The sequence below is a fragment of the Ranitomeya imitator genome, chromosome 1 (genome assembly GCF_032444005.1).
Source record: "Ranitomeya imitator isolate aRanImi1 chromosome 1, aRanImi1.pri, whole genome shotgun sequence".
Classification (NCBI taxonomy): domain Eukaryota; kingdom Metazoa; phylum Chordata; class Amphibia; order Anura; family Dendrobatidae; genus Ranitomeya; species Ranitomeya imitator.
Genome location: NC_091282.1, coordinates 96,688,330 through 96,832,508, shown reverse-complemented (window position 1 = coordinate 96,832,508; position 144,179 = coordinate 96,688,330). Strand labels below are relative to the sequence as shown.

The following is a 144,179-nucleotide window of genomic DNA, read 5'->3' as shown; positions in this document are numbered from 1 at the left end:
CAATGATCAGGCCCCTGCTGGGAGATCGTTGGTCGCTGGGAATGATCAGGACCTTTTTTTGGTCGCTGATCACCTGCTGTCATCGCTGGATCGGCGTGTGTGACGCCGATCCAGCGATGTGTTCACTTGTAACCAGGGTAAATATCGGGTTACTAAGCGCAGGGCCGTGCTTAGTAACCCGATATTTACCCTGGTTACCATTGTAAAAGTAAAAAAAAAAAAAAACCAGTACATACTCACATTCCGATGTCTGTCACGACCCCCGCCGTCAGCTTCCCTACTCTGACTGTCAGGAGATTCGAACTCGGCTTTAGAAAAATGGCCGCCGCGATGTCTGCGCACGCGCGGCATCCCGCGGCCATTTTCCTGAAGCCCCGGGAAGCAGGAGACTCCATCTGCGCACGCGCGGCCTCAGGAAGATGGCCGCGCCCACCGAGAAACCGCTGAATAGCGGCGAGCGCGCTCTTTTTCTACAGCTGCGCAGTGCATTCGGCACTTGCGCCTGCGAGAAGCACTACGCCACCAACGGGAACATAAGCAAGATGTGGGGGAGAAACAGCGCTGTGACCACGCCCATCCGACCTGACCAGCCTGATTGACAGGCGAAAAAGGCCACTTTTGTAAGGTATTTCGGCAGCATAGGTAGGGAATCAGGGGACAAAAAATACCCTATTGTAAAGCACAGCTCAGGCCCTATTTAACGGTATTTTTATCTCCTACTGAAAAAACGGGGTGACAGGTTCCCTTTAAGGCAGTCTGATTGCTTTCCAGATTACTATCAGATAACCTGAGGAACAACGGTAAAAGGTGTCCAACCAGGACTGTGCTGCGTTAAACTATATGACCTTGACAATAACTCAAGGTCATAGAGTTATATATATGTATATGTAACTTCAAATTTTCTCACAATAAAAATGTAACAATTGCATACTATACAGATTAAATCCAAAAATCCAAAACTTGAGCCCCAAGCATAAAAATAAGACAGTTTTTAATATACACTTGTCAACATTAAAATTTCAACCGAAAGAAGGAAAAGTCACGGAATTATTGAAATCACAGTATGGATAATTATATGCAAATGATAACAAATAGAACATTTTTTTTTATTCAGCATTGAGTTTAATTTGCCACAGGGAAACATCCCAGTACATACATTGGCTGCTAGCAATGAAGTATTATTGGTTAATAATGGTGATTAATGGTTGTCTGAGAGATGTTCTGCCATGCAGAATGCACTTGGACACACATATCATCACTATCTGAGACTGGCAGCTCCCTTTGCAATTGCCAAACAAAGACATCTCAAATGAGAGCTAAGCCAGGAAGTGCTGCAAAGCCATGGTAGCACGTTTAGGCCACACAAGCTACTTACAGTAGCACATAGGACTGGTTTGACGTTCACTCATGAAGACCTCTAAATGGTATTGCCTATGGATCACCCCCAGACACAGGGCCACGCGTTTCGGTACCGGGCCTCTCTGGTTCGGTTCTGAGGCTGTCACGGTGGCTAGGCCCGGTCCGCGACCCTGCTAAGGGGCGTCCAATGGAGGTGGAGATACAGTTTGTCAGGGGTTTGTGACGGTTCCCTGAAAAATGCACACAGGAAAATTGCACACAGGAAAATTACCCACAGGAAAAATGCAAATGCCCACAGGAAAATTCCCCACATGCAAAGTTTCCCACACAGAAAATTCCCCACACGGAAAATTCCCCACATGGAAACTTCCCCACACGGAAAATTCCCCACACGGAAAATTCTCCACACAGAAAATTGCCAATTGAAGCATCACAAAAGTTTCAGATCTATGATATTTCAGGTGCAAGGTGAGGATGTTCACATAATATGTGATCAACTTGTGATTTACGCGCTGGTCCGTCTTCCTCCATCGCTGCTCGTCCCTGCAGCCCGGCTTCCGGTGGGCGGTACGCTCGTCCTCGGCGGGCTCCTCCTCCACGTCTTAGACGTGCTGCTCCTGCGCAGGCGCGCAGGATCCTGCATTAGGCATTCCTATCCTTCCTGGTTTCCTGATACCGGATGTCAGTCTCCGGTGTGCTGCAGCCAATCCAGGTAGAGTGCCTACTATTTCAGGCCGCCTCCTTTGCTAGGAGGTGCCTGAGTGTCTTTAGCTTTTGCCTCCGGTCACCTTGCTTCTGTGTCTCAGTGTTTCGTGCTGGTTTCCCTCGTTTCCCTTCAGCTCCGTCTTTGCTCTCCTTCTGTTCCAGTCCGTCGTTCCCATCTTCACTCATCATCTCTCCTCTCTCCCTACAGATCCGTCTCTGGTATTCCACTGTTCCAGCCTGTCATTTCATCCCCGAGTCCTCAGCTTCTGGTCCCGTAGTCCTCGTTTCTGGTTTTCTGTTTTTCCCTCATCCTCTGTTTTCTCCCGTTCCTGAGCCGTCCCTCTTGGTATCTGCTACCGTGGATAGGAGACCTCTGGGCCTGCTCCTGACAGCCCCTGTATAGGGGTTGGTTAACATCTGGTCTACTCGCCCAGGGGTAGGTCTACCACGGTCCAGAGGGTCCACTCTCGTTCTTGCCTCTGAAACGTTACAGTACACTCAGGCCATGGACCCCGCAGGTGCCGCGTTCTCTGCTCAGAAGGAGCTAGCACATCTGCGCGAAAATCAACAGCGCATTATGTCCTTCTTAAAAAACATGGAGTCCCGCCTGACTTCTTTGCAAACTTCCGACCCAGTTATCGCTACTCAGATTGCAGGCCTGCAGCAAGAGCTTTCTCAGCAGCGAGATACGCAGGCACGTATGCTGTCTTATATGGCTTCCATAGACGACCGCTTATTTAATTTGCAGTCTGTTTCCGCGGCTTCTGCTCAAGGTACGCAAGACTCTAATCTTGCTCCTTCAGCCCATCCGTCACCTCGTCTTGGCAAACCTCCTAGGTTTGGCGGTGACCCCAAGCTTTGTAGGGGATTTCTTAACCAATGCCGCCTCCACTTTGAACTCCTCCCTCAACAATACCCTACCGATCGGGCCAAGGTGGCTTTCATGGTTTCGCATTTAGAGGGTGAGGCTTTGGCTTGGGTCAATCCCCTGTGGGAGCGGGATGATCCCGTAGTCTCCCAATTAGCCTTTTTCCTTGACACCTTCCACCGGGTTTTTGATGAGCCCGGGCGCCTAGCCTCTACGACCGAGTCGCTTTTCAACCTGCAACAGGGCTCTCTTACTGTCGCTCAGTACGCCATCCGCTTTCGCACCCTAGCCTCTGAGTTAGGGTGGAACAATGAGGCCCTGGTTGGCGCTTTCTGGCGAGGTCTGTCTAGTCGGATAAAAGATGAGTTGGCAGGACGGGATACTCCAACCTCGTTAGAGGATCTCATATCCCTGTCAACACGCATTGACCTGCGCTTCCAGGAGCGAACTCGTGAGTCCACTAGAGAGAGGAGGTCCGTTCGTTCTTCACCATCTGTCCGTAGGTCGGGGAGTCCGCGGCCTTTGTTGTCCTCTTCGGCATCTGTACCAGAACCTATGCAGGTAGATCGGGTCAAGCTGGCTGAGCAGCGTCGTCGGGAGAGACGTTCCCAAGGACTCTGCTTTTATTGTGGTAGTGCTTCCCATCTACTGCGAGCATGCCCCGAGAGACCGGAAAACTCCTCCGCCTAGGACAGGTAAGAGAGGCCTCCCTAGGTGTTTCTGATTCCTCTCAACCCTTGTGCTTGTCTGTTCTGTTTGTTCTTAATCAGAGACAATTTTCTGAAGTAGCGTATGTGGATTCGGGCGCAGCAGGCAATTTTATCAGTCTTGAGGCAGTTCGGAGGCTTCGCGTTCCAGTTCTCTCATTGGACCCTCCTCGTCTGATCGCTTCTGTGGATGGAAGACCCTTGCAGGATGCCATTACCTTGGTTACGGAAGAGATTGAATTATGGATCGGGGCCCTACATCGTGAGAAGATCACTTTCTATGTTCTCCCTAACCTCGCTCATGCTTTGCTTCTAGGATTGCCTTGGCTCCGAATGCATGAACCTACTCTTGACTGGCGGTCTGGTGACGTACTCCGTTGGGGATCTACGTGTCAAAAACAGTGTCTATTGTCTGTTAGTCCTGTGGCTCCGTCCTCTGCAGTTTCCGTTCCCTCTGGTTTACCCTCTCCATACTGGTCCTTCATAGACGTTTTTGATAAGAGGCTGAGACTCTTCCTCCGCATCATGCCTACGGCTGTCCGATCGAACTCCTTTCCGGTTCCACTCCGCCTAGAGGAAGAATTTACCCACTCTCTCCGGCTGAGACTAAAGCCATGTCCGAGTATATCCAAGAAAATTTGTCCAGAGGATTTATCCGAAAGTCTTCTTCTCCCGCAGGTGCGGGATTCTTCTTCGTCAAGAAGAAAGACGGGTCACTTCGTCCTTGTATCGACTACAGAGGTCTGAACAACATTACGATCAAGAACAAGTATCCTCTGCCGCTCATTCCGGAACTCTTTGATCGACTTAGAGGAGCGCGAATTTTCACTAAATTAGATCTTCGGGGTACTTACAACCTTGTCCGAATTCGAGCCGGTGATGAATGGAAGACCGCATTCAACACTCGAGACGGTCATTATGAATACCTAGTCATGCCGTTCGGTCTCTGCAACGCTCCTGCGGTTTTTCAAGAATTTGTTAATGACATCTTCCATGACCTTCTCTACTCCTGTGTTGTGGTGTATCTAGACGACATCCTGGTCTTTTCAGTAGACTTGCCGTCCCACAGAAGAAGTGTCCGTTTAGTTTTGCAACGTTTAAGAGAGAATCGCCTTTATGCCAAGTATGAGAAGTGTCTCTTCGAACAAACATCTTTGCCCTTTCTCGGATACATCATTTCGGATGCCGGTCTCAAGATGGATCCTGAAAAGGTGAATACCATTCTCCATTGGCCACGTCCCTATGGAATAAAAGCCGTTCAACGGTTTCTTGGATTCGCTAACTACTACAGGCAATTCATATCCCATTTCTCCTCCATAATTCAGCCTCTCTCTGCTCTCACCCGCAAAGGTTCCAACCCGAAGACTTGGACCACGGAGGTCGAGAATGCCTTTGTACTCCTGAAGAAGTCCTTTTCTTCCGCTCCAGTACTTCACCATCCAGAGGTTAATAAACCATTCGTTCTCGAGGTGGATGCCTCTTCCACGGGTGCCGGAGCAGTACTCTCCCAAAGGTCTCAGATGGGTCGATTAGTTCCGTGCGGTTTCTTTTCTAAAACGTTCTCTGCTTCTGAACGCCAACATATTCCGCAGCGCTTTACAGTTTAACAGTTTCAAACACAAAAGTCATAAGTAACAACGTTAACAATACAATAATTAAAGCAAAATAAGACGACCCTGCTCGTGAGAGCTTACAATCTACAATGAGGTGGGGGAGATGCAAAGTACAGGTGTGTATTTACAATGATGTATTTACAATAATGTATTTACAATCATGGTCCAGCCATCTTCAGGGGTTGGGGAATAGATGGGGATAGTGAATGTGCTACACACACACAAACATAAAATGACTGATTAAGTGATGAGCGAGTATACTCATTGCTCGGGTTTTCCCCAGCACGCTTGGGTGACCTCCGAGTATTTATGACTGCTTGGAGATTTAGTTTTCATCACGGCAGCTGAATGTGTGCTGTCTGGGCCCCGTGCTCTGCCTGGGGCCCCGTGCGCTGCCTGGAGCCCCCTGCGCTGCCTGGGCCATGTGCTCTGCCTGGGGCCCTGTGTGCTGCCTGGGGCCCCTGTGTGCTGTCTGGGCCCCTGTGCTCTGCCTGGGGCCATGTGCTCTGCCTGGGGCCCAGTGTGCTGCCTGGGGCCATGTGCTCTTCCTGGGGCCCCATGTGCTGCCTGGGACCTCGTGGGTTGCCTGGGACCGTGTGCTGCCTGGGGCCCTGTGCGCTGCCTGGGGCCCCTGTGTGCTGCCTGGGGCCCTGTGCGCTGCCTGGGGCCCCTGTGCGCTTTCTGGGCCCCCGTGCTCTGCCTGGTGCCCCCTGTGCTGCTTGGAGCCCCCTGTGCTGCCTGGGGTCATGTGCGCTGCCTGGGGCCCCTGTGTGCTGTCTGGGCCCCCGTGCTCTGCCTGGGGCCCCGTGCGCTGCCTGGGGCCATGTGCTCTGCCTGGGGCCCCATGTGCTGCCTGGGGCCCCGTGTGCTGCCTGGGGCCCCGTGTGCTGCCTGGGACCTCGTGTGTTGCCTTGGCCCGTGTGCTGCCTGGGGCCCTGTGCGCTGCCTGGGGCCCTGTGCGCTGCCTCAGCAGCTGGGGTATATTCTGACCTGGAGGGGTATAATCTGGACTAGTCCAATTTATACCCCGGGGTATATTCTGGCCCAGAGGGGTATAAACTGGACTAGTCCAATTTATACCCTGGGGTATAGTTTGGGCTAGGCCAGAATATACCCGGGGTATAATCTGGCCTAGGCTACTTTAACCCCGGGTATATTTTGGGTGGGGGATTAAACTGGCCTGTTACACCGAGTTTTACGAGCAGTCAAAAGAGATGGGTGGGAATAACTGCTCACATATCCCCACCAAAGGGGCATGGTTTGGCAGATTAAATGGAGACCGAGTATCTCATTTAGGGTCTGTGACTAGAGGTGTGGAGGGCTCCTGTGTGTTTGCTAAAGACACTGACCTGAGTGGGCGACCTGCAGTACTAATGGACTGTTTATTTTCTATTTGTTTTCACTTTGTGCCGGAGAAGGCTGTCCTTTGTTTTGCTTGTGTTTAAGCAGGTATATGAAATTTTAATATACCTCACTAGACATTTTTATGAAAACTGCTTCCTGTGCCTACCTCAACCGCAGCTGAGTGCAAAATCCTACAACATATATAATCACCTTTACCATCTTTAATTTTCTCAATATTGTCTAAATGCAGTTTCACTAATAAGTTGAGAAAGCTGATGAGCAGAGGAGGACTGGGGACAAACTGACCTTCATGACTTCAGGTACCTTCACACATAACGATTTGGTTAACGATATCGTTGCAATGTCACGATTTTTGTGATGTAGCAACGATCCCGCTAACGATCTCGTGATGTGTGACAGCGACCAATGATCAGGCCCCTGCTGGGAGATCGTTGGTCGCTGGGAATGATCAGGACCTTTTTTTGGTCGCTGATCACCTGCTGTCATCGCTGGATCGGCGTGTGTGACGCCGATCCAGCGATGTGTTCACTTGTAACCAGGGTAAATATCGGGTTACTAAGCGCAGGGCCGTGCTTAGTAACCCGATATTTACCCTGGTTACCATTGTAAAAGTAAAAAAAAAAAAAAACCAGTACATACTCACATTCCGATGTCTGTCACGACCCCCGCCGTCAGCTTCCCTACTCTGACTGTCAGGAGATTCAAACTCGGCTTCAGAAAAATGGCCGCCGCGATGTCTGCGCACGCGCGGCATCCCGCGGCCATTTTCCTGAAGCCCCGGGAAGCAGGAGACTCCATCTGCGCACGCGCGGCCTCAGGAAGATGGCCGCGCCCACCGAGAAACCGCTGAATAGCGGCGAGCGCGCTCTTTTTCTACAGCTGCGCAGTGCATTCGGCACTTGCGCCTGCGAGAAGCACTACGCCACCAACGGGAACATAAGCAAGATGTGGGGGAGAAACAGCGCTGTGACCACGCCCATCCGACCTGACCAGCCTGATTGACAGGCGAAAAAGGCCACTTTTGTAAGGTATTTCGGCAGCATAGGTAGGGAATCAGGGGACAAAAAATACCCTATTATAAAGCACAGCTCAGGCCCTATTTAACGGTATTTTTATCTCCTACTGAAAAAACGGGGTGACAGGTTCCCTTTAAGGCAGTCTGATTGCTTTCCAGATTACTATCAGATAACCTGAGGAACAACGGTAAAAGGTGTCCAACCAGGACTGTGCTGCGTTAAACTATATGACCTTGACAATAACTCAAGGTTATAGAGTTATATATATGTATATGTAACTTCAAATTTTCTCACAATAAAAATGTAACAATTGCATACTATACAGATTAAATCCAAAAATCCAAAACTTGAGCCCCAAGCATAAAAATAAGACAGTTTTTAATATACACTTGTCAACATTAAAATTTCAACCGAAAGAAGGAAAAGTCACGGAATTATTGAAATCACAGTATGGATAATTATATGCAAATGATAACAAATAGAACATTTTTTTTTATTCAGCATTGAGTTTAATTTGCCACAGGGAAACATCCCAGTACATACATTGGCTGCTAGCAATGAAGTATTATTGGTTAATAATGGTGATTAATGGTTGTCTGAGAGATGTTCTGCCATGCAGAATGCACTTGGACACACATATCATCACTATCTGAGACTGGCAGCTCCCTTTGCAATTGCCAAACAAAGACATCTCAAATGAGAGCTAAGCCAGGAAGTGCTGCAAAGCCATGGTAGCACGTTTAGGCCACACAAGCTACTTACAGTAGCACATAGGACTGGTTTGACGTTCACTCATGAAGACCTCTAAATGGTATTGCCTATGGATCACCCCCAGACACAGGGCCACGCGTTTCGGTACCGGGCCTCTCTGGTTCGGTTCTGAGGCTGTCACGGTGGCTAGGCCCGGTCCGCGACCCTGCTAAGGGGCGTCCAATGGAGGTGGAGATACAGTTTGTCAGGGGTTTGTGACGGTTCCCTGAAAAATGCACACAGGAAAATTGCACACAGGAAAATTACCCACAGGAAAAATGCAAATGCCCACAGGAAAATTCCCCACACGGAAAATTCCCCACATGCAAAGTTTCCCACACAGAAAATTCCCCACACGGAAAATTCCCCACATGGAAAATTCCCCACACGGAAAATTCCCCACACGGAAAATTCCCCACACAGAAAATTGCCAATTGAAGCATCACAAAAGTTTCAGATCTATGATATTTCAGGTGCAAGGTGAGGATGTTCACATAATATGTGATCAACTTGTGATTTACGCGCTGGTCCGTCTTCCTCCATCGCTGCTCGTCCCTGCAGCCCGGCTTCCGGTGGGCGGTACGCTCGTCCTCGGCGGGCTCCTCCTCCACGTCTTAGACGTGCTGCTCCTGCGCAGGCACGCAGGATCCTGCATTAGGCATTCCTATCCTTCCTGGTTTCCTGATACCGGATGTCAGTCTCCGGTGTGCTGCAGCCAATCCAGGTAGAGTGCCTACTATTTCAGGCCGCCTCCTTTGCTAGGAGGTGCCTGAGTGTCTTTAGCTTTTGCCTCCGGTCACCTTGCTTCTGTGTCTCAGTGTTTCGTGCTGGTTTCCCTCCTTTCCCTTCAGCTCCGTCTTTGCTCTCCTTCTGTTCCAGTCCGTCGTTCCCATCTTCACTCATCATCTCTCCTCTCTCCCTACAGATCCGTCTCTGGTATTCCACTGTTCCAGCCTGTCATTTCATCCCCGAGTCCTCAGCTTCTGGTCCCGTAGTCCTCGTTTCTGGTTTTCTGTTTTTCCCTCATCCTCTGTTTTCTCTCGTTCCTGAGCCGTCCCTCTTGGTATCTGCTACCGTGGATAGGAGACCTCTGGGCCTGCTCCTGACAGCCCCTGTATAGGGGTTGGTTAACATCTGGTCTACTCGCCCAGGGGTAGGTCTACCACGGTCCAGAGGGTCCCCTCTCGTTCTTGCCTCTGAAACGTTACAGTACACTCAGGCCATGGACCCCGCAGGTGCCGCGTTCTCTGCTCAGAAGGAGCTAGCACATCTGCGCGAAAATCAACAGCGCATTATGTCCTTCTTAAAAAACATGGAGTCCCGCCTGACTTCTTTGCAAACTTCCGACCCAGTTATCGCTACTCAGATTGCAGGCCTGCAGCAAGAGCTTTCTCAGCAGCGAGATACGCAGGCACGTATGCTGTCTTATATGGCTTCCATAGACGACCGCTTATTTAATTTGCAGTCTGTTTCCGCGGCTTCTGCTCAAGGTACGCAAGACTCTAATCTTGCTCCTTCAGCCCATCCGTCACCTCGTCTTGGCAAACCTCCTAGGTTTGGCGGTGACCCCAAGCTTTGTAGGGGATTTCTTAACCAATGCCGCCTCCACTTTGAACTCCTCCCTCAACAATACCCTACCGATCGGGCCAAGGTGGCTTTCATGGTTTCGCATTTAGAGGGTGAGGCTTTGGCTTGGGTCAATCCTCTGTGGGAGCGGGATGATCCCGTAGTCTCCCAATTAGCCTTTTTCCTTGAGACCTTCCACCGGGTTTTTGATGAGCCCGGGCGCCTAGCCTCCACGACCGAGTCGCTTTTCAACCTGCAACAGGGCTCTCTTACTGTCGCTCAGTACGCCATCCGCTTTCGCACCCTAGCCTCTGAGTTAGGGTGGAACAATGAGGCCCTGGTTGGCGCTTTCTGGCGAGGTCTGTCTAGTCGGATAAAAGATGAGTTGGCAGGACGGGATACTCCAACCTCGTTAGAGGATCTCATATCCCTGTCAACACGCATTGACCTGTGCTTCCAGGAGCGAACTCGTGAGTCCACTAGAGAGAGGAGGTCCGTTCGTTCTTCACCATCTGTCCGTAGGTCGGGGAGTCCGCGGCCTTTGTTGTCCTCTTCGGCATCTGTACCAGAACCTATGCAGGTAGATCGGGTCAAGCTGGCTGAGCAGCGTCGTCGGGAGAGACGTTCCCAAGGACTCTGCTTTTATTGTGGTAGTGCTTCCCATCTACTGCGAGCATGCCCCGAGAGACCGGAAAACTCCTCCGCCTAGGACAGGTAAGAGAGGCCTCCCTAGGTGTTTCTGATTCCTCTCAACCCTTGTGCTTGTCTGTTCTGTTTGTTCTTAATCAGAGACAATTTTCTGAAGTAGCGTATGTGGATTCGGGCGCAGCAGGCAATTTTATCAGTCTTGAGGCAGTTCGGAGGCTTCGCGTTCCAGTTCTCTCATTGGACCCTCCTCGTCTGATCGCTTCTGTGGATGGAAGACCCTTGCAGGATGCCATTACCTTGGTTACGGAAGAGATTGAATTATGGATCGGGGCCCTACATCGTGAGAAGATCACTTTCTATGTTCTCCCTAACCTCGCTCATGCTTTGCTTCTAGGATTGCCTTGGCTCCGAATGCATGAACCTACTCTTGACTGGCGGTCTGGTGACGTACTCCGTTGGGGATCTACGTGTCAAAAACAGTGTCTATTGTCTGTTAGTCCTGTGGCTCCGCCCTCTGCAGTTTCCGTTCCCTCTGGTTTACCCTCTCCATACTGGTCCTTCATAGACGTTTTTGATAAGAGGCTGAGACTCTTCCTCCGCATCGTGCCTACGGCTGTCCGATCGAACTCCTTTCCGGTTCCACTCCGCCTAGAGGAAGAATTTACCCACTCTCTCCGGCTGAGACTAAAGCCATGTCCGAGTATATCCAAGAAAATTTGTCCAGAGGATTTATCCGAAAGTCTTCTTCTCCCGCAGGTGCGGAATTCTTCTTCGTCAAGAAGAAAGACGGGTCACTTCGTCCTTGTATCGACTACAGAGGTCTGAACAACATTACGATCAAGAACAAGTATCCTCTGCCGCTCATTCCGGAACTCTTTGATCGACTTAGAGGAGCGCGAATTTTCACTAAATTAGATCTTCGGGGTGCTTACAACCTTGTCCGAATTCGAGCCAGTGATGAATGGAAGACCGCATTCAACACTCGAGACGGTCATTATGAATACCTAGTCATGCCGTTCGGTCTCTGCAACGCTCCTGCGGTTTTTCAAGAATTTGTTAATGACATCTTCCGTGACCTTCTCTACTCCTGTGTTGTGGTGTATCTAGACGACATCCTGGTCTTTTCAGTAGACTTGCCGTCCCACAGAAGAAGTGTCCGTTTAGTTTTGCAACGTTTAAGAGAGAATCGCCTTTATGCCAAGTATGAGAAGTGTCTCTTCGAACAAACATCTTTGCCCTTTCTCGGATACATCATTTCGGATGCCGGTCTCAAGATGGATCCTGAAAAGGTGAATACCATTCTCCATTGGCCACGTCCCTATGGAATAAAAGCCGTTCAACGGTTTCTTGGATTCGCTAACTACTACAGGCAATTCATATCTCATTTCTCCTCCATAATTCAGCCTCTCTCTGCTCTCACCCGCAAAGGTTCCAACCCGAAGACTTGGACCACGGAGGTCGAGAATGCCTTTGTACTCCTGAAGAAGTCCTTTTCTTCCGCTCCAGTACTTCACCATCCAGAGGTTAATAAACCATTCGTTCTCGAGGTGGATGCCTCTTCCACGGGTGCCGGAGCAGTACTCTCCCAAAGGTCTCAGATGGGTCGATTAGTTCCGTGTGGTTTCTTTTCTAAAACGTTCTCTGCTTCTGAACGTAATTATACCATTGGGGACCGTGAACTTTTGGCCATAAAACTTGCTTTGGAGGAATGGAGGCATCTTCTTGAAGGAGCTGTTCATCTTTTTGTGATTTTCTCTGACCACAAGAATTTGGCTTACCTTCAAACTGCGCACACACTTAATCCACGGCAAGCTCGATGGTCCCTGTTCTTTGCTCGCTTCGATTTCGAGCTCCGTTTTCGGCCTGGTGACAAGAATGTCAAGGCAGATGCTCTGTCCAGACTTTCTCAGCCAGAAGACATTGACGAAGAACCTGCACATATCCTGGATCCCTGCAAAATCATCACGGTGGCTCCCCTTAAGATGATCCGCCCTCCTCCGGGTAAGACACTAGTGACGGAGGACCACAAAATGAGAGTGCTTCGTTGGGGTCATTCCTCTAAATTGGCAGGTCATGCTGGAATAAAGAAGACCTTCCTTCTCATCTCTCGCTACTACTGGTGGCCTTCGCTACGTCAGGATATCAAAGACTTTGTCGCCTCTTGTCCCTCCTGTGCTAAGTACAAGGTGCCAAGACAGTTACCTCGTGGGAGTCTGCTTCCCCTTCCCGTACCTTCCTGTCCGTGGCAACATATCGCCATGGACTTCATTACTGATTTACCAAAGTCCTCTGGTTGTACTGTCATCCTTACGGTCGTAGATCGGTTTTCTAAAATGGCTCATTTTGTTCCTCTGCCTGGACTACCCTCGGCTCCAGAGTTGGCAAAAATTTTTATTTCCAATATTTTCAAACTCCATGGTTTTCCTCAAAACATCGTGTCTGACCGAGGAGTTCAATTTACGTCACATTTTTGGAGGGCGTTATGCAAACTCTTGAAGGTGTCGTTGGATTTTTCGTCTGCTTATCACCCACAGACTAACGGTCAAGCGGAACGTACGAATCAGATTGTGGCTTCCTATCTTCGTCATTTCGTCAACGTCCACCAAGATGACTGGGTCAGCCTTTTGCCTTGGGCCGAGTTTGCCTATAATAATCACTCTAACGAGTCCTCTGCTAAATCTCCTTTTTTCATTGTCTTCGTTCAGCATCCGAATATGCCTCTTCCAATTTCTTCCGTGTCTGGAGTTCCGGCAGCAGATTCTTTATCTTCTAAATTCTCTGCAATCTGGGGTGAAGTTGAAGAGGCTCTCAATTTGGCCTCTGCTAAGATGAAGAGACATGCTGACAAGAGGCGCTTAGATTCTTCTCCATTTTCTCCTGGCGATAAGGTCTGGCTTTCCTCGCGTTATATTAGGCTCAAGATTCCATCCTATAAACTTGGTCCCCGCTACATCGGTCCTTTTGAGGTTCTGAGTCAAGTCAACGATGTCGCCTACAAGCTGAAGTTGCCTGCCTCGCTCCGTATTCCCAATACTTTCCATGTGTCCCTGCTCAAACCTGTTACTCTTAATCACTTTCATCCTTCTTCCGGTACCTCTCCTCAGTCTGTCTGCACCGATAACATTTTTGAGGTGAGGGATATTTTAGCCATGAAGAGGGTTCGTGGGAGAGATTTTTTCCTGGTAGATTGGAGGGGTTTTGGTCCTGAGGAGAGATCGTGGGAGCCTCGGGAGAATATCAATGCTCCTCGTCTTCCTAAGAAATTCCTCTCCGGGATTGGGAGAGGGGATTTTAAGGAGGGGGGTACTGTCACGGCCACTACCGCTACTCACCGCTCCATGCCTAGGTCCCGCCGTACTGTCCCCGCTTCTTCTTCTGCTATCGCCGCTGCTCCCCTCGGCCGCTCGTCCTCCAGGTCTCGGCGCGCTGGTCTGTCTTCCTCCATCGCTGCTTGTCCCTGCAGCCCGGCTTCCGGTGGGTGGTACGCTCGTCCTCGGCGGGCTCCTCCTCCACGTCTTAGACGTGCTGCTCCTGCGCAGGCGCGCAGGATCCTGCGTTAGGCATTCCTATCCTTCCTGGTTTCCTGATACCGGATGTCAGTCTCCGGTGTGCTGCAGCCAATCCAGGTAGAGTGCCTACTATTTCAGGCCGCCTCCTTTGCTAGGAGGTGCCTGAGTGTCTTTAGCTTTTGCCTCCGGTCACCTTGCTTCTGTGTCTCAGTGTTTCGTGCTGGTTTTCCTCCTTTCCCTTCAGCTCCGTCTTTGCTCTCCTTCTCTTCCAGTCCGTCGTTCCCATCTTCGCTCATCATCTCTCCTCTCTCCCTACAGATCCGTCTCTGGTATTCCACTGTTCCAGCCTGTCATTTCATCCCCGAGTCCTCAGCTTCTGGTCCCGTAGTCCTCGTTTCTGGTTTTCTGTTTTTCCCTCATCCTCTGTTTTCTCCCGTTTCTGAGCCGTCCCTCTTGGTATCTGCTACCGTGGATAGGAGACCTCTGGGCCTGCTCCTGACAGCCCCTGTATAGGGGTTGGTTAACATCTGGTCTACTCGCCCAGGGGTAGGTCTACCACGGTCCAGAGGGTCCACTCTCGTTCTTGCCTCTGAAACGTTACATCTAGTCTGCTCTCATCTCTCACTGATTCTGCCTTACTCCTCCCACCAGCCCAAAGCAGCAGCACATGAAGAACCAGTAGCAGTGTGATCCAGAGGAGCCATCACTGCTATCAGTTCTCACAAGAGTATCACTGCTGCTGGCAGAGATAGTTGGTCCTGGAAGCCCAGAAGGCACAGCAGAAAGGTGAGATTCTGTCACTTGTACCACTTTGTGTTCTTGCTGAGAATGTATGATATGCTTTTGCAGTGGAGTCCGATGGGCCCCAGTGTGAAATTTGGCCCTTCCCCCCCACACACACGTTGGTCAGATGTATGGCCTCCTGTAGTGTTCTAAATTCTATAAAGACGTATGAATTGCCCCCTCCCCCTTCATTATGTAGTAATATCCCCCAAGAAAGAGAAGGAGATCCAGCTCAACGAAATAGTGAAAAATCCATAGTTTATTTCACTTAAAATATAGTGAAAGGACAAAACATCAGCATACAAAAAAATATTTTAAAACCAAGGTCAACGCGTTTCCGGTGACTAAGCACCCTTAATCATGATACCATGAAACGCGTTGACCTTGGTTTTAAAATATCTTTTTGTATGCTGATGTTTTGTCCTTTCACTATATTTTAAGTGAAATAAACTATGGATTTTTCACTATTTCGTTGAGCTGGATCTCCTTCTCTTTCTTGTTCGTCTACGCCCTGACACAGCGGTTCCGTGCTCCGAGCTCTTGGGAATGTCGGTATGGTGAGCTGGATTTTGTTTTTTCCAGTAATGTCCCCCATACTGGTATACATTCCCATCATCCTGGTGAATATGTCTGCATCCTGGTATATATGTCATAATGCTGGTATATATGGTCCCCATCCTAGTATGTATGGTCCACATGATCTCCATCCTGGTATTTATGCCCCCTTTCTGGTATATATGTCCCTATCCTGGTTTACATGGTCCCCAACCCTAGTGTATGTGTCCCCGTTCTGACCCTAATGCATAATTAAAAACAATAACATTCTACTCACTTTTCCTCTGCTCCCACGTCGCCCAGTGTCTTTTGTAGCCACCGCACAGCTCGGCAGCTGACATCGGAGTGTGCGCCATTTCATGCACCGCTCCCTGTGGCTGCACCTCTGATGTCAGCTCACAGCCAACGCGCCGGCAGCATGTATCGCAGTGCAGGGACCCCACGGGTCTCTGCAACATGATGCATGTCATCTGGATCTGCATCTTCAGTGAAGACGCAGATACAGCAGAAGCAGGCACCTGTACCGAGGACCTGTACCCAGCAGAGCATCTCACCTATAATTCTATATTATTCTCCTGCCCTGCAGAGAATCTCACCTATAATTCTATATTATTCTCCTGCCCTGCAGAGAATCTCACCTATAATTCTATATTATTCTCCTGCCCTGCAGAGCATCTCACCTATAATTCTATATTGTTCTCCTGATCTGCAGAGCATCTCACCTATAATTCTATATTATTCTCCTGCCCTGCAGAGCATCTCACCTATAATTCTATATTGTTTTCCTGTCCTGCAGAGCATCTCACTTATAATTCTATATTATTCTCCTGCCCTGCAGAGCATCTCACCTATAATTCTATATTGTTCTCCTGATCTGCAGAGCATCTCACCTATAATTCTATATTGTTCTCCTGACTGCAGAGCATCTCACCTATAATTCTATATTATTCTCCTGCCCTGCAGAGCATCTCACCTATAATTCTATTATCCTCCTGCCCTGCAGAGCATCTCACCTATAATTGAAATTCTATATTGTTCTCCTGATCTGCAGAGCATCTCACCTATAATTCTATATTATTCTCATGATCTGCAGAGCATCTCACCTATAATTCTATATTGTTCTCCTGCCCTGCAGAGCATCTCACATATACCTGAATACTATCCCCCTGTCCTGCAGAGCATTTAGCCTATAGCTCTATGCTATTCTCTGTTCTGCAGAGCATCTCACCTATAACTCTCTACTGTTTTCCTGTGAGTATTCATGTCTGTGGGCACTTTTCACATATCATGTGAACCTTGCACCTGAAAAATCAAATATCTGAAACTTTGTGATGATGCAATTGGCAATTTTCCGTGTGGGGAATTTTCCGTGTGGGGAATTTTCCGTGAGGGGAATTTTCCTGTGGGCATTTTTCCTTTGGGCAATTTTCATGTGTGCATTTTTCTGGTCACCGTTTGTGACGCCACCTGTGGTGTTCGGTCAGGGTGACCGACGCTGCTGTAGGGTCCACTGGGGTGATGGAATGGCAGATGGATGGTATACCTTCCCACAGGTGAAGTATGTCCCCAGGGCTTCCCAGCTAAGTGGATGGTGATGGTGTGAGGTGCAGTCAGTAATGAGGACACAAGGTTGCAGTCTCTTTACCTCTTTACTGAAGACTTCAGGATCCTCAATCCAGAGCACGTTTAACAGGGCTATCAAAGACCGGCCGGTCCGATGGGCACATCCAGAGTTCCCTTCGCAGATGGAAATCGTTGCCTACCACTAGCGCATGTGTGTTGTAGTCCTACCCTGCTGAGCATTCGGAATAGTCCTCACAACTGCTGTTCTCGTTCGTTCTCTACAGCTCTCTCTCTCTTCAGTTCCAGATGTTACTAGTTTCTCGTCCCCCAGTATGTTTTGGCTAGGACGCACCCATATGACGGGAAGGCTTGGAGGTCTTGCGGGACCCTAGAGACGCCCCTCTCTCAATGTTGCCCCCTATGTCTTCTTAGGAAATTTAAGGTAGACAGCCAACCTATAATTGACTGTCCGGCGGAGTTTGAAGTAAGGCTTGAAGTCAGTTACTCCTGCGGTGTTCCGGCCACCGACTACGCGCCTCAGTAAGATGTTGCCTCTCTCTATCAGCATGACTCTTACTGGCTCTCCTTTGTGCTTGATCTCATTTACACTGTTCCACAATATCCTTCCCTTCGTGTCTCTCTCCTGGATACTGCCGCAGGGTGTGCAGGCGCGGTTCCGTTACGTTCTGTTCGCTAGGCACCTGCCAGGTTCCCACGCCTGACAGAGACCCCCCTGTGCCTTCTCCCTGCAACACCCCCTGCCACGGGATGTTGCCTGGTTCCAACCCAGTCAGCTTCTAACTTCCTCCCCAGCCCCTAGTTTTACCAATGTGAGGAGTGGCCCAATAAATAAAGCCTTTTTCTCCCCCTAGTGGCAGGAGTGTGAAGTGTAATGTGTTCTGGTGATACCTGGTCAGGAGAACTCCTTAGTGCCATCAGATGTACCGCCACTCTCCTTAGCGGCACAGTGCCATACTGCAACGACCAGGACTCTGGGGCGCTGCACCTACGTGGTATCCAGATTAATCTCTGGCTGCTATTGTGTCCAAGACAAAAGCGGGATTCATCGCTTAAAAGGATAGACCTCCATTCCAGCCGCTAGACTCCAGCTGGAGACTACATGGCAATGCAATGAAGAGACCTTCACGAGGGAACATCACACTGGTCCTTCTCCTGGGATTATGGTCTGTGGTGGCATAATGTACAGTTGCTGGACCCCTCTAGTCTTCAAACCAGGTGTACTATCAGCTCGGCCTTACAGTGATTTGGCCATGGAACCAGTGGTATAGCCATTTCTCCGATGTGTCAATATCACAATGCCAGGCCGCATGTTGCTTGTGCTTGTCTTTATGGTCAGAGATTCCTGTTATACATGTCCTCCGCTGTGCTCTACATAATAAAAAATTCTCACTTTCTTGGAATCCCATGACGTGCCGTGAACTTATCAGTGTGCCTGCTATAGTGAGGCCATGCGACACCTATGCCTGGCATGCCAACACCATCTGCCAGCCTCTGGTATGTATTGCAGTGCAGGGAGCCAGAGCATCTTTTTGCTGAAATACACTTCAGCTGAATGTGCGTCTTTGGACACACATCCAACTAAAGTAGGCGGGCACCCCTCATGCACAGGCCTGGTCGCGGCTGCACCCTTTGCGATCGTTACGCCCCTGTGTACCTCCATTCAACGTGTAGCTGTCACTGATGGGTACTGCAGAATAGCTCCTATTCTCCTGTGTGAATCTGTCTGCCGTCAGAGATGATAATGGCTGCATATATGCCCCCGTTCCTGCTATACATGTCCCCCATCCTGGTAAACCTGTCACCCATCCTAGTATTAGTGCCTCGCATCGTGGTTTACATGACTCCATGCTGGTATATATGTCCCCCATTTTGCTAAACATGTCCCCCATCCTTCTCACATTCTTCCAATCCCATGGTGTATGGTGTCTTCCTCTGTCGCAGGAGTAAAGGCCGGCAGCTGACATTGGCATGCCTGCTATAGTGAGGCATGACATCACTGCCATGCGACGCCAATGCCTGGCATGCCGATGTCAGGTGCCAGCCTATGATTGGCCAGTGGCGTGTATTGCAGCACAGGAAGCCGGAGAGTCTCTGTGCCACAATACCCTTCAGCTGAACGTGTGTCCTCGGACACACATCAAACTGAAGTAGGCGTTGGGTCGGCGGGAACCTCTCCTGCATGGGTCCAGTCACGGTTACACCCTGGTCTACTTCATTCAATGTGTAGCTGCAACTGATGGATACTGCAGAATAGTTCTTATTCTCCTGTGTAAATCTGGCTGACACCGGAGCTGATAAAGGCTGAATGGTGGCCATTCTGGGTGTCAGACTATTGATAGATCATCAATATGTTGTCACTCGACAACTCTTTAAATTCGTCCACTCCCGCCAGCTGATACAGGACCAGCTGGCCATTTGATGTCTATTGAGACATCAGAGTCTTCTGTAAAATGTTTAAATGCCCGTTCCATTGCATATTGGGAGATAAGACTGGAAGTGTCTGGTAGAGATGAACGGATCGATTTGCAGGACTCTGTTCCAGTGTCCAAGTCAGCGGTACCTGGCAGATAGATGGAAGTCCTGTGAATTTCCTTTGACCTCCCCGCAGTTATTGATTAGCCAGGACCTACACAGATGATGTAGCACCAGCCCTGAATAATCAAATGCTGCGCTGGGTATGCCGGAAGCTGAGATTTTTGGGCCTTCTGTCTACCTGCTAGGTACCACTGGCCTGGACTGAAGTGTCACAAAATCAATCTGCTCATCTTTAGTGTCTAGCAGCAGGGCTGTGGAGTCGGTAAGCCAAACCTCCGACGCCTCAATTTCCATGACCCCGACTCCACCAAAATGGGCTCCAACTCAGAAGCCCTGCCAGGGTTGTGGAGTCAGTAAGCCAAACCTCCGACTCCTCAATTTCCATGACACTGACTCAGACTCCACCAAAATGGACTCCGACTCCACAGCCCTGTCTATGTAGCTCCGGCGCCTGTACCTCCGCGGGGGTCCCGTCGGGATCCCTGCTCTTGGTCCACTCCTCGCTGTCCAATCTCGGTCCCTGGCTCCCCTCCTGCTGCTTTCTGGTGCACAGCAAGCAGGTCTCCGGGTATGACTCTAAGGGAGCGCGTGCTCCCGGTCTCTTAACGAGACAGCACACATTTTTCAAATATGCTCTGAACGAATGATTGAATTGTGAGTACTATTTCTGGTGCCTGTGCAATGGAGGAGGCGCCGGAGCAACAAGTGTTTCCTGTTGCTAGCTTCCGGTTCCCTATATTGTTGTCTCTGTGCTGTGCCTGTTTACCGTCAGTGTCCGGCCAATATCCTTCTAAGGACTCCTTCTCACTTGCGAGAAATACGTCCGAGTCTCGCAGGTTAAAACCCTGCTCTGGCGCCGGTACTCCAGAGTGGAGCGTGCAGCTCCATGTATTGCTGTGCGGCTGCACGCTCCGCTCTGGAACTCCGCTCTTCTCAGACTATAGCAAAATCGTTAGAAACGACATCCATGCACTGACATAGAATAAAGACCCTTTTGTATGCATAATAGCAAAAAATCACTCAGGGCATGTACAACAGGACATAAGCTGGGACAACTGCCAGCATAAATATGAAAAAAGCTCACAAGGACCAATGCAGTCAAACGAAGTCCCATAAAAAATCAAACTTTATTAAATAACAGAATTGATAAAATGTCACACGTGAACAGACATCTTGAAAACAGAGGGAAAATAAGGCACTATATGGCGGTACTAAAATAACCAAAGGACACGAGCACCCATCACTGTAGCCCTAGTCACATACTTGTATAGCAGCGGGACCCTTGGCCCTAAATATATACTATGAGGATCCATGACCTATTATAAAGCAGCATTGGCCAAATACATGTCTATATCCAAATATACTAACACAAAGAACATGGCCAAGGAGCACCCAGATATGAGTAGATTACCTGCCAGTGGCACAGTGAGAGGTCCCGGGTCCACCCTGACGCGCGTTTCGGAGCTTCCTCAGGGGAAGGAGCGGAGAGCTCCGAAACGCGCGTCGGGGTGGACCCGGGACCTCTCACTGTGCCACTGGCAGGTAATCTACTCATATCTGGGTGCTCCTTGGCCATGTTCTTTGTGTTAGTATATTTGGATATAGACATGTATTTGGCCAATGCTGCTTTATAATGGGTCATGGATCCTCATAGTATATATTTAGGGCCAAGGGTCCCGCTGCTATACAAGTATGTGACTAGGGCTACAGTGATGGGTGCTCGTGTCCTTTGGTTATTTTAGTACCGCCATATAGTGCCTTATTTTCCCTCTGTTTTCAAGATGTCTGTTCACGTGTGACATTTTATCAATTCTGTTATTTAATAAAGTTTGATTTTTTATGGGACTTCGTTTGACTGCATTGGTCCTTGTGAGCTTTTTTCTTCTCAGACGATCTGCCGCTCATCACTCTGTTACCCAGGACGATACCTGTGCTGCCTGTGCCAGTCCCTTTTCGTTCAGCTACTTGTCATCCAGGATGACATCTGTACTGCCAGTACCAGTTCCACCGTGCTCAGCCGCTTGCCACCGGTCAAGTTCATCACTACCTGTTATCTCGGCCAGTCTACCTGCTCCGTTGGGCCAGCTGCCACGCGTCCGTGGTCTAAGTGGAGGTAGCACCTGCGTCCTTTGGATATTCCAATCTGACCCTGCTCGAGGGGTCTTTCTACGGGTGTCTGGGGCTCGCATAGTCACTACCCCTTCGGAGCCCCCCAGGCCATGGTCCCACTAAAATAGCAATAAACGAATGTACACTGCAACATCCGTGCCTCCGCTTCCATTTGTTATAGTCTAACAGTGGTTTTCCTTATTGACTAAATTTAAACACTCAGTCATAGTGATCATGGTGGAGTCGGAAGAGACATGTGTTGCCCGACAAGTCGGGCAACACATGTCTCTTCCGACAAGACTCATGTCTATGGCCACCTTAGCATCCAGAAAGCCATTTTCCAAACTACTATAAAAATGCAGCATAGGTAAAGGCTTTTATAGCCTAAGCTAAGCCTCAGTGAAAAGAAGTCATGTAAAAGATATTTTAAAATAGTAATGCAAATATGACACAAATCCAGACAAATGTCATTTTCCAAAACTTGGGTTAGCATTGACTTAGAAAATCAAAATCATTAAAATATAAACTCCATCTTAAATAAAAAAAACTGCAGGGGCAACAGTTTCTCTTCTGAGACCCCTTTGTGGTTAAGTTGGTCTGTTGTTAAAAGCTATTCTTGTTCTTGGCCATTGTGCAAATTTTGAAGACCAGGATTGCTCCTCGGGGTCAGGCTTTTCTTGACTAGCTGTGAGGTCAGAATGCCATGGAGATCTGTAGCCTTCTGTATAGGAAGGCAAGAGTATAGAATGAATGTGATGTAGTGACAAAGAATAGTGATGAGCGAGTGTACTCGTTGCTCGGGTTTTCCTGCGCACGCTCGGGTGTCCTCCAAGTATTTGTAACTGCTCTGAGATTTAGTTTTCATCGCCTCAGCTGAATAATTTACAGCTACTAGCCAGCCTGAGTACATGTAGGGGTTGCCTGGCTGCTAGGGAATACCCACATGTATTCAAGCTGGCTAGTAGCTGTAAATCATTCAGCTGCTGCGATGAAAACTTAGGGTATGTGCACATGTAGGTGGGATGTCTGCGGATTATTCTGCACCTGTTTTTGTAAATCTGCAGGTAAACCGCCCCCTTCACACAGCCCCTGCCCCCCATTCTGCATTACCCACAAGTACAAGCCCCCTGCCCCCATTCTGCATTACCCACAGGTACAAGTCCCCTGCACACAGCCCCTGCCCCCATTCTGCATTACCCACAGGTACAAGCCCCCTGTCCCCATTCTGCATTACCCACAGGTACAAGTCCCCTGCACACAGCCCCTGCCCCCATTCTGCATTACCCACAGGTACAAGTCCCCTGCACACAGCCCCTGCCCCTTATTCTGCATTACCCACATCTACAAGCCCCCTGTCCCCATTCTGCATTACCCACAGGTACAAGTCCCCTGCACACAGCCCCTGCCCCCATTCTGCATTACCCACAGGTACAAGTCCCCTGCACACAGCCCCTGCCCCCATTCTGCATTACCCACAGGTACAAGCCCCCTGTCCCCATTCTGCATTACCCACAGGTACAAGTCCCCTGCACACAGCCCCTGCCCCCATTCTGCATTACCCACAGGTACAAGCCCCCTGTCCCCATTCTGCATTACCCACAGGTACAAGCCCCCTGCCCCTTATTCTGCATTACCCACATCTACAAGCCCCCTGTCCCCATTCTGCATTACCCACAGGTACAAGTCCCCTGCACACAGCCCCTGCCCCCATTCTGCATTACCCACAGGTACAAGCCCCCTGCCCCCATTCTGCATTACCCACAGGTACAAGCCCCCTGCACACAGCCCCTGCCCCCCATTCTGCATTACCCACAGGTACAAGCCCCCTGCACACAGCCCCTGCCCCCCATTCTGCATTACCCACAGGTACAAGCCCTCTGCACAGCAGTGACAGCACAGTTTATATTCTCCACAGATACAAGCCCCCTGCACAGTTTATATTCTCCACAGGTATAGCCTCCCCCCAGTCCGCAATTATCCGCAGGTACAGGCCCCCCGCACTCACCCTCCTCCTCCTCCGTATTGTGACTGCCGCATCCCTCCCCAGAGCCGTCACGTGGTGTCACCACAGCCAATAGGCGGCCTAAAGTCCTACAGGTACAAGATTCAAACTTCTCTCGTCTCCTGGAAACACAGCAGCACCGGGGAGACGCGGCCGGGCCGCACCGGGGGCATGGAGCACCGCATCATAGGCCCGGGCCCGTACAGAGCGACCAAGCTGGTGAGAGCTGCGTCATCCCCGGGCACTGCCTGGTGTGAGGGAAGGAGCCCACTCGTCGGGAGGCTGCATGGGAATGTGTCCTCTGTATAGTGCGCATTCCTATACAGCGTCCTGACGACTGTACACAGAGCTGTGGTGACGTCATAGTGTAGATATATATAGAGAGAGAGGGGAACGGGTTGTCCTCCTGTGGTCAGCAGCAGATGTGGGGGACGCAGGAGCAGATGAGGGGGACGCTGGAGCAGATGTGGAGGACGCTGGAGCAGATGTGGGGGGCGCTGGAGCAGATGTGGAGGACGCAGGAGCAGATGGGGGGGACGCTGGAGCAGATGTGGAGGACGCTGGAGCAGATGTGGGGGGCGCTGGAGCAGATGTGGAGGACGCTGGAGCAGATGAGGGGGACGCTGGAGCAGATGAGGGGGACGCTGGAGCAGATGAGGGGGACGCTGGAGCAGATGTGGAGGACGCTGGAGCAGATGTGGGGGACGCTGGAGCAGATGTGGAGGACGCTGGAGCAGATGGGGGGGACGCAGGAGCAGATGTGGAGGACGCTGGAGCAGATGAGGGGGACGCTGGAGCAGATGTGGGGGACGCTGGAGCAGATGAGGGGGACGCTGGAGCAGATGTGGAGGACGCTGGAGCAGATGTGGGGGACGCTGGAGCAGATGAGGGGGACGCTGGAGCAGATGAGGGGGACGCTGGAGCAGATGAGGGGGCGCTGGAGCAGATGTGGAGGACGCTGGAGCAGATGTGGGGGACGCTGGAGCAGATGAGGGGGACGCTGGAGCAGATGAGGGGGACGCTGGAGCAGATGAGGGGGACGCTGGAGCAGATGAGGGGGACGCTGGAGCAGATGAGGGGGACGCTGGAGCAGATGAGGGGGACGCTGTAGCAGATGTGGGGGACGCTGGAGCAGATGTGGGGGACGCTGGAGCAGATGAGGGGGACGCTGGAGCAGATGAGGGGGCGCTGGAGCAGATGTGGAGGACGCTGGAGCAGATGTGGGGGACGCTGGAGCAGATGAGGGGGACGCTGGAGCAGATGAGGGGGACGCTGGAGCAGATGAGGGGGACGCTGGAGCAGATGAGGGGGACGCTGGAGCAGATGTGGGGGACGCTGGAGCAGATGTGGGGGACGCTGGAGCAGATGTGGGGGACGCTGGAGCAGATGAGGGGGACGCTGGAGCAGATGAGGGGGACGCTGGAGCAGATGAGGGGGACGCTGGAGCAGATGAGGGGGACGCTGGAGCAGATGTGGGGGACGCTGTAGCAGATGTGGGGGACGCAGGAGCAGATGTGGGGGACGCAGGAGCAGATGTGGGGGACGCAGGAGCAGATGTGGGGGACGCAGGAGCAGATGTGGGGGACGCAGGAGCAGATGTGGGGAACGCAGGAGCAGATGTGGGGAGTGCAGGAGCAGATGTGGGGGACGCTGTAGCAGATGTGGGGGACGCTGTAGCAGATGTGGGGGACGCTGTAGCAGATGTGGGGGGACGCAGGAGCAGATGTGGGGGACGCAGGAGCAGATGTGGGGGACGCAGGAGCAGATGTGGGGAGCGCAGGAGCAGATGTGGGAGACGCTGTAGCAGATGTGGGGGGACGCAGGAGCAGATGTGGGAGACGCAGGAGCAGATGTGGGGGACGCTGGAGCAGATGTGGGGGACGCTGGAGCAGATGTGGGGGACGCTGTAGCAGATGTGGGGGGCGCTGTAGCAGATGTGGGGGGCGCTGGAGCAGATGTGGGGAGCGCAGGAGCAGATGAGGGGGCGCAGTAGCAGATGAGAGGGACGCTGGAGCAGATGAGGGGGACGCAGGAGCAGATGAGAGGGACGCTTTAGCAGATGTGGGGGACGCTGTAGCAGATGTGGGGGACGCAGGAGCAGATGTGGGGAGCGCAGGAGCAGATGAGGGGGCGCAGTAGCAGATGTGGGGGACGCTGTAGCAGATGTGGGGGACGCTGTAGCAGATGTGGGGGACGCTGTAGCAGATGTGGGGGACGCTGTAGCAGATGTGGGGGACGCTGTAGCAGATGTGGGGGACGCTGGAGCAGATGTGGGGGACGCTGGAGCAGATGAGGGGGACGCTGGAGCAGATGAGAGGGACGCTGTAGCAGATGTGGGGGACGCTGGAACAGATGGGGGGGACGCTGGAGCAGATGTGGAGGACGCAGGAGCAGATGAGAGGGACGCTGTAGCAGATGTGGGGGACGCTGGAGCAGATGGGGGGACGCTGGAGCAGATGAGGTGGACGCTGGAGCAGATGAGGGGGACGCTGGAGCAGATGTGGGGAGCACAGGAGCAGATGAGGGGGACGCTGGAGCAGATGAGGGGGACGTTGGAGCAGATGAGGGGGACGTTGGAGCAGATGAGGGGGACGCTGGAGCAGATGTGAGGGGTGCACAAGCAGATATATGGGGGCCAGGAGCAGATTCGGGGGCAGCACTCTTCTTGTGATATCTATACTCTGTTTCATGTTCCATAGTGTCAGGTCTGCTCTGGCTGCGGAGCCTCAGGTTGTGACACTGTGCAGTGTGAATGTTACACTTAAGGTACCGTCACACTAAGCGACGCTGCAGCGATACCGACAACGATCCGGATCGCTGCAGCGTCGCTGTTTGGTCGCTGGAGAGCTGTCACACAGACATCTCTCCAGCGACCAACGATGCCGGTAACCAGGGTAAACATCGGGTTACTAAGCGCAGGGCCGCGCTTAGTAACCCGATGTTTACCCTGGTTACCATCGTTAAAGTAAAAAAAACAACCACTACATACTTACCTACCGCTGTCTGTCCCCGGCGCTCTGCTTCTCTGCTCTGGCTGTGAGCGCCGGGCAGCCGGAAAGCAGAGCGGTGACGTCACCGCTCTGCTTTCCGGCCGCTGTGCTATGGGATATGCGCCCTTCCTGTGATGCCAGAGATAGGAGTCTTGTGATTACTTCACTCAATGGTTGTAAAATGTTGTATAAATGGGGAAAGGCAACGAACATGACATGGTCAAGATCCTTTAGTTTATACTGCAAGGTGGTCACTGTGAAGGGGGTGGGGAAATAAATATATATATATATATATATTTATGCACTCCTCACAATCTTTCACTCAGTTTTGCAGCTGAAAGAACTGTTTCGCATTCACGTTCATTGCTGCAAGCATGGCAAAAAAATGTTGGTAAAAGACTCTTTGCAGCTGCGTTTTCTGGCCATGTTGTGGTTGTTCTGTCTTGTCGTGCCTCGATGGTCAGTTCATTTATGCAGTCATGTATCTGCTTTCTCTACTTTTGACAGTTCCAATTTGACAGGTTCCCTTTAATGGAATCTGTCAGCAAGTTTTTATGTAATCTCAGAGCAACATAATGTAGGGACAGAGACCCTGATTCCCAGTAATGTTACTTGGCTGCTTGTTGCAGTTTCCATAAAATCAGTGTTTTAGCAGCAGGAGATTATCCCTAGAGGACTAGTTGTCTAGTGCCATTTAGTCCTCCTGCTCTGTGTAACCCCCACCACTGATTGGCAGCTTCATTTCAGTGGCCACAGAACGTTGTCAATTTTTCCAAAGCTGTGTGAAAGTTGCAAATCTTTTGCCTCCCAAAATTACAACTTTTCATAGCGTTTTATTCCAGAATTTTGCCATAACTGCTCTGATGAATCTCGGCTGTTGTGTTTACATCCCGCGCTGCTGGAGCTGAAAACGTCTGCTCAGTGGAGGTGCCGTGTGTCGGCCCTCTGATCGAATATTGGTGACCTGTTCGAAGGATGGATCATCAATATCTTAAAGGGGTTATCTCATGTTATTACATGGACAAATTGTATGCAATTTACCTCTTATTAATAATCCTCTCCAATTCCACAACGTTATAGTCTAGTGCTTATTTCCTAGGCAAGGAGCTCGTGATTACAAGCTATATAGCTTGCAAGCAGCGCTCTGAAGCTGGCCGGATTGCTGGGCACCTTCAGTCATCTGAGACCACAGAGTTCGGACCAGCAGCACAACCATTGTGCGGCTCATACAATCATCCGATGGCCGTTCTTCCGTGTAGATGACATGTTCCTGGGTGGAGGACACTTCTCTGCACCAGTTGTGGTTTGGCGATTTCCTGTCACTAATCATACCCTGGTGTCTCCGCAGATTCTTGGCTGTGAATCCTCCACTTCTGCTATTACAAGTTCCTGCACGTTTCTAGTCTTTCATTTCGCAGCATACTAACTCGCCAACACATGAAGATGGAAACTCCCTTGACTTGGTCTTCTCCCGGCTTTGCTCAGTGGATGATTTCACAAACTCCCCTCTCCCACTCTCTGACCACCACCTTCTTTCATTCTCTATCAAGAACTGCCATCCCGCTCAGGTCACCCCCACTTTCCACACTTATAGAAACATACAGGCCATTAACACCCAGGAACTTATGAAGAACTTGCAGTCCTCATTGGCCCCAATCTCCTCCATCTCATGTCCTGATTCTGCTCTGAAGCATTACAATGAAACCCTGCAAAGTGCCCTGGATGAAGCTGCTCCTCCTATACATAAAACAACTCGGCACAGACGGCAACAACCGTGGCACACGCTGCAAACACGTTTCCTGCAGCGGTGCTCCAGGTGCGCAGAACGTCTGTGGAGAAAATCTAATCTACCCGAAGATTTCATCCATTATAAGTTCATGCTAAAGACATACAATTCTGCCCTTCACCTCTCCAAACAAACCTACTTCAACACCCTCATCACCTCCCTGTCCAATAACCCTAAACGTCTCTTTGACACGTTCCAGTCCCTACTCAACCCAAGAGAGCAGGCCCCAACCACGGATCTCCGTGCTGACGATCTGGCCAATTACTTCAAAGAAAAAATTGACCATATTCGACAGGAAATCATCTCCCAATCTCTTCATACCATGCACTGTCCTCCCTCCCCCACTGCATCTAGTTCACTCTCTGACTTTGAACCAGTTACAGAAGAAGAAGTAAGCAGGCTCCTTGCATCTTCTCGCCCGACCACTTGCACCAGTGACCCCATTCCGTCACATTTCCTCCAGTCCCTTTCCCCGGCTGTCACCTCTCACCTAACAAAAATATTCAACCTTTCCCTCACTTCCGGTATTTTTCCCTCCTCATTTAAGCATGCCATCATACATCCATTACTTAAAAAACCATCCCTCGACCAAAACTGTGCCGCTAATTATAGACCTGTCTCTAATCTTCCCTTCATCTCTAAACTCCTCGAACGCCTGGTCCACTCCCGTCTTACCCGCTATCTCTCAGATAACTCTCTTCTCGACCCTCTTCAATCTGGTTTCCGCTCTTTACACTCTACTGAAACTGCCCTCACTAAAGTCTCTAATGACCTACTAACAGCTAAATCTAATGGTCACTACTCCATGCTAATTCTCTTGGATCTCTCTGCAGCATTTGATACTGTGGATCATCAGCTCCTCCTCACTATGCTCCGCTCCATCGGCCTCAAGGACACCGTTCTCTCCTGGTTCTCCTCCTATCTCTCTGACCGATCCTTCACTGTATGTTTCGCTGGTTCCTCCTCCTCTCACCTTCCCCTTACTGTTGGGGTTCCTCAAGGATCAGTCCTAGGCCCCCTCCTCTTCTCTTTGTATACTGCCCCTATTGGACAAACAATCAGTAGATTTGGCTTCCAGTACCATCTCTATGCTGACGACACCCAACTATACACTTCTTCTCCTGATCTCACGCCTGCCTTATTAGAAAACACCAGTGATTGTCTTACCGCTGTCTCTAGCATCATGTCCTCCCTCTATCTGAAACTAAACCTGTCAAAAACTGAACTCCTCGTGTTTTCTCCCTCTACTAACCTACCTTTGCCTGACATTGCCATCTCCGTTTGCGGTTCCACCATTACTCCAAAGCAACATGCCCGCTGCCTTGGGGTCATCCTTGATTCTGACCTTTCATTCACCCCCCACATCCGATCACTGGCTCGCTCTTCTTACCTGCATCTCAAAAACATTTCTAGAATTCGCCCTTTTCTTACTTTCGACTCTGCAAAAACTCTTACTGTTTCACTTATTCATTCTCGTCTGGACTATTGTAACTCTCTACTAATCGGCCTCCCTCTTACCAAACTCTCCCCGCTCCAATCTGTCCTGAATGCTGCTGCCAGGATCATATTCCTCACCAACCGTTACACCGATGCCTCTACCTTGTGCCAGTCATTACACTGGTTACCCATCCACTCAAGAATCCAGTACAAAACTACTACCCTCATCCACAAAGCACTCCATGGCTCAGCACCACCCTACATCTCCTCTCTGGTCTCAGTCTACCACCCTACCCGTGCCCTCCGCTCCGCTGATGACCTCAGGTTAGCATCCTCAATAATCAGAACCTCCCACTCCCGTCTCCAAGACTTTACACGTGCTGCGCCGATTCTTTGGAATGCACTACCTAGGATAATACGATTAATCCCCAATCCCCACAGTTTTAAGCGTGCCCTAAAAACTCATTTGTTCAGACTGGCCTACCGCCTCAATGCATTAACCTAACGATCCCTGTGTGGCCTATATTAAAAAAAAAAAAAATTAATTAACTGGTTCATGCAGCTTTACATGAACACCCAAGCCTTACACTATGGCTGGTCCGAATAACTATAGCAATTGTTACCATCCACCTCTCGTGTCTCCCCTTTTCCTCATAGTTTGTAAGCTTACGAGCAGGGCCCTCACTCCTCTTGGTATCTGTTTTGAACTGTATTTCTGTTATGCTGTAATGTCTATTGTATGTACAAGTCCCCTCTATAATTTGTAAAGCGCTGCGGAATATGTTGGCGCTATATAAATAAAAATTATTATTATTATTATTATTATTATTGTGTAGAGGAATGTGTTTTATGCCTCTTACATGTACAGGCCGATTGACCCTCTTATGTGTTGCATTGGAAAAAATGCCCAAAAAACATTTTATCATGAGGATTTTGCTTAAATCTCGGATAATGCCACAGAAGTGCCGCACCCTAAGCTGACATAGGCATCCTGCTCTAACAAGAGCCAGGTCTGTAGGGATATTCATCCTCTGGCTGTAAACACCACTGACCCCATTCACTGACAGCAAAGGGAGATCTTAGAAAAAGTGAGACTTTTTAATTTCTGCAATGATTAACCAATAATGACCAATATGTCTTTATACTAACGTGATGAAACACAGAATAGTCCCCCCTACATATACAAAAATGCAGCTGGTGTGGTATAGTGTATAGCTGACATCCTGCTGGATCAGCCGTGATCAGTGTAGCATCAATCATGGCCCTTTAACCCCCTTGAATAGTGACAATGACATCTAGATGGGTTGACAGGTGGAGGAGGCTACGTCTTTAAACACTGTGGGGTCCTGATGGTTGTCATGGTAACATGAGGCCACAGTGTGTACCAGCTTGTTAGAATGTTAGTGAAAATAATATAATTATTAATTCCGTATTGGGGTAACTCCTACGAAGCACCTGAAAGGTTTAATTTTTTTTCACAACATTATCTTTGGGTGATATCAAATATATACACCCTCAGTCACTACAAAACTAGGTCCTTAAAAAAAAAAAAATTACCGTAAATTTTATGCAAAAGAGAAAAAAGAATTGCCGCAAAACTGTTAACACCTTTAACCCCTTCATGACCCAGCCTATTTTGACCTTAAAGACCTTGCCGTTTTTTGCAATTCTGACCAATGTCCTTTTATGAGGTAATAACTCAGGAACGCTTCAACGGATCCTAGCGGTTCTGAGATTGTTTTTTCGTGACATATTGGGCTTCATGTTAGTGGTAAATTTAGGTCAATAAATTCTGCGTTTATTTGTGATAAAAATGGAAATTTGGCGAAAATTTTGAAATTTCGCAATTTTCACATTTTGAATTTTTATTCTGTTAAACCAGAGAGATATGTGACACAAAATAGTTAATAAATAACATTTCCCACATGTTTACTTTACATCAGCACAATTTTGGAAACAAAATTTTTTTTTGTTAGGAAGTTATAAGGGTTAAAATTTGACCAGCGATTTGTCATTTTTACAACGAAATTTACAAAACCATTTTTTTTAGGGACCACCTCACATTTGAAGTCAGTTTGAGGGGTCTATATGGCTGAAAATACCCAAAAGTGACACCATTCTAAAAACTGCACCCCTCAAGGTACTCAAAACCACATTCAAGAAGTTTATTAACCCTTCAGGTGCTTCACAGCAGCAGAAGCAACATGGAAGGAAAAAATGAACATTTCACTTTTTAGTCACAAAAATTATCTTTTAGCAACAATTTTTTTATTTTCCCAATGGTAAAAGGAGAAACTGAACCACAAAAGTTGTTGTCCAATTTGTCCTGAGTACGCTGATACCTCATATGTGGGGGTAAACCACTGTTTGGGCGCACGGCAGGGCTTGGAAGGGAAGGAGCGCCATTTGACTTTTTGAATCAAAAATTGGCTCCACTCTTTAGCGGACACCATGTCACGTTTGGAGAGCCCCCGTGTGCCTAAAAATTGGAGCTCCCCCACAAGTGACCCCATTTTGGAAACTAGACGCCCCAAGGAACTTATCTAGATGCATAGTGAGCACTTTGAACCCCCAGGTGCTTCACAAATTGATCCGTAAAAATGAAAAAGTACTTTTTTTTCACAAAAAAATTCTTTTAGCCTCAATTTTTTCATTTTCACATGGGCAACAGGATAAAATGGATCCTAAAATGTGTTGGGCAATTTCTCCTGAGTACACCAATACCTCACATGTGGGGGTAAACCACTGTTTGGGCACATGGTAAGGCTCGGAAGGGAAGGAGCGCCATTTGACTTTTTGAATGAAAAATTATTTCCATCGTTAGCGGACACCATGTCGTGTTTGGATAGCTCCTGTGTGCCTAAACATTGGCGCTCCCCCACAAGTGACCCCATTTTGGAAACTAGACCCCCCAAGGAACTTATTTAGATGCCTAGTGAGCACTTTAAACCCTCAGGTGCTTCACAAATTGATCTGTAAAAATGAAAAAGTACTTTTTTTTCACAAAAAAATTCTTTTCGCCTCAATTTTTTCATTTTCACATGGGCAGTAGGATAAAATGGATCATAAAATTTGTTGGGCAATTTCTCCCGAGTACGCCGATACCTCATATGTGGGGGTAAACCACTGTTTGGGCACTCGGCAGGGCTCGGAAGGAAAGGCGCGCCATTTGACTTTTTGAATGGAAAATTAGCTCCAATTGTTAGCGGACACCATGTCGCGTTTGGAGAGCCCCTGTGTGCCTAAACATTGGAGCTCCCCCACAAGTGACCCCATTTTGGAAACTAGACCCCCCAAGGAACTTATCTAGATGCATATTGAGCACTTTAAACCCCCAGGTGCTTCACAGAAGTTTATAACGCAGAGCCATGAAAATAAAAAATAATTTTTCTTTCCTCAAAAATGATTTTTTAGCCTGGAATTTCCTATTTTGCCAAGGATAATAGGAGAAATTGGACCCCAAATATTGTTGTCCAGTTTGTCCTGAGTACGCTGATACCCCATATGTGGGGGTAAACCACTGTTTGGGCGCACGGCAGGGCTCGGAAGGGATGGCACGCCATTTGGCTTTTTAAATGGAAAATTAGCTCCATTCATTAGCGGACACCATGTCACGTTTGGAGAGCCCCTGTGTGCCTAAACATTGGAGATCCCCCAGAAATGACACCATTTTGGAAACTAGACCCCCAAAGGAACTAATCTAGATGTGTGGTGAGGACTTTGAACCCCCAAGTGCTTCACAGAAGTTTATAACGCAGAGCCATGAAAATAAAAAAAAAAAATTATTTTCTCAAAAATGATCTTTTAGCCTGCAATTTTTTATTTTCCCAAGGGTAACAGGAGAAATTTGACCCCAATATTTGTTGTCCAGTTTCTCCTGAGTACGGTGATACCCCATATGTGGGGGTAAACTACTGTTTGGGCACATGCCGGGGCTTGGAATTGAAGTACTAGTGACGTTTTGAAATGCAGACTTTGATGGAATGCTCTGCGGGCGTCACGTTGCGTTTGCAGAGCCCCTGATGTGCCTAAACAGTAGAAACCCCCCACAAGTGACCCCATTTTGGAAACTAGACCCCGAAAGGAACTTATCTAGATGTGTGGTGAGCACTTTGAACCCCCAAGTGCTTCATAGAAGTTTATAATGCAGAGCCGTGAAAATAATAAATACGTTTTCTTTCCTCAAAAATAATTATTTAGCCCAGAATTTTTTAATTTTCCCAAGGGTAACAGGAGAAATTTGACCCCAATATTTGTTGTCCAGTTTCTCCTGAGTACGGTGATACCCCATATGTGGGGGTAAACTACTGTTTGGGCACATGCCGGGGCTTGGAATTGAAGTACTAGTGACGTTTTGAAATGCAGACTTTGATGGAATGCTCTGCGGGCGTCACGTTGCGTTTGCAGAGCCCCTGATGTGCCTAAACAGTAGAAACCCCCCACAAGTGACCCCATTTTGGAAACTAGACCCCGAAAGGAACTTATCTAGATGTGTGGTGAGCACTTTGAACCCCCAAGTGCTTCATAGAAGTTTATAATGCAGAGCCGTGAAAATAATAAATACGTTTTCTTTCCTCAAAAATAATTATTTAGCCCAGAATTTTTTATTTTCCCAAGGGTTACAGGAGAAATTGGACCCCAAAAGTTGTTGTCCAGTTTCTCCTGAGTACGCTGACACCCCATGAGTGGGGGTAAACCACTGTTTGGGCACACGTCGGGGCTCAGAAGGGAAGTAGTGACTTTTGAAATGCAGACTTTGATGGAATGGTCTGCGGGTGTCACGTTGCGTTTGCAGAGCTCCTGGTGTGCCTAAACAGTAGAAACCCCCACAAGTGACCCCATTTTAGAAACTAGACCCCCCAAGGAACTTATCTAGATATGTGGTGAGCACTTTGAACCCCCAAGTGCTTCACAGACGTTTACAACGCAGAGCCGTGAAAATAAAAAATCATTTTTCTTTCCTCAAAAATTATGTTTTAGCAAGCATTTTTTTAGATTCACAAGGGTAACAGGAGAAATTGGACCCCAGTAATTGTTGCGCAGTTTGTCCTGAGTATGCTGGTACCCCATATGTGGGGGTAAACCACTGTTTGGGCACACGTCAGGGCTCGGAATTGAGGGAGCACCATTTGACTTTTTGAATACGAGATTGGCTGGAATCAATGGTGGCGCCATGTTGCGTTTGGAGACCCCTGATGTGCCTAAACAGTGGTAACCCCTCAATTCTACCTCCAACACTAACCCCAACACACCCCTAGCCCTAATCCCAACTGCAGCCATAACCCTAATCACAACCCTAACCACAACCCTAATTCCAACCCTAACCCTAAGGCTATGTGCCCACGTTGCGGATTCGTGTGAGATATTTCCGCACCATTTTTGAAAAATCCGCGGGTAAAAGGCACTGCGTTTTACCTGCGGATTTTCCGCGGATTTCCAGTGTTTTTTGTGCGGATTTCACCTGCGGATTCCTATTGAGGAACAGGTGTAAAACGCTGCGGAATCCGCACAAAGAATTGACATGCTGCGGAAAATACAACGCAGCGTTTCCGCGCGGTATTTTCTGCACCATGGGCACAGCGGATTTGGTTTTTCATATGTTTACATGGTACTGTAAACCTGATGGAACACTGCTGCGAATCCGCAGCGGCCAATCCGCAGCCAAATCCGCACAGTGTGCACATAGCCTAATTCTAAAGGTATGTGCACACGCTGCGGAAAACGCTGCGGATCCGCAGCAGTTTCCCATGAGTTTACAGTTCAATGTAAACCTACGGGAAACAAAAATCGCTGTACACATGCTGCGGAAAAACTGCACGGAAAAGCAGCGGTTTACATTCCGCAGCATGTCACTTCTTTGTGCGGAAAAAACGCGGTAAATCCGCCATAAATCCGCAGCGGTTTAGCACTGCGGATTTATCAAATCCGCAGCGGAAAAATCCGCAGAGGACCAGAATACGTGTGCACATACCGAAACCCTAACCCTAGCCCTAACCCTAACCCTAGCCCTAACCCTACCCCTAACCCTAACCCTACCCCTAACCCTACCCCTAACCCTAACCCTACCCCTAACCCTACCCCTACCCCTAACCCTAACCCTACCCCTAACCCTAACCCTACCCCTAACCCTAACCCTATTCTAACATTAGTGGAAAAAAAAATTTCTTTATTTTTTTTTGTCCCTACCTATGGGGGTGACAAAGGGGGGGGGGTCATTTATTATTTTTTTTATTTTGATCACTGAGATATAATCTATCTCAGTGATCCAAATGCACTTTGGAACGAATCTTCCGGCCGGCAGATTCGGCGGGCGCACTGCGCATGTGCCCGCCATTTTGGAAGATGGCGGCGCCCAGGGAGATGACGGACGGGACCCCGGCTGGATCGGTAAGTATGATGGGGTGGGGGGGACCACGGGGGGGGGGATCGGAGCACGGGGGGGAATCGGAGCGCGGGAGGGGTGGAGCGGAGCACGGGGGGCGTGGAACGGAGCATGGGGGGGCTGGAATGGAGCACGGGGGGGTGGAATGGAGCACCGGGGGGGGTGGATCGGAGTGCAGGGGGGGTGATGGGAGCACGGGAGGGTGATTGGAGCACGGGGGGAGCGGACAAGAGCACGGGGGGGAGCGGAGCACTGGACGGAGGGGAGCCGGAGCAGTGTACCGGCCAGATCGGGGGGCTGGGGGGGCGATCGGTGGGGTGGGGTGGGGGCACATTAGTGTTTCCAGCCATGGCCGATGATATTGCAGCATCGGCCATGGCTGGATTGTAATATTTCACCCGTTATAATAGGTGAAATATTACAAATCGCTCTGATTGGCAGTTTCACTTTCAACAGCCAATCAGAGCGATCGTAGCCACGGGGGGGGTGAAGCCACCCCCCCTAGGCTAAACTACCACTCCCCCTGTCCCTGCAGATCGGGTGAAATGGGAGTTAACCCTTTCACCCGATCTGCAGGGACGCGATCTTTCCATGACGCCACATAGGCGTCATGGGTCGGATTGGCACCGACTTTCATGACGCCTACGTGGCGTCATGGGTCGGGAAGGGGTTAATATCTAATCAAAATAAAGGAACTGTCTGGCTTAAAAATAGTTGGAATGTTGCAAAATGTTTCACGTTTTTGTGACGTTTACAATATTTTTTATAAATAAACACAAAACATCGACCTAAATTTTCTGCTAGGATAAACTAATATGTCCCATGAAAAATCTAACTCCGAATCACTGGGACATGTTAAAACATTAGAGTTATTGCTGCATAAAGATTTTGAATAATTGGGCTGGGTAAAAGGGCTTGTCCTGTCCAAAGTGACTGCAGACTTGTGATTCCTCCCAGCGCACACAATGTACACTGTGAGGATTCGCCAGCACCAGGAATGGTGGTCACGTTGCCGCATGTATGCGATATGCATATTCCTGGCCAGAACCCGACCGGAATAGACATTTTCAGTCACACTCAGAACAAGCGCATTGTGTGAGGCCGGGAACAGTCCAGTCGGGTTCTGGACGGGAGTATGCATATCGCATACTTGCGGTAACGTGACCGCCGACATCGTCAAATCCTCACAGCTCACATTGCGTGCTCTGAGGATTCACAAGTCTGCAGTCACATAGAGTAATTCCAGACTCGTCATTTTAGACCGACAATCCCTGTATAAAGGTTGTCGCGAAGGGGTTTTCCTCACCTTTTCACAGTAAGGCTAAGTGCACACGTTGCGGATTCGTGTGTGGATTTTTCCGCATCGTTTTTGCAAAATCCGCAATGCGTTTTACCTGCGGATTTATCATGGATTTCCTGCGGATTACACCTGCGGATTCCTATTGAGGAGCAGATGTAAACCGCTGCGGAATCCGCACAAATAATTGACATGCTGCGGAAAATAAACCGCAGCGTTTCCGCGCGGTATTTTCCGCACCATGGGCAATGCGGATTTTGTTTTCCATAGGTTTACATGGTACTGTACAACACATGGAAAACTGCTGTGGATCCGCAGCAAAATCCGCAACGTGTGCACATAGCCTATAGGTGTGTGATTCCTGGTCGTGCATCTGTTGGGGCCCACATTGATTCTGAATGTATTGGTCCTAAAGTCCCTTTGTGTGATTGCAGTGGCAGGGCTCATGCATGGCCACGACTACAGGTTATTATTTTTTTTTTTTTAATCAATATTATTAGATGCTTCCTTTCATTTCTTAAACTCTTGAATGACTTTTAAGCTCTATTTTGGACAAAAAAAAAAAGGAAAGAACAAAATTTAAAAAACTCCCACCACCTTTTTGCCAAGATTGTGTTTTTATACAATAGTGTTGTAAAAGGAATGGTAAACTTTTTTTTTTCTCTTTCCATTTACCACTAGGAAAATGTAGATTAGTCTGACATATAATTGATGAGTTCATCTTCCTTATCTTTACAGTGCACCCACTATATAAACCATAGTGACCCTTGCCTCTAGCAATGTGTGCTCCATGACCTACTGACGTCTGTGTATACATGGCCCCACAAGCATTGTATACATTGAGTCCTTTTTGTTTATGCCGTTTATATACTGATTCAGCAAACTATTTTTTATTATAAGCTGACAACTACTTTTTAAGGACAGGCTCTCCAAATGAAGCAATCATTTCCCAGAGTAAAGTGTCCGTGTATAGGAGATTGCTGTATGCAAATAGTCTCTTCAAAGAGAAAAAGAAAGGGCAGGAACTCTAGTGCCACCTATGGGAAGTACAGTAGGAATCTTTGAAAGTCAATATTGACTATTTAAAGGATATTGCATGTAAAGAAGCTGCGGAGACACCATCACGTGTTTCTCGACGCAAGCAGTGAATAGCCAGGCCTTTGCCCGGGAAGGAACAACCACGGGAAGGGCAGCATCCTATGAAGGAAAGCCACCTATGCCAAGCATGGTATCCATCCACAGACAGCTGTTTCGGGGTGTTTGCCCCTCATCAGTGTGGAGTAGGAATCTGGCTATTAGGAGCAGTGCCTAGTAAAAAGGCTATAAAGGCACAGATGATTGGCCTCAGGGAGACCAAAACATCCAACACCGCGGAGACACCATCACGTGTTTCTCAACGCAGTGATTCCAGAACACTGCCCCCATCCCTTATGGGAAATATGCAGATGCATGTAAAGAAGCTGCGGAGACACCATCACGTGTTTCTCGACGCAAGCAGTGAATAGCCAGGCCTTTCCCCGGGAAGGAACAACCACGGGAAGGGCAGCATCCTATGAAGGAAAGCCACCTATGCCAAGCATGGTATCCATCCACAGACAGCTGTTTCGGGGTGTTTGCCCCTCATCAGTGTGGAGTAGGAATCTGGCTATTAGGAGCAGTGCCTAGTAAAAAGGCTATAAAGGCACAGATGATTGGCCTCGGGGAGACCAAAACATCCAACACCGCGGAGACACCATCACGTGTTTCTCAACGCAGTGATTCCAGAACACTGCCCCCATCCCTTATGGGAAATATGCAGATGCATGTAAAGAAGCTGCGGAGACACCATCACGTGTTTCTCGACGCAAGCAGTGAATAGCCAGGCCTTTCCCCGGGAAGGAACAACCACGGGAAGGGCAGCATCTTATGAAGGAAAGCCACCTATGCCAAGCATGGTATCCCCGAGGCCAATCATCTGTGCCTTTATAGCCTTTTTACTAGGCACTGCTCCTAATAGCCAGATTCCTACTCCACACTGATGAGGGGCAAACACCCCGAAACAGCTGTCTGTGGATGGATACCATGCTTGGCATAGGTGGCTTTCCTTCATAGGATGCTGCCCTTCCCGTGGTTGTTCCTTCCCGGGGAAAGGCCTGGCTATTCACTGCTTGCGTCGAGAAACACGTGATGGTGTCTCCGCAGCTTCTTTACATGCATCTGCATATTTCCCATAAGGGATGGGGGCAGTGTTCTGGAATCACTGCGTTGAGAAACACGTGATGGTGTCTCCGCGGTGTTGGATGTTTTGGTCTCCCCGAGGCCAATCATCTGTGCCTTTATAGCCTTTTTACTAGGCACTGCTCCTAATAGCCAGATTCCTACTCCACACTGATGAGGGGCAAACACCCCGAAACAGCTGTCTGTGGATGGATACCATGCTTGGCATAGGTGGCTTTCCTTCATAGGATGCTGCCCTTCCCGTGGTTGTTCCTTCCCGGGGAAAGGCCTGGCTATTCACTGCTTGCGTCGAGAAACACGTGATGGTGTCTCCGCAGCTTCTTTACATGCATCTGCATATTTCCCATAAGGGATGGGGGCAGTGTTCTGGAATCACTGCGTTGAGAAACACGTGATGGTGTCTCCGCGGTGTTGGATGTTTTGGTCTCCCCGAGGCCAATCATCTGTGCCTTTATATTTAAAGGATATTGTCACATGAATTTGGATAAGAAGCCAGACCAGAAACTCCATTGGCAGACACATGTTTCAGGATGTTGGCACCTCAGCAGTGCAAAGTATGAGAACTGGTTTGACTGAGTGAGAGGCCTTTAATGTGAGGTCTAAGAGGTAAAGTTTCTCCTTTGTGTAGAGTGCCATGTTGGCATAGGGAGACTTTCCAGTATATGCCAAGTAATGCCCTCCTGGGAATATAAATATGGAAACTTGTATTTGCTGCCATAGTGGTAATTTGCTATGTGCAGTGAGCACTCTTCACCCAATGAGCGCTCTGTAATCGTATACAACACTTTCTGACTGCACACGTGCTGTATAATATCTTAATGCTGACTGAGTATACAACACTGACTGTTCACAGCCCTGGTGCCATCCAGATGACAGAAAGCGAGCGGCTGTTTAAAACAGTATTATTATTTATTAATATAGCACCATTTATTCCATGACGCTTTACATGTGAGGAGGGGTGTACATAATAATAATAATAATAAAAAAACAAGTACTGTAATCTAAGCAATACAAGTCCTGACTGGTACAGGAGGAGAGAGGACCCTGCCTGCGAGAGCTCACAATCTACAAGGGTTGGGTGAAAATACAGTAGGTTTGGTGGATTGGTGGTTACTGCAGGTTGTAGGCTTGTCGGAAGAGGTAGGTCTTCAGGTTCCTTTTGAGGGTTTCCATGCTAGGCGAGAGTCTGATATGCTGTGGTAGAGAGTTCCAGAGTAGGGGTGATACGTGAGAGAAATCTTGTATGCGATTGTGGGAAGAGGAGATAAGAGGGGAGTAGAGAAGGAGATCTTGTGAGGATCGGAGGTTGCGTGCAGGCAAGTATCGGGAGACGAGGTCACAGATGTATGGAGGGCACAGGTTGTGGTTGGCTTTGTATGTCATGGTTAGGGTTTTGAACTGGAGTCTCTGGGTAATGGGAAGCCAGTGAAGGGATTGACAGATGGGAGAATGTGGGGAATAGCGGGGGGACAGGTAGATTAGTCGGGCATCAGAGTTTAGAATAGATTGGAGGGGTGCGAGAGTGTGAGAGGGGAGGCCACAGAGGAGGAGATTACAGTATTCAAGGCAGGAGATGATGAGGGCATGAACTAGTGTTTTTGCAGATTGTTGGTTGAGGAATATACGGATCCGGGAAATATTTTTGAGTTGGAGTCAGCAGAAAGTGGACAGGGCTTGGACATGTGGTCTGAAGGAGAGATCAGGGTCAAGGATTACCCCGAGGCAGCGAGCTTGTGGGACTGGGGAGAGCGACCAGCCATTTACTTTAATGGATAGGTCTGTTGGGGGAGTCGAGTGAGATGGGGGAGAGATGATGAATTCTGATTTGTCCATGTTAAGTTTTAGAAATCTAGCAGAGAAGAAGGATGAAATAGCAGATAGACATTGTGGGATTCTGGTTAGGAGGGAGGTGATATCTGGTCCAGAGATGTAGATCTGTGTGTCATCAGCTTATAGGTGATACGGAAAGCTGTGAGATTCTATGATTTGTCCCAGGCCGAAGGTGTAAATGGAAAAGAGCAGGGGTCCTAAAACTGAACCTTGGGGGACTCCGACAGATAGGGGACGAGGTGAGGAGGTGGTGTGTGAGTGGGAAACGCTGAATGTCCAATCTGTTACGTATGACGAGGTCCAAGATAGGGCCAAGTCTGTGATACCAAGAGATGAGGGTCTGTAGTAATAGGGAATGGTCCACTGAGTCAAAGGCAGAGTACAGGTTTAACAGGTATTAACCTGCAGCTTACCGTTTAATGATGCCTTTAAATCTTAGAGTTATTGCCATCTTCATAAATTCATATCGTCGGATAGTTCTTGTAAGGCTACGTCCCCACGGTCAGTAATTGGCAGCACTTTGAATGCAGCACATGTCTGCTCTGTCCACAGCGCTGCCGGCTTTTGAATGAACGTGATTCCGCATGTGTTCATGGATGCGGTGATTCCGCACGGTTCTAATACATTGGATGGGTGAAATTTATCTTGCCGAGACTCGCGTCTTCGCAACATAAATAAAAATGCTGCGGTCTGGCAAGACGCGCCACATATCCGTCTCCACAGGTGAGCCGCGGACGTTTCTGGACGCATAGTGGAGATGGGATTTCTTGAAATCTCATCCACTATGCTGTTACATCTGGACCCTGCGGATGTACGCAGCGTCGGACCCGCAACACTTACTGACCTTGAGAACGTACCCTAAGAACAAGCAGTCAAGTAAACATTTGTAGCTGTAGATATAGTAACACTTTAACTTGCACATCATTGCGTAGGAGATCAACTACCATTGCTGCGTAACTTACAGGTAGTGCGCTCAAGCTGGCCAAGATTAAGGGGATCCTGGTCAGCTTCAAAACAATGCTTTCAGGCTCGATAGAAAAGGGCATGTAAGCACTGCGCATGTTCTGTTGTCTAGGTCAGTCTCTAAGGCCCTCTGCACTTTTAACTGTATCGGTATCTTGGCTGCCAATACAGTTGAAAGAAAAGGTGGAGGAGAGATTGTCAGCTGATGTTCCTTCCTCCATCATTCTCTCTCTGCGTCTGATGTCGCAGCGCAGCCGGCGCGATAACGTCACTATTTAACGTCTACTGTGCTGAGCAGTGAAAACTTTCACAGCACTGTCGAGACCAGAGAGGTGAGTGTTTTTTTTTTTTTTTTTTTTAATGTGGAGCCCATTATACTGTATGGAGGATTATGTGGAGCCCATTATACTGTGTGGGGATCACATTATGGGCATCATACTGTGTTGAGGTCACCATGCTTTGCTGGGGAGGACCGTAGGATCATCATCATACCATATGTGAGGAGGGTACTGAGGAGGAATTCATCATACTGTTTGGGGGGCACTTTGTTGGCAATGTACTTTATTATCTGTATTATTAATTTTACATTTGCAAATTGTAATATACTGAACATGTGAATGTGGCTTTAGGCTACTTTCACACTGGCTTTTTTTTTCTAATACTTCGCAATGCGTCGTTTAGGGGAAAAAACGTATCCTGCAAAGTTGTTTGCAGGATGTGTTTTTGCCCCATAGAGTTACATTACCGACGCATTGCGACGTATTGACACACGTAGCAACCGTCTTGCGATGGTTGCGCCGTGTTGTGGCGGACCGCCGGGAGCAAAAAACGTTAAATGTAACGTTTTTTGCAGCCGACGGACCGCTTTTTCCGACCGCGCATGCGCAGCCGGAACTCCTCCCCCACCTCCCCGCACCTCACAATGGGGCAGCGGATGCGTTGAAAATCTGCATCCGCTGCACCCATTGTGCGGCGCAAACAACGCTAGCGTCGGTAACCTCGGCCCGACGCACTGCTAGTGTGAAAGTAGCCGTACTAGTACACTTGCATATACAGTGGATATAAAAAGTCTACACTTCCATGTTAAAATGTCAAGTTTTTTTCATGTAAAAATTGGCAAATTCTGAGCACATCCACATCCCCAATTATACTGTAAGTGAATGTTTACATTTTGGTTTTATTATTTTATTTTTCTCTCCCAAAATGATTTTTTTTTTATCAATGGAATTATACAGATTTTGGGTGACATTAAAGGCGAAAAAAATTCTGAAACTATTTTTCTTGGTGTGATTTTTATTTTATCTTATTTTTTTTCTTTTACATGTCAAAAACCTGGCATTTTAACAGGGTTGTGTAGACTTTTTACATCGACATCATGCCTTCCAAGTACTTTAGCAGAACACATGAAGACCTTTTCTTACAGTCAGCTGTATCTCTTCCTGAACTCTTTTTCTGCTTTTGCTTTGATCCTGTCCCATTGTTTTTACAAAAAATACAAGTGTAGAATGTGAGTTTGCCTCTTCACTCACCAGACACCTCCACTGTTTATCTTCAGAGAATGTGAGGTTGTGTTGGGGGTCAGAGACCCCTGTGATCTGGTCATGTGCTGGGCATGACTTATGGTGGACCTCTGGATGAGGTCATGAGCCTGAAAGTTATTCAGGGCGGAAACTTGATCTTGGTGGTTCCATCAGATTGAACGGTGGATTAGTGGAAGTTTGGTTTGGCACCATGTGCAGATGTCTGGTACGTGGTGTGGTTGTTGGTGCAGGGGTCACTTTCCGACGTTAATTAATAATTGACCAATGGGTACGGGTGAGAGAGCAATGTGTTACTGAAACCAAGCTGTGGAGAAATCTTTAGCATTCATGGCTCAATTTCACGGTGAGAAATTTCATGTTTCCTTTTCTTTTAATGGTGCTTATACCATTGAGAAAGCTAAAACAGCCCCAGGAAATGAATTATTAGTTACTGTAGTTACTTTTGAGGTCCAGGTATTGTAAACTTGATCCTATTTTGTAAAAGGTGACTAAGATATTGATGACCCATGCTTAGGAGGATATACAGCAAATGGGCAAAAGTATTGAATTAATCACTGAATTTAGGTTTATCATTCAGTCCCATTGCCCCCGGTGAATGACAGCATGCCCCTCGCCGTGCCGTCTGCCTTTACTAACATGTGTGAGAGAATGGGGCGTTCTAAGGGCCTCACTGATAACAGCGTGGTCCTGTAATAGGACGTGACCCATGTAATAACTCGATTTATGAATTGTCCTATCAAGTAACTGTAGAAAAAGGCAGGGACCTCCCATCCAAAACTCTTATTTTGATCCCTTGGAGCTAAGTAAAAATGGTTGTAACTGAACATGCGGTTCTAAAGGGAACCTGTCAACAGGATTGTGCTCGGCACTGTCAGAAATACTGTCAGATAGATGCTACTGCTCAGGCACCACTTCTGCCATTTTGGTAGACAAAAAAAAAAAGATGGCGCCTGCGCAGTAGCATCTATCGCATTCCAATAGATTCAGGCGTTGGTGGTGACATCCTGATGGAGCCTAATTTTTTTTTTTCTCTACCAAAATGGCAGCGGTACCTACACAGTGTCATCTATCACTTTCCAATAGATGCTACTCCAATGCTGGTGCCATTTAGTGTAGCCTATTTTTTTTTTTCTCTAGCAAGATGGTGCCTGTGCATTATCATCTATCGGAACGCTATAAATGCTACTGCGCAGGCATGGCCATCGGCGGTGCTTTGATTACATTTGTTTTTTTTAAAGAAAACTGTGCCTAAATAAAATGAAAATATATGGTACATATTATCCACCATATCATGCTACTGCGCAGGCGCCTGCCTGATAAATATGATTTTTTTTTTCCCAAACCATATTATATTCAGTATGTAAATATGTAAAATAGGGGCGGGTCACTGAGGGATCAGTCACCTGTCATAAGCCCATAAGGATGAGTATTTAAGCAGAGCCCCGCCACAGAGCATGAGAATCTCATAAACTGAAAATAAAGATTAAACAACCACAAGATGGATTTCTTCAACCCAGGTATCATTTTAATCAGTATAAGGTCCGCAACCTGCTGACAGGTTCACTTTAAAGCGAAACAGTCACCAGGTTTAACCTACCGATGCTTCTCAAAAAATTAGAATATCATAAAAAAGTAAATTTATAACAGTTGTTGAATACTAAAAGTGAAACTCATATTATGTAGAGTTTTTACAAACAGAGTGATCTATTTCAAGTGTTAATTTCTGTTAATGTTGATGATTATGGCTTACAGCCAATGAAAACCCAAAAGTCATTAACTCAGTAAATTAGAATAAATGACAAAAACACCTGCAAAGGCTTCCTAAGCATTTAAAAAGGTCCTTAGTCTGTTTCAGTAGCTCCACAATCGTGGGGAAGACTGCTGACTTGACAGATGTCCAGAAGACAGTCATTGACACACTCCACAAGGAGGGTAAGCCACAAAAGGTTATTGCTAAAGAAGATGGCTGTTCAAAGTGCTGTATCCAAGTATATTAATGGAAAGTTGAGTGGAAGGAAAAAGTGTGGTAAAAAAGGTGCATAAGCAACTGGAAACAACTGCAGCCATGAAAGGATTAAGAAAAGGTCATTAAAAAATCTGGGGGGAGATTCACAAGGAGTGGAGTGCTGCTGGATTCATTGCTTCAAGAGCCACCACACACAGATGTATCCAGGACATTGGCTACAAGTGTTTTATTCCTTGTGTCAAGCCACTCATGACCAATAGACAACGCCAGAAGCATGTTACCTGGGCCAAGGAGAAAAAGAACTGGACTGTTGCTCAATTGTCCAAGGTTTTGTTTTCAGATGAAAGTAAATTTTGCATTTCATTTGGAAATCAAGGTCCTAGAGTCTGGAGGAAGAGTGGAGAGGCCACAATCCAAGCTGCTCGAGGTCTAGTGTGAAGTTTCCACAATCAGTGATGGTTTGTGGAGCCATGTCATCTGCTGGTGTAGGTCCACTGTGTTTTATCAAGACCAAAGTCCGCACAGCCGTCTACCAGGAAATTTTAGAGCACTTCATGCTTCCCTCTGCCAACAAGCTTTTTAGAGATAGAAATTTCATTCTCCAGCAGGAGACTTGGCCCCTGTCCACACTGCCAAAAGTACCAATACCTGGTTTAAAAACAACAGTATCACAGTGCTTGATTGGCCAGCAAACTCGCCTGACCTTAACCCCATAGAGAATCTATGGGATAATATTGTCAAGAGGAAGATGACACCAAACCCAACAATCCAGATGAGCTGAAGTCTGCTATCAAAGCAACCTGGGCTTCCATAACACCTCAGCAGTGCCATAGGCTGATCACCTCCATGCCACGCCACATTGATGCAATAGAAGCCCTGACCAAGTATTGAGTGCATTTACTGAACATACATTTCAGTAGACCAACATTTCAGATTTTAAAATAATTTTTCAAGCTGGTGTTATAAAGTATTCTAATTTACTGAGTATAATGACTTTTGGGTTTTCATTGGCTGTAAGCCATAATCATGAACATTAACAGAAATAAACACGTGAAATAGATCACTCTGTTTGTAATGACTCTATATGATATGAGTTTCACTTTTCGTATTGAAGAACTGAAATAAATTTACTTTTTGATGATATTCTAATTTTGTGAGAAGCACCTGTATATATTTTTATGGGTTTTTGAGGACCAGACAACTTTTTATATTACTTGATGAGATATCCACATAGAAAAGAAGTTATAATATATTGCATTATACCAATATTTCTTATCCTGTTAAGTTTCTATTCTTCTTTTGTTCTTGCAGTGGAATGAAACAATTGAACTTTTCCGCTCGGGAATGACCCAGAAGAAGCATCGCCTGCACTTTAAAACTTATGATCGGTGTTTCACTGCGACTGAAGCTGTGGATTGGTTGCATGAACTACTCCAGTGTAACCAAAATTTTGGTCCAGAAGTAACTCGAGGTCAGACAATCCAGCTATTAAAGAAGTTCTTGAAGAACCATGTAATTGAGGATGTGAAGGGAAGATGGGGTAAAGAAGACTTTGAGGATAGTAACAGCCTGTACAGGTAAACTCTGTGACTGTAAATGATGATCTGCATGGCTGGGTCTTTGTTGTTCAGGAGACCTGTTTCCCCCTTCCTCTCCGTAATTTCCAACCAAAGCCACTAATGAGAAGGAACAAAAACGTGGAACCATAAAATATAGAATTAGTCCTAAAATGCTAATTATCATCTGATTTTAAAATGTTTGGACTGCATCACATCACTTGACGCATACCTCCCAACCGTCCCGGATCCAGCGGGACTGTCCTGATTTTGAGTCAGCCCCGCGATCTTGGGCGGGACATTAGTTGTCCCGCACTGGTTGGGAGGTGTGCTGCAATATCACCCGGTCGGCTCCCTGAGTCCCTGCACCCGCAGAGCAGCACACCACATATTGGCTGCTCTGTGCGCACAGGAGCTGTGATGAGGTCACAGGATGGGAGGAGTCAGGGGTCACATGATCGGGAGGACCTCTGTGTACAGGACCCTGCTGGTTGCCATGGTGCCGGACGAGGGTAAGCGTAAGTTTGAGGTCAGGAGGTGTTTACAGTGTGGATGTAGCAGAGCCGTGTGTGTACGAGGTGTATGGAGCAGAGTTGTGTGTGTAAGACGTGTACGGAGCGGAGCTGTGTGTGTACGAGGTATACGGAGCACAGCCGCATGTGTACGAGGTGTGCGGATCGGAGCAGAGTGTGAAAGGTGTATGGAGCAGAGTCGTGTGTGTACGGAGCGGAGCCACGTGTGTACGAGGTGTGCGGTGCAGAGCCATGCGTGTACAAGGTATACGGAGCGGAGCAGCGTGTGCAATGTGTATGGAGCGGAGCGGTGTGTGTACGAGGTGTACGGAGTAGTGCCGTGTGTGTACGAGATGTATGGAGAGGAACCGTGTGTGTATGAGGTGTACGGAGCGGAGCCGTGTGTGCAAGGTATACGGAGCAGAGCAGCGTGTGCAATGTGTATGGAGCGGAGCGGTGTGTGTACGAGGTGTACGGAGTAGTGCCGTGTGTGTACGAGATGTATGGAGAGGAGCCGTGTGTGTATGAGGTGTACGGAGCGGAGCCATGTGTGTGCAAGGTATACGGAGCGGAGCAGCGTTTGCAATGTGTATGGAGCGGAGCCGCGTGTGTACGAGGTGTACGGAGCGGAGCTGCGTGTGTACGAGGTGTACGGGGAGGAGCCACGTGTGTACGAGGTGTACGGGGAGGAGCCACGTGTGTACGAGGTGTACGGGGAGGAGCCGCGTGTGTACGAGGTGTATGGGGAGGAGCCGCGTGTGTACGAGGTGAACGGAGCGGAGCCGCGTGTGTACGAGGTGTACGGAGCAGACGCTGGCTGAGTCGGATCGGAGCAGATATTGCTCCTCGCTCTGACACTGACTGGCACAGGAGACACGGATAGGTCTTTATCAGTGGCGTATCAGGTGCAGCTGGATGACACCATTCAGCGTCGTGGAAGTGGAAGCTACCGGCTGCTGCGAGGGTGCGCGGTGAAAGGTGCGTGTGTGTAGTGATGGAGAAGGCAATGATGGGGGTGGTGGTAACCATGTGTGGCCATTATACTGTACCCAGCATTGTGTGGGGCCATTATACTTTACCCAGCATCGTGTGGTGCCATTATACTGTATGGACCATCACGTGGGGCAAGTATACTGTACGCAGCATCATGTGGGGCCATTATACAGTATGGAGCATAATGTGGCCATTATACAGTATGGAGCATCATGTGTGGCCATTATACAGTACGCAGCATCATGTGTGGCCATTATACAGTACGAAGCATCATGTGGGGCTATTATACAGTATGGAGCATAATGTGGCCATTATACAGTATGGAGCATCATGTGTGGCCATTATACAGTATGGAGCATCACGTGGGGCCAGTACACTGTACGCAGCATCATTTGGGGCCATTATACAGTATGGAGCATCATGTGTGGCCATTATACAGTACGAAGCATCATGTGGGGCTATTATACAGTATGGAGCATAATGTGGCCATTATATAGTATGGAGCATCATGTGTGGCCATTATACAGTATGGAGCATCACGTGGGGCCAGTACACTGTATGCAGCATCATTTGGGGCCATTATACAGTACGAAGCATCGTGTGGGGCTATTTTACAGTATGGAGCATAATGTGTGGCCATTATACAGTACGAAGCATCATGTGGGGCTATTATACAGTATGGAGCATCATGTGTGGCCATTATACAGTACGAAGCATCATGTGGGGCTATTATACAGTATGGAGCATAATGGGGCCATTATATAGTATGGAGTATCATTTGGGGCCATTATACAGTATGGAGCATCATGTGTGGCCATTATACAGTATGCAACATCATGTGGGCCCATTATACTGTATGGAGCATCACGTGGGGCCAGTACACTGTACGCAGCATCATTTGGGGCTGTAGATAAGCTCCTGATGGCGGTGGCCGCAGCTTATACTCGAATTTTGGGGGTGACAGGTTCCCTTTTAAGTCTCATAAAAGTGAAAGGAGAAACATGCAAATATATGTTGCTTCCTCTCTATTTATTCTCTGCCTGGATGCAGCAACGTAAGAGAAGTCAATAAATTCCTATTCTCGACATAGCTTAGCCAAATTTTTTCAGGTGCATTGAGGATCTGCCATAAATATCTGTGATAAGCATACTCCCTCCTCTAAAGTGAGAATTGGTGTAGTTTTACAGTGCTTTTCTGAGACAAGGCACATGTGATACCGTCCCTTACACCCGACTGTCCTCCAATCCATGGCCCCAGCAGAAAGTGGATGAGATCACTGGAGGTGCTTGTACCGCAGCCATGAGAGTTAGAACCATTGAATGGGTTGGCAGCTTTATCTTTTATTTTAACAAAAGTACTGAGGAAATGACTTTGTGTCGCCTACTAATATAGAAGTATTGCAGGTTCTCCTCCTAATCTTATTAGTACCACTTCCTGACTCACTGCACAGATCCTATGTACACAATATGGCCGCCTATGGAGGAAGAACATGTGACCAGACCTGTCCATCAGCCTCCTCCAATAGAAGAATGGAGGAGGCTGATGGACAGGTCTGGTCACATGATCCTCTGTTAGTTGCCATGTTGAGGACAGGAGAACTGTATGTGACAAAAACTGCACTAATAATCTACTAATCTATTAGAAATTGCCATAAAATCATGTCCCCAATCACATTTGCTAAGATAAAGTGGCCAAACCCTTTAATTATACATTCTGTTATAACCTCGTTAAGCCTTTATTTCAAGAGAGGGCACTGGTTAGACCTCCCCGGGCGCGGTTTAATTGAATATCTCTTTGATATTGTACGCTTGTTTTATGTATTAGTTTGACAGTCGCTTTGACATCACAATTGTTGTAACTTTATTGTTCATCTCTTGATTATTTGTTTCTTTTTTATAATTTAAATTTAACTCCAGGTTTCCGCCAACATCCCCTCTTAAACCATATCCCAAAAGACCTCAGCTAAGAGCGGACCCTCTCCCATTCCCTCGCTGGTCTGACGAAGAGTCTGTGACGTCACACACTTATATTCCTGTGAAACCTCTTGTAATGGTTTGTATTATTTTTTTTTTTACCATGGTATTGTTTTTTGCGTGAGCCATATGTGAATAATTGTGGTATAGCGGCAAATTTCACTACTATCGATAGTCAGTGCATTACAGGGAGAGACTAATACTTGGGCAGCCACAGCTGGGGGAATCTATCAGTCAGGACATTCGGGTGCTCTGGAGTGGGGAATGCCTCTTGACCTCCGATAATATAATTCATTATATGATGGGAATAACCTATTATAAAGGCATCTCCCTTCCCTTAGTCCCTTAAGGGGCAAATATTTTGTGCTCTCCTCATGTCTCTGCACCATGTTATGTGTTTCTTAATTTTCAGAATGTTTTGTAAGATGCCGCCTGCTGCACTTCCATCTGCACAGCTGATGTCCTATTATGCTGATTTATTCATTCCTCAGTGAGATAAGGGAAAATGTTAATCAAAGACATTTCCTCTCCTTCCACGTATCAGCACTTCAGTTTTCAAGCACAAGACAAATTGCTCTTGTATGAAGTTGATTTTGTGGCTTACATACTGGATGCCGCAGCAATCGTAGAAAGGCAGCCATGTCAATCATTAGGGCAGGTTCACATGACTGTATTTTCAATCCGAGTGCTGTCCGTTAAAAACAAAAACAAACGGACAGCGCTTGGATAAATGTTATTCAATGGAACAGTGCAGATAAGCGGCTTTTTTTTTTTAAACTGACTGATTCCGGGCAGGGAAATAAAATCGCAGCGTGCACTAGTTTCTTCATGCGTTGCATGAGACTTGCCCATTCAAATCTGTGTGCACCCCCTTTTCCCGAGCCAGTATGTCACTCTCCACAAGGAGAAGCGTTATCCCTTAGGCTGCTGTCACACTGGCAGTATTTGTTCAGTATTTTACATCAGTATTTGTAGCCAAAATCAGGAGTGGAATAATTACAGGAAAAGTATAATAGAAACATATGCACCACTTCTGCATTTATCACCCACTCCTGGTTTTGGCTTAAAAATACTGATGTAAAATACTGACCAAATACTGCTAGTGTGATGGCAGCCTTAGACCTCAGTCCAGAGCTTCTCAAGTAGCCAAATCATATCTCATACTTTGCACTGATGAGGGGCAATACCCCCGAAACACAGTCTGCAAACTGAGATTCTGATTTGGCTTTTATCCCAAGTCCGATTTCAAGGCCCGTTAAAGGGTCGATAATGACTTGTAGGATCGCTGCTTCAATCAGGTGGCGCTATAGAGTTCAAGTCCTCTTCCTCTCTGATGAGATAATTTGCACAAAAAATATAAGGGTCAACCATATCTTATTCCTGTGGTACATGTGGTTTGCTTCCTGAAGAAGTGATTGGAACTTCGAAACGCGTAGAATAAACCACAATCTTTTTCATTAATTTACATCTGGATTGACGTCTTCATATACATATCCACAGAAATTCCTTTGATATAAAATTTATTGATTTTAAAATAAGCTTTGTTCGGTGGAAAACCCCTTTAAGATGATGACTCCAGGTACTAGAAGGAGTAAATCGTCTCTCGTACAATGAAATATTACACGTATTAAAGAGGTTTACAGTAAGTGACAGAAGTCTAATTCTCTTCGGATAGGTCACGAACATTGGAAAAATTGTTCCAGTTTTTTTAGTATGGGGGCAAAGCATGTCATATGTTTTTTATTTTCGTGTCACAACACAGTGCTTTAACACCTTCATGTCATGTGCCGTACATCTACGGCGCATGTTGGGTCACCCCCTTTTGATGTGGGCTCCGGCGTTGAGAAATTTTATAGCAAATTGTAATGTTTATGTTATGTTAATTTCCCTAACCGAGCCTCCATCCTTGCTCATCTGTGATGTCACACTTTAGCTCCGCCCACCTCGCGCGCCGTATCCCAGCGTCGCTCACAGCCGGAGCACGCGGACTACAGGTGCCTCCCGTGTACTAGTTTTTATAAAGTACAATATGTCACGAAAAAAAAGTCTCAGAATCACTGGGATCTGTTGAGGTCCCAGAGTTATTACAACATAAAGTGACGCTTGCCAAATTGTCAAATGTTTTTGTAAATTATAATTTAAGTATACTAAAATGTATTTATTTTTATAATAAAAAATTGGAAATTTCAGTGTAATTTATGAAGGAAGCAAGAAGTGACACAAATTAAGTACTCAGATACACTCTGTATTAGACATGAAGGAGGGCCTCATACACATTCTGTTCAAATTGTCATGTATTGTTACTCCTAGACTCAGAAAGGCTATGCACACAGTCCGCCAAAAATTACAAGCAGGGTCATCCATATACCGTATATACTCGAGTATAAGCCGAGATTTTCAGCCCAAAATTTTGGGCTGAAAGTGCCCCTCTCGGCTTATACTCGAGTCAAGGTGGGTGGCAGGGTCGGCGGGTGAGGGGGTGAGGGCGCTGAGGCATACTTACCTAGTCCCAGCGATCCTCGCGCTGTCCCTGCCGTCCCACGGTCTTCTGTGCTGCAGCTTCTTCCCCTCTTCAGCAGTCACGTGGGACCGCTCATTACAGAAATGAATAAGCGGCTCCACCTCCCATAGGGGCGGAGCCGCTTATTCATTTCTCTAATCAGCGGTGCCGGTGACCGCTGATAGAGAAAGAAGCTGCGGCACCGAAGACCAGGCAGAGGGACAGCGCGAGGATCGCCAGGACTAGGTAAGTATAGCATATTCACCTGTCCTCGTTCCAGCCGCCGAGCGTCGCTCCATCTTCCCGGCCGGCGCCTCCATCTTCCCGGCGTCTGCGCTCTGACTGTTCAGGCAGAGGGCGCGATGACGCATACAGTGTGCGCGGCGCCCTCTGCCTGATCAGTCAGAGCAGAGACGCCGGGAAGATGGAGGCGCTGGAACGAGACGCCGGGAGCTGCAATCAAGGGAGGTGAGTATGTGGTTTTTTTTATTGCAGCAGCGGCGGCGGCAGAGATTTATGTGGAGCATCTATGGGGCACAGTGAACGGTGCAGAGCACCGTATATGGCACAGCTATGGGGCACAATGAACGGTGCAGAGCACCGTATATGGGCACAGCTATCGGGCACAATAAACGGTGCAGAGCACCGTATATGGCACATCTATGGGGCACAGTGAACGGTGCAGGGCACCGTATATGGCACATCTATGGGGCACAGTGAACGGTGCAGAGCACCGTATATGGCACATCTATGGGGCACAGTGAACGGTGCGGAGCACTGTATATGGCACATCTATGGGGCACAGTGAACGGTGCAGAGCACCGTATATGGCACATCTATGGGGCACAGTGAACGGTGCAGAGCACCGTATATGGCACATCTATGGGGCACAGTGAACGGTGCAGAGCACCGTATATGGCACAGCTATGGGGCACAGTGAACGGTGCAGAGCACCGTATATGGCACATCTATGGGGCACAGTGAACGGTGCAGGGCACCGTATATGGCACATCTATGGGGCACAGTGAACGGTGCAGAGCACCGTATATGGCACATCTATGGGGCACAGTGAACGGTGCAGAGCACCGTATATGGCACATCTATGGGGCACAGTGAACGGTGCGGAGCACTGTATATGGCACATCTATGGGGCACAGTGAACGGTGCAGAGCACCGTATATGGCACATCTATGGGGCACAGTGAACGGTGCGGAGCACTGTATATGGCACATCTATGGGGCACAATGAACGGTGCAGAGCACCGTATATGGCACATCTATGGGGCACAGTGAACGGTGCAGAGCACCGTATATGGCACATCTATGGGGCACAGTGAACGGTGCAGAGCACCGTATATGGCACATCTATGGGGCACAATGAACGGTGCAGAGCACCGTATATGGCACAGCTATGGGGAAATATGAACGGTGCAGAGCACTGTATGGCACAGCTATGGGGAAATAATGATCTATTTTTATTTTTGAAATTCACCGGTAAATGCTGCATTTCCACCCTAGGCTTATACTCGAGTCAATAAGTTTTCCCAGTTTTTTGTGGCAAAATTAGGGGGGTCGGCTTAGGGTATGTTCACACGTTCAGGATTTCCATCCTTTTTTTTTCCTGACTGTTTTTTAAAAAACTGCAGCTCTTGGCAGAAAACGCAGGTCCTTTTTTTGGTCCTTTTTTGGTCCGTTTTTGATGCGTTTTTTGATGCGTTTTTTGATGCGTTTTTTTTATGCAGTTTTCTAGCCAGAGTCTGTGTGTTTTCTAGGAATTTTTTTAGGGTTAAAATGGCTGAAAATACCCTAACCCTACCCCTAACCCTAACCCTACCCCTAACCCTACCCCTAACCCTACCCCTACCCCTACCCCTAACCCTACCCCTAACCCTACCCCTAACCCTAACCCTACCCCTAACCCTACCCCTAACCCTAACCCTAACCCTACCCCTAACCCTAACCCTACCCCTAACCCTACCCCTAACCCTAACCCTACCCCTAACCCTAACCCTAACCCTACCCCTAACCCTATTCTAACCTTAGTGAAAAAAAAAAAAAATTCTTTATTTTTTTTATTGTCCCTACCTATGGGGGTGACAAAGGGGGGGGGTGTCATTTACTATTTTTTTATTTTGATCACTGAGATTGAGGTTATATCTCAGTGATCAAAATGCACTTTGGAACGAATCTGCCGGCCGGCAGATTCGGCGGGCGCACTGCGCATGCGCCCGCCATTTTGCAAGATGGCGGCGCCCAGGGAGAAGACGGCCGGACGGACACCGGGACGCCGGGTGAGTATAAGGGGGGGAGATTAGGGCACGGGGGGGGCATCAGAGCACTGGGGGGGGGCATCGGAGCACTGGGGGGGGGGCATCGGAGCACGGGGGGGCGGGATCGGAACACGGGGGGGGCAGCCACACTCCGCCCACGCACTTCCGCCCGCTCCCCGCACTTCCTGCTGCAGCGGTTCTGCACATCAAACCGCAGTAAAACCCGCAGATATATTTTTGATCTGCGGGTTTTACTGCGGTTTGGACCTCACAATGGAGGTCTATGGGTGCAGAACCGCTGCGGCTCCGGAAAAAGAATTGACATGCTCCTTCTTTTTTCCGGGAGCTATTCAGCGCGTCTTTTTTTTTACAATTTCCGGACCATGTGCACAGTGTGTCCTGTTTTCCATAGGGTACAGTGTACTGTACCCTGCATGGAAAACAGCTGCGGAACCGCAGCGTCAAAACCGCCGCGGTTCCGCGGTAAAAAACGCACTGTGTGAACATGGCCTTATACTCGGGTCATCTTATACTCGAGTATATACGGTACATCCATTCAATGCACCAACTGTAGAACCTCATTCAAATATTGTCAACAAAGGGTAGTTGTTGGTACTCCTACACTCATAAGAGCTCTGCACACAGTGCAAAGCCTGACAAAAGTTAAAAGCGGAGTCATCCATACACCCTTCAAGGCATCAATTGTGGTGCCTCATAAAAAAAAAAGTATAGTTGTGGCATTACTACACTCATAAATACTTTGCATGCAATGCAGGAAAAGTTGATAAGGAGGGTAATACAGTCATCCATATACCCTAGAAGGCAACAATTGGATGGCCTAATTCAAATATTGAAGATTAACCCCTTCATGACCCAGCCTATTTTGACCTTAAAGACCTTGCCGTTTTTTGCAATTCTGACCAGTGTCCCTTTATGAGGCAATAACTCAGGAACGCTTCAACGGATCCTAGCGGTTCTGAGATTGTTTTTTCGTGACATATTGGGCTTCATGTTAGTGGTAAAATTAGGTCAATAAATTCTGTGTTTATTTGTGATAAAAACGGAAATTTGGCGAAAATTTTGAAAATTTCGCAATTTTCACATTTTGAATTTTTATTCTGTTAAACCAGAGAGTTATGTGACACAAAATAGTTAATAAATAACATTTCCCACACGTCTACTTTACATCAGCACAATTTTGGAAACAAAATTTTTTTTTTGCTAGGAAGTTATAAGGGTTAAAATTTGACCAGCGATTTCTCATTTTTACAACAAAATTTACAAAACCATTTTTTTTAGGGACCGCAACACATTTGAAGTCAGTTTGAGGGGTCTATATGGCTGAAAATACCCAAAAGTGACACCATTCTAAAAAATGCACCCCTCAAGGTGCACAAAACCACATTCAAGAAGTTTATTAACCCTTCAGGTACTTCACAGCAGCAGAAGCAACAAGGAAGGAAAAAATGAACATTTAACTTTTTAGTCACAAAAATTATCTTTTAGCAACAATTTTTTTATTTTCCCAATGGTAAAAGGAGAAACTGAACCACGAAAGTTGTTGTCCAATTTGTCCTGAGTACGCTAATACCTCATATGTAGGGGTAAACCACTGTTTGGGCGCACGGCAGGGCTTGGAAGGGAAGGAGCGCCATTTGACTTTTTGAATGAAAAATTGGCTCCACTCTTTAGTGGACACCATGTCACGTTTGGAGAGCCCCCGTGTGCCTAAAGATTGGAGCTCCCACACAAGTGACCCCATGTTGGAAACTAGACGCCCCAAGGAACTTATCTAGATGCATATTGAGCACTTTAAACCCCCAGGTGCTTCACAGAAGTTTATAACGCAGAGCCATGAAAATAAAAAATAATTTTTCTTTCCCCAAAATGATTTTTTAGCCTGGAATTTCCTATTTTGTCAAGGGTAATAGGAGAAATTGGACCCCAAATGTTGTTGTCCAGTTTGTCCTGAGTACGCTGATACCCCATATGTGGGGGTAAACCACTGTTTGGGCGCACGGCAGGGCTCGGAAGGGAAGGCACGCCATTTGGCTTTTTAAATGGAAAATTAGCTCCAATCATTAGCGGACACCATGTCATGTTTGGAGAGCCCCTGTGTGCCTAAACATTGGAGATCCCGCACAAATGACCCAATTTTGGAAACTAGACCCCCAAATGAACTAACCTAGATGTGTGGTGAGGACTTTGAACCCCCAAGTGCTTCACAGAAGTTTATAACGCAGAGCCATGAAAATAAAAAATAAAAAATTATTTTCTCAAACATGATCTTTTAGCCTGCAATTTTTTATTTTCCCAAGGGTAAGAGGAGAAATTGGACCCCAAAAGTTGTTGTCCAGTTTCTCCTGAGTATGCTGATACCCCATGTGTGTGGGTAAACCACTGTTTGGGCACACGTCGGGGCTCAGAAGGGAAGTAGTGACTTTTGAAATGCAGACTTTGATGGAATGGTCTGCGGGCGTCACGTTGCGTTTGCAGAGCCCCTGGTGTGCCTAAACAGTAGAAACCCCCCACAAGTGACCCCATTTTAGAAACTAGACCCCCCAAGGAACTTATCTAGTTATGTGGTGCGCACTTTGAACCCCCAAGTGCTTCACAGACGTTTACAAGGCATAGCCGTGAAAATAAAAAATCATTTTTCTTTCATCAAAAATGAGGTTTTAGCAAGCATTTTTTTATTTTCACAAGGGTAACAGGAGAAATTGGACCCCAGTAATTGTTGCACAGTTTGTCCTGAGTACGCTGGTACCCCATATGTGGGGGTAAACCACTGTTTGGGCACACGTCGGGGCTCGGAAGTGAGGGAGCACCATTTGACTTTTTGAATACAAGATTGGCTGGAATCAATGGTGGCGCCATGTTGCGTTTGGAGACCCCTAATGTGCCTAAACAGTGGAAACCCCTCAATTCTACCTCCAACACTAACCCCCCCACACCCCTAACCCTAATCCCAACTGCAGCCATAACCCTAACCACAACCCTAATCACAACCCTAATTCCAACCCTAACCCTAAGGCTATGTGCCCACGTTGCGGATTCGTGTGAGATTTTTCAGCATCATTTTTGAAAAATCCGCGGGTAAAACAGGAGTAAAACGCTGCGGAATCCGCACAAAGAATTGATATGCTGCGGAAAATACAACGCAGCGTTTCCGCGCGTTATTTTCCGCACCATGGGCACAGCGGATTTGGTTTTCCATAGGTTTACATGGTACTGTAAACCTGATGGAACACTGCTGCGAATCCGCAGCGGCCAATCCGCTGCGGATCCGCAGCCAAATCCACACCGTGTGCACATAGCCTAATTCTAAAGGTATGTGCACACGCTGCGGAAAATGCTGCGGATCCGCAGCAGTTTCCCATGAGTTTACAGTTCAATGTAAACCTATGGGAAACAAAAATCGCTGTACACATGCTGCAGAAAAACTGCACGGAAATGCAGGGGTTTACATTCCGCAGCATGTCACTTGTTTCTTCGGATTCCGCAGCGGTTTTACAACTGCTCCAATAGAAAATCGCAGTTGTAAAACCACAGTGAAATGCGCAGAAAAACCGCGTTAAATCCGCAGCGGTTTAGCACTGCGGATTTATCAAATCCGCAGCAGAGAAATCCGCAGAGGAACAGAATGCGTGTGCACATACCGAAACCCTAGCCCTAGCCCTAACCCTAACCCTAACCCTATTCTAACCTTAGTGGGAAAAAAAAAAAATTCTTTATTTTTTTATTGTCCCTACCTATGGGGGTGGCAAAGAGGGGGGGGTCATTTATTAGTTTTTTTATTTTGATCACTGTGATAGGTTATATCTCAGTGATCAAAATGCACTACTTTGGAACGAATCTGCCGGCCGGCAGATTCGGCGGGCGCACTGCGCATGCGCCCGCCATTTTGGAAGATGGCGGCGCCCAGGGAGAAGACGGACGGAGTCCGGCAGGATCGGTAAGTATGATGGGGTTGGGGGGGGGGGGAGATCGGAGCATGGGTGGGTGGATCGGAGCGCGGGGGGGGTGGAACAAAGCACGGGGTGGTGGAACGGAGCACGGGGGGGGGTGGATGATGCACGGGGGGTGGATCGGAGCGCGGGGGGGGTGGAACAAAGCACGGGGGTGGTGGAACGGAGCACGGGGGGGTGGAACAGAGCACGGGGGGGGTGGATGATGCACGGGGGGTGGATCGGAGTGCAGGGGGGTGGGATTGGAGCACGGGGGGGGTGATTGGAGCACGGGGGGAGCGGACAAGACCACGGGGGGAGCGGAGGACAGGACGGAGGGGAGCCGGAGCAGTGTACCGGACAGATCGGAGGGCTGGGGGTGCGATCGGTGGGGTGGGGTGGGGGCACATTAGTGTTTCCAGCCATGGCCGATGATATTGCAGCATCGGCCATGGCTGGATTGCAATATTTCACCAGTTTTAATAGGTGAAATATTACAAATCGCTCTGATTGGCAGTTTCACTTTCAACAGCCAATCAGAGCGATCGTAGCCACGGGGGGGTGGGGGGGTGAAGCCACCCCCCCCCGGGCTGTACTACCACTCCCCCTGTCCCTGCAGATCGGGTGAAATGGGAGTTAACCCTTTCACCCGATCTGCAGGGACGCGATCTTTCCATGACGCCACATAGGCGTCATGGGTCGGATTGGCACCGACTTTCATGACGCCTACGTGGCGTCATGGGTCGGGAAGGGGTTAAAAACACTTTGTACTGCTGTCATTTGGTGGTGTGGAAAAGTGTGGGCTAATCCAGGCTTTATTCATTTTTATCAGAGTGAGACACTGAAAACCCACTCAGAGAAGACGCTAGTGGCAGGGCAGCACAACACCTCCAAAGGATAGAGGGACAGCTCATGCCAGGTGTCCAGCTTTGAGACCCAATAGTTGAAGGTCGAAGATGAATGAGGGAGTACTCTAGTTTGGTGAGTCAGGTATTGTTCGATCATCTTTGAAAACTTTACCCGCCTTGTCAAAAATACCTGGTCATCAGGGCATGGACGCTGGGAGGGTGTCATGAAATTGGCCCATTCCTTTGTCAGTGTACCCCTTCCTCTGATGTATGTCCCTCACTTCTCCCTGTTGGTTGGACCAGAGGAAGCTTGCCCCTTCCGCTAGCGTTGTCTGATGGGAATTTTTTCAACATATTTTCCGCAATGGCCTTCTGGTATAGCACCATTTTAATAGACCTTTCCTCCTCAGGGAGGAGATTTGCAAAGTTCTTCTTGTAGTGTGGGTCTAGCAGTGTGAACAACCAGTACTTTTTTTTTTTTTATAAGCTAAATATAACGCGAGTGTTACAGGAAAGGCAGCAGTACATAAAGTCTGCCATATGTGCCAAGATCCCTACAGTCAACACTTGCCTGTCTCCACCATGATGATGACTCTCCTCCTCGTCTGCCTCAGCCTCCACCTCATTGTTACCCAATCCACGCTGAAGAAATGAGATGAGGATTGGGAAATGCCTAGCATAGGGGAAGAGGGGGGTGGTGTCACCAATCGTGGACCCCGACATTTGGCCCACCAAGTCGGTAAATGACATCTGCCTGATAATGCTGGTGGTGGTTAGTGTCATGATCCAGTTCTGAGTTTTTGTTCAGCTGTCTTATCTCTGGACTGGTCATGTGAGAGTTAATTCCCCTCTCATCATCTTCCTCCCTTAACAAAATTTGTTGTTCCCCCACCGTCATCTTATGGCTGTTTCTGCTCTAAGTTTTGTGCATTACTAAACAGCATCTCCTCCTGTCCTTGTTGGAACACTCAGGGTGAGAGGCCACAATCAAGAAGTGATGTTGTAAAGAGCTTCTTAGAGTGTTCTACTATTGGATCACTGGTTCACTGGTCTCCTGGGACTCAACATGGTGTGAGGAAGGAGGATCAGGGTGAGAATTAAGTGATCCAAGCTGTTGGTTATTGAGACTGGACTGTGTGGAAAACTGGATGGTGCTGGCAAGCATTCTGCTAAACTAATAATAATAATAATAATCTTTATTTTTATATAGCGCTAACATATTCCGCAGCGCTTTACAGTTTGCACACATTATCATCACTGATGATATTAGATTGAGGATTCCCTCTGCTAAGTTGGGTCCCAAGTTTATTGGCCCTTATGACATTTTGGAGGTGGTTAATCCTGTATCCTTCCGTCTGTGCTTGCCTCCGTTGTTGCGGATCCCCAATGTATTCCATAAGGCGCTTCTGAAGCCATCTGTTATGAAAGGCAATTCAGTACTACAATGGAAATAGCGGTCAGAGCACATACAGTGATCTGACAATAACCCAAAATCATAGAACGAGCTCTGAGACGTGGGAACTCTGCAGACCGCAATCCCTAATCCTTTCCAGACAACACTAGAGGCAGCCGTGGATTGCACCTAACTCTGCCTATGCAACTTGGCACAGCCTGAGAAACTAACTAGCCTGAAGATAGAAAATAAGCCTACCTTGCCTCAGAGAAATACCCCAAAGGAAAAGGCAGCCCCCCACATATAATGACTGTGAGTTAAGATGAAAAGACAAACGTAGAGATGAAATAGATTCAGCAAAGTGAGGCCCGACTTTCTTAACAGATCGAGGATAGAAAAGGTAACTTTGCGGTCTACACAAAACCCTAAAGAAAACCACGCAAAGGGGGCAAAAAGACCCTCCGTACCGAGCTAACGGCACGGAGGTACACCCTTTGCGTCCCAGAGCTTCCAGCAAAAAAAGAGACAAGCTGGACAGAAAAAATAGCAAACAAATAGCAAAGAAGAACTTAGCTATGCAGAGCAGCAGGCCACAGGAATGATCCAGGGAAAAGCAAGTCCAACACTGGAACATTGCCAGGAAGCCAGGATCAAAGCATTAGGTGGAGTTAAGTAGAGAAGCACCTAACGACCTCACCAGATCACCTGAGGGAGGAAACTCAGAAGCCGCAGTACCACTTCCCTCCACCAACAGAAGCTCACAGAGAGAATCAGCCGAAGTGCCACTTGTGACCACAGGAGGGAGCTCTGCCACAGAATTCACAACACCATCAGTGCCTTCCTCAGGTGAGTCTCCCGCGCACCCTCCACCTGTTGTGGTTGATGGCCAGACCAAGTATGAGGTGGAAGGGGTGGTGGATTCTCGCATGCTCCGCCGTTCACTACAGTACAGTACATATTCCGCAGCGCTTTACAGTTTGCACACATTATCATCACTGTCCCCGTTGGGGCTCACAATCTATATTCCCTATCAGTATGTCTTTGGAATGTGGGAGGAAACCGGAGTACCCGGAGGAAACCCACACAAACACGGAGAGAACATACAAACTCTTTGCAGATGTTGTCCTTGGTGGGATTTGAACCCAGTACTCCAGCGCGGCAACACTGCAGTGCTAACCACTGCGCCACCTTGCTGCCCACACGTGCTGCCCATTCTACAACTACTAGGACAACCCCTTCTTAAACTAAATGTTCGGCTACGATAAAATAATAGTCTATGCTTTCCTTCCGTGCTGGCGCTGTTCCTGCGGTGTCGGCACTCGCTCTCCCGGGGCTTTTATGCGGTGGAATGACACGTGACGTTGCAGCCTATTCAGTGCTGGCGTCACTGTCTCTGCCTTTGGACAAACTGAACATGAAGAGAAAGCTAGGGATCAGTTGCAGCCTGGACTTCCTCTTCATGTTCAGTTTGTCCGAAGGCTGAGACAGTGACGTCAGCACTGATTGGGCAGTGGGAATCACATGTCATTCCACCGCAATCACATCCCTGGGAGCGCGAGTGCCAACACTGCTGGAACGGAGCCAGCATGGGAGGCGAGTATAGGCTTATTTTATCGGGGCTGAACATTTAGTTGTACAGGTTGTCCTATAGTGCACAACCCCTTTAAGCGGCTGTGTCCGGTTCTCCGGTCTTTCTTGCATAAAACATGGTGGGCTTGTAAGAAAAAATGAAACTTACCCTTGCTTGAGGGAGTTGCTTCATTTGGAGGGGGTCGGGCAGTGCAAACACCGCCTGAGGTATTTGTATCAATTGTATTGGGATAGTCACTTTTGCTCCTTTTGAACAACTAAAACAGGAATTCAACTTGAGTAATTTGGAATTTTTCAGATATCTACAATTTGACGCATGCAGTAAGAGCACAGGAAACTGTTTCTGATCTCTCCATCTCAGTTAGTGGGATACTAAACTATATGGTGAGGGGTAAAACTAGGAAGGTATTATTTCCTTGATGTATAATTTTCTGCTACTAAGAGTTCTGGGTGACCTTATGACCGCCGTCCAAAATTGGTGGGAGAGAGATGTGGGACATATATCCATGGAAGAATGGGAGGACATCTTGTACTCAATGTGGCGGATATCGATTAACACAGCCTAGAGGAGGTCACAATTGTTCTTGATTCATAGTATATAAAACCCATAAAACATCATATTCGATGGGTCTAAAAGCTGATTATTGCTGTGGGGAAGTGGGTTCATATCTCATTCACATGTTTTGGTCATGTTCGCAATTGGGCGAGCTATAGAAAAATGTCGACAGACTAATTTGTGAGGTCTTTAACATTCCAATTTCCATTAATGCTAAGTCCTGGGTCTAGTATAGTATACTGATGTATCTTCTCCAGGGTAGTTAGCCATAGCTAAAATATTCTACCATGTAAGGAAGACTATTGACAAACACTGGCTAGAAAGTAGCCCTCCCTTGATTGATGAACTAGTTGGGGGATTAAAGAAGTTGTCCACTACTAGGACACCTGTGGAGACATGGGGGAGGTCAGTGACTGCTCTCATTAACGGCCCTAGGTCTCATGGACCAGGGATTCTCCCACTGAATGCTGCTCTTCATCCTCGTGGGCATAATACTCGGACAACACAGGGTAAGGATAAAGTAGAGTTACAATACTTTATTGAACCACCAAACAGACAATGATAAATAGAACAGTCTCAGCAAAATACCCAAGATGGTGAAAAATTAGAGGCTCACCCTTCCGCTGATTCGCCGGGATAAGAGCAGCTGTGACTCCGGGGCTTCCAGGGCCGACTGCCCCCTCCTGTGGCACCATGCTTTTGGCGGGCACCCACAGAGAAGAGGTAACGACAACTTTAGGAAGCTGACAGTCCATTGAGGTGCATGGCCAGGTGACCAGAGGGTCACTACCTGGCTTCTCCGAACGTCTCTATTTAGCTAGGTGTCCAGTGGGTCTCAATCCTGGCTTCTTCAAATGTATCCATGGATTCAGTGCTGATCGGTGGAGAAGAACATCATAAATCCTTTTTCATATCAACCTCTATCGCTCAGCTATTAACTCTTATTATTTGGGTTTTTAATCAATCTGCATAGTTCATCCTTCTCTGTTTTGCAGATCAACAAACTAGCTTGACTTATACAATACGTAATCAACATTAAAAAACCTGTTCAATTACCCTGCATCCCTAACCTCCTCGATAACACAATATGCTGTAACAAACGTAGACTCGAGTCAACCTTGAAGGCTCATACTAACAATAGTCTGTTTTTCTTGACCAACCAAAGAAAAGCACACACATTCAAAAGTCAACATAAAAATAAGTATGCCTCCTGGCCTATTGAAAATAGACATCTGGATTATTAAGATTAAAGGGAATCTGTCACCTCACCTTGCCGCTATAAGCTGCGGCCACCGCCATTAGGGGCTTATCTACAGCATTCTGTAATGCTGTAAAGCCCCTGATGTAACCTGAAAGATAAGAAAAACAAGTTAGATTATACTCACCCAGGGGCGGTCCGGGTCTGATGGGCGTCGCAGGTCTGGGTCCGGCACCTCCCATCTTCATACGATGTTGTCATCCTCCTTGCATCTGTCGCGGCTCCTGCGCAGGCGTAATTCTCTGCCCTGTTGAGGGCAGAGCAAAGCACTGCAGTGGGCAGGCGCCGGGAAAGGTCAGAGAGGCCCGGTGCCTGCGCACTGCAGTACTTTGTGCTGCCCTCAACAGGGCAAATCAGTACACCTGCGTCGGAGCCGCAACAGAAGCAAGGAAGAGGACGTCATCGCATGAAGATGGAAGGTGCCGGACCCGGACTTGCGGCACCCATCGGACCCGAACCGGGACTGCCCCTGGGTGAGTATAATCTAACTTGTTTTTCTTATCTTTCAGGTTACATCGGGGGCTTATCTACAGCATTACAGAATGCTGTAGATAAACCCCTAATAGCGGTGGCCGCAGTTTATAACGGCAAAAGGAGGTGACAGATTTCCTTTAAATGATGTGTCGTTACAACACCCCTTTTTGATCTAAATGATTGGCCCCGATAAAATAAAGAAGTCTGTGCTTGTCTACCATGCCTGTCCCAGGGTTGTCGTATGACATGTGGTGCCCGACGCCCAATCAGTGCTGGCATCACTGGCCCCATCTTCAGACGTTTTGAACATGAAGAGGAAGTGGGAGATCAGCTGCAGCCCTGAATTCCTCTTCATGCCCAAAATGTATGAAGGGGGAGACAGTGACGCCAGCGATGATTGTGCAGAGAGCACCTCGTGTTCTATAACCACACGAGAGCCCCGGGACCTCTAGTGCCGACACCGCTGGATTTGAGCCGGCACGGGAGGTGAGTGTAGGCTTTTTTATTTCATTGGGGTCAAACATTTAGATCAAGAAGGGGTTGTCCTAGTAGTAGACATCCCCCTTTAAACAATACAGTCCTAATGGAGGAAAAGGTATATATCAAAAGGAGAGCTGTTGCCAAATCCGGTAATCAATGGGGAGACTGGATCAAATGCCTGGCAGTAGTGTCTGAACTATTGGGGTAATTTTAAATTTATTAGTGCTAGGTTGAATATTTATTTAAAGAAGTTGTCCACTTCTTGGACAACTCCTTGTCATACCCCATGCTTAGCACCAATTAAAAAAAAAAAAAAAATTATACTCCCTTCTCAGCGCTGTTTCTGCGGTGTCAGCACTCTCTCTTTTCCGGGGCTTCCATGCGGTTTGTTGTGACATGTGACTCTGGGATGCAGCTTATCTCTGACATCCTCTTCAATTTGTCAGAAGGCGGGGACAGTGACGCCAGTGTTGATTGGTCGCCAGCAGTCACGTGTCACAACAACCGCACGATAACCCCGGGAATGCGAGTGCTGACACCGAGGGAACAGCATGGGAGGGGATTACAGGCTTTTTTATTTTATCGTTGCCAAACGGGGGTATGATAGCCCCTGTAAATACTTTATTAGATTTTGTGTATGTATTTGAGCTCTCAAGAGCCTGAGTGAGTCAATTAATTTCCACCTCGGTATACCAAGGGAAGAAAGGGTGTGGGGGAGTTATTGGGATTTGAAAGTTACTCCTATGAAAAGTTTATTTACATGCTTGTTTGAAGATGTTTTTTGCTTTTAAAGGCATATTCTGTGTCTACAACCCCTGGTAAATATTATGGAATCACTGGCCTTGGAGGATGTTCATTCAGTTGTTTAATTTTGTAGAAAAAAAAAACAGATCACAGACATGGCACAAAACTAAAGTCATTTCAAATGGCAACTTTCTGGCTTTAAGAAACACTAAAAGAAATCAAGAACAAAAAATGTGGTAGTCAGTAGTGGTTACTTTTTGAAACCAAGCATAGGAAAAAAATTGAGGTATCACTCAAGTCTGAGGATAAAATTATGGAATTACCCTGTAAATTTTCATACCCAAAAATAACACCTGCATCAAATTAGATCTGCTCGTTAGTCTGCATCGAAAAAATAGTGATCACACCTTAGAGAGCTGTTGCACCAAGTGGACTGACCTGAATCATGGCTCCAACACGAGAGATGTAAATTGAAACAAAGGAGAGGATTATCAAACTCTTAAAAGGGGGTAAATCTTCACACATTGTTGCAAAAGATGTTGGTTGTTCACAGTCAGATGTGTCTAAAATCTGGACCAAATACAAACATGGGAAGGTTGTTAAAGGCAAACATACTGGTAGACCAAGGAAGACATCAAAGTGTCAAAACCAGAACCTTAAAGCAATATGTCACCAAAACAGGAAATGCACAACAAAGCAAATGAGGAACGAATGGGTGGAAACTGGAGTCAACGTCTGTGACCTAACTGTAAGAAACCGCCTAAAGGAAATGGGTTTTACATGCAGAAAAGCTAAACGAAAGCCATCATTAACACCTAAACAGAAAAAAACAAGGTTACAATGGGCTAAGGAAAAGCAATCGTGGACTGTGGATGACTGGATGAAAATCATATTCAGTGATGAATCGTGAATCTGCATTGGGCAAGGTGATGATGCTGGAACTTTTGTTTGGTGCCATTCCAATGAGATTTATAAAGATGACTGCCTGAGGAGAACATGCAAATTTCCACAGTCATTGATGATATGGAGCTGCATGTCAGGTAAAGGCACTGGGGAGATGGCTGTCATTACATCTTCAATAAATGTACGAGTTTATGTTGATATTTTGGACACTTTTCTTATCCCATCAATTGAAAAGATGTTTGGGGATGATGAAATCATTTCTAAAGATGATAATGCATCCTGCCATAGAGCAAAAACTGTGCAAACATTCCTTGAAAAAAGACACATATGGTCAATGTCATGGCCTGCAAATAGTCCGGATCTCAATCCAATAGAAAATCTTTGGTGGAAGTTGAAGAAAATGTTCCATGACAAGACTCCAACCTGCAAAGCTGATCTGGCAACAGCAATCAGAGAAAGTTGGAGCCAGATTGATGAGTGTCACACAGGACTCTCCATTAACTGCATGCCTCAGAGACTGCAAGCTGCTATAAAAGCCAGGGGTGGTGCAACAAAATACTAGTGATGTTTTGGAGTGTTTTTTTTTTTTTTTCATGATTCCATAATTTTTTCCTAAGAATTGAGTGATTATATACCGTCATTTTTCCCTATGCTTGGTTATAAAAAGTAACCATTACTGACTACCACATTTTTTGTTCTTGATTTCTTTTAGTGTTTCTTAAAGCCAGAAAGTTGCCATTTGAAATAACTTTAGTTTTGTGTCATGTCTGTGATCTGCTTTTTCTCTACAAGATTAAACAATTGAATGAGCATCCTCCAAGGCCGGTGATCCCATGATTTTTGCCAGGGGTTGTATACCTGTTTTACTGTTCTAAAGCTTATCACTGATGTCTCAATAAGTAAACTTTTCTTGATTTAAAAAAGGGAGGTAACATCAGAAAATGAATATTTGTTTAAATCAGGTTTTTATTATGAATATTTAAAAAAATATATACCGTATATACTCGAATATAAGCCGAGATTTTCAGCCCAAATTTTTGGGCTGAAAGTGCCCCTTTCGGCTTATACTCGAGTCATGATCGGCGGTGGGGTCGGCAGGTGAGGGGGAGAGGGGACTGTTGCATAGTCACCTAGCCCCGGCGCTCCTGACGCTCCCCCTGCCCGTCCCACGGTCTTCGGTGCCGCAGCTCTTCCCCTGTTCAGCGGTCACGTGGGACCGCTCATTAAAGTTATGAATATGGACTTCACTCCCATAGGGGTGGAGCCGCATATTCATTCCTCTAATGAGCGGTAACGGTGACCCCTGACAGAGGAAGAGGCTGCTGCACCTGGAGACCAGCTGTCCGGGATAAGGAGCCTGGGACGCCGGGAGCAGGTGAGTATGTCATAGTTACCTGTCCACGTTCCACCCGCCAGGCGCCGCTCTGTCTTCCGCGTCCTCTTGCTCTGACTGTTCAGGTCAGAGGGTGCGATGACGTACTAGTGTATGCGCCGCCCTCTGCCTGAACAGTCAGTGCGGAGAGACGCCGAGACGGGACGCTGAGGAGCAGCAAGCAAGAGGTGAGTATGTCATTTTTTTTTTTTTTTATTGCAGCAGTAGCATTCTATATGGCACAGCTTTATATGGAGCATCTATGGGGCCATAATGAACGGTGCAGAGCATTCTATAGGGGCAGCTTTATGTGGAGCATCTACAGGGCCATAATGAACGGTGCAGAGCATTTTATATGGCATAGCTTTATATGGAGCATCTATGGGGCAATAATCAATGGTGCAGAGCATTATATATGGCACAGCTTTATATGGAGCATCTATGGGGCAATAATCAATGGTGCAGAGCTTTATATATGGCACAGCTTTATATGGAGCATCTATGGGGCAATAATCAATGGTGCAGAGCATTATATATGGCACAGCTTTATATGGAGCATCCATGGGGCAATAATCAATGGTGCAGAGCATTATATATGGCACAGCTTTCTATGGAGCATCTATGGGGCCATTCTGAATGGTGCAGATCATTATATGTGGCACAGCTTTATATGGAGCATCTATGGGGCCATAATGAACGGTATGGAGCATCTGTTTTTATTTTTGAAATTCACCGGTAGCTGCTGCATTTTCCACCCTAGGCTTATACTCGAGTCAATAAGTTTTCCCAGTTTTTTGTGGCAAAATTAGGGGGGTCGGCTTATACTCGGGTCGGCTTATACTCGAGTATATACGAGTATTTTAAAAAGATTGTAATATGGGGAAAAAAAACAAAAAATGACGGCAAACAGCTGGTAATCCTGTAATATTCACATTGGGGCTTTTTTAAGGCTATGTTCACTCTCAAAGCCAAAAAACTAAGCTGGACTATAAGCTAGTGTACGTGCAAAGTGTAAGAGCTCATTCACACTGTGGCCATTTCATAGACAAAACCCTATTTAAAAAAAAGGGAGCATACACCCTGCAGTAAGTAAATCAGTAACACTATTTTGAGCAAAAAAGCATAAAGCCATCCCACCACGACAACGTGTACCCTGCTCCGATGTCTCCAGTGTTATGCCTTCCTATGGTCAGAACAGTGGGAAAGATAGTCCCATCTAAATTGGCTGAAATGAGTATAAGCTTTTACATTTTTTTTTTTCTAGAAAATGAAACGCCTTCTATAATGGCTACATATAAAGCATTTTATGAACTAATCAGCCACCTTACAGTACATGGGGGAATGGGGAAAGAATACTATAAATTACCCCATTCCAAAATATTGGCAATAATTGGAACAATTTTTTTTCTTTTCCCCAGAATTCTGAGATGTGGTATAAACGGCACAGTATAGCCATAGGAGAGGTGCCAGCCTGTCGGCTGCTATATCGTAAAGAGTTAACCGCAGAAAACATTGAAGAAATATGGAAATCTAGGACACTATTACGGTAAGTCAGCCGGGCATTATCACTATGTCAGGGGCAGCATGGTGGCTTAGTGGTTAGCACTTCAGCCTTGCAGCATTGGGGTCCTGGGTTTAAATCCCATCAAGGACAACATCTGGAAGGGGTTTGTATGTTACTTGTGTGTTTGCATGGGTTTCCTCCAGGTTCTCTGTTTTCCTCCCACACTCCGAAGATCTACTGATAGGCAATCTAGATTGTGGGGACAGTGATGACAATGTCTGTAAAGCGCTATGGAATATGATGGCACTATATATATTATAGTAACATACTAACATTATAGTGCCTACCTACCTTAGGTAGCTGACTGAGGTTCAAATCCTGGCTCTGCTCTGTTGAAAATAATAGTGGTTCTTGGGCAAGACAACCAACACCACTATCTACTATAGTGTCTACTACTATAATGTCTACCTCAAAAAACAAGAGAGTTGTACCGGCTCGAACGTCGCCCGGATTAACAAGCTCCTGGTCAGATGTTGAGGAACCAGGACAATCTGATGATAAATGAACTACTGGAACAAACCATACATGGACAAGGCAAGAGAACCTGGATCTGATGAAATGCTACTATAACAGCAGACCAAATGATAGAGGATATACGAAGCATAAGAGGAAACTCTGGATGGATGCAAGACTTGCATGTCCACTGACAGCTAGTCACCCAAAGTTTCAATGTCATAAAGAGAAAGCTATTATTACAATTTGAGATGAATTAAGTGCACTGCAGATCCACTTCACATGAAGACCAGGAAGAACAACATGTGCAACCCCTTGAAAATCCTGATCCAATCCTGTAACTAGAGAGCACTGCAGCTGATCTGAAACAGAAGATCTTAGATAAACTAAATACCATCAATACCAGAGAACAACTGCCAAGGTTCAGCAAAGAAACATCACCAACATTGGAAGTCAACTCAAGACAACTAGCACAAGTGACCATTTAATGCATCATATACCAAGGTGACAAACTGTCCCCATTGCTGTTCTACATAGGCTTGAACCCCCTCAGTCAGATAATTACAGAGTCTGGCTATGGATACAGTTCCTACAAGTTCAAGAGTGGAAGCACCATCAGCCACCTCCTCTACATGGATGACATCAAGCTGTATGCGAAAAATGAACGAGACATCCATTCACTGATCTACAGTGAAAATATCGGGATCTCCTTCGGACTTGAGAAGTGTGGTCGTTTGGTAATAGAGAGGCAAGGTAGTCAAGACTGATGGCGTGGAATTACCAGCAGGGCACATAGCGGATGTACAGACATGCTACAAGTACCTCGGCATCCCACAGGAATACAGTAGCCATGATGAGGAGGCAAGGAAAGCAGCAACCTCCAACTACCATCAGAGGGTAAGGCAGGTCCTAAAGAGTCAGCTCAATGGGAAGAATAAAATCTGCGCCAATAATACATATGTCCTGCTAGTTATCAGATACCCTGCTGGCATATTGTGCTGGCCAAAAGAAGAGATGGAAACAGCAGATGGAAAGACACAAAAGCTCCTCACAATGCATGGAGGTCTCCACCCCAAGTCTAACACCCAAAGATTGTATACCAACAGAAAGGAGGGTGGTGGAGGCTTGATAAGCATCCAAGCTTCACGGATGGTGCAAAACGTATCCTGCAATTAAAAAAAAAGACACCGCAGAGAAAGGTGAATGGAATGTGTTATTTTAATTTTATTTTTTGAATGCAGAGGCAGAATGGAGAAAACGTATGTAAGGAGGGGGGACATATGTACCAGGATGGAGGAAATGTACAGTATACCTGGAAGGGGCCCAGGGTGGGGAACACGTGTGCTTGGAAAGGACCCAGGATGGGGGGTTGCATATATACCAGGAAAGGACCCAGCATGGGTGACATGTATACCTGGAAGGGGCCCATGATGGGGGGGACATGTGCACTTGGAAAGGACCCTGAATTGGGGACTTTACTACATAATGAAGAGGGGTCAAACACGTATGTTTTTATAGAATTTAGAGAAAATACAAGGGCCAATACATCTGACCAACATGCCAGGTGGCCCTAGCGCAAAATTTGGATTCTAGGTATGCAACTGCTGTGACAGCTACCCAGACACTTGATGTTCAAATGTGTCATTGAGGCATCACGTGCACAATTTGTACCTTTTATTGCGAGTAAATCACATTATGTCTAGATAGTTGAGTGGTTAAGCATACCCAGCACACTGAAATATCAATGGATGGCCACCTTTCTTTTCATGGTTATGAATTGGCATATATCCGCAGGTGGTATCGTCTGGGCAGGATTACAGTAGGTTGCAACTATATAGAGGAACTAGCTGAAGAGCCCGGCGTTGCCTGGGCATAGTAAATATCTGTGGTTAGTTATAGCACCACACTTCTCTTATTTTCCCATCACGCCTCTCATTTTCCCAATCACATCTTTCATTTTCCCCCTCACATCTCTCATTTTCTCCCTCACTCCTTATTTTCCCCCTCACTCCTTATTTTCCCCCTCACTCCTTATTTTCCCCCTCACTCCTTATTTTCCCCCTCACTCCTCTCATTCCCCCCTAACACTTGTCATTTCGACCTCACATCTGTCATTTTCTGATCACTCCACTATTTTCCCTCATTCCTCTCATTTTGCACTCACACCTTTTCATTTTCACCTCACACCTCTCATTTTCACCTCAGTATATACATGTTTATCATCTCCCTTATATATATATATATATATATATATATATATATATATATATATATATATATATATGTATATATTATACACCTGTATGTCATCTCCTGTATATAGTATATACCTGTATGTCATCTCCCCTGTATATAGTATATACCTGTATGTCATCTCCCCTGTATATAGTATATACCTGCTGTGTGTCATCTCCCCTGTATATAGTATATACCTGTATGTCATCTCCTCTTATATATAGTATGTACCTGTATGTCATCTCCTTCTATATATAGTATATACCTGTGTCATCTCCTCCTGTATATAGTATATACCTGTGTGTCATCTCCCCTGTATATAGTATATACCTGTATGTCATCTTCTATATATAGCATATACCTGTATGTCATCTCCTCCTGTATATAGTATATACCTGTAGGTCATCTGCTCCTGTATATAGTATATACCTGTATGTCATCTCCTCCTGTATATATATGTACCTGTATGTCATCTCCTCCTCTATATAGTATATACCTGTGTGTCATCTCTCCTGTATATAGTATATATCTGTGTGTCATCTCCCCTGTATATAGTATATACCTGTGTGCCATCTCTCCTGTATATAGTATATACCTGTGTGTCATCTCCTCCTGTATTAGACCTCATTCACACGTTTTTTGCTCAGTATTTTTACATCAGTATTTGTAAGCTAAATTGGCAGCCTGATAAATCCCCAGCCAACAGGAAGCCCTCCCCCTGGCAGTATATATTAGCTCACACATACACATAATAGACAGGTCATGTGACTGACAGCTGCCGTATTTCCTATATGGTACATTTGTTGCTCTTGTAGTTTGTCTGCTTATTAATCAGATTTTTATTTTTGAAGATAATACCAGACTTGTGTGTGTTTTAGGGCGAGTTTCGTTTGTCAAGTTGTGTGTGTTGAGTTGCGTGTGGCGACATGCATGTAGCGACTTTTGTGGGATGAGTTTTTTGTGGCAACATGCGTGTAGCAAATTTTTGTGTGTCGAGTTGCATGTGATAGGTTAGTGTAGCAAGTTGTGTGCAGCAAGTTTTGCGCATGGCGAGTTTTGCGCGTGGCGAGTTTTATGTGTGGTGCCTTTTGAGTATGTGCAAGTTTTGTGTGAGGCAACTTTTGCATGTGTTGCAACTTTTGTGCATGTGGCAATTTTTCCTCGTGTGCAAGTTTTGCGTGTGGTGAGTTTTCCATGAGGTGAGTTTTGCACTTGTGGCGAGTTTTGCGTGAGCCTAGTTTTTGCATGTGGCGAGTTTTGCGCGTGGCGAGTTTTGAGCGGCGACTTTTGTGTTTTGACTTTTATGTGGCGAGGTTGGTGTATGTGTGGTGAAATGTGTGCTGAGGGTGGTATATGTGTTCAAGCACGTGGTAGTGTGTGGCGCATTTTGTGTGTGTGTTCATATCCCCGTGTGTGGTGAGTATCCCATGTCGGGGCCCCCTCCTTAGCAACTGTAAGGTATCTACTCTTTGGCGCCATCGCTCTCATTCTTTAAGTCCCCCTTGTTCACATCTGGCAGCTGTCAATTTGCCTCCTACACTTTTGTGACTGTGCAAAATTTTGTGGCTGTAGCTGCGACGCCTCCAACACTTTTCCTTTCACTTTTTTCCCCATTATGTAGATAGGGGCAAAATTGTTTGGTGAATTGGAACGCGCGGGGTTAAAATTGCGCCTCACAACATAGCCTATGACGCTCTCGGGGTCCAGACGTGTGACTGTGCAAAATTTTGTGGCTGTAGCTGCGACGGTGCAGATGCCAATCCCGGACATACATACACACACACACACATATACACACACACATTCAGCTTTATATATTAGATTAGAGCACAAAAAATAAAAGAGGCACTTTTCATGAAAAAAAAATGCGTAGACTGATTTAAAGTTCGTTTTTATCACCCTCTGATTTTCCTCTGATTTTGGAGATCTGCCCCCATTTTTTTGGGATTAGTATATAGACAATACACCATGTTCCAAATTATTATGCAAATTATATTTTTCTCGGATTTTCCTAAATGGTCGGAGCAATGACATTCAGTCTAATAAAAGTCATCACCTGTTAGATTATACATCAAATTTTATTGAAGAAACCTCCCAATGATAACAGTATAATCTCCAAAATGAATAAAAGCTCAGAATGCACTGTTCCAAATTATTAGGCACAGTAGAATTTCTATACATTTGATATGTTTTAACCCCTCTCTGACCTTAGACGTACTATCCCGTTGAGGTGCCCTGGGCCTATCTGACCCTCGAAGGGATGGTACGTCATAGCGATCGGCCGCGCTCACGGGGGGAGTGCGGCCGATCGCGGCCGGGTGTCAGCTGCCTATCGCAGTTGACATCCGGCACAATGTGCCAGGAGCGGTCACGGACCGCCCCCGGCACATTAACCCCCGGCACACCGCGATCAAACATGATAGCGGTGTGCCGGCGGTATAGGGAAGCGTCGCGCAGGGAGGGGGCTCTCTGCGGGCTTCCCTGAGACCCCCGCAGCAACGCGATGTGATCGAGATGCTGCGAGGGTCTCCCTACCTCCCTCCCTGCTCCAGGCCCGGATCCAAGATGGCCGCGGCATCCGGGTCCTGCAGGGAGGGAGGTGGCTTACCAATTGCCTGCTCAGAGCAGGTGCTTGGTAAGCCTGCAGCACTGTAAGTCAGATCAGTGATCTGACAGAGTGCTGTGCAAACTGTCAGATCACCGATCTGTGATGTCCCCCTCTGGGACAAAGTAAAAAAGTTTAAAAAAAAAAATTTCCAAATGTGTAAAAAAAATAATAAAAAAAAAAAATTCCTAAGTAATGAAAAAAAAAAAAAATATTATTCCCATAAATACATTTCTTTATCTAAATAAAAAAAAACAAAACAATAAAAGTACACACAGTATCGCCGCGTCCGTAACGACCCCACCTATAAAACTATATCACTAGTTAACCCCTTCAGTGAACACCGTAAAAAAAAAAAAGAGGCAAAAAACAACGCTTTATTATCATACCGCCGAACAAAGGTGGAATAACACGCGATCAAAAAGACAGATATACATAACCATGGTACCGCTGAAAACGTCATCTTGTCCCGCAAAAAACAAGCTGCCACACAGCATCATCAGCGAAACAATAAAAAAGTTATAGTCCTCATAATAGTAACATAGTAACATAGTAACATAGTTAGTAAGGCCGAAAAAAGACATTTGTCCATCCAGTTCAGCCTATATTCCATCATAATAAATACCCAGATCTACGTCCTTCTACAGAACCTAATAATTGTATGATACAATATTGTTCTGCTCCAGGAAGACATCCAGGCCTCTCTTGAACCCCTCGACTGAGTTCGCCATCACCACCTCCTCAGGCAAGCAATTCCAGATTCTCACTGCCCTAACAGTAAAGAATCCTCTTCTATGTTGGTGGAAAAACCTTCTCTCCTCCAGACGCAAAGAATGCCCCCTTGTGCCCGTCACCTTCCTTGGTATAAACAGATCCTCAGCGAGATATTTGTATTGTCCCCTTATATACTTATACATGGTTATTAGATCGCCCCTCAGTCGTCTTTTTTCTAGACTAAATAATCCTAATTTCGCTAATCTATCTGGGTATTGTAGTTCTCCCATCCCCTTTATTAATTTTGTTGCCCTCCTTTGTACTCTCTCTAGTTCCATTATATCCTTCCTGAGCACCGGTGCCCAAAACTGGACACAGTACTCCATGTGCGGTCTAACTAGGGATTTGTACAGAGGCAGTATAATGCTCTCATCATGTGTATCCAGACCTCTTTTAATGCACCCCATGATCCTGTTTGCCTTGGCAGCTGCTGCCTGGCACTGGCTGCTCCAGGTAAGTTTATCATTAACTAGGATCCCCAAGTCCTTCTCCCTGTCAGATTTACCCAGTGGTTTCCCGTTCAGTGTGTAATGGTGATATTGATTCCCTCTTCCCATGTGTATAACCTTACATTTATCATTGTTAAACCTCATCTGCCACCTTTCAGCCCAAATTTCCAACTTATCCAGATCCATCTGTAGCAGAATACTATCTTCTCTTGTATTAACTGCTTTACATAGTTTTGTATCATCTGCAAATATCGATATTTTACTGTGTAAACCTTCTACCAGATCATTAATGAATATGTTGAAGAGAACAGGTCCCAATACTGACCCCTGCGGTACCCCACTGGTCACAGCGACCCAGTTAGAGACTATACCATTTATAACCACCCTCTGCTTTCTATCACTAAGCCAGTTACTAACCCATTTACACACAATTTCCCCCAGACCCAGCATTCTCATTTTGTGTACCAACCTCTTGTGCGGCACGGTATCAAACGCTTTGGAAAAATCGAGATATACCACGTCCAATGACTCACCGTGGTCCAGTCTATAGCTTACCTCTTCATAAAAAGGGATGCAAAAATAATAATTTTTTCTATAAAATAGTTTTTATCGTATAAAAGCGCCAAAACATAAAAAAATGATATAAATGAGGTATCGCTGTAATCGTACTGACCCGAAGAATAAAACTGCTTTATCCATTTTACCAAATTCGGAACGGTATAAACGCCTCCCCCAAAAGAAGTTCATGAATAGTTGGTTTTCGGTCATTCTGCCTCACAAAAATCGGAATAAAAAGCGATCAAAAAATGTCACGTGCCCAAAAATATTACCAATAAAAACGTCAACTCGTCCCGCAAAAAACAAGACCTCACATGACTCGGTGGACTCAAATATGGAAAAATTATAGCTCTCAAAATGTGGTAATGCAAAAAATATATTTGGCAATAAAAAGCCTCTTTCAGTGTGTGACGGCTGCCAATCATAAAAATCCGCTGAAAACCCGCTATAAAAGTAAATCAAACCCCCCTTCATCACCCTCTTAGTTAGGGAAAAATAAAAAAAATGTATTTATTTTCATTTTCCCATTAGGGTTAGGGCTAGGGTTAAGGCTAAAGTTAGAGTTGGGGCTAAAGTTAGGGTTGGAGCTAAAGTTAGGGTTGGGGCTAAAGTTAGGGTTAGGATTACATTTACGGTTGGGAATAGGGTTGGGATTAGGGTTAGGGGTGTGTCTGGGTTAGAGGTGTGGTTAGGGTTACCGTTGGGATTAGGGTTAGGGGTGTGTTTAGATTAGGGTTTCAGTTAGAATTGGGGGGGGGTTCCACTGTTTAGGCACATCAGGGGCTCTCCAAACGCGACATGGCGTCCGATCTCAATTCCAGCCAATTCTGCGTTGAAAAAGTAAAACAGTGCTCCTTCCCTTCCGAGCTCTCCGGTGTGCCCAAACAAGGGTTTACCCCAACATATGGGGTATCAGCGTACTCAGGACAAATAGGACAACAACTTTTGGGGTCCAATTTCTCCTGTTACCCTTGGGAAAATGCAAAACTGGGGGCTAAAAAATAATTTTTGTGGGGGAAAAAAAGGATTTTTTATTTTCTCGGCTCTGCGTTATAAACTGTAGTGAAACACTTGGGGGTTCAAAGTTCTAACAACACATCTAGATAAGTTCCTTGGGGGGTCTAGTTTCCAATATGGGGTCACTTGTGGGGGGTTTCTACTGTTTAGGTACATTAGGGGCTCTGCAAACGCAATGTGACGCCTGCAGATCAATCCATCTAAGTCTGCATACCAAATGATGCTCCTTCCCTTCCGAGCTCTGCCATGCGCTCAAACGGTGGTTCCCCCCCACATATGGGGTATCGGCATACTCAGGACAAATAGGACAACAACTTTTGGGGTCCAATTTCTCCTGTTACCCTTGGGAAAATGCAAAACTGGGGGCTAAAAAATAATTTTTGTGGGAAAAAAAAGGATTTTTTATTTTCTCGGCTCTGCGTTATAAACTGTAGTGAAACACTTGGGGGTTCAAAGTTCTAACAACACATCTAGATAAGTTCCTTGGGGGGTCTAGTTTCCAATATGGGGTCACTTGTGGGGGGTTTCTACTGTTTAGGTACATTAGGGGCTCTGCAAACGCAATGTGACGCCTGCAGATCAATCCATCTAAGTCTGCATACCAAATGATGCTCCTTCCCTTCCGAGCTCTGCCATGCGCTCAAACGGTGGTTCCCCCCCACATATGGGGTATCGGCGTACTCAGGACAAATTGGACAACAACTTTTGGAGTCCAATTTCTTCTCTTACCCTTGGGAAAATAAAAAATTGGGGGCAAAAAGATGATTTTTGTGAAAAAATATGATTATTTTTTTTTTTACGGTTCTGCATTATAAACTTCTGTGAAGCACTTGGTGGGTCAAAGTGCTCACCACATCTCTAGATAAGTTCCTTAGGGGGTCTACTTTCCAAAATGGTGTCACTTGTGGGGGTTTTCAATGTTTAGGCACATCAGTGGCTCTCCAAACGCAACATGGCGTCCCGTCTCAATTCCTGTCAATTTTGCATTGAAAAGTCAAACGGCGCTCCTTCGCTTCCGAGCTCTGTCATGCGCCCAAACAGTGGTTTACCCCCACATATGGGGTATTGGCGTACTCAGGACAAATTGTACAACAACTTTTGGGGTCCATTTTCTCCTGTTACCCTTGGTAAAATAAAACAAATTGGAGCTGAAATAAATTTTCTTTATCGCCTCTCATTGGGGGACACAGGAACCATGGGGTGTATGCTGCTGCCACTAGGAGGCTGACACTATGCAAATAAAAAAGTTAGCTCCTCCTCTGCAGTGTACACCCCACCGACTGGCATTATACTCTTCAGTTTAGCTTAGTGTCAGTAGGAGGTGGACACGGGTCTTTCATTAGACCCTTATCTACCTCAATGTGCGTCGTTTCTTTTCAGGTTTTTCCGGAGGGATACAGGGTGAGCAGTCACACCTGTAGTCCCACAAGCGGACTATGAGTACGGCGTGTACTGCCACCCCGTATCCTCATAGATCCCTCTCCAGGACCAAGATCCTAGCACACAAGCGTGCTCAGAAGTCCGGTCCTGGCTCCGTCCCCCACCCACTCGCCCACCAGAGCCTGTCGGTTGCGGAGACGAGGACGTCCATCAGCTCCCTGGACGTCTCATACCCTTCCTGTCAGGTTAGTTTCGGCGTGGGATGTTTTAGGTGAGTATTTTCCCCAGTCCCATCCCACATCTTTTATAGGGGGGGGGGTCTTGTTAGGGGCTCCCAGCCTCCTTTCATACCTGTCAACACCATGATGCGTCCATACAGTGACGCGGCCGGGATTGTTGTGTCGCGCTGCGACATCCGTAGGTGCGCTTTCTTCCCCCACAGCACCTCTTCCCCCAATTCAGATACGGGGGCCCTCTGCCTTCTTTCCGGCGCTGGGCCCTTACAGGCTGCTGCGCCGTTCTTCTGTATGCCTGCACGTTGGGCTGCCATACGTTCCCCCCTGCGGTGCACCACTCGGTGCTGCGGCTCTTCATGGGGCACCATCCACAGCGCGGCAGCCCTGCAGGCTGTCGCGCCTCTTCTCCCTGCGGCGCTCTGCCCCGGCGCCGCAGGAGGTCTTTCTCTGGGCGCCCCTCAGCGGCGCAGCCTGGTGGGCGACCGCGCCGCTAGCTGTCTCTTAGGGCGCTCTATTCCGGCGCCTTGGCTCCTTTCCTCGGCCGCCGGCCCCTAATTTAGGCCCCGGCTTCTGTCGGGGCCTACTTCCGGTTTTCGGGCCCCTCACTTCCGGCTCTGCGGGCGGGCTTTTTCCCGCCCGACTTACTGTGCCCTGCCTACCGGCGCCCCTGCATCTGGCTCCGCCCCCTTCCTCCTGGGACACTCGTCTGGTGTGAGCACCGCTTTGTACCGGCAGCAGCACCAGCCCTCGCAAGCGCACCCGCACCTTCGTACGCATCCTCTGTGGGCAGCTCTATCTGCGCTGAATTCAGCTCCTCAGGGCACTTCATCGACAAGTGGGACATCTCCCAGGACCGGGTCCGTGAGTAGCTGCACTGCAGACTGACACCCCCCTCTGCCCACTGTCCCCTAACCCACTGGCATCTTCAGGGTCCCTCAAAATGTCTACCTCTAAAGGGGGCCGCTCTCGCCCCCCTACTTCTTCTTCATCTACTGCCTTAGTCACGTACTTTGCATGTTCGTCCTGTAACAGCAAACTTCCCTCAGGTCAGTCCTCCCCGCTGTGTCAGTCCTGCAGCAACCCAATTGTTCCCACCGCCCAGGATCCCCCGGCTGTTCCGCCCGAGAGTGATCCCCCCATCCCAGGCTGGGCCGCCTCTCTGTCACAATCGGTGGCCGATTTAACACGGGTATCTCAAACCCTAGTGTCCGCGCTGGATCGGTTACCCCTGCAGACCCCTGCAGTGGCCAGCGGGTCGCAGGAACCGCCGCCCGAGCCCTCCTTGATAAGCCACAAAAGGTCCAGACAGGAACGTCGGTCTGAGTCCTCTTCGCGCTCCATCTCGCCGCTCGGCCCTCCCCTGCGGTTGGTGTCCCACCGATCCTCCTCCCCTGAGTCAGGCGAGGCATTATCTGATGCGCCCTCGGAGGATATTTCGGAGCTGGATCCTAACCAAATCGCCACCATGAGTGAGACAGTCCAGAACCTCATTGGGGCAATAAATCAAACCTGTGGCATCAAGGATCCCTCTACGGAACTCGCAGATCAGGCGGTTTCGTTTAGACGGGCCAAACCACCTTCTAAATTTTTCGCTCCTCATCCGGAATTCGAGGAAATCTTGTCCAGAGAGAGAGAGAATCCAACCAGACGTTTTCAGAGGGGAAAACGCCTGGGGGTGTTATATCCGTTTTCACCAGAACTTACCGCCAATTGGACGGTCTCTCCCTCGGTGGATCCCCCTGTTTCCAGGCTGTCCACCAACACGGTGCTTCCACTGTCCGGCGGAGCGTCTCTGAAGGATTCTAACGACAGAGTTATAGAATCCTTCGCGAAATCTGCCTTTGAAGCGGCTTCAGCAGCGCTATGCCCAGCCTTTGCTTCCACCTGGGCTTCAAAATCCATCTCAAAATGGGCCAAGGATCTACGGCGAGGTATCCTTGACGGGGCACCTCCTGCGCAATTGGCGGAACTTGCCAACCAGATTTCCCACGCTGGTGAATACCTGGTTTCCGCCTCCCTGGATGTCGCGTCTTGTGCGGCTCAGGCTTCCAGCAATGCCGTTGCCATCCGCCGGACCGTTTGGCTCAAGGCCTGGCAGGCGGACTTGTCCTCCAAAAAGTCCCTCACTAGTCTGCCCTTCCAGGGCTCTCGTCTCTTTGGTTCCCAGCTGGACCAAATCATTAAGGACGCCACCGGGGGTACAAGTTCTCTTCTCCCCCAGGCTAAACCTCGTCGCCCTCCTCCTAGACGACAGTTTAGCTCTTTTCGGCCTTTTCGTCGCTTCGCTGCGTCGAACTCCTTTTCCCAGCAGCAACAGAGGCCACAGGCACGTCAAGAGAGGAAGGCGGTGTCCTTCAGGCCCACTCCGTCCTGGCGTCCTCGTTTTTCCCAGGGTAGATCATCCAGGCCCAGGACTGGAAGATCCACCTCCGCATGACTCTTGGCAAGACTCCAGCCCAACTCCCAGGTTGGGGGGCCGTCTTCTCCGTTTCAGGGACGTCTGGATTTCCGCAGTGGAGGATGCATGGGTCAGGGAAGTTGTATCCTCGGGATACAAGATAGAGTTCGCCTCCCGACCCAGGGATCGTTTCTTCCTGTCCTCCAAAAGATCCCGCTCTGGTTCCGGGCTTCTTCGCAGCCATCGCTTCTCTGCTCAAATCCGGGGTAATCGTTCCCGTCCCAGAAAAGGAACGGTACACGGGCTTCTACTCGAACCTCTTTGTGGTACCGAAAAAAGACGGCAAGGTTCGTCCCATTCTGGACCTCAAATTGCTGAACAGGAGGGTTCACCTGAGACACTTCAGGATGGAATCCCTTCGTTCAGTAATTGCTTCCATGGAGGCTCAGGAATTTCTATGCTCTATAGATATCCAGGACGCCTACCTACATGTTCCGATATTTCCCGGACATCACCGTTTCCTGCGCTTCGCAGTGCAACAAGATCATTTTCAGTTCATCGCCCTGCCGTTCGGCCTCGCAACCGCGCCAAGGGTGTTCACGAAAATCATGGCGGCACTGATGGCCATCTTGAGAGTCAGAGGCTTGGTCCTGTTTCCATACCTCGATGACATCCTCATCAAGGCTCCGTCCTTTGCTCAGGCCCACGAAAGCCTGTCCATAGTTCTCGACACGTTATCCCGTTTCGGGTGGCTGGTCAACCGGAAGAAGTCCTGCCTTATTCCTTCTCAGCGCATCATCTTTCTGGGCATGCTTTTCGACTCTCATCAGTCCAGAGTCTTCCTTCCCAAGGACAAGAGATCCACCCTTTGTCGGGACATACGCTTGCTCCAGGGTCCTCGGCCTCCCTCCCTCCGATCGGCCATGAAGGTTCTGGGGAGGATGGTAGCTACCTTGGAAGCGATTCCCTTCGCACAATTCCATTCTCGACCCCTTCAGCAAGCCATTCTGTCTCAGTGGGACAGGTCGGTCTTCTCCCTGGATCGGCCGATCAGACTCTCCTTTCGGGTCAAGCGGTCTCTCAACTGGTGGCTGACGTCACCTCTCATCTCCCAGGGCAGGTCCTTCCTTCCGGTTCACTGGCAGGTGGTGACAACGGACGCCAGCCTGATCGGCTGGGGTGCGGTTTTTCGCCACCTGACGGTTCAGGGCCGTTGGTCGCCGCAGGAGTCTTCTCTGCCGATCAACGTCCTCGAAATTCGGGCCATCTTTCTGTCCCTCCGCCATTGGGAAAGGATCCTCAGGGGCCTTCCAGTCCGGGTCCAGACGGACAACGCCACGGCTGTGGCATATGTCAACCATCAGGGGGGGACTCGGAGCTCCTTGGCCCTTGCCGAGGTATCCAAGATCCTCCTTTGGGCAGAGGCAACGGTTCCGGTGATATCCGCGGTGCATATCCCCGGCGTGGAAAACTGGGCCGCAGACTTCCTCAGCCGCGAGGGTCTCGCGGCAGGGGAATGGTCCTTGCATCCGGAGGTCTTCCATCAGATTTGTCTTCGATGGGGAACTCCGGATGTGGATCTCACGGCGTCTCGAATCAACAGGAAGGTTCCGCAGTTCGTCTCCAGGTCCCGCGATCCTCTCGCAGTGGGCGTCGATGCTCTGGCCATTCCCTGGTCACAGTTCGAGCTGCCCTACCTGTTCCCACCCCTTCCATTACTTCCCAAACTTTTGAAGAAGATCAAAGCGGAGGGGTGCCGGTCATTCTGATCGCCCCGGATTGGCCCAGGAGAGCTTGGTTCGCGGAGCTCGTCAACCTTCTCGCGGACGCTCCCTGGCGCCTTCCAGACAGGCCCGATCTGCTGTCCCAGGGTCCGATCTGCCACTCGAATTCTCGGTCGCTCAGTTTAACGGCGTGGCTGTTGAGACCGCGGTTCTAAGAGCGTCCAGCCTTTCGGACCGGGTGATTCACACCATGATTCAGGCTCGGAAGCCTTCTTCTTCCAGGATCTACTACCGCACCTGGAAGGCCTACTTCCGTTGGTGCGAGTCCAACCGCGTTCCGCCTATGGTTTTTTCCCTGCCTTCTCTTTTGGCCTTCCTTCAGGCAGGGCTGGATTCGGGCCTGGCTCTTAGTTCCCTGAAGGGTCAGGTCTCGGCGCTTTCCATCCTCTTTCAGAAGACCTTGGCCTCTCGGCCACAGGTTAAGACCTTCTTTCAGGGGGTAGCCCATGCCGTCCCGCCGTACAGGGCCCCTGTGGAGGCATGGGACCTAAACCTGGTACTGGACGTTTTAAAGGTTTCTCCCTTTGAACCTCTTAGGGAGATTCCTTTATCAGTTTTATCTTGGAAGGTGGCTTTTCTTGTGGCCAACACGTCCATTCGCCGCGTTTCCGAGCTGGCGGCACTGTCTTGCCGCCCTCCGTTTTTGGTCATTCACCAGGACAAGGTGGTCTTCCGACCCCCTCCTTCTTTTCTTCCTAAGGTGGTTTCCACCTTCCACCTCAACGAGGACATCGTTCTACCTTCCTTTTGTCCAGCTCCGACTCATCCTCTGGAGCGATCGTTGAACAAGCTAGACCTCGTCAGGGCAGTGAGGATTTATCTGGACAGAACGTCCTCTTTCCGGAAGACGGATTCCGTTTTCGTCATTCCTGATGGCACGCGCAGAGGCCAGCCGGCTTCTAAAGCGACTATTGCTCGATGGATCAGAATGGCAATTTTGGAGGCTTACCGGGTCAAGAACAGAGTGCCCCCTCCTGGGATTAAGGCTCACTCTACCCGGGCAGTCGGCGCCTCGTGGGCGGTGCACCACAGGGCTTCCGCCCTACAGCTTTGCAAAGCGGCAACTTGGTCTTCCATCCACACGTTCGCCAAATTTTACAAGGTCCATACCTATGCATCGGCGGACGCCAGCCTAGGCAGAAGGATCCTGCAGGCGGCAGTGGTGAGTCCTCTGACCTGATGGAAGTCTGTTTTTCCCGCCCTTGGGACTGCTTTGGGACGTCCCATGGTTCCTGTGTCCCCCAATGAGAGGCGATAAAGAAAACAGGATTTTTGGTTGCTTACCGTAAAATCTGTTTCTTGAAGCCTCCATTGGGGGACACAGCTCCCTCCCAATGTTTTCTGCTGTTATCTGTTCTATGACTGTTCTCACGTTACAGTTCTCAAGTTTGTGTTTATGGTTTTTCAACCTTGTTTCATTATCTCCTACTGTTTTCTCACTAACTGAAGAGTATAATGCCAGTCGGTGGGGTGTACACTGCAGAGGAGGAGCTAACTTTTTTATTTGCATAGTGTCAGCCTCCTAGTGGCAGCAGCATACACCCCATGGTTCCTGTGTCCCCCAATGGAGGCTTCAAGAAACAGATTTTACGGTAAGCAACCAAAAATCCTGTTTTTTGTGAAAAAAAGTTAAATGTTCATTTTTATTTAAACATTCCAAAAATTCCTGTGAAACACCTGAAGGGTTAATAAACTTCTTGAATGTGGTTTTGAGCACCTTGAGGGGTGCAGTTTTTAGAATGGTGTCACACTTGGGTATTTTCTATCATATAGACCCCACAAAATGACTTCAAATGAGATGGGGTCCCTAAAAAAAAAAATGGTGTTGTAAAAATGAGAAATTGCTGGTCAACTTTTAACCCTTATAACTCCCTAACAAAAAAAAATTTTGGTTCCAAAATTGTGCTGATGTAAAGTAGACATGTGGGAAATGTTACTTATTAAGTATTTTGTGTGACATATCTCTGTGATTTAATTGCATAAAAATTCAAAGTTGGAAAATTGCGAAATTTTCCAAATTTTTGCAAAATTTCCGTTTTTTTTCACAAATAAATGCAGATAATATCAAATAAATTTTACCACTATCATGAAGTACAATATGTCACGAGAAAACAATGTCAGAATCACCAGGATCCGTTGAAGCGTTCCAGAGTTATAACCTCATAAAGGGACAGTGCTCAGAATTGTAAAAATTGGCCTGGTCATTGACTTTCAAACCACCCTTGGGGGTAAAGGGGTTAAAGAACAGAAAATGCTCATTTGTGGAATTGGCAGCATTAGGAGGTCACATTCACTGAACAAAAAAGCTATTTAACTCCAAAACCTCCTAACAGGCCAAGTTACATGTAACATAGGAGCCCTTCTTTGATATCACCTTCACAATTCTTGCATGCATTGAACTTGTGAGTTTTTGGAGAGTTTCTGCTTGTATTTCTTTGCATGAAGTCAGAATCGCCTCCCAGAGCTGCTGTTTTGATGTGAACGGCCTCCCACCCTCATAGATCTTTGGCTTGATGATATTCCAAAGGTTCTCTGTATGGTTGAGGTCAGGGGAAGATGGTGGCCACACCATGAGTTTATCTCCTTTTATGCCCATAGCAGCCACTCAGAGGTATTCTTTGCAGCACTAGATGGGGCATTGTCATGCATGAAGATGATTTTGCTTCTGAAGACACGTTTCTGGCTTTTTAGACCATAGAAGAAAGTTGTCAGTCAGAAACTCTTTATACTTTGCAGAGGTCATTTCCACACCTTCAGGAACCTTAAAGCGTCCTACCAGCTGTTTCTCCATGATTCCAACCCAAAACATGATTTCTCCACCTCCTTGCTGACGTCGCAGCCTTGTTGGGACATGGTGGCCATCCACCAACCATCCACTACTCCATCCATCTGGACTATGCAGGGTTGGTCGACACTCATCAGTAAACAAGACTGTTTCGTAATTAGTCTTCATGTATGTCTGGGCCCACTGCAACCGTTTCTGCTTGTGAGCACTGGTTAGGGGTGGCCGAATAGTAGGTTTATGCACCACAGCAAGCCTTTGAAGGATCCTACACCTTGAAGTTCGAGGGACCCCAGATGCACCAGCAGCTTCAAATAACTGTTTGCTGCTTTGTAATGGTATTTTGGCAGCTGCTCTCTTGATCCAATGATTTTTTCTGGCAGAAACCTTCCTCATTATGCCTTTATCTGCATGAATTCTGTCTGTGCTCTGTTTCAGTCACAAATCTCTTCACAGTATGTTAATCACTCTTAAGTTTTCGTGAAATATCTAATGTTTTCATACCTTGTCCAAAGCATTGCACTATTTAATGCTTTTCAGCAGCAGAGAGATCCTTTTTATTTCCCATATTGCTTGAAACCTGTGACCTGCTTAATAATGTGGAACACAACCTTTAAGTAGTTTTCTTTTAATTAGAATCACCTGGAAAACTAATTATCACATGTGATTAAGATTGATTTCAGTGATCTATTGTGAGCCTTGAGACACAATACCATACACGAGTTTATTTGAAAAACGTAACAATTAATACTTTGACACTTAAATCCAATTTGCATAATAATTTGAAACACAGTGTATATGCGGCACTAATCAACACAAATCTTATGAAGTACTTGCCACCGGTATACCCATTGTCAGAGGAAGAACTATTGTTTAGATCTGGTTCGCTCAGTGTTTTTAAAGGACATGTGGTCATCAGAAAATTATATCAGGTTTTTTGCTTACTTATTTTATTTATAACTTTTTTTTTGTCTGTAATCATATGTAAAAAATACAATTTTCACACTGGTGACTAGGTCTAATGTTAGACTTCTTAATCATTTTAAGCTGCCACCTGAACATAGACCTTTCCTAAAAAAAATATTCGTATAGCTGTCCACAATCCCTTATAATGGGATTGTTATCTATTTTGTGTGGAGGAGTTATACTTTTCACTGTTATCTTTCTGTGATGATAACGAGACTGCAGAAAAGTCTTTGAGTCGCCCGCCAGGGCCGTGGGGTACCCGGTACCGGGTCCGGTGTTCACAGGGGATGTCATGGTGGCGACCCGGTCCGTGGCCCTGGGCGCCCATGTAAAAGGGGAAATTGAATAAAGTTTATGTTCATGATGCCACCTGTGGTATTCGGTTAGTGGGGACCGACGCAGCTTTAAGGGGTCCTCTGGGGTGATGGCATGACAGCTAGATGGTGTAACTTCCCCCAGGTGAAGTATGTCCACAGGGCTCCCGGGGTGTAGATGGAATATGGTGAATGGTGCAGTAAAGAACGAGGACACAGGTTTGCAGTCTCTTTACCTGGTTTACTGAAGACTTCAGCATCCACAGTCCAGGGTAATAATAATAATATTTTTTTATTTATATAGCGCCAACATATTCCGCAGCACTTTACAATTAAGCGGGGACATGTACAGACAATAAATTCAGTACAAGTTAAGACAATTTAAACAGTGACATTAGGGGTGAGGTCCCTGCTCGCAAGCTTACAATCTACAAGGAAATGGGGGGACACAATAGGTGAAAAGTGCTTGTTATTTCAGGTCTGGCAATTATAATAAATAGGGATTTTCATATAAAGCTGCATGATCCGGTCATCAGCCCATGTGTTTAAGTGCAATAGTCAAGTATCAAGTGCAGTTATCGTGTGCATGGAGGGTGTGGAGACAGATGAATAGTAGGGTGCAGATTCACATGCAGATAATATTTGGAAGGAGGGAACAGGACAAAGTTAGTTTACTGAGTAGTTGATGTGGTAGGCTTGTTTGAAGAGATGGGTTTTTAAAGCGCGCTTGAATAGGTCGGGCCTAGGTATCAGTCTGATCGTCTGGGGAAGTGCATTCCAGAGAGCTGGCGCAGCACGAGAGAAGTCTTGGAGACGGAGGTGCGAGGTTCGGATTACGGGGGATGTTAGTCTTAGGTCATTTGTAGAACGGAGGGCACGTGCAGGGCGATAGACGGAGATGAGAGAGGAAATATAAGGCGGTGCAGAACTGTGGAGAGCTTTGTTGGTGAGAGAGATGAGTTTATACTAGACCCTGTAGTGAATAGGTAGCCAGTGTAATGACTGGCACAAGATGGAGGCATCGGTGAAGCGGCTGGACAGAAATATGACCCTGGCTGCCGCATTCAAAATGGATTGGAGAGGAGAAAGTTTGGAAAGAGGGAGACCGATCAGAAGAGAGTTGCAGTAGTCCAGACGAGAATGAATAAGAGCAACAGTAAGAGTCTTAGCAGTTTCAAAGGTGAGAAAAGGTCGGATTCTGGAGGTGCTTTTAAGATGCAGGTGACAGGAGCGAGTGAGTGATCGGATATAGGGAGTAAAGGAAAGTTCGGTGTCGAATATGACCCCAAGACAGCGGGCATGCTGTTTGGGAGTTATGGTTGAACCCTCCAGGGTAATTTCGATGTTGGGTAGAGTGAGGTTAGGAGAAGGGAGAAACACAAGTAGTTCAGTTTTGGAGAGATTTAGTTTCAGATAGAGGGAGGACATGATGTTAGAGACAGCAGACAGACAATCCTTGGTATTTTGAATTAGGGTAGGGGTGATGTCGGGGGAAGAAGTGTATAATTGGGTGTCGTCAGCATAGAGATGGTACTGGAACCCAAATCTGCTGATTGTTTGTCCAATGGGGGCAGTGTATAGAGAGAAGAGGAGGGGGCCCAGGACTGAGCCCTGCGGAACCCCGATAGTAAGGGGACGAGGAGAGGAAGAGGAGCCGGCAAAAGATACAGTGAAGGAGCCGTCAGAGAGGTAGGAGGAGAACCAGAAGAAGGCTGTGTCCTTGCGGCCTATGGAGCGGAGCATAGCGAGGAGGAGCTGGTGATCCACAGTGTCAAATGCGGCAGAGAGATCCAAGAGAATCAGCAGAGAGCAATGACCTTTGGATTTAGCTGTTATTAGATCATTAGAGACTTTAGTGAGTGCAGTTTCAGTTGAGTGTAAAGAGCGGAAACCAGATTGTAAGGGGTCAAGAAGGGAGTTAGACGGGAGTGGACCAAGCAATCCAGGAGTTTAGAGATGAAGGAAAGGTTAGAGACAGGTCTGTAGTTAGCCGTGCAGTTCTGGTCCAGGGATGGCTTTTTAAGTAGAAGGGTAATGATGGCATGTTTAAATGAGGAGGGAAAGATGCCTGAGGAAAGAGAGAGGTTAAATATTTTAGTCAGGTGAGTGGTGACCACTGGTGAGAGAGACTGCAGGAGAGGTGAAGGAATGGGGTCACTATTGCAGGTTGTAGGCCGAGCAGAAGTGAGGAGCTTGGAAACTTCTTCTTCTGAAACAGGCTCAAAGATGTCTAATGAGCTTGAGGTGCGGCACGGAAGGGGACCTAGGCACTGAGGAGATTGGGCTGAGATATCCTAATGGATGTGGTTGATTTTTTTCTAGGAAATAAGTGGCCAGATCCCAGGGTGGATTTGATTTAAATCTAACTGATTTAAATCACCATTTAAATCACGATTTAAATCACTAGTCAGTAAGGCTTGATTTAAATCAGTGATTTAAATCAAAGTTGCTACCTAACTGAATTTGACTCCGCAGAGGTCCCAGACTCTTTCTCACGGCAAAAATGTTACAACATGAACAGAGTTGAGAAAAAGACCTTAATCCTATTGTTCTACAAACCTATGAATACAGAATCAACCCCTTCAGTGCCAAGTCCAAGAAGTTAGACAATATGTTTCTGATTGTTTGGAGTGGAATAGATCTGCACAACACAAGAAGAATGTGAATCTAAGTGTGAGGAGGAGGAAGGGCAAGCAGACAAGAAAATGAAAGTGAAACTTTGAGCACAATACTGCAGCATAGCCACAGACAGACAAGTCTGGATCTGTTTGTGTGTACGATCTGAGGTTTATTACATTCTTTCCTTATAATGGCAGCAGGCTGTAAAAGAGACCCAGTTTGGGAATATTTTAATGAAGCTCCTTCGCCTATCGGTAAGGCAGGCATGCGTGCAAAATGCAAACGATGCAACAAAGAGATGCAAGTCCTGGTGGCGCGAATGAGGCAACATCATGAGAAGTGCGGTGATGAAGATGCTTGCCCTTCCTCCTCCTCACACTTAGATTCACATTCTTCTTGTGTTGTGCAGATCTATTCCACTCCAAACAATCAGAAACATATTGTCTAACTTCTTGGACTTGGCACTGAAGGGGTTGATTCTGTATTCATAGGTTTGTAGAACAATAGGATTAAGGTCTTTTTCTCAACTCTGTTCATGTTGTAACATTTTTGCCGTGAAGAAGAGGCTGGGACCTCTGCGGAGTCAAATTCAGTTTTAAGAACTGCGTAAGTAAAGCGAGCGTCTGTGATAATATAGGAGAGAAACTGCCCACTAATCCTACAGAAACCTCTGGAAGAGCATGGCATTGTGAATGTTACACATATGCAGCCTTTATTCTACTGAGTTAAACAACTCAGCTTTATCTCATGATGGAAGAACCTTTGGATGGTAAAATATTTTCCTCAAAAAGTAGTTTATTGAAAAAAATCTGATTTAAATCAAAAAAATCCGATTTAAATAAAAAAAATCCGATTTAAATTAAAAAAATCCGATTTTTTTTTTATTTTTATTTTTTAAAAAAACATTGATTTTTATCCACCCTGCCAGATCCTCACCACTGAGATTGGAGATGGGGGCCTGTACTTTAGGTTTCAGGAGGGAGTTTAAGGTTTCAAAAAGTCGTTTTGGGCTGTTGAATAGTGAGGTGATGAGGGTGGTGAAGTAGGATTGTTTGGCCAGAGAAAGGGCAGAGTTATAGGTTTTGAGCATGAACTTATAGTGGATGAAGTCTTCTGCTAAGAGAGATTTTCTCCACTGCCGCTCTGCACACCTTGATCAGCGCTGAAGAAAGCGTGTTTAAATACTGTGCCAGGGCTGCCGTTGTCTGTGTCGGGTCTTTCTGCGTGTAGAAGGTGCTGCTTCATCCAGGGCATTCTTCAGTGTAATATTGAAGTGTGACAATGTTAAGTCTGGACAGGAGAGTGAGGAGATGGGGGCTAAAGATGTGTGGAGGTTGTCACATCACAGGGCAGGCAGGGTCCGGCCGGCATGGAAGCGAATCCAGAGTGCCCTTTACCAGGTGGAGTTAAAAGCCTTCCTATAGTGCGGTGGTGTTGTAGTCCCTTACTGCCTATGGCTTCAGATAAGGTCCTCACAGTTCCTCTCTGTCCCCCATATTGGATAGGACAATGTTGTGAATTCTGCGTTTGGGCTTCCTCCGGTGGTTGTAGAGGGTAATGCAGTTGTGCCTGGACTGCAGGATTGGACATGTGTATCTGCTAATTGCAAAGCTGACTGGGGTATATAGCTTTGCAGGACTCTTTAGTCCCTCCCAGTTATCCATTGTTCCTTTGGAAGTGTTGGTCCTGCCTGGCCTCTCCTGCTTGCTGCCAATTCAGCAAAGTTAAGTGTTTGCTTCATTTTGTTTTAGACACACTGCTGTGTGTTTATTTTCTGTGCTATCTTGTTTCTATTTTATTCCTGCTAGGTTGTGCCTGATGTTTTTCTCAGTCTAGTTGGATTCGCTGGAGTCGCAGATATACTCTCCACATCTTTAGTTAGGTGGTGGAGTTTTTGTATTTTTCTGCTGTGGATATTTTGTAGTGTTTTATGTTGACCGCATAGTATCCTGTACTTTCCTTTCCTTTCTAGGTAGAAGTGGCCTCCTTTGCTTATCTCTGTTTTCAGTCTGCGTGTGTCTTTTCCTCTCCTACTCACAGTCATTATTTGTGGGGGGCTGTCTATCCTTTGGGGGTCTACTCTGAGGCAAGAGTTTTCCTATTTCCATCTTTAGGGATATTTAGTTATCCGGCTGTGTCGAGATGTCTAGGTCTGGTTAGGCACACCCCACGGCTACTTCTAGTTGCGGTGATAGGATCAGGGTTTGCGGTCAGTATAGTTACCACTGCTCCAGCGAAGGTCATTTCATGCTGCTCCAAGGCCACCTGATCATAACAGAACAATACCTGTATGACAGGTAACTCAAGCCTTTTTACAGGGACTCTATCACTCCCCGGGGTCTATGTGATACTGTGTCTTCAGGTGTGTGTGGTGGACAGGTAACTTGCAATTCAGCTGTTCTGCCGGTTTCTGATGTAAGTCGTAGAGTCCCTTACAACCTCGGTGGTCCGGCTACCGGTTATCTGCGCTTTGCCAGGGAGACAGTCTGCTCGCTGGTGTCACTCTCCTGTGCTTTGCTCTCCTGCATGCTCACTGAACAATGTTCGGCTTTCTGTATGTCTCCTTTTTTAGGAGCTGTAGTACTTCAGGCTACACGGCCCCTTCGTACGTTCTTCCTGCCTCAGACTGCTCCTGTCTGCTTCCTGGCACTTTCTGACTAACTTTTCTTCAAAACCACAATATATATGCATCTGCAGGGGAGTCACCTAGGAATAGGATCAAAAGCTCCCCCTTGTGGACTGGAGTGTGAACATGTTGTGTGTATGGTGATTACCTGATAAAAGTTATCCTTCACCGCTTCCAAAAGTAACATCACTCTCCCCGTGAGGAAAGTAATGCTACTGTGACGACCAGGACTCTGGGGCACCACATCTTCTGTACAGCACAAGTATTACTCTAGTAGAAGGCGTAATGGCCTGTGTGAATAATGCAGGTTTTCTGTTTCTTTTTTTCATATAGATAGTGTTATGAAGAATTTTATTTGTTATTCTATACGTTTTTTTTTTTTCATTTTAACATAAAAATCTGGCTTATACAATGGGCCACTTTCTGATGACACTTTTCCTTTAAAGGGAACGCACCGCGTTTGTAGATCATTAATAAATCAATGTAATGTAGCATAACATGCTGTTATAGCCAAGTTTTGATTGCATTTGAAACATATTTTGTGTGTTATAGGAGTTTAAAGAAAGCACTGGAGGCTGACATCTTGCTTTAACAGTAGCAGCATGACACTTTCAGTGTCATAATTATGACACCTCATGGTCATAGGAGATAACAGACAGACGCTGACCCGATCTATTGTAATAGAACTGTCACTGCTGTGAACTGGGCACGCCTCTGTGGGCTGCACAATTCATAGCAGTGGGAGTGTTCTGCCATATTCATGGAGCCCTCGGATTTGCGAACATAAGCAGTACTGCTTCCAGCAGAACAGATCCTAGATTGAGTGTACCATTAGCATTATCGGAGCAGGAGCTGTCAGCTGCTTGGCAAGAGCTGTGATTACTCCCTTGGATAAGATAAGAAGGAGCTGCGGGTCTGCAGTGAATGGTCAGACGTAAAGGGGGGTGGGAAATACATGTAATCTGGGTGAGAGAGACATATGAAGACTGATGGGAGAGAGAGAGACAGTAACTACCGGTGATGGCAGATCACAGGGCAGTCACTCACAAAATGGCACTGCCTTGTGATGCTACTGTTCATTCTGCCCAGGGATACTAGAACACCCAAAAGGGGAGGGAGATGGTGAAGTCAGCAGTTACTGCCCCAATTTTCCAGCTAACAGTAAAGCTGGTAAGTCTTTACTATAGCTGCTTGAGGTCTAAAACGGAAAATGCTCTCCCTAATGGAAATTATATATATTTGTAAAAAAAAATATATATAATATTTTTCATATAGAAATGTTTGCAAACATTTCATTAATACAGTTTAATTACTATTTTAAGCTTTCGCAAAAAAATAAACTACAAGAAAACCGGTGGCACCTTCCCTTTAAGCTGTCCAACGTGTATTGTATTAGTTTTTCATTTAGATCAGTCTCTTAATTTCAGTAAATCAAGCCTTCATGTTAATGCTTTATAGGTTCAGGCTTGCTTTTCCTTGTCTTACAGTTTACAAAAGATTTTTGGACTTGATTCTCTGGATGAAGTGATGGACATTAAGCAAACAAATGGGAAGCACGTAATGCACAACGTGTACAATGTCAACAAGCAGGGGATCGTGGTGATGGATGACCGATCAAGTGAGTTGCTTCCCATTCCCCCTCCTTCCTCCGAGGCTCCACTGATCAGCGGTACATGTATATCAGTATCATTATGTGCATCAATGTATATGGGAAAACCAATGTGGCTGTGGTTGTATATTTGTGTACGGCTGAGCTGCAGTACAAGGCAAAGTCACGCTCAAACGTGCAGTACGGAGCCTGGGTACACTGTACAGGGGTCACATCTCAGCCTCTACGTTCTGCTCGGTAACACCGCTATGGGTCAGCCATCAATTAAAGGGGTTGTCATGTCACAACCTATTGATGACCCATCCATAGATGGGTGAATGATTTGGCACAACCTGATATTGATGGCCTATCAGTTGTTATAACCTCTGGCTACGATCGAAAATAAACACCATGAACAGGATTGCAATGCACAGCTCCATTAATTTTGTAGTGGCGGCTGCCAGTTACTTCAGCGCAGCGGTTACACTCCTTTTCATGACAATAGAAGAATATCTGCAGGAGCCAGCAGCAACACAAGTAATGGAGCCTCACACTGCCGCCACCAGACCTTATAATAGCTTGTCAGTAAAGGTGTCGGCCGCAACCAATCTTGTATTGACGATCTGTCCTATATCTTGTGACCATTTAATTGTCCTTGATAATCCGTAACTGAAAACATGCAATATTCACATAAAGGGAAGATGTGATCAGAAAGTAGCATATTGTTAACATCATCACATTTGTATGGAAAAAAGTTAGAAGTCTTTGTAATTTTTAGCTGTTTTTTTAGACTCACATTTCATCTCATGTTAGAAAGCGATTACAGAGAGACTGCTTATTGTTAAATGCAAAATGACATTGATGGGTAACACCTCGATATATAGCTGATAACACAGGATCCACCAATCACATAGCTGATGTCACAAGTGACCCTGCCCCCTTTTACAAAGGCTCATTTGATGCTCGCTCAGGACCCTCATTCCCAATTAATGATTAGGGACATTTTCAGGGTTTTTCTTACATGTGGTTTGAAGAGCTGTAAAAATATTTTTTCTTTGGATTTTTACATTTTTGCATCTTTTTTTTTTTTTTTTCATTAACACATGGGGCTTCTTTTTTTCTGTCATTTTACTTCATCCTACTCTATTATCAGTACAAAAATAAATCTGAAATACTTCTGTGTTTTTCACCTTTTTGATTTTCTAAACTTGATTTTCCCTGTAACTGGGGATAATATTTTAGCCCAAGTTAAAGTGGAAATTCAGCTCACTGGCTACATAGAGCTTCTGGGTCTACTAGAACCCAGCCAGAACTGCTCCTTTCCAAAACCAAGAGACCACACAACTGCTGGGTCAGAAGCAGAGCAGGAAACCCCACTAGCACTTCCTATATGATGTATGTGCCTGTGAAACGCCTTGCATACAGTGATCAAGAAGGCGGAGATGGAGATAAACCTTCTCTGTGCTTGACAGCAGGCTTTACAATCATGTGCAGCTACTCTACAATGTTTGAGGTTTTAGAACATCACTGTAGAGTAGAACACGGACCCCCTCGGATGTTTATAGTCTATGGGTGGCCCAGAAGCATTTGAATACAAAAGGTAGGGTCTGAATCTGTTCATTATAACTAATGTACTTGTGGATTTCCAGAAACGGGACGTTAAAGTCTAAAAAGGCCTCAGTGGCCAGTGTTAAAATAGAAACAGGATTTCTAATTTTTATTTAGCTGATACAGATTTGGGGAAAAAAAAACATTGCCAACATTTGTTTAACCTACTACAGTTAGGGCCAGAAATATTTGGACAGTGACACAAGTTTTGTTATTTTAGCTGTTTACAAAAACATGTTCAGAAATACAATTATATATATAATATGGGCTGAAAGTGCACACTCCCAGCTGCAATATGATAGTTTCCACATCCAAATCGGAGAAAGGGTTTAGGAATCATAGCTCTGTAATGCATAGCATCCTCTTTTTCAAGGGACCAAAAGTAATTGGACAATGGACTCTAAGGGCTGCAATTAACTCTGAAGGCGTCTCCCTCATTAACCTGTAATCAATGAAGTAGTTAAAAGGTCAGGGGTGGATTCCAGGTGTGTGGTTTTGCATTTGGAACTGTTGCTGTGAGCAGACAACATGCAGTCAAAGGAACTCTCAATTGAGGTGAAGCAGAACATCCTGAGGCTGAAAAAAAAGAAAAAATCCATCAGAGAGATAGCAGACATGCTTGGAGTAGCAAAATCAACAGTTGGGTACATTCTGAGAAAAAAGGAATTGACTGGTGAGCTTGGGAACTCAAAAAGGCCTGGGCGTCCACGGATGACAACAGTGGTGGATGATCGCCGCATACTTAATTTGGTGAAGAAGAACCCGTTCACAACATCAACTGAAGTCCAGAACACTCTCAGTGAAGTAGGTGCATCTGTCTCTAAGTCAACAGTAAAGAGAAGACTCCATGACAGTAAATACAAAGGGTTCACATCTAGATGCAAACCATTCATCAATACCAAAAATAGACAGGCCAGAGTTAAATTTGCAGAAAAACACCTCAAGAAGCCAGCTCAGTTCTGGAAAAGTATTCTATGGACAGATGAGACAAAGATCAACCTGTACCAGAATGATGGGAAGAAAAAATTTTGGAGAAGAAAGGGAACGGCACATGATCCAAGGCACACCACATCCTCTGTAAAACATGGTGGAGGCAACGTGATGGCATGGGCATGCATGGCTTTCAATGGCACTGGGTCACTTGTGTTTATTGATGACATAAGAGCAGACAAGAGTAGCCGGATGAATTCTGAAGTGTACCGGGATATACTTTCAGCCCAGATTCAGCCAAATGCTGCAAAGTTGATTGGACGGCGCTTCATAGTACAGATGGACAATGACCCCAAGCATACAGCCAAAGCTACCCTGGAGTTCATGAGTGCCAAAAAGTGGAACATTCTGCAATGGCCAAGTCAATCTCCAGATCTAAACCCAATTGAGCATGCATTTCACTTGCTCAAATCCAGACTTAAGACGGAAAGACCCACAAACAAGCAAGACCTGAAGGCTGCGGCTGTAAAGGCCTGGCAAAGCATTAAGAAGGAGGAGACCCAGCGTTTGGTGATGTCCATGGGTTCCAGACTTAAGGCAGTGATTGCCTCCAAAGGATTTGCAACAAAATATTGAAAATAAAAATATTTTGTTTGGGTTATGTTTATTTGTCCAATTACTTTTGACCTCCTAAAATGTGGAGTGTTTGTAAAGAAATGTGTACAATTCCTACATTTTCTATCAAATATTTTTGTTCAACCCTTCAAATTAAACGTTACAATCTGCACTTGAATTCTGTTGTAGAGGTTTCATTTCAAATCCAATGTGGTGGCATGCAGAGCCCAACTCGCGAAAATTGTGTCACTGTCCAAATATTTCTGGCCCTAACTGTAACTCCATCATGGAGCATTTCAGGGCCTTTGGCTCATAAGCAGAGCCCACTCCACGCAGGGTAGGTGCCAGCTGTAATATATAGTCGGCATCTGCCTCTTTCCTCTTTCAGCAGCGAAACGTTGGGAAAAAACACAACAAAACCCCAAAAAATCAATTGTGGAATTGCCTTTTTTTTTTTTTTGCAATTTCACTAAATTCTCGAATTGGCCCTTGGAAGAAATTGAGGGAAGAATGATGGTGTAAAAATGAAAAACTGACCACTCCTTAACACAAACCTCATGTAATCAATGTTTTTTTTTTTAAGGTCGCGTTTCCTTTTAAAACCTATCTCAGTGATTTTGTGTTTTTACAGAGGAGCTTCCCCATTGGCTGCTGTCGGCAATGAAATGCCTGGCGAAGTGTAAGTCTGCATGTTACTTTTGTCCTTCTTTTGGGGCGAGGTGTGATTTGGCCATACATTTATGCTTTAATAGTTGTAGTTTAATTCCACTAAGATTCTAGAAACCACATGTGTGATCTGTCCCCCCCTTCCCCACACACCAAAAAAAAAAGAAAATCGTTCGGTTTTATGCATATTTGGACATGACAGGAGAAGGCCCCAGCCTTATCCTATCAGTATCCTAATAAAACATTACGGCATGGGAATTCTTGATTAGATTGTTAAAGGAATAGTCTGAAATTCGAAAAAAAGGGCTTGCATGTTCCAAAAATGACCTCTCTCTTGTACATGGATTGCCTTGAAGCTAGGGCCACCTTACACACTTACACATTAGATTAAAATCCCCTGGACCTGCTATCTGACGGGTATCGGGGTCGCCTACTGAAGATTTGCTGATTGTGTGGTGTAAGGTATATGGGCACCTGTAGCTCCATTTGCTTGACCAGGGATGGTAGCCAACGCTGCCCATGAAGAAGAGTGGCTCGGTTTCTGGTAGGGGGAGCAAACTCTCTCGTTCTGTTCTGTTCTGATGCCGTTCTGTATATTTTTTCATACTATTGACTCCTTTCCTATTTGTTTAGGGCCAAATTGCTCGGAAATGAAGCAGCCAATGTATTTGGGCTTCGAGAGAGATGTATTTAGGACCATCGCTGACTATTACAGCTCTCTACAAGAACCACTTCTGACATTCCCACTGTTTGATGTTTTTGTGAACATACTTGGTAAGCCAGTAAATGAGTCTGATTTTCTGAAATAAGGAACTCATCCTTGCGGTTTTTTTTTTTTATCTCTGGACACTTCCATTATTCTATTACTTTAGCTTTATGTGAGAAGACAGAATATGGAAGCGTTGCATCACGACATGTCTTTTATTTAGGACTTGCCTTGGGGGGTTTAAATTAACCATTGCTTCTGGTAGGTATCATTTAGGTTCTGAAAATTTATCATGGTCCCTTTAGTATACATTGATGTATTACCATTTTTATGTTCACCAAAGGCTGCACTACTGAGAACACTTTGTCCTTTTGTGATTTCTGTCTGGTGATGTGTTGTCACATAGTCCATGCCCGGATCCAAATGTCCAAATATAATATACGGTACTTTATCGTACCGTATTGAGTAGTAACAACAGGTGTAGCAGGCTTCGTCCTTACAACCTCAGTGCACTGCCGTATTAAAGAGAACCTGTAACCATGTTTTCCCCTTATAAAGTAGGGCCAGTGTCTTTCAGCCTTCTGTAACAGCGTTCTGAACTGCTGTATACTAGTCCCCAGTTCCCTCCACAATGCAAAAAAAAGACCTTTAATTATACTCCTACACTGCAGTCCTGTCCGATGGGCATCTTTGGTCTTGATCCGGTGCATCCTCTCTTATAATCGCTGTCCTCCTCCATGTTTCATGTGCATGACCTAATCCATTCCGTGTCCCACCATGGCACTTTTGCGCGGGCACACTGCTATCTGGCCTGTCGAGGGAAAAGCAAAGCATTGCAGTGCACATGCGCCTACTTTACTCTTTGGCCTTTCCCCTCATATGCTCCCTACAGTAGAGCGCCAGATCAAGACCAAAGAAACTCTGATTTTTGGATTTACAGTAAGTCTCCATGACCGCATTGCACCTAACAGAGAAGGGAAAGGGTTCTCATAACAATGTTTCTGCAGTGCAGTCTCTGGCATTGTGCCTGCAACAACACAGCATAGAAATGACTTATTTGGGCTGGAATACCCCTTTAATGGTCTCTCACCACTGGATAGGGAGTGACACTTATATCTATGTCCAGTGCAGTATGCCCCACCGATTGCCAGACTTTCTTGATCTGTGCCCCATCATTCCCTGCACTCAGATATGTGTCATAGATGTAATGGTGTGGCAAGATGAATATGCAACCAGTTACTCCTCTCAACTCTGCGGTAAAGGGAACACTGGAGAGACAATTCTCATCTCATGCTTTTGGCACAGATTTAACCTGTTATCACCCAACCAAGAGACATCTGGAGACCCCTCCTTCTGTCAACGACTTTGAATCCCCAGCGGTTGCAGTGTTTGGTTACAGTGAGCACGTGGTTTGAGCTCCAGTACTTGGATCTCTGTGATGAATACATACATCAGTGCCCGGCAATTGCATGGTACTTATGACCTATATGTGCGTCATGGTGCACTGAAGGGTTATAGGGGTTGTACAAGTTTAGGAAAACTGTAATTTGGTGAAACAATCACGTGGTAGATGATGGCACGTCTTCTCTGTAGCCAAGTCAGCAGGGAGAATCGGAGTGGCAGCGCCGGAATGGCAGAGGGATATAACTATTAACTAAAATATAGACAGACCGGTCTCTCTCTAGGGCATTTAGGTTGGGGACACTAAATACTCCTTTTTAGATGTATTTTTGGAGCAGATTCTTCAACAGTGTATAAACGTGCTGTAGATTTTAAAATCCACGATGCCGGCCATTTGTGCGGAAATCCACGTGGAACAGCTACATCTACACTGTGTGAGCACTCTGATTGTAAGTGAATTTACGTGTGGATCGCGAATACGACAAGCTGCAGTGTGCATCTTTTCAGACTGAGATCTCTTGTCTAGGGAAAGTGTTTTTTTTTTTTCTAATTAAATGATTGTTACCAAAAGTAGTAATATCACCCCAGCCAACTACAGCACTCCATCTTTTCCCACTCATTCATTCTGATTCATGCTGTCTCAGGTCTTCTGCAAAAGCGGACCATAGCTATTGAAGCTCTTCAGGTTTGCTGTCTGCTTCTACCACCGGAAAATCGTAGGAAACTGCAACTGCTAATGAGGATGATGGCGAGGATAAGCCTTAACGGAGAAATGCCACCTCTGTGCGACACTGCTGGGAACCGAGCGCTGGTATGTTATTAGTCTGGATAATGGAAGCTCCTTGACTGCTGTGCTCAGCACTATAGGAGTCTCTTGGAGGAGGCGCTGCATCTGCTAACAAAGGACTTCCATGTTTCGACTTTCTTTTTTTTTCTCTATGCCAGAGGTTGAATATGTATGTGTAAGGCTGTGTGCACACGTTCCGGATTTTTTGCGTTTTTTCACTATAAAAAAAACGCAATAAAACCGTGAAAAAAACGCTCACATTAAGCATCCTGTTAATAGAATGCAATCCGCATTTTGTATGCACATGCTGCGTTTTTTTCCGGAGTGGAATCGCATTCCAGAAAAAAAACGCAGCATGTTCATTAATTTGCGGAATCACGGGGATTCCGCACACATAGGAATGCATTGATCCGCTTACTTCCCGCATGGAGCTATGCCCACCATGCGGGAAGTAAGCGGATCATGTGCGGATGGATGGTACCCAGGGTGGAGGAGAGGAGACTCACCTCCAGGCCCTGGGTACCATATAATTGTAAAAAAAAAAAAAAATTAAAAAATAGTGATTTACTCACCTTCCGATGGTCCCCGGAGTCCTCCCGCCTCTCAGCGGTGCACGCGGCGGCTTCCGTTCCGTTTCGTGGTCACGTGATGTCATCCCAAGTCCTTTGCACAAAGCATCCCTGGGAACGGAAGCCACCGCGTGCACCGTTGAGAAGATCGGGGGCCGTCGGAGGATGAGCATAACCATTTTTTTAATCATTTTTAACATTCGATCATTTTACTGTTGATGCTGCATAGTAAAACGTTGGTCATACTTGTCAAGCAGTATGTTTGACAGGTTTGACCAACCTGTCAATCAGTTCCAAGCGATGCTACAGATCGCTTGGAAAACGTTAGCATTCTGCAAGCTAATTACGCTTGCAAAACGCTAGTGTTTAGCGGGAAAACGCATGCCAATTCCGCATGCGATATACCCGCGGCAGGAATTGCAGAATTGCCACGGAAATTTCCGTGTGCACTTAGCCTTAAAGATTTTTTTAAAGAAAAAAAAAAAAAGGACTGTGTTGTAGAAGTCTGGGTACTGATACTGTGGATCACCACTTAGTTTCCTGAGAAACACAAAGGTTCGTTACACATCCACCGCTGTGGATTTGTGGAAGAGGTGTCGCACATTTCAGTTTCTGAATGGCAATGAGTGTAATCTGTGCTGATATTAATCTGCAGCGTACATTGACATACTGCTGCTAATCTGAATCTCACTTGCAGTGCTGCTAAACACCCAGAAACAAAGTTTCAGCCCAAATCACTGGGGCCATTCTCAGTATTGAGAATGAGCACCATGCACAGAAATCTCTGCACTTACAGCTATCATTGAGGTTATTAATGGTAGTTATGCCTGTGCTTGGGCATACGCATAGTCAAAATCTGCTTCTGGCAGCTTCCTTTGCTATTGCCAACCAATAACATCCCAGATATTTTGTATAGGAGATAATTTCTGAGACATGTTAAGGCCACACAGACTTAACATGACAATGCCAGACTGCATGTTGCTCATGTTACTGGGAGCAGAGTCACCTCCTGGGCCTTTTTAATGAAAATGGCCATACCAGTGAATGGAGCACAGATCGAGCATGTGTACCTCTACTCTATTCATTCTTAATGGGAGTGCTGGGGCAAGCTGAGCCAGTGCTCTGCTATCTCTGACGGTCCCATTGAGAATTATTATTATTTAATTTTTGGAGTACCATTGATTCCATGAGAAGTTTGGAGGATCAGCAATATAGGACCATAGCTGGATGTAGAGGTCGGGTTGAGGGATAGTTTCTTCGGGAAAAGGGGTGATTGTGGCATGCTTGAAAGCAGAAGGGAAGTTACCAGAAGTTAACGTTAGGTTGAAGAGATAGGTTAGGGCCAGGAGAAGCATGGTGGTGAGGTTGGAGAGCAGGTTAGATGGAGTCAAGTGATGTGGGATTTGGAGAGAATATACCGTAAGTAAGCTCTCCTTCAGTGATGGTGGGGAGGATGGTTATTGGGTAGGGCTGTTGACTGTTATACATAGGGATTGCTATCTCTGGAGAAGGCTCAATCCGAGTGTTGTGAAGGTGATTGTAGCCAGAGAATATATCATTCCAGAGAGGTCTAACTCCTTGACAGCTCCATCAAATATGTAACATTGATATAGCTGTACCGAACGCCTCCAGCATGCATCTGAAGCCGCTGGGTGTATTCTGTGTAATTTGTCAGGCGTCCTATACCAATGAGTCATTACCTTTAAAGTTCAGGGGAAATACCTGCAGCTTCGGCGCTTTCGTCCGTTCTTCCATCAGGGGTAGACAATGTCATCTCTCTCATTCACTGCAAAGCGGGAGAACATCAAAGCGCCACCTTAGAAAGTAATATCCCCCTTTAAAAAGATTTAAAAAGTTAATGCGCCCTTCCTTCTTAGTCTTAAAAATAAAGAAAAAAATATATATTTGCTACCATAGTGTCTGTAACAGGCCGATCAAAAGGTAAAATTATTTAATATGTTGTATAAATGCCATGAAGCACAAAAAATCAAATTTATTTAATTTAGTCAAAACGTTAAGTACTCCCCAAAGTGGAAGGCATGGAAACGCCCATTCACCATGCAATGAATAAGCTCTTGTGTAGCTCCATCGACATAAAAAAAGAAATTGTTACAGATCTCAGAAAATGGTGACACAAAACACAACTCTTGTTTTATTATTTTATTTTTGTTTTATAAATTCCTGAAAATTTTTTTCATTACTGAAACACAAAAGAAAGTACAAGTTTGATGTCGTAGTAATCGTACTGACCTGAAGAATCATGTAGCCAGGTAATTTTTACCACACAATGAACGATATAAGACTAAACCCAAGAAACAAGGAATTATGGATATTTTTGTCTGTTCACCTTACTTGTAATTTTTTAGCCATTTTCTAGTACATTACATGGCAAAATGGATTATGTGATTCAAAACTACAACTGATTCAACAACAAAAAGAAAAAATTGATGGGAAAAATGAACACAAAGGAATTGGAAAATGGTCCTGTCTTAGAGGTCTTATATGAAAAATGGAGTCATACTCTAATGTATCATATATACATGTGGAATGATCCCAGTATGAGTCAGATCACATTCTGGTGTCATCTTATGTGGATTTGTCACCCATCAGGTCATATTGGATGACTTTCTTTGGTAAATTTATTCTTGCTTTATATCTCCGTGTCATTGCTGTCAGATGGTGCAGACCTTTTCTCGCTCTGTCCTTCGCTCTAAAGAGGAGGTGGACCTGGGTGAACTTCTATCCACAAAGCTGGTAACCTTCATGATGGACAATTGCCAGGAGATTCTGACTGTACCGACATCTTATAAAAACTCTGTGGAAGATTACGTGGCACACCAAAGAAGAGTCCAGGTACAAACTTTAATATGTTTTTGTTTTTTACCATCCAGCCTTCCTTCCCCTGTACTTGATAACATTTGCACTTTTGATCATAGTTTTCTCTCATACGGTTTCAGATAAAGTATCCAGGAGCCAACATCGACAGTACACTTCATCCATCTTTCATTAAGCCACGGGGTATAACACGTGAGTATGAATATCAGAAGCTGAGCCAACCTCAGGATCCGGTGAAGAGTGCACTGGAAGACCTCATAAATGACAAGTCTATGTCCTCCAAGGAAAAGAAGAAGAAGCTAAAACAGGTTCATATATTCTCACTCATGTCTTTGTGCAATGTCAAGCATAGACTTTATCCACAGGTGTTGGAGTTTTTTTGGGGGCAAGTTGGTTTCCTCAGCTACTTAAGCGTTGTCCAATAGTAGATAAAATATATTTTTTATTTTCTAACCCCTTCATGACCCAGCCTATTTTGACCTTAATGACCTGGCCGTTTTTTGCAATTCTGACCAGTGTCCCTTTATGAGGTAATAACTCAGGAACGCTTCAACGAATCCTAGCGGTTCTGAGACTGTTTTTTCGTGACATATTGGGCTTCATGTTAGTGGTAAATTTAGGTCAATAATTTTTGCGTTTATTTGTGAAAAAAAATGGAAATTTGGCTAAAATTTTGAATATTTCGCAATTTTCAAATTTTGAATTTTTATTCCGTTAAACGAGAGAGTTATGTGACACAAAATGGTTAATAAATAACATTACCCACATGTCTACTTTACATCAGCGCAATTTTGGAAACAACATTTTTTTTTGCTAAGAAGTTATAAGGGTTAAAAGTTGACCAGCGATTTCTCATTTTTACAGCAAAATTTACAAAACCATTTTTTTTAGGGACCACCTCACATTTGAAGTCAGTTTGAGGGGTCTATATGGCTGAAAATACCCAAAAGTGACACCATTCTAAAAACTGCACCCCTCAAGGTTCTCAAGACCACATTCAAGAAGTTTATTGTGCTTCACAGCAGCAGAAGCAACATGGAAGGAAAAAATGAACATTTAACTTTTTAGTCACAAAAATGATGTTTTAGCAACATTTTTTTTATTTTCCTAAGGGTAAAAAGAGAAACTGGACCCCAAAAGTTATTGTACAATTTGTCCTGAGTACGCCGATACCCCATATGTGGGGGGGAACTACTGTTTGGGTGCACGACAGGGCTCGGAAGGGAAGGAGCGCCATTTGACTTTTTCAATGAAAAATTGGCTCCAATCTTTAGTGGACACCATGTCGCGTTTGGAGAGCCCCTGTCTGCCTAAACATTGGAGCTCCCCCACAAGTGCATAGTGAGCACTTTGAACCCCCAGGTGCTTCACAAATTGATCCGTAAAAATGAAAAAGTACTTTTTTTTCACAAAAATTTATTTTAGCCTCAATTTGTTCATTTCCACATGGGCAACAGGATAAAATGGATCCTAAAATGTGATGGGCAATTTCTCCTGAGTACACCGATACCTCATATGTGGTCACAAACCACTGTTTGGGCACATGGTAAGGCTCGGAAGGGAAGGAGCGCCATTTGACTTTTGAATGAAAAATTAGCTCCAATCGTTAGCGGACACCATGTCGCGTTTGGAGAGCCCTTGTGTGCCTAAACATTGGAGCTTCCCCGCATGTGACCCCATTTTGGAAACTAGACCCCCCCCAAGGAACTTATCTAGATGCATAGTGAGTATTTTGAACCCCCAGGTGCTTCACAAATTGATCCGTAAAAATGAAAAAGTACTTTTTTTTCACAAAAAATTTCTTTTAGCCTCAATTTGTTCATTTCCACAATGGCAACAGGATAAGATGGATCCTAAAATTTATTGGGCAATTTCTCCTGAGTACACTGCTACCTCACATGTGGGGGTAAACCACTGTTTGGGCACACGACAGGGCTCGGAAAGGAAGGAGCGCCATTTGACTTTTTGAATGGAAAATTAGCTCCAATCGTTAGCTGACACCATGTCGCGTTTGGAGAGCCCCTGTGTGCCTAAACATTGGAGCTCCCCCACAAGTGACCCATTTTGGAAACTAGACCTCCCATGGAACTAACCTAGATGTGCGGTGACCACTTTAAACCCCCAAGTGCTTCACAGAAGTTTATAAAGCAGAGCCGTGAAAATAAAAAATAATTTTTCTTTCCTCAAAAATTATTTTTTAGCCCGCAATTTTTTATTTTCGCAAGAGTAACAGGAGAAATTGGACCCCAAAAGTTGTTGTCCAGTTTGTCCTGAGTACGCTGATACCCCATAAGTGGGGGTAAATCACTGTTTGGGCACACGTCGGGGCTCAGAAGGGAAGTTGTGACGTTTTGAAATGCAGACTTTGATGGAATGGTCTGCGGGCATCATGTTACGTACGCAGAGCTACTGATGTGCCTAAACAGTAGAAACCCCCCACAAGTGACCCTATTTTGAAAACTAGACCCCCCAAGGAACTTTTCTAGATATGTGGTGAGCACTTTGAACCCCCAAGTGCTTCACAGAAGTTTACAACGCAGAGCCGTGAAAATAAAAAAGTAATTTTTCTTTCCTCCAAAATGATGTTTTAGCAAGCAATTTTTTATTTTCACAAGGGTAACAGGAGAAATTGGACCCCAATAGATGTTGCCCAGTTTGCACTGAGTATGCTGGTACCCCATATGTGGGGGTAAACCACTGTTTGGGCACACGTCGGGGCTCGGAAGGGAAGTAGTGGCGTTTTGAAATGCAGATTTTGATGGAATGGTCTGCGGGCGTCACGTTGCATTTGCAGAGCCCCTGATGTGCCTAAACAGTAAAAAAAACCCACAAGTGACCCTATTTTGGAAACTAGACCCCCAAAGGAACTTATCTAGATATGTGGTGAGCACTTTGAACCCCCAAGTGCTTCACAGAAGTTTATAACACAGAGCCGTGAAAATAAAAAAATAATTTTTCTTTCCTCAAAAATGACGTTTTAGCAAGCAGTTTTTTTATTTTCACAAGGGTAGCAGGAGAAATTGAACCCCAATAGTTGTTGCCCAGTTTGTCCCAAGTATGCTGGTACCCCATATGTGGGGGTAAACCACTGTTTTGGAGCACGTCGGGGCTCGGAAGGGAGGGAGCACCATTTGACTTTTTGAACGCAAGATTGGCTGGAATCAATGGTGGTGCCATGTTGCGTTTGGAGACCCCTGATGTGCCGTAACAGTGGAAACCCCTCAATTCTAACTCCAACACTAACCCCAACACACCCCTAACCCTAATCTCAACTCTAGCCATAACCCTAATCACAACCCCAACCCCAACACACCCCTAACCACAGCCCTAATCCCAACCCTAACCTTAATCCAAACCCTAACCCCAACACACCCCTAACCAGAACCCTAACCCCAACACACCCCTAACCATAACCCTAACCACAAGCCTAATCTTAACCCTGTTTCCAACATAGCCCTAATTCTAACTCTAATTCCAACCCTAACCCTAAGGCTATGTGCCCACGTTGCGGATTCGTGTGAGATTTTTCTGCACCATTTTTGAAAAATCCGCAGGTAAAAGGCACTGCGTTTTACCTGCGGATTTACCGCAGATTTCCAGTGTTTTTTGTGCGGATTTCACTTGCGGATTCCTATTGAGGAACAGGTGTAAAACGCTGCGGAATCCGCACAAAGAATTGACATGCTGCGGAAAATACAACACAGCGTTCCCGCGTGGTATTTTCCGCACCATGGGCACAGCGGATTTGGTTTTCCATAGGTTTACATGAAACTGTAAAGCTGATGGAAAACTGCTACGAATCGTCAGCGGCCAGTCCACTGCGGATCCGCAGCCAAATTCGCACCGTGTGCACATAGCCTAATTCTAAAGGTATGTGCACACGATGCGGAAAACACTGCGGATCCACAGCGTTTCCGCCGCTGCGGGTCCGCAGCAGTTTCCCATGAGTTTACAAAAAACGCTACACACATGCTGCGGAAAAAACTGCGCGGAAACGCGGTTTACATTCCACACATTTCACTTCTTTCTGCGGATTCCACAGCGGTTTTACAACTGTTCCAATAGAAAACCGCAGTGAAATCCGCAGAGAAACCGCAGTAAATCCACGATAAATCCGCAGCGGTTTTGCACTGCGGATTTATAAAAACCGCTGTGGAAAAATCCGCAGAGGACCAGAATACGTGTGCACATTCCCTAACCAACCCTAACCCTAGTTCTAACTGTAGTGGAAAAAAAAATTATATATTTTCTTTATTTTATTATTGTTCCTACCTATGGGGGTGATAAAGGGGTTCATTTACTTTTTTTTCTATTTTGATCACTGTGATATGTTTTATCACAGTGATCAAAATATACATGGAACGAATCTGCCGGCCGGCAGATTCGGCGGGCGCACTGCGCATGTGCCCGCCATTTTGCAAGATGGCGGCGCCCATGGAGAAGACGGACGGACACCGGGAGCCTCGGTAAGTATAAGGGGGGCATTGGAGCACGGGGGGTGGCATAGGAGCACGGGGGGAGCGGACAGGAGGAAGGGGGAGCGGACCACAGAACGGAGGACTGGGGGGGGAGATCAGTGGAGGGGGTGGGGGGTGCACATCAGTGTTTCCAGCCATGGCTGCATTGTAATATTTCACCAGTTTTTTAGGTGAAATATTACAAATCGCTCTGATTGGCAGTTTCACATTCAACAGCCGATCAGATCGATCGTAGCCACAGGGGGGTGAAGCCCCCCCCCCTCCCGGGCTGAAGGTTCCACTCCCCCTGTCCCTGCAGATCGGGTAAAATCGGAGTTAACCCTTTCACCCGATCTGCAGGGACGCGATCTTTCCATGACGTCACATAGGCGTCACAGGTCGGATTGGCACAGACTTTCATGACGCCTACGTGGCTTCAAAGGTCGGGAAGGGGTTAAGGCATGGCTTGGCTAAAAATGATAAACAAAGGCATACTTGTCTTACAACGCCACCACAGATCCAGCGCAGCCCATTCTGAAGATCAGTTCCTGAAGCTGTGTCCACACATTCAAAAGTCACATCTCTTCTGCAGCCCGAAATTGGCTGTAGCGGACAGGGGACACGAAGAGCGTGTCTTCAGAGAAGCATCCAACGATACGCTCTGATAGCCAACAATTACAGGCTGCAGTAGTACTGTGATTTCCAGTTGAGGCATACACCGCTTTTGGAGCCTGTGTTGACCTTCAGAACGGCCTTCACCTAGATCTGTCCGAGTAGTGGACATCCCCTTTGAATTCCTGGCTATTTTATTTTTTTATGTTTATTTTTTAATATTTATTTTTTATTTCTCATGTCACAATCTGTTTAAAAAAAAGAAATTTGAAAGAGATTTTCATACTTGGCCCTAAGCATTATAGACTTGTACTTCCTGTTCTATACAAGAAGCTACCTGAAAATGGGCAACAATAGTCTGCTAGTGACTTCCTAATAAGACTGTAATCTGGTAAATCATTGTAAAAGTAAAAGGGGGAGGTGAGCTGTGACATCACCTAAATGGTGGATTCTGTGTTATCTACTGTATATAGAGGAGCTATGTCGTTATGATCATAAAGAAACCGATGAAAGGTCGTCTGTACAGAACAGGAAAGCTGAGTGATATTAGGCTTAGTGGGCGAGTTTGAAAATTGCAAGATTTCTGTGTGGTTTTTATCTTATGTATAAAGAATATATAGATACTAACATGCAAAAATTGAAAAAAATATGTATTTTCTCTCTTACCTCAGCAGCCAGCACAATTGTCATGTTTTATAATTTGACCTTTGGGTTGTATATAATTGTTTAGTCATGTTAGATAGGAGAATATGATTTTAACCTCGACTGTTTTAAAAGAGAAAAAAAAATAAAAAACTTGCCAGAATGCTGTAAAGTACCGTAATACCTTATCTACTCTCCCTGACACACAGCAACGTTTACTGAAAAGTAAAAGCATTCCGGCTCCCAGAAGCTGAGGGCTCAGAAAAAAAAAATAGTTTTACGTTTTTTTTTTTGTTTTTTTTTTGTAAGTGATTTTATTTTTGCAAAAGTAGTGAAACCTGAAAAAATATAAAACACGTGATTTAAGTATCGCTATAACCGCATCAACCCACAGAATACCATGTCAATTTTACTCTAATCCTGATACAAAAGTACTATGTATTGTCTGTAGAATAATTGTAACATGTAATTTATATTGTGCTATTTTGTTTGATACATCGATGGGCACATTTAAGAAAAGAAATTGCTTTCAAAAAATGACAAGATAAATTTGATTTTGTGTATGTAAAATATAATATATATTTTTATTTTTTTTATTTCATATTTGAGATGTGTGTATGGACACACACACGTATTTGATACACTTTTCCCACCTACAGAAAATGTAGAGATCTGTAATTTTTGTAGTGGGTACACTTCAACTGTGACAGAATCTAAAAAAAAAACAAGAAAATCACATTGTATGACTTTTAAATTATGAAATTACATTTTATTGCATGAAATAAGTTTTGACCACCTACCAAACAACCAAGAATTCTGCTCTCACAAACATGTTAATTTTTCTTTAAGAAGCCCTCCTACTCTGCACTCATTATGACACGCCAACCTCTCCACTATGGCCAAGACTAAAGAGCTGTTTAAGGACACCAGGGACAAAATTGTAGACCTGCACAAGGCTGGGATGGGCTACAGGACAATAGGCAAGCATCTTGGTGAGACGGCAACAACTGTTGGCACAATTATCAGAAAATGAAATAAACACAAGATGACTGTCAATCTTCCTCGGTCTGGGGCTCCATGCAAGATCTCGGATCATGGCGTAAGGATGATTCTAAGCAAGGTCCGGAATCGGCCAAGAACTACATGGGAGAACCTGGTCAATCACCTGAACAGAGTTGGGATCACACTCTCAAACAATACCGTGCCAGCACGTTTGAAGTTCGCCTATGACCATCTGGATGATACAGAGGAGGCATGGCAGAAGGACATGTTGTCAGATGAGATCAGAATAGAACTTTTTGGTATCCACTCCATTTGCTGTGGTTGGAGGAAAAAGGATGAGTACAACCCCAAGAACACTGTCCTCACCGTGGTGGGGGAAACATCATAGTTTGGGGATGCTTTTCTGCAATGGAGGATGGACGACTGCACCGCATTGAAGGAAGGATGGATGGGGTTATGTATTGTAAGGTTTTGGCCAACAACCTACTTACCTCAGCAAGAGCGTTGAAGATGGGTCGTGGCTGGGTCTTGCAACATGACAATGACCCGAAACACACAACCAGGGCAATTAAGTATTGGCCCCGTGAGAAGCATTTCAAAGTCCTGGAGTGGCCTAGTCAGTCTCCGGACCTGAAGCCAATAGAAAATCTTTGTAGGGAGGTGAAACTCAATATTGCCCAGCCACAGCTCTGAAACCTGAAAGATCTTAAGAAGATCTGTCTGGAGCAGTGGGCCAAAATCCCTCCTGCAGTTTGTGTGTGCAAAGTTGGTCAAGAACTACAGGAGACCTATGACCTCTGTAATTGCAAACAAAGGTTTCTGAACCAAATATTAAGTTCTGTTTTTCTATTGTATCAAACACTTATTTCATGCAATAAAATGCAAATTAATTATGTAAAAATCATACAATGTGATTTTTATTTTTAGATAGTCACAAGTGAAGTGTACCCACAATAAAAATGACAGACCTTTCCATTCTTTGTAGGTGGGAAAACGTGCAAAATTAGCAGTGTATCAAATACAATTTTTTTTCTTTTTCTCTTTCTTTCTTATATTTTGACAATGCTACTCGCTTGGGAGCTGAATTAGGTATCACAGGAACAGTTTCTATTTAAAAGTTAGGCTGGTTTACTTCACTCCTTACAAACCGCATCACAGAAAATGTTAAATACAGCCCTTGTCCGGCACGAAGTGAAACATAAAGTAAAAAGCCCATACAATAGTGTGGGTTCTTCTGCTTGGGTAAGACTCCAGTTTCGTAGTTCTTTAGCAAAGGCACAGAATCCTGGAGATCTGCACACCTCCATCGACAAACATCTGTGAGACAAACAGGTCCCATTTTACAATGTGATCCACACCCAGGAGTGGAGGGGTGACCTGCTTTCCCGCCCAACTCTTCAGGCTGCTCACATAAAATCCGGTCCCTGTCATGACTGATTAATAGTGATGAGCGAATATACAGTTATATGAAAAAATTTGGGCACCCCTATTAATCTTAAGCTTAATGTTTTATAAAAATTGCTTTTTTTTGGCAACAGCTATTTCAGTTTCATATATCTAATAACTGTTGGACACAGTAATGTTTCTGCCTTGAAATGAGGTTTATTGTACTAACAGAAAATGTGCAATCTGCATTCAAACAAAATTTTACAGGTGCATAAGTATGGGCACCCTTATCATTTTCTTGTTTTAAATACTCCTACCTACTTTTTACTGACTTACTAAAGCACTTTTTTTTGTTTTCTAACCTCATTGAGCTTTGAACTTCATAGCCAGGTGTATGCAATCATAAGAAAAGCTACTTAAAGTGACCACTTGCAAGTTGTTCTCCTGTTTGAATCTCCTCTGAAGAGTGGCATCATGGGCTCCTCAAAACAACTGTCTAATCTGAAAACAAAGATTATTCAACATAGTTGTTCAGGGGAAGGATACAAAAAGCTGTCTCAGAGATTTAACCTGTCAATTTCCTCTGTGAGGAACATAGTAAGGAAATGGAAGAATACAGGTACAGTTCTTGTTAAGGCCAACATCAGAAAGGCAGAGAAGACGAATGGTGAGATCAGTCAAGGACAATCCTCAGACCACCTCCAGAGAGCTGCAGCATCAACTTGCTGCAGATGGTGTCACTCTGCATCGGTCAACTATACAATGCACTTTGCACAAGGAGAAGCTGTATGGGAGAGTGATGCGAAAGAAGCCGTTTCTGCAAGCACGCCACAAACAGTCGGCTGAGGTATGCAAAAGCACATTTGGAGAAGCCAATTTCTTTTTGGAAGAAGGTCCTGTGGACTGATGAAACCAAGATTGAGTTGTTTGGTCATACAAAAAGACGTTATGCATGGCGGCCAAAAAACACAGCATTCTAAGAAAAACACTTGCTACCCACAGTAAAATTTGGTGGAGGTTCCATCATGCTTTGGGGCTGTGTGGCCAATGCCGGCACCGGGAATCTTGTTAAAGTTGAGAGACGCATGGATTCCTCTCAGTATCAGCAGATTCTTGACAATAATGTTCATGAATCAGTGACAAAGTGGAAGTTACGCAGGGGATGGATCTTTCAGCAAGACAATGATCCAAAACACTGCTCCAAATCTACTAGGTAGGTATTCATGCAGAGGAACAATTACACTGTTCTGGAATGGCCATCCCAGTCCCCAGACCTGAATATCATTGAACATCTGTGGGATCATTTGAAGAGGGCTGTCCATGCTCGGCGACCATCAAACTTAACTGAACTGGAATTGTTTTGTAAAGAGGAATGGTCAAAAATACCTTCATCCAGGATCCAGGAACTCATTAAAAGCTACAGGAAGCGACTAGAGGCTGTTATTTTTGCAAAAGGAGGATCTACTAAATATTAATGTCACTTTTCTGGTGGGCTGCCCATACTTATGCACCTGTCAAATTTTGTTTGAATGCAGATTGCACATTTTCTGTTAGCACAATAAACCTCATTTCAAGGCAGAAACATTACTGTGTCCAACAGTTATCAGATATATGAAACTGAAATAGCTGTTGCCAAAAAAACAATTTTTATAAAACATTAAGCTTAAGATTAATAGGGGTGCCCAAACTTTTTCATATACCGTATATACTCGAGTATTAGCCGAGATTTTCAGCCCACTTTTTTGGGCTGAAAGTCCCCCTCTCGGCTTATACTCGAGTCATATACCCGGGTGTCGGCAGGTGAGGGGGAGCGGGGGCTGTGTAATCATACTTACCTGCTGCTGCGCGGTCCCTGCAGTCCCTGGCTTCTCCGGCGCTGCAGATTCTTCCTGTACTGAGTGGTCACATGGCACCGCTCATTACAGAAATGAATAGGCGGCACCGCCTCCATAGGGGAGGAGCCGCATATTCATTGCTGTAAATGATCGGTGCCATGTGACCGCTCAATTACAGGAAGAAGCTGCAGCGCCGGAGAAGCCAGGGACTGCAGGGACCGCGCCGCAGCAGGTAAGGGGAGAGCAGCGCTATAATTACCTGCTCCTCGCTCCGGTGCGGCTCCGTCTGCAGCGTCCTCTAGCAATGACGCTCAGGTTAGAGGGCGCTGTGACGTAGTCAGTGCGCGCCCTCTGCTGAGCGTCAGTGCTGGAGACGGAGCCGCAGAGGAGCAGGTAATTATTGAAAGCCCTGGCGTCCTGAGAAGAGAGGTGAGTATGTGATTTTTTTTTTTATTGCAGCCGCATTCTATATGGCACAGCATTATAAGGAGCACCTATGGGGCCATAATGAAAGGTGCAGAGCATATATGGCACAGCATTATAAGGAGCATCTATGGGGCCATAATCAAAGGTGCAGAGCATATATATGGCACAGCATTATAAGGGGCATCTATGGGGCCATAATCAAAGGTGCAGAGCATATATGGCACAGCATTATAAGGAACACCTATGGGGCCATAATCAAAGGTGCAGAGCATATATGGCACAGCATTATAAGGAGCACCTATGGGGCCATAATCAAAGGTGCAGAGCATATATGGCACAGCATTATAAGGGGCATCTATGGGGCCATAATCAAAGGTGCAGAGCATATATGGCACAGCATTCTAAGGAGCATCTATGGGGCCATAATCAACGGTGCAGAGCAATATATATGGCACAGCATTATAAGGGGCATTTATGGGGCCATAATCAAAGGTGCAGAGCATATATGGCACAACATTATAAGGAGCACCTATGGGGCCATAATCAAAGGTGCAGAGCATATATGGGGCACAGCTTTGTAAGGGGCATCTATGGGGCCATAATAAACGGTGCAGAGCATATATGGCAGAGCATTATAAGGAGCATCTATGGGGCCATAATAAACGGTGCAGAGCATATATGGCAGAGCATTATAAGGAGCATCTATGGGGCCAAAATCAAAGGTGCAGAGCATATATGGGGCACAGCTTTATAAGGGGCATCTATGGGGCCATAATCAAAGGTGCAGAGCATATATGGCACAGCATTATAAGGAGCACCTATGGGGCCATAATGAAAGGTGCAGCGCATATATGGCACAGCATTATAAGGAGCATCTATGGGGCCATAATCAAAGGTGCAGAGCATATATGGGGCACAGCATTCTAAGGAGCATCTATGGGGCCATAATCAACGTTGCAGAGCAATATATATGGCACAGCATTATAAGGGGCATCTATGGGGCCATAATCAAAGGTGCAGAGCATATATGGCACAGCATTATAAGGAACACCTATGGGGCCATAATCAAAGGTGCAGAGCATATATGGCACAGCATTATAAGGGGCATCTATGGGGCCATAATCAAAGGTGCAGAGCATATATGGCACAGCATTATAAGGGGCATCTATGGGGCCATAATCAAAGGTGCAGAGCATATATGGCACAGCATTATAAGGAGCATCTATGGGGCCATAATCAACGGTGCAGAGCAATATATATGGCACAGCATTATAAGGGGCATTTATGGGGCCATAATCAAAGGTGCAGAGCATATATGGCACAACATTATAAGGAGCACCTATGGGGCCATAATCAAAGGTGCAGAGCATATATGGGGCACAGCTTTATAAGGGGCATCTATGGGGCCATAATAAACGGTGCAGAGCATATATGGCACAGCATTATAAGGAGCATCTATGGGGCCATAATCAAAGGTGCAGAGCATATATGGGGCACAGCTTTATAAGGGGCATCTATGGGGCCATAATCAAAGGTGCAGAGCATATATGGCACAGCATTATAAGGAGCATCTATGGGGCCATAATCAACGGTGCAGAGCAATATATATGGCACAGCATTATAAGGGGCATTTATGGGGCCATAATCAAAGGTGCAGAGCATATATGGCACAACATTATAAGGAGCACCTATGGGGCCATAATCAAAGGTGCAGAGCATATATGGGGCACAGCTTTATAAGGGGCATCTATGGGGCCATAATAAACGGTGCAGAGCATATATGGCACAGCATTATAAGGAGCATCTATGGGGCCATAATCAAAGGTGCAGAGCATATATGGGGCACAGCTTTATAAGGGGCATCTATGGGGCCATAATCAAAGGTGCAGAGCATATATGGCACAACATTATAAGGAGCACCTATGGGGCCATAATCAAAGGTGCAGAGCATATATGGCACAGCATTATAAGGGGCATCTATGGGGCCATAATCAAAGGTGCAGAGCATATATGGCACAGCATTTTAAGGAGCATCTATGGGGCCATAATCAAAGGTGCAGAGCATATATGGCACAGCATTATAAGGAGCATCTATGGGGCCATAATCAAAGGTGCAGAGCATATATGGCACAGCATTATAAGGAGCATTTATGGGGCCATAATCAAAGGTGCAGAGCATTATATATGGCACAGCATTATAAGGAGCATCTATGGGGCCATAATCAAAGGTGCAGAGCATATATGGCACAGCATTATAAGGAGCATCTATGGGGCCATAATGAACGGTGCAGAGCATATATGGCACAGCATTATAAGGAGCATCTATGGGGCCATAATCAACGGTGCAGAGCATTATATATGGCACAGCATTATAAGGAGCATTTATGGGGCCATAATCAAAGGTGCAGAGCATATATGGCACAGCATTATAAGGAGCATCTATGGGGCCATAATAAACGGTGCAGAGCATTCTATATGGCACAGCTTTATAAGGAGCATCTATGGGGCAATAATGAACGGTGCAGAGCATTCTATATAGCACAGTTGTATATGGAGCATCTATGGGGCAATAATGAACGGTACGGAGCATCTATTTTTATTTTTGAAATTCACCGGTAGCTGCTGCATTTTCTACCCTAGGCTTATACTCGAGTCAATAAGTTTTCCCAGTTTTTTGTGGCAAAATTAGGGGGGTCGGCTTATACTCGGGTCGGCTTATACTCGAGTATATACGGTAATTGTACTCGTTGCTCGGTTTTTCCGAGCACGCTCAGGTGATCTCCGAGTATTTATGACTGCTCGGAGATTTAGTTTTCATCACCGCAGCTGAATGATTTAAAGCTATTAGCCAGCTTGAATACATGTGAGAATTCCCTAGCAACCAGGCAACCCTCACATGTACTTAGGCTGGCGAGCAGCCGTAAATCATTCTGCTGAGGCAATGAAAACTAAATCTCCGAACACTAACAAATACTCGGAGACCACCCAAGCGTGCTCGGGAAAACCCGAGCAACGATTATACTCGCTTATCACTACCAATTAACCACTCTTCGTACTTTGTGTACTAGAGCATTACTCCAGATTTTCCACACAGAGGACATCCACCTTTGTGATGCATATCTCCCATCCACTTTGTGTCCAGCAGCCAGCTTAACCCCTTAATCCCATTTGACGTACTATCCTGTCGAGGTGACCTGGGACTTAATTCCCAGGGACGGGATAGTACGTCATGGGCGATCAGCCATGCTCAAGGGGGGAGCACGGCCGATCGCCTCCGGGTGTCCGCTGATTATTACAGCTGACATCCGTCACTATGTGCCAGGAGTAGTGACGGACCACTCCAAGCACATTAACCCCCGGAAAACTGCGATCAAACATGATCGTAGCGTTCCGGCGGCACTGGGAAGCATTGCGCAGGGAGGGGGCTCCCTGTGGGCTTCCCTGAGACCCTAGGAGCAACGCGATGTGATCGCGTTGCTCCAAGGGTCTCCTACCTCCTTCTCCATGCAGGCCCTGGATCCAAAATGGCCGCGAGGCTCCTTCCATGTCCTGCAGGGAGGTGGCTTTCAAGCGCCTGCTCAGGGGCAGGCGCATGCAAGGCTGCAGCACTGCCTGTCAGCAATCTGACACTATAACATGATGTCTCTCCCCTGGGGCAATGTTATAAAGTTAAAAAAAAAATTTACATATGTAAAAAAAAAAATTCCTAAATAAAGAATTTATATATATATATATATATATATATATATATATATATATATATATATATGTATATATATATGTATATATATATATATGTGTGTATATGTGTATATATATATATATATATATATATATATATATATATATATATATATATATATATATATATATATAGTAAAAAAAAAGAAGGCAGCACAAGAAAATAGAAAAAAAGGTGGACTTTATTGCATGAACGGCGTGGCGACGTTTCGGATGTAATATCCTTTCTTAAGCCATCCGAAATGTCGCCACGCCGTTCAGGCAGTAAAGTCCACCTTTTTTTCTATTTTCTTGTGCTGCTGTCTCTTTTTTTTACCTTATATTTGGAGGCCACTGGATTGCTGGTTGGGAGAGCTTTGCACAACATGTGAGTCTGTATTGGATGCTGTTCCAATTTTTTCCGTGTGTGTATGTATGTATATATATATATATATATATATATATATATATATATATATATATTACGTGGCTGGGCAATATACTACGTAAGTTAGGGTTAGAGTTGGGGCTAAAGTTAGGGTTGGGACTAAGGTTAGGGTTGGGGCTAAAGTTAGGGTTTGGATTACATTAACGGTTGGGATTAGCGTTAGGGGTGTGTCAGGGTTAGGGGTGTGGTTAGGGTTGGGATTAGGGTTAGGGGTGTGGTTGGGATTAGGGTTAGGGGCATGTTCTGGTTAGGGGTGTGGTTAGGGTTATGGTTAGGGTTGGGACTAGGGTTAGGGGTGTGTTTGGATTAGAGTTTGTTACAATTGGGGGTTTCCACTGTTTAGGCACATCAGGGGCTCTCCAAACGCGACATGGCGTCAATTCCAGCCAATTCTGTGTTAAAAAGTAAAACAGTGCTCCTTCGCTTCCGAGCTCTCCCGTGCGCCCAAACAGGGGTTTATTATTATTATTATTATTATACATTGACTGGATGTTTATCCCAACATATGGGGTATCAGCGTACTCAGGACAAATTGGACAACAACTTTTGGGGTCCAATTTCCCTTGTTACCCTTGGGAAAATAAAAATTTGGGGGGGCTAAAAAAAACATTTTTGTGGGAAAAAATGATTTTTTATTTTCACGGCTCTGCGTTATAAACTGTAGTGAAACACTTGGGGGTTCGTAGTTCTCACAACACATCTATATAAGTTCCTTGGGGGGTCTACTTTCCAAAATGGTGTCACTTGTGTGGGTTTCCACTGTTAGGCACATCAGGGTCTCTCCGAATGCAGCATGGCATCCCATCTCAATTCCAGTCAATTTTGCATTGAAAAGTCAACTGGCACTCCTTCCCTTCCGAGCTCTGCCATGCGTCCAAACAGCCGTTTACCCCCACATATGGGGTATCAGCGTACTCAGGACAAATTGCACAACAACTTTTGGGGTCCATTTTCTTCTGTTACCCTTGGTAAAATAAAATAAATTGGAGCTGAAGTAATTTTTTTGTGAAAAAAAATGTTAAATGTTAATTTTCTTTTTTAAAACATTCCAATAATTCCTGTGAAACACCTGAAGGGTTAATAAACATCTTGAATGTGGTTTTGAGCACCTTGAGGGGTGCAGTTTTTAGAATGGTGTCACACTTGGTTATTTTCTATCATATAGACCCCTCAAAGTGACTTCAAATGTGATGCGGTCCCTAAAAAAAATGCTGTTGTAAAAATGAGAAATTGCTGGTCAACTTTTAACCCTTATAACTCCCTAACAAAAAAAAAATTTTGGTTCCAAAATTGTGCTGATGTAAAGTAGACATGTGGGAAATGTTACTTATTAAGTATTTTGTGTGACATATCTCTGTGATTTAAGGGCATAAAAATTCAAAGTTGGAAAATTGCGAAATTTTCAAAATTTTTGCCAGATTTCCTTTTTTTCACAAATAAATGCAGGTAATATGAAAGAATTTTTACCACTATCATGAAGTACAATATGTCACGAGAAAACGTGTCAGAATTATCAGGATCCGTTGAAGCGTTCCAGAGTTATAACCTCATAAAGAGACAGTGGTCAGAGTTGTAAAAATTGGCCCGGTCATTAACGTGCCCTTAGGGTTCAGGGGTTAAAATATATGTATTTGTTATTAAATGTTGCTTTTGCTTTTCTCAGTTCCAGAGAGCCCACTTTCAAGTCTACAAGGAGCGTTTCCCCACGCCAGAGAGTGAAGCCGCAATATTCCCAGAGAAAACAGGCCTAATACCTCAGCTCTCATTTTTCACTCTAAAGCGGCCTTTCCAGTCATTTCAGAGGACACGAAGCTTTCGCATGTAGGAGAAAGCTCTGACTCCACCATGAATCTACGTGACTGTTTACAACACATGATAATGATATTTACGTGCAGCGAGACACGAGATCCGATGACCACTTATCAGTATTCTACACATTCAATAGGTCAGATGGTAACAAAAACTTGCATTTTTTTTATGATGCAGACATTTCAAGACTTTTCCCTTTTGAATTGTGGATTTTAATTACGACTACTGAAAATCTAAAATTGTATTATTCTTGGGGAATGTTAAAAAAAAATCGTGTAAATACTTGAATCTCTAATACACTGGATGAATGTAAAATAATGTAGCACTGTATATACATTAAAATATTTTTGTCTTTAAAAACTGTTTAGTGTCATGAGTAAACATTTTATGAAATGTTTTTTTTTAAATTTCAATATGAGTAAAATTTGACTAATAAAAAAATAGAACGCTAAGCTCTATCAATTGATTAATATTAGCTAAACTTCTTCCCGATCACACAGCACATTTAGTTTAATGTTATAATTAGGAAAGTCTGGTAATTTCGGAAAATTCCTTTACTTTATTTTTTTTTTTTTGGCTTTTCCTAATTCAAGACTAGCATTTTATTCACAAAGAAAAAAAGAGAGCAGCATCCAATCCACGTGAAGAAAATGAAAAACCTCTTTATTCTGCCTTCATACAACGTTTCGACCAGACATGGTCTTTATCAAGTATATGATATACTTGATAAAGACCATGTCTGGTCGAAATGTTGTATGATGGCAGAATAAAGAGTTTTTTCATTTTCTTCACGTGGATTGGATGCTGCTCTCTTTTTTTTTCTTTGTGAGTATTTGTCCGATTGGGTCAGTGGACTTTAAGCGTGCATCCAAAAATAGTCTGATGTGCTGTCAGCTGCTGCTTTTTTTTAGCATTTTTTTCAGGCATTTCTTTAGGTAGTTCTCTAAAATTACATGAAAGTTTAATATTATTATTGATTGATCCGATCCTTTTAAGATCGGGATAAAGAGATTTTACTTAAATGGTTAAAACTAATTCCTGCTGGGCCCACAACCACTGCGACTCCTAGCGTTCCCCAATAAGGGGCTGTGAAACCTAGGTTCTGGGTTCTGCAGAACCCTGTTTATTGAGCATGGGACTGCTGGAAATAGCAAAGCGCTATGCTTGCCCCATTCTCCGCATCGCTGGCAATATCAGCGGTCAGATTTCCAGCAGTCAGTACGGTAAGTTATCTCCTATGCTAAAGATAAGGGATAGCTTACTGTAATATTGGGAATAACCCATTAAAGGGTTATCCCTTAGTTTTTCATGACCAGGCAATGATGACAGGATATGGGGCTGTGGAAACCGTTGAGTGGCCAAGCTACAGTTTTTGTAAGGGCAGAGGCAAATGTCCATATAAATCGGACTGCAATGCACAGACTGGCTCTACCAACCAGAGCGTGACTGCTGCATACAAATGCATAAAGCTGTCACTCTCTGGTCGGGAGAGTTGCTTGCCAGTCTGTGCATTGCATTCCGACTTCGCTCAGATTTATACGGCTGTTAGACTGCTAGCACCGATCGTTGGCACGAAACCCCTCTGATGCCGCTGTCAATAGTGACCTTGTCATCGCAGAAGGAGGGAGCTCCCACTGTGCCCGATTGTGTTCGCTCATAGCAGGAGCTGACACGCCTTATCCCTGCATGTAAGATGTTAATCTAATACTTTGTAGAGTATTAGATCAGCGATCAGGGCAGGGAAAGTTGATGTCCCATCCTGGGACAAGGTAAAAAAAAGTTAATCACATTTGGTATCGACTTGTCCAGAACGATTAGACCTATAAAACTGTCCCAATAGTTAACCCCTTCAGTGAACATCATTAAAAGAAATGAAAAAGGCTAAAAACGTAGAATAAAACTCAATCAAAAAGACAAATGCAAATGGTATCTATGAAAACATGCCATATTTTTCGTATTATAAGAAGCACCTTTTTCCCCCCCCTAATTGGGGGGAAAATGGAAGTGCGTCTTACAATGCGGATATACCTCACCGGCCGCGGGGGAGTAGGGTCGCGGCTAAAGCAGGAAAGAGTGGAGCGTTGCTGCAGGCCGCAGGAGGTCTTCGGATGTGTGGCGCTCCGCTGCTGCGGGGGGGGCGGGTCTCTCATGACATTTTGTGAAAGGCCAGAGCCCCTGCAGTTCCATGGTTTCCTCTGCGGTGGACTCGGGAAAATGGCTGCCTGGGGCGGCGCCTGTGCAGACGGAGATCTCGGCATCAAGGTCTCGGGAGATGAGATCTCAGCGCATAAAAATAACAAAAGGCTTGCTCTTACCTTCCCTCCTCTCCCACGAAGTGCTGCATCCTGTTCAGGACACAGCAGTGTGATGATCTCCCAGCTGTGCTCTGAACAGTTCGGCAGTGAGCGGTGATCGCAGCCTGTAGTGTAGTACTATTTACAGGCTACAATCACCGCACCCCGGCATCTTCTGTCACCACATGCACTGAGCAGTGTGTTCGATGATGGGAAAAATTAAGCCCACACCATATGCTATGGGCTACAACAAAACGGCTGCGATCTCCTCCCATAGCTGTGACTTGGCCAGCCCAGGAGGCATGCTCAGGTCACAGCTAAGAGACAGGAGGAGCAACCTCAATGCAAGAGATGCGGTCGGTGTCCAACCGCAGTCCCTTATGCCCATTGCTGCCGTAAGTGAGATGTGCAAGTGTCGTGCTCACACTTACACCATGACCAATGCAAAAGTTAATAAATAAAAAAAATTAAAGTATTTCATTTTATTTTGTATTAAAAATAATTGATTATATAATCAATAATTATTAATACAAAAATGTAAATCACGGCACTTTCCTTTTAAGGCAAAAACAACAGTTTTTTTGGGGAAAATTTTTAGAGATCAACATTGTAAAATTCTGTGAAGCACCAGGGCGATGATGGTGCTCACCACACATCTAGATAAATTGCTTGAGGGGTCTAGTTTCCAAAATGGGGTCACTTGTGGGGTTTTTCCAATGCTTAGGCACATTAGGGGCTCTCCAAATACGACATGACCTCTGCACACAATTCTATCAGTCTGCATTCCAAAATGCCATTTCTTCCTTTTTGTGTCGTGCTGTGCGCACAAGCTGTAGTTTTCCCCCACATATGGGGTATCAATATACTCAGGACAAATTGCACAACAAAAATTCAAAATTTTGGACTAAAAAACATCGGCAGACTATTCCATTAAAGTCTGCTTTTCAAAACTTCACTCCTTTATGAGCCCTGTTGTGCACCCGAACAGTAGTTTTCCAGCAGATATGGGGTATCTGCATACTCAGGAGAAATTGCACAATAAGTTTTGGAGTCTGTTTTCCTGTTACCCTTGTGAAAATAAAAAATGGGGACTAAAAGGACATTTTCGTGAGGATTTAATTTTTTTTTTGTTTTCACAGCTCTCTCTAAACTTCTGTGAAGCACCTGGGGGTCAAGGTGCTCAGCACAGATTTTGATAAGTTTCCTGAGGGATCTAGTGTCCAAGCTGGTGTCAATTTTGGGGGGTTGACACTGTTTAGGCACATCAGGAGCTCTTCAAACACGACATGGTGTCCGCTAATTATTCCAGCAAATTTTGCATTCAAAAAGTCAAATGGCGCTCATTCCCTCCTGAGCCCTGCCGTGTGCCAAATCAGTGGTTTCCCCTCAAATATGGGGTATCGGCGTGCTCAGGAGAAATTGCACAACAAATTTTCGTGTCCATTATTTTCTGTTACCTTTGCAAAAATAAATATATTTGGGTCTAAAGTAACATTTTTTGTGAAAAAAGTTAACCCCTTAATGACCAGAGGTATTTTTGGTTTTGCATTTTAATTTTTTGCTCCCCTTCTTCCCAGATCCATAACTTTTTTTTTTTTTGGTCAAAATGTCCACATGAGGGCTTGTTTTTGGCAGGACTAGTTGTACTTATGAACGACACCATTGTTTTTACCATGTCATGTACTAGAAAATGGGAAAAAAATTCCAAGTGCCGTGAAATTGAAAAAAAGTGCAATCCCACACTTGTTTTTGTTTGGCTTTTTTACTAGGTTCACTAAATGCTAATACTGACCTGCCATTATGATTCTTCAGCTCATTGCGAGTTCATAGACACCAAAAATGTATAGGTTCTTTTTTATCTAAGTGGTGAAAAAAAAATCCAAACTTTATAAAAAAAGATATATATATATAAATATATATATATATATATATATATATATATATATATATATATATATATATATATATAATATTGCGCCATTTTCAGATATCCATAGCGTCTCCATTTTTGGGTTGGGTGAGGACTTATTTTTTGTGTGCCGAGCTGACGTTTTTAATGATACCATTCTGGTGCAGATACGACATTTTGATCGCCCGTTATTGCATTTTAATGCAATGTTGCGGCGACCAAAAAAAGTAATTCTGGCGTTTTGACTTTTTCTCGCTACGCTGTTTAGCGACCAGGTTAATCCTTTTTTCTCTAGTCACCTTCCACGACGGCATACGGAAGTTGCCTCTTTGCCCTGATGGGGGACAGAAAACAGAGAGGTTAAAAGGCTCCCCCACCTGCCAGTGTCTTTCCTGTTCCCCATGGGGCAGGGAGAGATTCCATATACTGTGGTGGCTGGCGACTGCAGTACCTTGTGTGTCAGGCTTTGCCAGTATAGCCGGGCAGCGGGTGGTCGCTCGTCGCCTCCTCCGAAGCTGCTCCCGTCGTTCCCTGTGTGGTGACCTCGGGACCCCTCCAGGCCTTCCCGCACCACCAAGAGGGCAAAGCAGGCCAGGGAAGTCTCTTCATGCCCTGCATCTGCAGAGCCCAGGGTCCGGGAGATGGTTGATTTTTAGGGGGTCCCCTTTCCTGACACCTCTCTCCCTCTTATTTTAGGGACACAAGTCTACCCCCAAAGCCGCCAATAGGAAAAAGTGCCCAATCTGTAATATAAAATTCCCACCTCTATGGGATAAAAAGCTCTGCCAGTCATGCACTGACAGAGTAATGAGAGCGGAGGAAATTCGCTCGCTGGTCAAAAGAGGTTCAATCTTCTCTGGCAGCTTTTACTCCTCCGCCCCCATCTCCGCCACCACCTTCTCCAGGGAAGAAGAGGAAATTACAGATCGAGGAGTCTGAGTCAGACCTGTCCTGTACTTCGTCTTCCAGTAGATGGGAGGAACCCGCATCACCCAGAGCTGAAACCAGAAAGTATCTCTTCTCCTCTGACTTTATTGAGGAGCTGGTGTCCGCAGTACGTAGCACCATGGGACTAGAAGAGGAATCAGAGCCTCAGTCCATTCAGGATCAAATGTTTGGTGGGCTAAAAACAGAGAAAAGGTTGGGGTTCCCGGTGCATGCTAATATTCTTAGTATGATTGCTCAGGAATGGGAGCTACCGGAAAAGCACCTCAGCATCCCCTCGGAAATGAAACATAGATTTCCCCTGGAAGGTGATTTTGACAAATGGGACACTCCCAAAGTTGATGTCCAGGTGGCTAGATTTGCAAAAAAAAACTGCGCTCCCATTTGAAGATTCTTCGCAGTTGAAGGATCCTATGGACAGAAAAATAGAGAGTCTCCTAAAGAAATCTTGGGAGACATCTACATCTGCCTTAAAGGCTAACATTGCCTCCACCTGTGGAGCTAGAGCCCTCTCCCACTGGCTAGAAAAATTAGAAACCCATATTTCTCAGGGTACCTCCAGGGGTGAATTGCTGGACTCACTGCCTATCCTTCTTAGGGCTACCGGGTTCCTAGCGGACGCCTCCATGAAAACTATGGAAACTATTAGAGTTGCCGCCAGGTCACTGGTACAATCCAACTCCGCAAGGAGAGCTCTCTGGCTCAAGATGTGGAGTGGTGACATCACCTCCAAAGCTAAGGTGTGTGCCATACCCTTTAAAGGAGAGTATGTCTTTGGACCAGCTCTAGATGGCATCCTAGATAAGGCCACTGACAAGAAAAAAGCACTCTTGGAACAAAAACCTCTTTAAAAACGTATTTTTCGTGCTCCACAGTCTCAAACTTCCCAGGCGGGAGGGAAGGGCAAGACCGGGAGATGGAGCTATGCAAAGGATAGGTGGAAAAATATCCTCATCCCACAGCTGCAGCAGCATTCACAACAGGATACCAGAAGTAGAGCGGGCACCATCCACTATTAAATTAAAAAGGGGATCACCTGATGCATGCAAAAGTCATCAAACACAAAACCAGAAAAAGGGCAGCATCACAAAGATGGGATCACCACAAATCAATAACACAAAACTATATCAAATTTTATTTTTAGAACCACACCACACAAACAACCGTAGTAAAAGCAATTAAAAACCTCCTACAAACAATAGGAGATAAGGGTCCATGCAATACACAGTATAATACTACAAAGGCATATTAGAGTCTAATCACAGCAAAATGGTACCGGCTAAACAGTCTAAATAATGGGGTAAAATAAACAATAGTGAGGTATACATAAATCACAACCCCTATGTGCATGCTGTGTCACCTATAATAATCTGGTTAGCCTCCCCACCAATGCATCAAAGGTATGGGACATATGCTGTCTATACAGACTTGTAAGGGTGTACTGAAAAAGTCCAAGGGGACCTAACTGGGGTCGACTACAAGGTGAACAAAGCATTCACAACAGGAGAAGCAATGACTCCAACCCGGTGGGGGGAGACTCTCAAGATATGTACATCAGTGGGAAAACAACACCAGTTTCCACTGGGTCCTCAATGTTATCAAGGAGGACCTATTGATAGTTCATCTCCTCTCCTCCACAGGGTCTGAAGATCACTTCCCTTCCAACTCCAAAAGATCATACAACACTGCTAGTAAGTCTCAGGGACCTTATAAAATCAAACGTGAACTCCCCTGTTTCAGAATCGGAATGGGGTCTGGGCCATTACTCTCGGTTGTTTCTGGAATCCAAACCATCAGGCGAGGCCCATATTATTATAAATCTGAAGGGACTGAACCAACATTTAAAATACCGCAAGTTCAAGATGGAGCCTGTAAGATCAGCCATTCCTCTGGTCGGGACTCATTTCCTTATGTCGACCATCGACTTAAAAGATGCCCATTTCCGTATCCCAATCCACCCGAGACACAGGAAATATCTCAGGTTTGCGGTACAGGGGAGTCGTCAGGTGGAGCACTATCAGTTCAGCGTCCTTCCATTTGGCATCTCCTCAGCACCGAGAGTCTTCTCCAAAGTAATGGCAGAAGTAGTGTCATTTATCCGGAGACAAGGTGCCTGTATAGTGCCCTACCTGGACGGCCTACTGATAGTAGCTTCCACCGTGACAATCTTGAAATCCCATGTGTCAGTCACCCTAGAGATATTGAGGTCCCTGAGATGGATCCCAAACCTGAAAAAGTCTCAGCTGCGACCCTCCAAGACCAGAAAATTTCTGGGAGTACTTCTGGATTCTGCAAAACAGATGTCCTTTCTTCCGGACAACCACCGTCTGACATTAAAGGGAACCTGTCACCCCCCCCCCCCCCAGGCGTTTTTTAAATAAAAAAGCCACCTTGTGCAGCACTAATGCTGCATTCTGTGAAGGTGGCTCTTTTAGTTTGGGTCCCTGCAAACGCTGAAATAATCAATTTTATAATGTGCCCCTCATACCTGAATTTGTCAGGGGGCATGTCTTTTCCCCCTGACACAAACGCCTGCCAGCCGTCACTCGGTGCCTCCGGGCACCGCCAACATTTCCTTCATGAATGTCCCCTGCACCTGCGCTGTAAGTTTGAAGGGCTGCACAAACTGCGCATGCCCGAAAAAAAACTTACAGCGCAAGCGCCGGGGACATTCAGGAAGGAAATGAAGGTGGCGCACGGAGGCACTGAGTGACAGCTGGGAGGCGTTTGTGTCAGGGCTGAAAAAACATGCCCCCCTGACAAATTCAGGTATGAGGGGCACATTATAAAAGAGCCACCTTGACAGAATGCAGCATTAGTGCTTCACAAGGTGGCTCTTTTAGTTAAAAACGCCTGGGGGGGTGACAGGTTCCCTTTAATAGCAAAATCCAAAAGGTTCAGGGAGATGAGGTCTCCTACACTCCGGGAAGGCATGTCGGTCTTAGGCTCCATGACAGCCTGTATACAATCGGTGGCCTGGGCACAAGCCCACTCCAAGATGGCATTTCGAGAACTGGAACGGTCATCCCGGGACTCTGAACAGAAGGATACACACGCCAGGTCGGGTGAAAGCCTCCTTTGCATGGTGGATTAATTCCAAAAAGGCATAAGCTGGACTTGGGTCCCGCTGACTACGATTACGTCAGATGCCAGCAGAAGAAGCTGGGGAGCCATGATAAACCATATTCTGTTCCAAGGATTCTGGCACCAGATAATGAGCGGAAAGTCATCAAATTTCAGAGAATTGAAAGCTGTGGAAGAAGCCCTTCTGGCAGCAAGTCGCCAGATTGTTGGACAGCACATCCGAATATACACGAACAACATGACCACAGTTGCTCATATCAAGCCTCAAGGCAGTACAAGGTTCAACAGCCTTAAGAGGGTTTCTGCTCGAATATTCTGTTTGGCCGAAAAAAAAACACCTACTGTCACTGACAGCAGTCCATCTAAAAGGCTCTTCCAACATCCAGGTGGACTATCTAAGTCGCCAAGGGGAATGGAGCTTAAACAATCAGAGCTTCAAAATACTGATCGACAGGTAAGGCCTACCGGAAATCGATCTTTCTCTAGTCACCTTCCACGACGGCATATGGAGGTTGCCTCTTTGCCCTAATGGGGAACAGGAAATGGAGAGGTTAAAAGGCCCTCCCACCTCCCCCTCACCAGTGTCTTTCCTGTTCCCCATGGGACAGGAGAGGTTTTCTGCGTATGCAGTGGTGGCCGGTAACTATTGCCGCACAGGCTCTGCCTAAAATGTAACCGGGCAGCATGGGGTCATATCTCACCTCCCCTCGTTATGCTGCTCCCGCCGCGCTGCGGTGTCCTCGGGACCTGGTCCTAGCCTTCCCGCGCCCCCATGAGGGCAAAGCAGGCTAGAGTTTCTATCCGGAGTCCTCCTGGAGCTCTCCGGTTTCCTCCCCTCCACATGCCGCTGGCGACCCGGAAGTGATCGCGCGCGTCACTTCCGGTCCTTTCTGCGCTCCCTGGAGGCACTTCCGCCGGCGGTGTCTCGTGCAGGACGGCGTCTTCCACCCTGGACCATGGAGGGGAGGAGGATTTTTCGATCGCTGGGGGCATAATGCATAAAACCTGCCAGAAGACGTCGCAGGTAAGACTATCCTGACATGGAGAGCAGTACCTGCCCTGCGCTTGCAGAGCCCAGCGCTGCCCCTGCCACAGTAAGTGCTGCAGGGACAGGGGGTCCTTAGTTAGTGACTTGGGGGTATTATTAGTATGACTCTCTCTCCCCTCTCATTGCAGGGAGAAAAGTCTACCCCCAAAACTACTACTAAAAAGAAGTGTGCCATCTGTAACATTAAGCTGCCACCATTATGGGAGAAGAAACTCTGCAGGACCTGTACTGACAAGATTGTCAGAGCAGAGCAACGTTCTTTACTGGAAGAAATACGCTCTTTGGTCAAACAAGAGGTGCAATCCTCCCTAGCAGCCTTTACCCCCCCACCCCCACCACCACTCTCTCCAGCTAAAAAAAGGAAGATCCAGGAGGAGGATTCTGAATCTGAATCAGACCTCTCCTATGCCTCATCCTCGGGTCAACGGGAGGAACCTACGTCCCCTGTTCTGAATTCCGCTCTTGGGCTCCCTCCGGTGGTTGTAAGTGGCACTTTTGTGAGTTCTGCTCTTGGGCTCCCTCTTGTGGTTTCTAGTGGTATGGCTGCTCCTTGGAGTTAGCTGTCATCAGCTGTCTCCACTTATCGTCTCTTCTGCTCGACTATTTAGGCCTGGCTCTTTCTTCAGCCAGTGCCACTTGTAAATGGTTCCTGGTTGGATTCACATCTCTTTGGAGTTCCCTGTTATCCTGACCAGTTCAGCAAAGCTAAGTTTTTGCTTGCTCTTTTCTGTCCATAGATTGTGGACTTATCCATTCTGTGCTTTCTATGTTTGTCCAGCTTATCAATGTGAATTAATTCTGTCTTGCTGGAAGCTCTGGGAGGCAGATTTGCCCTCCACACCTTTAGTCAGGTGTGGAGATTTTTTGTAAACTCTGCGTGGATTTTTGTAGTGTTTTATACTGACGGCACAGCATTCCATCCTGTCCTATCTATTTAGCTAGACTGGCCTCCTGTGCTCATGCTGGTTTCATTCTGTGTTTGTCTTTTCCCTCACCACTCACAGTCATTATTTGTGGGGGGTAATCTATCCTTTGGGGATTTTCTCTGAGGCAAGATAGCTTTCCTGCTTCTTTCTTTAGGGGTAGTTAGCTCTTAGGCTGTGACGAGATGCTTAGGGAGAGTTAGGAGCATTCCACGGCTACTTCTAGTGTTGTGTTGAGCTTAGGGACTGCGGTCAGTACAGTTACCACTTCCTTCAGAGCTCGTTCCATGTTGCTCCTAGACCACTGTATCATAACAGTACAAGTGGCCAAAAATGAATTAAATGCATCTCAAAAGAAGGAAAAGAAAGTTCTGAACCATTTTTTTTTCTGTGCTCTGGTTTGTCTTTTTTTTCCTCTTGATATCTGGGTGGTTCAGGATATATGCTTTGGCATGGATGTTCAGGGTTTGTTTTCTCGTGTGGATCAACTTGCTGCAAGAGTACAGAGTATCCAGGACTATGTTGTCCAGACTCCGGCTTTAGAGCCTAGAATTCCTACTCCTGATTTGTTTTTTTGGGGACAGATCCAAGCTTTTGAACTTTAAAAATAACTGCAAATTGTTTTTTGCTTTGAAACCCCGTTCTTCTGGTGATCCCATTCAGCAAGTAAAAATCATCATATCCTTGCTGCGTGGTGACCCTCAAGACTGGGCTTTTTCTCTTGAAACAGGGGATCCGGCATTATTGAATGTAGATGCATTTTTTCAAGCGCTCGTATTATTGTATGACAAACCTAATTCTGTGGATCATGCAGAAAAAACCCTGTTGGCCTTGTGTCAAGGTCAGGAAGCGGCAGAGTTATACTGCCAGAAATTTAGAAAATGGTCTGTGCTCACTAAATGGAATGAAGAGGCTTTGGCTGCTATTTTCAGAAAAGGTCTTTCTGAAACCCTTAAAGATGTTATGGTGGGCTTTCCTACGCCTGCCGGTTTGAGCGAATCTATGTCTCTAGCCATTCAGATTAATCGGCGTCTGCGCGAGCGCAAAGCTGTGCACCATATGGCAGTATCCTCTGACAAAGTCCTGAACCTATGCAATGTGATAGGATTTTGACTAGAATAGAACGGCAGGAATTCAGACGTCAGAATAGGCTGTGTTTTTACTGTGGTGATTCGGCTCATGTTATCTCTGATTGCCCTAAGCATACTAAGAGAGTCGCTAGGTCTGTTACCATTAGTACTATACAGCCTAAATTTCTCTTATCTGTGACCCTGATTTGCTCTTTGTCGTCCTTTTCTGTCATGGCATTTGTGGATTCAGGAGCTGCCTTGAACTTAATGGACTTAGAATTCGCTAGGCGCTGTGGTTTTTCCTTGCAGCCTTTGCAGAGCCCTATTCCTTTGAGGGGTATTGATGCTACACCCTTGGCCAAGGATAAACCTCAGTACTGGACACAGATGACCATGTACATGGCTCCAGCACATCAGGAAGATTGCCGTTTTCTGGTGTTGCATAACCTGCATGATGTTGTTGTACTGGGATTTCCATGGTTACAGGAACATAATCCGGTGCTGGATTGGAAAACTATGTCGGTGACTAGTTGGGGTTGTCGAGGAGTACATAGTGACGTTCCTTTGATGTCAATTTCCTCTTCCCCCTCTTCTGAGGTCCCTGAGTTTTTGTCGGATTTCCAGGAGGTATTTGATGAGCCCAAGTCCAGTTCCCTTCCTCCGCACAGGGACTGTGATTGTGCTATTAACTTGATTCCTGGTTGCAAGTTCCCTAAGGGCCGACTTTTCAATCTGTCTGTGCCAGAGCATGCCGCCATGCGGAGTTATGTTAAGGAGTCTTTGGAGAAGGGGCATATTCGGCCCTCTTCGTCACCATTGGGAGCGGGTTTCTTTTTTGTTGCTAAGAAGGATGGCTCCTTGAGACCCTGTATTAATTATCGTCTTCTTAATAAGATCACGGTCAAATTCCAATACCCCTTGCCTTTGCTTACTGATTTGTTTGCTCAGATTAAGGGGGCTAGTTGGTTTACTAAGATTGACCTCCGAGGGGCATATAATCTTGTTAGTATTAAACAGGGTGACGAATGGAAAACTGCATTTAATACGCCCGAAGGCCATTTTGAATACCTTGTGATGCCATTTGGGCTCTCTAATGCTCCATCTGTGTTCCAGTCTTTCATGCATGATATTTTCCGCAATTTTCTTGATAAATTCATGGTCGTATATTTGGATGATATTTTGATTTTTTCCGATGATTGGGAGTCTCATGTGAAGCAGGTCAGGATGGTGTTCCAGATCCTTCATGATAATGCTTTATTTGTGAAGGGGTCTAAGTGCCTATTCGGAGTTCAGAAGGTCTCTTTTTTGGGTTTTATTTTTTCTCCCTCGTCTATAGAAATGGATCCTGTTAAGGTCCAAGCTATTCATGACTGGATCCAACCCACATCTGTGAAGGGTCTTCAAAAATTTTTGGGCTTTGCTAATTTCTATCGCCGTTTCATTGCCAGCTTTTCCAGTGTGGTTAAGCCCCTTACTGATTTGACGAAGAAAGGCGCTGATGTGACGAATTGGTCCTCTGAGGCTGTTGAGGCCTTTCAGGAGCTTAAACGCCGATTTACTTCTGCCCCTGTGTTGCGTCAGCCAGATGTTTCTCTTCCTTTTCAGGTTGAGGTCGACGCTTCAGAGATTGGGGCAGGGGCCGTTTTGTCTCAGAGGGAGTCTGATGGCTCTTTGATGAAACCGTGTGCTTTTTTTTCCAGAAAGTTTTCGCCTGCGGAACGCAATTATGATGTCGGCAATCGGGAGTTTTTGGCTATGAAGTGGGCGTTTGAGGAGTGGCGACATTGGCTTGAGGGAGCTAAACACCGTGTTGTGGTCCTGACCTGGCCAAGCGGCTGAATCCTAGACAGGCTCGATGGTCCCTGTTTTTCTCCCATTTTGATTTTGTGGTCTCGTATCTTCCGGGATCTAAGAATGTTAAGGCTGATGCCCTCTCTAGGAGTTTTTCGCCTGATTCTCCTGGAGTCCTTGAGCCGGTTGGCATTCTTAAGGAGGGGGTGATTCTTTCTGCTATCTCCCCTGATTTGCGGCGGGTGCTTCAGGAATTTGAGGCTGATCGCTGTCCAGTGGGGAAGCTGTTTGTTCCTGATAGATGGACAAGTAAGGTAATTTCTGAGGTTCATTGTTCAGTGTTGGCTGGTCATCCTGGGATTTTTGGTACCAGAGATTTGGTTGCTAGGTCCTTTTGGTGGCCTTCCTTGTCGCGCGATGTGCGTGCTTTTGTGCAGTCATGTGGGACTTGCGCCCGGGCCAAGCCTTGCTGTTCCCGCGCTAGTGGGTTGCTTTTGCCTTTGCCGGTCCCTGAGAGGCCCTGGACACATATTTCCATGGATTTTATTTCGGATCTTCCTGTTTCCCAGAAGATGTCTGTTATCTGGGTTGTTTGTGACCAGTTCTCTAAAATGGTCCATCTGGTACCTTTGCCTAAGTTGCCTTCCTCCTCATATCTGGTTCCATTATTTTTTCAGCATGTAGTTTGTTTGCATGGCATTCCGGAGAATATTGTCTGACAGAGGTTCTCAGTTTGTCTCTAGATTTTGGCGGGCCTTTTGTGCTAGGATGGGCATTGATTTGTCTTTTTCTTCGGCGTTTGATCCTCAGACTAATGGCCAAATTGAGCGAACTAATCAGACCTTGGAGACCTATTTGAGATGCTTTGTGTCTGCTGATCATGATGATTGGGTGTCTTTCTTGCCGTTGGCCGAGTTTGCCCTTAATAATCGGGCTAGTTTGGCTACTTTGGTTTCACCTTTCTTTTGTAATTTTGGTTTTCATCCTCGTTTTTCTTCTGGGCAGGTTGAGCCTTCTGATTGTCCTGGTGTTGATTCTGTGGTGGACAGGCTGCAGCAGATTTGGACTCATGTCGTGGACAATTTGACGTCTCAGGAAAGGGCTCAACGTTTTGCTAACCGCCGTCGGTGTGTTGGTCCCCGGCTTCGTGTGGGGGATTTGGTTTGGTTGTCTTCTCGTCATGTTCCTATGAAGGTTTCTTCTCCTAAGTTTAAGCCTCGGTTTATTGGTCCTTATAAAATTTCTGAAATTATTAATCCGGTGTCTTTTCATTTGGCTCTTCCAGACTCTTTTGCCATTCATAATGTTTTCCATATATCTTTGTTGCGGAGATATGTGGTGCTCGTTGTTCCCTCGGTTGACCCTCCTGCCCCGATGTGGGTTGAGGGAGAGTTGGAATATGAGGTTGAGAAGATTTTGGATTCTCGTTTTTCGAGGCGGAGGCTTCAGTATCTTGTCAAGTGGAAGGGTTATGGCCAGGAGGATAATTCTTGGGTTGTTGCCTCCGATGTCCATGCCACCGATTTGGTTCGTGCTTTTCACTTGGCTCATCCTGATCGGCCTGGGGGCTCTGGTGAGGGTTCGGTGACCCCTCCTCAAGGGGGAGTACTGTTGTGAATTCCGCTCTTGGGCTCCCTCCAGTGGTTGTAAGTGGCAATTTTGTGAGTTCTGCTCTTGGGCTCCCTCTTGTGGTTTCTAGTGGCATGGCTGCTCCTTGGAGTTAGCTGTCATCAGCCGTCTCCACTTATCGTCTCTTCTGCTCGGCTATTTAGGCCTGGCTCTTTCTTCAGCCACTGCTACTTGTAAATGGTTCCTGGTTGGATTCACATCTCTTTGGAGTTCCCTGTTATCCTGACCAGTTCAGCAAAGCTAAGTTTTTGCTTGCTCTTTTCTGTCCATAGATTGTGGACTTATCCATTCTGTGCTTTCTATGGTTGTCCAGCTTATCAGTGTGAATTAATTCTGTCTTGCTGGAAGCTCTGGGAGGCAGATTTGCCCTCCACACCTTTAGTCAGGTGTGGAGATTTTTTGTAAACTCTGCGTGGATTTTTGTAGTGTTTTATACTGACCGCACAGTATTCTGTTGTGAATTCTGTGGCAGAGCTCCCTCCTGTGGTCACAAGTGGTACTTCGGCTGATTCTCTCTGGGATCTTCCGTTTGTGGAGGAAAGTGGTACTGCAGCTTCTGAGTTTCCTCCCTCAGGTGATCTGGTGAGCTCGTTAGCTTCTTCTCTACTTAACTCCACCTGATGCTTTGATCCATGCTTCCTGTCAATGTTCCAGTGTTGGACTGGTTTTTTCCCTGGATCATTCCTGTGGCCTGCTGCTCTGCAAAGCTAAGTTTTGCTTTTGTTATTTTGTTGCTATTTTTCAGTCCAGCTTGCTTTATTGGTGTTTTTCTCGCCTGCTGGAAGCTCTGAGACGCAGAGGGACGACCTCCGTACCGTTAGTCGGTGCGGAGGGTCTTTTTGTCCCCTCTGCGTGGTTATTTATAGGTTTTTGTGCTGACCGCAAAGTTATCTTCCCTATCCTCGTTCTATTCAGCTAGTCGGGCCTCACTTTGCTAAATCTGTTTCATCTCTATGTTTGTGTTTTCATCTTACTCACAGTCATTATATGTGGGGGGCTGCCTTTTCCTTTGGGGAATTTCTCTGAGGCAAGGTAGGCTTATTTTTCTATCTTCAGGCCTAGCTAGTTTCTCAGGCTGTGACGAGGCGCCTAGGTTCTGGTCAGGAGCGCTCCACGGCTACCTTTAGTGTGGTTGGATAGGATCAGGGATTGCGGTCTGCAGAGTTCCCACGTCTCAGAGCTCGTTCTATTATTTTGGGTGTTTGTCAGACCACTGTATGTGTTCTGACCGCCATGTCCATTGTGGTACTGAATTGCCTTCATATCAGTTTTCATAACAGTATTCCATCCTGTCCTATCTATTTAGCTAGACTGGCCTCCTGTGCTCATCCTGGTTTCATTCTGTGTATGTCTTTTCCCTCTCCACTCACAGTCATTATTTGTGGGGGGCTAATCTATCCTTTGGGGATTTTCTCTGAGGCAAGATAGTTTTCCTGCTTCTTTCTTTAGGGGTAGTTAGCTCTTAGGCTGTGACGAGATGCCTAGGGAGAGTTAGGAGCATTCCACGGCTACTTCTAGTGTTGTGTTGAGCTTAGGGACTGCGGTCAGTACAGTTACCACTTCCTTCAGAGCTCGTTCCATGTTGCTCCTAGACCGCCGTATCATAACAGTCCCCTATAACCGCTGAAGCTAGGAAGTATCTTTTCTCTTCAGAATGGGTTGAGGATCTAGTAGCTGCTGTAGGCAGTACTATGGGGCTGGAGGAAGAGCCAGAGCCACAGTCCATACAGGATCAGATGTTTGGCGGCATATCCAAGGGTAAACGGGTGGGGTTCCCTATCCACTCAAATATATCTGACATGATTGATCAAGAGTGGGAATTACCTGAAAAACGTCTCAGTACTCCATCCGAGATGAAGCATAGATTCCCCCTAGAAGGGGATTTGTTGTGAATTCTGTGTTGTGAATTCTGTGGCAGAGTTCACTCCTGTGGTCACAAGTGGTACTTCGGCTGATTCTCTCTGGGATCTTCCGTTTGTGGAGGAAAGTGGTACTGCAGCTTCTGAGTTTCCTCCCTCAGGTGATCTGGTGAGCTCGTTAGCTTCTTCTCTACTTAACTCCACCTGATGCTTTGATCTATGCTTCCTGTCAATGTTTCAGTGTGGGACTTGTTTTTTCCCTGGATCATTCCTGTGGCCTGCTGCTCTGCAAAGCTAAGTTTTGCTTATGTTATTTTGTTGCTATTTTTCTGTCCAGCTTGCTTAATTGGTTTTTCTCGCCTGCTGGAAGCTCTGAGACGCAGGGGGACCACCTCCGTACCGTTAGTCGGTGCGGAGGGTCTTTTTGTCCCCTCTGCGTGGTTTTTTTATAGGTTTTTGTGCTGACCGCAAAGTTATCTTCCCTATCCTCGTTCTGTTCAGCTAGTCGGGCCTCACTTTGCTAAATCTGATTCATCTCTATGTTTGTGTTTTCATCTTACTCACAGTCATTATATGTGGGGGGCTGCCTTTTCCTTTGGGGAATTTCTCTGAGGCAAGGTAGGCTTATTTTTCTATCTTCAGGATTAGCTAGTTTCTCAGGCTGTGACGAGGCGCCTAGGTTCTGGTCAGGAGCGCTCCACGGCTACCTTTAGTTGTGGTTTGATAGGCTTAGGGATTGCGGTCTGCAGAGTTCCCACGTCTCAGAGCTCGTTCTATTATTTTGGGTTATTGTCAGTTCACTGTATGTGCTCTGACCTCCATGTCCATTGTGATTCTGAATTGCCTTTCATAACAGTACAGGAAGCCAAACGTGCTAATGATTCTCAATAGAGGGAAAAAAGAAGTTCTGAGACCATTTTTTTTTCTTTGCACTGTGTTTTGTCTTTTTTTTCCCCTAGACATTTGGGTGGTTCAGGACACAGGTGTAGCAATGGACATTAAAGGTCTGTCTTCATGTGTGGATCAGCTCACGGCAAGAGTTCAGAATATTCAAGATTTTGTGGTCCAGAATTCTTTGCTTAAACCGAGAATTCCTATTCCAGATTTGTTTTTTGGAGATAGAACTAAATTTCTGAGTTTCAAAAATAATTGTAAACTATTTCTGACTTTGAAACCTCGCTCTTCTGGTGACCCAATTCAACAGGTTAGGATCGTCATTTCTTTTTTGCGCGGCGACCCTCAGGACTGGGCGTTTTCTCTTGCGTCAGGAGATCCTGCATTGAGTAATACCGATGCGTTTTTCCTGGCGCTTGGGTTGCTGTACGATGAGCCTAATTCAGTGGATCAGGCAGAAAAAAATTTGCTGGCTCTTTGTCAGGCTCAGGATGAGATAGAGGTATATTGTCAGAAATTTAGAAAGTGGTCAGTGCTCACTCAATGGAATGAATCTGCGCTGGCAGCTATATTCAGAAAGGGTCTCTCTGAAGCCCTTAAGGATGTCATGGTGGGATTTCCTATGCCTGCTGGTTTGAATGAGTCTATGTCTTTGGCCATTCAGATCGGTCGACGCTTGCGTGAGCGTAAACCTGTGCACCATTTGGCGGTATTACCTGAGCTTAAACCTGAGCCTATGCAGTGTGATAGGACCTTGACCAGAGTTGAACGGCAAGAACATAGACGTCTGAATGGTCTGTGTTTCTACTGTGGTGATTCCACTCATGCTATCTCTGACTGTCCTAAGCGCACTAAGCGGTTCGCTAGGTCTGCCACCATTGGTACTATACAGTCAAAATTTCTTCTGTCCGTTACCTTGATCTGCTCTTTGTCATCATATTCTGTCATGGCATTTGTGGATTCGGGCGCTGCCCTGAATTTGATGGACTTGGAATATGCTAAGCGTTGTGGGTTTTTCTTGGAGCCCTTGCAGTGTCCTATTCCATTGAGAGGAATTGATGCTCCGCCTTTGGCCAAGAATAAGCCTCAATACTGGACCCAGCTGACCATGTGCATGGCTCCTGCACATCAGGAGGTTATTCGCTTTCTGGTGTTGCATAATCTGCATGATGTGGTCGTGTTGGGGTTGCCATGGCTACAAGCCCATAATCCAGTATTAGATTGGAAATCCATGTCGGTGTCCAGCTGGGGTTGTCAGGGGGTACATGGTGATGTTCCATTTCTGTCAATTTCGTCATCCACTCCTTCTGAGGTCCCAGAGTTCTTGTCTGATTACCGGGATGTATTTAATGAGCCCAAGTCCAATACCCTACCTCCGCATAGGGATTGTGATTGTGCTATCAATTTGATTCCTGGTAGCAAATTCCCAAAAGGTCGATTGTTTAATTTGTCCGTGCCTGAGCACACCGCTATGCGCAGTTATGTGAAGGAATCCCTGGAGAAGGGGCATATTCGCCCGTCATCGTCGCCATAAGGAGCAGGGTTCTTTTTTGTAGCCAAGAAGGATGGTTCGCTGAGACCTTGTATAGATTACCGCCTTCTTAATAAGATCACGGTTAAATTTCAGTACCCCTTGCCATTGTTATCTGATCTGTTTGCTCGGATTAAGGGGGCTAGTTGGTTCACAAAGATAGATCTTCGTGGTGCGTATAATCTGGTGCGAATTAAGCAAGGTGATGAATGGAAAACTGCATTTAATACGCCCGAGGGTCATTTTGAGTATCTCGTGATGCCGTTCGGACTTGCCAATGCTCCATCAGTGTTTCAGTCCTTTATGCATGACATCTTCCGAGAGTACCTGGATAAATTCCTGATTGTGTACTTGGATGACATTTTGATCTTCTCGGATGATTGGGAGTCTCATGTGAAGCAGGTCAGAACGGTTTTTCAGGTCCTGCGTGCTAATTCTTTGTTTGTGAAGGGATCAAAGTGTCTCTTTGGTGTGCAGAATGTTTCATTTTTGGGGTTCATCTTTTCCCCTTCTACTATCGAGATGGATCCTGTTAAGGTCCAAGCCATCCATAATTGGACTCAGCCGACATCTCTGAAAAGTCTGCAAAAGTTTCTGGGCTTTGCTAATTTTTATCGTCGCTTCATCTGCAATTTTTCTAGTATTGCTAAACCATTGACCAATTTGACCAAGAAGGGTGCTGATGTGGTCAATTGGCCTTCTGCTGCTGTGGAAGCTTTTCAAGAGTTGAAGCGTCGTTTTTCTTCTGCCCCTGTGTTGTGTCAACCAGATGTTTCTCTTCCGTTCCAGGTCGAGGTTGATGCTTCTGAGATTGGAGCAGGGGCTGTTTTGTCGCAGAGAGGTTCTGGTTGCTCAGTGATGAAACCATGCGCTTTCTTTTCCAGGAAGTTTTCGCCTGCTGAGCGTAATTATGATGTGGGCAACCGAGAGTTGCTGGCCATGAAGTGGGCATTCGAGGAGTGGCATCATTGGCTTGAAGGAGCTAAGCATCGCGTGGTGGTATTGACTGATCATAAGAATTTTACTTATCTCGAGTCTGCCAAGCGCTTGAATCCTAGACAAGCTCGTTGGTCGTTGTTTTTTGCCCGTTTTGACTTTGTGATTTCGTACCTTCCGGGCTCTAAAAATGTGAAGGCGGATGCTCTGTCTAGGAGTTTTGTACCCGACTCTCCGGGTTTATCTGAGCCGGCGGGTATCCTCAAGGAAGGAGTAATTGTGTCTGCCATCTCCCCTGATTTGCGGCAGGTGCTGCAAAAATTTCAGGCTAATAAACCTGATCGTTGCCCAGCGGAGAAACTGTTTGTCCCTGATAGGTGGACGAATAGAGTTATCTCTGAACTTCATTGTTCGGTGTTGGCTGGTCATCCTGGAATCTTTGGTACCAGAGAGTTAGTGGCTAGATCCTTTTGGTGGCCCTCTCTGTCGCGGGATGTGCGTGCTTTTGTGCAGTCCTGTGGGATTTGTGCTCGGGCTAAGCCCTGCTGTTCTCGTGCCAGTGGGTTGCTTTTGCCCTTGCCGGTCCAGAGGAGGCCTTGGACACATATCTCTATGGATTTTATTTCTGACCTTCCCGTTTCTCAAAAGATGTCAGTCATTTGGGTGGTCTGTGATCGCTTTTCTAAGATGGTCCATCTGGTACCCTTGTCTAAATTGCCTTCCTCCTCTGATTTGGTGCCTTTGTTCTTCCAGCATGTGGTTCGTTTGCATGGCATTCCAGAGAATATTGTTTCTGACAGAGGTTCCCAGTTTGTTTCGAGGTTTTGGCGAGCCTTTTGTGGTAGGATGGGCATTGACTTGTCTTTTTCCTCGGCTTTCCATCCTCAGACTAATGGCCAGACCGAGCGAACCAATCAGACCTTGGAAACATATCTGAGGTGCTTTGTTTCTGCTGATCAGGATGACTGGATGTCCTTTTTGCCTTTGGCTGAGTTCACCCTTAATAATCGGGCCAGCTCGGCTACCTTGGTTTCACCGTTTTTCTGCAATTCTGGGTTCCATCCTCGTTTCTCTTCTGGACAGGTTGAGTCTTCGGACTGTCCTGGTGTGGATACTGTGGTGGACAGGTTGCAGCAGATTTGGACTCAGGTAGTGGACAATTTGACCTTGTCCCAGGAGAAGGCTCAACTTTTCGCTAATCGCAGACGCCGTGTGGGTCCCCGACTTCGTGTTGGGGATCTGGTTTGGTTATCTTCTCGTCATATTCCTATGAAGGTTTCCTCTCCTAAGTTTAAACCTCGTTTTATTGGTCCGTATAGGATTTCTGAGGTTCTTAATCCTGTGTCTTTTCGTCTGACCCTTCCAGATTCTTTTTCCATACATAACGTATTCCATAGGTCATTGTTGCGGAGATACGTGGCACCTATGGTTCCATCTGTTGAGCCTCCTGCCCTGGTTTTGGTGGAGGGGGAATTGGAGTATATTGTGGAGAAGATTTTGGATTCTCGTGTTTCAAGACGGAAACTCCAGTATCTGGTTAAATGGAAGGGTTATGCTCAGGAGGATTATTCCTGGGTTTTTGCCTCTGATGTCCATGCTCCCGATCTTGTTCGTGCCTTTCATGTGGCTCATCCTGGTCGGCCTGGGGGCTCTGGTGAGGGTTCGGTGACCCCTCCTCAAGGGAGGGGTACTGTTGTGAATTCTGTGGCAGAGTTCACTCCTGTGGTCACAAGTGGTACTTCGGCTGATTCTCTCTGGGATCTTCCGTTTGTGGAGGAAAGTGGTACTGCAGCTTCTGAGTTTCTTCCCTCAGGTGATCTGGTGAGCTCGTTAGCTTCTTCTCTACTTAACTCCACCTGATGCTTTGATCTATGCTTCCTGTCAATGTTTCAGTGTGGGACTTGTTTTTTCCCTGGATCATTCCTGTGGCCTGCTGCTCTGCAAAGCTAAGTTTTGCTTATGTTATTTTGTTGCTATTTTTCTGTCCAGCTTGCTTAATTGGTTTTTCTCGCC

General features: G+C 46.1%; 1 protein-coding gene across 4 annotated transcripts; it reads left to right on the top strand.

Moving 5' to 3' along the window:
* Nucleotides 1–23,763: 23,763 nt before the first annotated feature.
* DEPDC1B (DEP domain containing 1B) lies at nt 23,764–122,608 on the top strand. Of its 4 annotated transcripts, none has more exons than XM_069749042.1 (11): nt 23,764–23,893; nt 47,395–47,660; nt 51,061–51,196; nt 70,870–70,997; nt 95,699–95,829; nt 99,584–99,631; nt 100,252–100,392; nt 102,370–102,536; nt 105,758–105,934; nt 106,039–106,224; nt 122,108–122,608. In XM_069749042.1, exons 1-11 carry the CDS (start codon nt 23,846–23,848, stop codon nt 122,267–122,269), a joined length of 1,590 nt encoding a protein of 529 aa, XP_069605143.1. In that variant the 5' UTR covers nt 23,764–23,845; the 3' UTR covers nt 122,270–122,608. The 4 variants fall into 4 exon arrangements, with proteins under 4 accessions (XP_069605143.1, XP_069605136.1, XP_069605127.1 ...); XM_069749035.1 differs by having other exon boundaries at nt 106,018–106,224; nt 122,108–122,400; XM_069749026.1 differs by having other exon boundaries at nt 95,699–95,880; nt 122,108–122,400.
* The last annotated feature ends 21,571 nt before the right edge of the window (nt 122,609–144,179 follow it).

What these genes read in the sequence shown, in the direction of transcription:
- DEPDC1B (XM_069749019.1), top strand. Translation starts at nt 23,846, where the DNA reads ATGGAGCACCGCATCATAGGCCCGGGCCCGTACAGAGCGACCAAGCTG. An exon ending in CTGTGAAACCTCTTGTAATG is followed by an intron (nt 51,197 to 70,869) that starts GTTTGTATTATT and finishes TCTTTTCCCCAG; the next exon opens with AATTCTGAGATGTGGTATAA. An exon ending in CTGCTGGGAACCGAGCGCTG is followed by an intron (nt 102,537 to 105,757) that starts GTATGTTATTAG and finishes CATTGCTGTCAG; the next exon opens with ATGGTGCAGACCTTTTCTCG.